The 105,110-nt window shown below is 41.5% G+C and overlaps 4 protein-coding genes and 1 non-coding gene across 9 annotated transcripts; 2 read left to right on the top strand and 3 right to left on the bottom strand.

The window, feature by feature from the left end:
• Nucleotides 1-30,577: 30,577 nt before the first annotated feature.
• On the bottom strand, nt 30,578-30,684 carry LOC141624773 (small nucleolar RNA R71). Its single transcript, XR_012534577.1, has one exon. It is a non-coding gene; the product is annotated as a small nucleolar RNA R71 (small nucleolar RNA).
• Nucleotides 30,685-43,727: 13,043 nt separating this feature from the next.
• On the top strand, nt 43,728-48,762 carry LOC141622802 (serine/threonine-protein kinase D6PKL1-like). Of its 5 annotated transcripts, none has more exons than XM_074438818.1 (4): nt 43,728-44,238; nt 44,317-44,353; nt 45,338-47,156; nt 47,790-48,762. In XM_074438818.1, exons 3-4 carry the CDS (start codon nt 45,550-45,552, stop codon nt 48,634-48,636), a joined length of 2,454 nt encoding a protein of 817 aa, XP_074294919.1. In that variant the 5' UTR covers nt 43,728-44,238; nt 44,317-44,353; nt 45,338-45,549; the 3' UTR covers nt 48,637-48,762. The 5 variants fall into 5 exon arrangements, with proteins under 5 accessions (XP_074294919.1, XP_074294920.1, XP_074294923.1 ...); XM_074438819.1 differs by having other exon boundaries at nt 43,807-43,875; XM_074438822.1 differs by having other exon boundaries at nt 43,807-43,875; nt 45,333-47,156.
• A 4,288-nt stretch (nt 48,763-53,050) lies between these two features.
• Nucleotides 53,051-67,328, top strand: LOC141622800 (uncharacterized). The gene is made up of 5 exons (XM_074438817.1): nt 53,051-53,500; nt 64,637-64,772; nt 65,003-65,070; nt 65,183-65,269; nt 66,843-67,328. The coding sequence occupies exons 1-5, from the start codon at nt 53,105-53,107 to the stop codon at nt 66,912-66,914; spliced, it is 759 nt and encodes a 252-aa protein (XP_074294918.1). The 5' UTR covers nt 53,051-53,104; the 3' UTR covers nt 66,915-67,328.
• Nucleotides 67,329-67,487: 159 nt separating this feature from the next.
• On the bottom strand, nt 67,488-74,085 carry LOC141622799 (histone deacetylase 9). The gene is made up of 14 exons (XM_074438816.1): nt 73,957-74,085; nt 73,756-73,868; nt 72,030-72,147; nt 70,903-70,977; nt 70,600-70,819; nt 70,333-70,396; nt 70,064-70,156; nt 69,865-69,973; nt 69,679-69,728; nt 69,502-69,592; nt 69,306-69,376; nt 69,052-69,150; nt 68,283-68,349; nt 67,488-67,768 (listed from the first exon to the last, which is right to left on the bottom strand). Exons 1-14 carry the CDS (start codon nt 73,991-73,993, stop codon nt 67,686-67,688), a joined length of 1,290 nt encoding a protein of 429 aa, XP_074294917.1. The 5' UTR covers nt 73,994-74,085; the 3' UTR covers nt 67,488-67,685.
• Nucleotides 74,086-76,435: 2,350 nt separating this feature from the next.
• Nucleotides 76,436-82,057, bottom strand: LOC141622798 (uncharacterized). The gene is made up of 3 exons (XM_074438815.1): nt 79,345-82,057; nt 78,103-78,404; nt 76,436-77,705 (listed from the first exon to the last, which is right to left on the bottom strand). The coding sequence occupies exons 1-3, from the start codon at nt 81,930-81,932 to the stop codon at nt 76,528-76,530; spliced, it is 4,068 nt and encodes a 1,355-aa protein (XP_074294916.1). The 5' UTR covers nt 81,933-82,057; the 3' UTR covers nt 76,436-76,527.
• Between the last annotated feature and the right edge of the window lie 23,053 nt (nt 82,058-105,110).

The raw sequence follows: 105,110 nt of genomic DNA, 5'->3' as shown, positions 1-105,110 counted from the left end.
ACGGTAGAACCCACTGTAGAACCCGATTGATTCTTCCTTTCCAATTTGCCATTCTTAATCTCCAAGTTCATCCGAGAAAGAAGACCCGGTGTCATCTCATCACTTAATTTCTCAATTGCAGGGCTTCCCTTCAACACTAACCCCTCCCTCATAAAAATTATCGAGAGCCACATACCATAAGGAACTACGGCATTTTTGTCAAAGTTGCCGCTTTGGAACTCAGTGGACATCTCAAGTATTCGGTGAAACATAAGGCGAGGAAGATTAATGGGTTTGTGCTTAACAATGTGATGAATTAGGAGCATGTCAAGAAGAGAACATCGCCCACTACTTGTTGGAAGGGACAAGGTTACGAAAAACCAGGTTAAAGATGAACCGGATGGGTGCGGTTAATTCAAAGGCATATATGTTGGTAGGGCCATCATCATCATGAGGTCGAAGAACCTTCATGACCTGGGTAGAGGTAACCTCATCAATTTCACCCCAATCACGTTTTGGGAAAGAGGTAAGCCCGACATCACAAATATCCAAGTGAGCAGCAAGTTGGGCGATGGTTAGGACAAAGGGTTTCTGATTGATAAAAGCTGAGAGAGTTCCGGATTCAACATCTACCTTGACTGTTGCATAGAATTGAATGATTTCGGACAAATACATGGGGCTATATTTGTCCAACAGATTCACCCAACCCTGTGCATACATGGCCTCTTTGAAATATTTAAAAGCAGGAGAGGTGTCATACCACGATTTCTTATAACGACGACCACTGTGGAAGCAACAAAGCAGCATACCGTGGCATATCTTGAAGATCTCCTCCGGGAGATCAAGAGAATTGAGATGGTTGAGGGTATCATTCTTGAATGATTCGGCAAAAGGAGCAATAACAAGGTCCATGCATGTGTTGAGAGGCACCTTCTCCTCAATGATTTCATCCTCATTTATGCTCGGTAAATCCCGTTGATAACGAGCCCTTTTGTGTGCTTTTGATTTTGATCCGGATCCCCTTTTTCTTTGGGTAACCTTGGGTTTTGGAGGGGATGCCTCCGGGGTCACATCCTCGTCATCATCACCGAATATTTCAAGCATCTTCCTCTTGGACCGGGTTCGTGATGCGGGTTTTGAAAATAACGGGTCAAACCCATCATCAAACACCACTGTGGCATCATCACGATCTTCCACATCAACCACTTCAAAATCGATTTTCTCAGTATTTGAACCGCTTTCCTTTTCAACAGTGGAGGCCTCCGTTGCATCAATCTCACTCCTCTTATCCTTCTCTAAAGTGTCACTCACCAAATCCTTTAGAAGCACATCATCATCATTCTTTTCAATTAGAACATCACTATCCTCCTTCCTTTCCTTTCCGTCTGAATCCCTCTCATTTTTCTTATCTAATTTTTCTTCACTTTCTTTTGATTGCTCTTCATCTTTCTCGATTTTTCCTCACTTTTTGATTTTTCGATTTTTCATCACTTTCTTTTTCTTTGTTTCCTCTCGATTTTTCCTTACTTTCTTTTCCCTCTTTTGATTTTTCTCCTTCAAGTTCCCCCTCGTTCATCTCACTTGAGTGATCTCCCTTTTCACTTGTTTCGATAACACCACTTGATTTTTGACTATCTTCATTCTTTTTGGTTCCCTTAGAACCGGATTCTTCTTCATCGGTTTCAATGTCCACTTCAGCATCAAGTTGTAGAGAAATAGGAGGATTCCTACTTCGACCTCCTCTCCACGACCACCGCCCTTTTTGGCGGTTGTCTTTTTCGTCAACAGATTGGTTTGGCGATGTGGCGGTGATTTCATCTAGTTTTGCAGCGGTTTTGGGAGCCATCTTTTTCTTGGCAATGTATTTTGGATTAAAGGAATTTCTGAGTTGAAGTAATTCCTTGGAAAGTTTTGGAGGCATTTTGAAGAGAGTGGAAGAGGAAATGGCTTTGACGGTTTTGGGAATCCGAAAAAGTGAGAGTTGGTTGTTTATTTAGTGGGTAATAGGGTGTGTTTAGTGGAAACATGGAAGTAAATGAGGGGATGGTGTAGTTATTCTAGGTGAGGGACGGTTGAGTGTTGATAATGTGAGTCTAGGGTGTAGGCTTTTAAGTGATGGGACATAAAGTGATTTTGGAAGCTCAATGCAAAAACAACTCAAGTGCACTCATTCGGTTTGTCAATTTCATTTGTTCGACATTTGCATGTATTCTACCATGTTAACTAACATTTAATTTCATGTAAATCCTCCTTCTAATCAATCATTGGAAAACGTAATTTAATTTAGCGGTATGTCATCTAATAAACCAATTTCCGACCGAAGTCTTTCGAATTGTTCTCTTTCTAACGGTTTTGTAAGAATGTCCGCAATTTGATTTTCCGTTTTACAAAAGCTTAGACAAATATGACCTTTCTCAACTTGATCACGTAGAAAATGATGTCGTATGTCGATGTGTTTAGTTCGTGAGTGTTGTATAGGATTCTTTGATATATTAATTGCACTAGTATTGTCACAAAAAATAGGGTAGTTTCAAAGTAAGACCATAATCATGCAATTGTTGACGTACCCAAAGAATTTGTGCACAACATAGAGCGGCACTCACATATTCGCTTTCGGCCGTGGACAATGCAACGGTGTTTTGCTTCTTCGAAGCCCATGAAATGAGACACGGTCCTAGGAAGGTAGCAATGCCCGAAGTGCTTTTCCTATCCAATGTGTCACCGGCATAGTCCGCATCCGAAAAACCTACAAGATCAAGTTCGTAGTGAGTTGGGTACCAAAGATATAGCCCTTGTGTTCCAATCAAATACCTAAAAATCCGTTTGACGGCTTTGAAATGAGATTCTTTAGGATTTGCTTGGAAACGGGCACAAGCACACACACTAAATTGTATGTCGGGTCGACTAGCGGTTAAGTAAAGTAAGGAACCGATCATACATCGATATACCTTTTCACTAATGCTCTTACCGTTTTCGTCTTTGTCAAGCTTAACTTTAGACACCATTGGTGTAGGCATAGGATTAGAATTAGTCAACCCAAACTTACTTAGCATTTCTTTTAAGTACTTTTGTTGATGAATCATCGTTCCATTTTCACATTGTTTGATTTGAAGACCAAGAAAGAATCCAAGTTCTCCCATCATACTCATTTCAAATTCCGAAGTCATCAAATCAGAAAAGTACTTATAAAGAACATTGTTAGTTGCACCAAAAATAATGTCATCGACATATACTTGCACAAGCAACAGTTCATCTCCTTGTGACTTGATAAACAGCGTTTTATCCACGGACCCACGTATGAAACCATTTTCCAATAGAAACTTTGAAAGCCTATCATACCAAGCCCTAGGAGCCTGTTTTAAACCATAGAGTGCTTTATCTAGTTTAAAAACGTGGTTGGGAAACTCGTTGTTTATAAAGCCCGGAGGTTGTTCAACAAACACTTCTTCATCAAGGTATCCATTTAAAAATGCGGTTTTGACATCCATTTGAAAAAGCTTTATACCTTGAAAAGACGCAAAAGCTACAAGCATTCGTATGGCTTCAAGCCTAGCTACCGGTGCAAAGGTTTCATCGTAATCAATTCCTTCTTGTTGGTTAAAACCTTGCACCACTAGTCTAGCTTTATTCCTTACGATTTCTCCAACATCATCTAGCTTATTGCGAAAGACCCACCGTGTACCAATTACGATGACGTTGGGAGGGCCTAGGGACAAGATGCCATACCTTGTTCCTTTCAAATTGCTCCAATTCCTCTTGCATTGCAATCATCCAAATTCATCGGTCAAGGCTCTTTGTGACATGGTCCAGTTCGATTTTTGAGATGAAGGCATTGTGTGCACAGAAATTTTGAAGCGATGATCTGGTTTTTATTCCAGAGGTTAGGTCACTGGTTAAGTTTGATAGGGGATGTGAGCTTTGGTGTTTCCATTTCTTGGGGATAAGTGAGTTAGAAGATTCGGTTTGTTAAATGCAATGTGAGAGGGACTGTTGCATGAGGAATGTTTGAAGGAGGTGATTGTGGTTCGTTTATGATTAGATTGGGCTGTTCTTCACCATCCTTGTTCCCCCTGGATGAGGTAGCATCATCTTGTGTAGGAGGACGATTAGTTCCCCCTGAATTTTGCACATCCTCCTCATGCAACAGTGGCTCCAACTGTTGCTCAGCTTCTTCTACCACTTGATCCATTTCATGCCGTATCATACCAATCTCAAAATCATCATCATATTCATCATCCTCATCATCAACCTGTGTGTTTGACACAAAAAGACTAGATTCGTCAAATATTACATGAACGCTTTCTTCCATTTTCATAGTCCTTTTGTTATAGACTTTATATGCTTTACTATGATCGGAATAACCAACAAAAACTCCTTCATCACTACGAGCATCAAATTTGCCAAGGTTGTCTTTTCCATTATTGTGCACAAAACATTTACTACCAAAGCATTTTAAATGTGAAAGATTAGGTTTTCTTCCTCGTAGTAGTTCATAGGGAGTTTTCTCAATGATTTTTCTAATCATGACACGGTTTTAAATATAACAAGATGTGTTTACGGCTTCGGCCCAAAAATTCTTAGGTACCTTAGAGCTAATGAGCATGGTCCTAGCCATATTTTCAAGAGTTCGATTCATTCGTTCCACAACCCCATTTTGTTGTGGAGTTCTTGCGGCCGAAAAGTTATGACTAACACCGTACTCATTACTGATAAAGACTCAAATGACGAGTTCTCAAATTCGGTTCCATGGTCGGATCTTAATGAGACAAGTTTATATCCAAATTTGTTTTGAACCTTTTTGACCCAAATTAAGAACTCATCAAATGTTTGATCCTTAGAACTTAAGAAGAGAAGCCAAACAAATCTTGTGAAGTCATCTACAATGACACAAATAAAACGACTTCCACCTCTACTCACAACACGCATGGGACCACATAAATCAATATGAATGAGTTCAAGAGGTAAGGAGGTGCTAACAACCTTTTTGGATTTAAAAGAGCACTTAACTTGTTTTCCTTTAACACAATCATCGCAAAGCGATTTAAATTCAAATTTAATGTTAGGAATGCCGTCAACTAGATCAAGTTTCTTAAGGGTGTTAAGTGTCTTAGCATTTACATGACCAAGTCGTTTGTGCCAAAGCCAAGGGTCGTTCTTTTGAACACTCATGCATGATAGTGATTGACCCGACAATGCATACAAGTTAGTCATATAGACGTCTTTAACACGTTTACCTTCAAGTATGAGTTCTCTAGTTTTACCATTGATGATTCTACATTCACTAGCAAGAAATTCAACAATATTACCTCGATCACAAAGTTGTGAAATGCTCAAGAGATTGTGTTTCAAACCTTTGACAAGCAACACTTTGTCCACGCATAATGACTTTGACTTACCAACCTTTCCAATACCAATGATTTCACCTTTCTTGTTGTCGCCAAAAGTCACCATGCCACCATCGTAGGCTTCTAGCGAGAGGAATTGGTTTTCATCTCCGTCATGTGACGAGAGCATCCACACCGTCTAAGTACCAATTGCTGCTGCCCCTCACTAATGCCTATAAGAAATCAAACATTTAGTTTAGGAACCCAAACAAGTTTGGGCTCCTTCTTGACAACGACCTTTTTGACTTCTTCTTTCTTTATCCACACTTGTTTAGCATTCTTAGTGTTTCTTTCTAAGTCACGGACTCTTTTGTCACAACCATTAAACTCATGACCTGTTTTGCCACAATAGTTACAAATGATGTATTCAGGAAGACCAGCATACTTTCTTCTTCTAAGTCGGTTTGACTTGGATCCTGGTTTCGAGTGCAACAGTGTGTGCTACTGTTGCATTTGAAACCAAGTCCAGCATTTTTTGCAAATTTTTCATACTCTTGTGATTGTTTCAAGAGAAACTCCAAGACATTCTGACTTCCTTCCCATTTTAAGTAAAACATCTTAGCCTCATCTAGCTCTTTAGTTAATGTTTCGATTTTAGCAAGATGATTAAGATTCAATTTACCTAAATTGTCAAACGCTTGTTTTGCAAGTCTTGCTTCATCACTAAGTAACATCCCAATTTGTTCCAATTGTTTATTATCTCTTTGACATAATTTGAGGTCAGCTAGAAGAGTATCACGTTCCTTAGTTAAAGAGGACACTAATTCCGTGAGAGTATCTATTTCTTTTCTCGAATCGGATGCCCACGAGAAACCTCTGTGGCATGAGTCTGCTTCACCTTTTTTAACATCTCATTTTGAGCAAGAAGGTCATCATTTAGTTTTTGAGCTCGTTCTAAGGCACTTTTGACATGACTAGACTCATCATTTAACATTTCAAAGAATCTTAACAAGATCATCTTTTTCGTTGTGACAAGTAGCTAAGTCAATCAAAAGTTGGTCACGTTCTTGTGTTAGTGATGACACATTTCCTTTAGAACTGGATGCAACAAGACAAGGATCTGTTGCATTGGTTTCATCAACTTTGTTGGCTAAAAACAAGTTTTGTTTTCAAGTTTTTGATTTCTTTTTCAAGACCCAACATGGAACTAGGTTGATCATTCTCATTTAGACTTTCTTTAAGGACTACATTTTCCTCAGCTATGTCCTCAATTTCGATTTGCATAGCTTCCAACTTATTAGTTTGGACACGACACTTATCTATGAATTGATCTAGGAGGAGACAAACTTTGTCTTTAGAGAAAGATCGAACCTTTTTCTTGAGCTTAATTACCTCATGGTCCAATCGAGTCCGAATCCACGGAGTGAGCCATAAGACACTTGATGTCTTCTTTCTTTGATGATTTGGAAGCAATTTTTGAGGAACTAGACGAGATGCTAAGTTTGGCGTCTAATTCATCCTCAAGGACATCGTCCTCTTCAGAATCAGACATGCCCCAAATAGCGGTCATTACCTTGTTTTTGTAATCACGTTTTGCAAAGTCACGTTTTTCCTTAGATTTGATATCGTTCCACTTTGGGCATTCTTTGATTTGGTGACCTTTGTCACCACATTTAAAGCAACCAACGGTGGAGTTAGATCTTCTCTTAGGAAAACGGCGTTTACTAGAGTTGTTGCTATACCTTTGAGAGTTTCGACCATTGATCATGCCAACAATGTTTTTAGTGAACATTGCAAACTCATCATCTTCATCCTCCTCATCACTTGAGAGAGCATTAAGAGCGAGTCCTTTCCCTTTAGAGCTTTCACTAGAACGCTTCATGAGAGTTAACTCATGAGCCATAAGTGAGCCCATAAGTTCATCAAGGGTGAGCAATGAAAGGTCCTTAGCTTCCTCAATAGCCGTAACCTTCGGTTGCCACTTTTCAGTTAGGCTACGAAGGATTTTACGGACTAAATCCTCGGATTGAAAACTCCTACCTAAACTCTTAAGGTCATTGACAATACTAGAAAAACGTGAAGACAAACTATTAATTGACTCATCTCGGTCCATATTGAACATCTCATATTGTTGCATGAGAAGATCAATACGATATTTTTTGACTTGTGACGTTCCCTCATAGGCAAGGTTTAGGGTGTCCCAAATCTCTTTGGCCGAAGCACATCCAGATATACGATTAATCTCTTGGTCACCGATCCCATATTGAAGAATGGACATGGCCTTAGAGTTTTTCTCGATTTTCTTATAGTCGGCCTCAACATACTTATCCTCACTTTTCAAGGAGCTAGTGCCATCAGCATTAGTCACTTCGATTTTGAGGGGACCCTTTTGAATGATTAACCAACATTCATAGTCCGCACTTTTGACATAGTGTTCCATGCGATGTTTCCACCAGGCATAGTTTTCTCCCTTGAAAATGGGATACTTAGTGTGTTTTGAATCGTCCATAACTATAGGATCAACTCTTTGGATTTAACCAATATCAAGAGCACAAGGCTCTGATACCAATTGAAGAGTTAAGAACGATTAAACACCTAAGAGGGGGAGGGGGTGAATTAGGTGTACCTTTTTTAAAATTTTATTCTTGACTTAGTTAATTAACTACTTTAAGCAAGAATAAAGAAGTACAAGACTTGAGAAACTTAATTGAATGTAAGTTCACAAGAAGGTACAGCAGTTCTATGTCACGGTATAGGTGACTGTGACACAGAACTTGATTAGGTACATGCGAGAAATAGCAAAGTGGAAGAACGTAAAAGTAAATGAACAAACAAACGACATTTTAAAAATTGGTTCAGCCTCTACTCCGAGGCCTACGTCCAACCGTTATTTTATTGCTTGTTTAGAAATTTACTCAAACTTACTAAACCCCTTACAATGAAAATAACTCGCCAACCTACTCCGGTTGCACTCAAACTTAAAGCTACTCCGCTTCAAGAGTTTATGGGTTCTATCTCAAGGTGTTACAGAATCTTGAATCTCAAGAGTTCACTTTAATGAACATGGAGATTACAATGAAGATCTAACACGAGAATCATGGAACAAACTCATCATGTCACAGTACAGCGAACTGATACTTGGAGGTTTTTACAGCTTTTTCGAAAACAATTTTGAAGACTTAAAACCAGAAAAACGTTTTGCAAATACTTGAAGAACAAAGCTTTTAATGCACAAATGATTTGCAAGGTTTTTACAATAAATGCTTTGGAAGTCTTGAGAAATAAATGTGACTAAGACACTCTATTTATAGTGGATTTAGTCTTAGGTAAGTACACTTTGAAAAATTAAATCCAATATAAAAATGATAGCTTTGAGTGATGGTAAGTGTTAGACTTGTAGGCTTGGGGCTTAAGAAATCAGAAAACTTAAGCTTCTACACTCAACATGTGACAATTTACCAAAATGGCAAAAAGCCTTTCTTACTTTAGAAGTTTGACAAGTCTTCTTTGCCATTTTTGGTAAAAGGTGTTTGCACAAATCTAGAGGCTTAGTCAAGTGGGCTTGTGACTCCAAAATTTCAGATTGTTTTCAAGTTTCTGAAAATTCAAATGTTTAAGGTTTAAAGTTTGCAAAGTTTTGACACTTAAAAACATTTGGACGAAAAACTCCTCCGTATGATAGTACCGAAACCACGATGCAGCGTCGTACCGTTGCATGGTTTTGCCATTACTTGACTTAAATGAGAATGTTACACTTACTCTTACATATATCGACTAAGGCTTTGGAAAGTATCATTGTCTTGACTTCCTTGAATGACTTGATCATCTTGAATCATTGTTGAAAGTCCATTTGATTGCTTCATTCACTAATTATATCAACTAAGAGCAAACAATCAAATAACAAGGGGACTTGGCATCATCAATCTAATGTGTTCTAACAGTAAAGTTAAGATGGACGCTTCGATGGTCCCTCTTACTGAGGATGAGAAGCGGCGTCAGGTGTTTGATCTTTGAGAAGGGATGGCGCCCCCCAGGCTCAAGTTATTCTGCAGGATGAGCTGCTTTGCGCGTCGGCCTCATCTGGCCCTCGGCTGGGTGAGTGGGGTCGGTGTGAGGCCCATTTTTGCTTGTTGTGCTCTTGTTTCAGAGCTTTGTTTCACTCCTTTTATGTAACCTTTGTCTGATTTCTTGCAGACCGGTTTGGCCAGGATCTGTCTGAGAGGACCTTGCAGAGGTTAGGGCTTGATAGGGATAGGAAGGTCGTTGAACGGCATCCTACGGCTGACCCGCGCGATCGTAGACCGGCTCCCAACGAACTCATGGATAAGCGGTGAAGTCACTAGATCCGGCGGCGGCCCAAGCAAGGGTTCTCGGAGGCGTGCAAGAGAACAAAGAAGGCGCGTCCGAGGTTGGCGACGCAGTGTGCGTGACAACTCCTCTTCGACCCCGGTGGTTCGAAAGGAGCTTGTGGAGGTCATCGATATCACTTTGGGGGTGGTGACCGTTGCTAAGAGCCCTTCTCCTCTGAAGAAGAGAAAAGAGCCACCGTCTGCTTCCACCGTTGTCGAGGAGAAGATTGACTCAGCCGGCCCTCCACCTAAGAGGGTCCAGACTGGTACGGATCTAACTTGTGGTTCGGATTTAGCTGGTTCGTTGGACATCCCGATGACGAGGCTTTCGATGTGTCAATGCATGGTGACATGGATGCTCTGTGTAAATTTTTGTAGATCCACCTTCGGCGGCCGCCGTTCTCACCGAGCGGCAATTAGGGAAGCGACTGAGAAGGCTATTGAGAAGGCGGGTGATAGAAATGTCACTTTGTTGACTCCTCACTCGGAAGATTCCTCCCTCCGAGCTTGTGGCGGAGGGTGTGAAAATATATAAGAGGTCGGCGAAGTGGACCCAACTAGCCGGCTCCCACATCATGGAGCAGGAGAAGGCCATGGCCCAATCTGGGCCACTGATCGCAAAGCTTAAGCTTGATCTCTCTGCTGCAAAGGGGGAAGCCGGGAAGGCTAAGCTGGATCTCCTTGTTGCCAAGAGGCGTGTGGAGGAAACGAGAAGGCTGCTAGCGGCGAGAGGGCCAAAGTTGAGGATGCGATGCCGCCACTTTGCCAAGATGATGGAGGAGCGGGACAGGTATAAGGGCGCTTACGACGCCGTGGTTGCCAAGAGGGAAGAGTGGAAGGATCTGTTCCACAACCAGGCGGTGGCGCTCGGGGACGCGCGGCTACCCTTGCTCAAAAGGAGAAGGATATTGAAATGCTTCAAGATGATCTTCTCCCTAAAATGTGCGCCCAATTCGGGACCGGTAGAGGAGGCGACCGGGAGGCAATCAAAAGCTCGTCCCGAGGGCTCCTTCCCGTGGGATAAATTTGACCAGCTTCGGACGAGATGGCGTCTTTGCGGAGGCAGCGGCTGCGGAGAAGACGGAGGCGGCGAAGGCGGCTCAGGTGGCTTAGGCCAAGGCGGCCTATGATGCAAAGGTGAAGGAGGCTGAGAGGCTAAAGGCACTTGAAAACGTCGAGCCCTCTTCTGAGCCGGCCACCGAAGATCTTTGGCTTCTGCGATGGAGGGCGGCAACGGGCATAGGGAGACGGGCGGTCGTCACCGGACTCACCGGCGTCTCGGATAGCTTTAGCTGTTCGGGGGCCAACTATTGAGCCTTTCCTCCCTGCCATTTTTGGCGCTTCAAAGGATATGTTTGTAATCTTTTGCTTTTCTTTCCCTTGTACTTGTATAACTTTGGTAGGTTGTGTTTTGGCTTATCCCTATGGGGACGGCCGTCGTCTGCATTCTTTTTGTAATCATTTTTACTAGTTTGTCTTTTGGGTCCTCGGCTTGGCCGGGGCTTTGATCACTTATCTTCTTGCGTTATTAATTGAGTGCCTTCGTTTTTACCGTCGGCATGGCCGAGGCGATTAGAGAGTGCATATCTCAACTGTGTTCAACGTCTTTTTATACATGTCGGCATATTGGTCGCCTCCTCTTTCACTCTCGGTCTTGGCCGAGGCGTCCGATTTGCGCTTCCCAACCGCCGTTGTGGACATGTTAGCGTATCGGTCATTGTGTCCCCGTCACTCTCGGCTAAAGCCGAGGTAATCGGGGTTATGGCTCGATAGCGTTTCTTCTAGCATATCGGTCATTGTGTCCCCGTCGCTCTCGGCTAAGGCCGAGGTAATCGGGGTTATGGCTCGATAGCATTTCTTCTAGCGTATCGGTCATTGTGTCCCCGTCGCTCTCGGCTAAGGCCGAGGTAATCGGGGTTATGGCTCGATAGCATTTCTTCTAGCGTATCGGTCATTGTGTCCCCGTCGCTCTCGGCTAAGGCCGAGGTAATCGGGGTTATGGCTCGATAGCATTTCTTCTAGCGTATCGGTCATTGTGTCCCCGTCGCTCTCGGCTAAGGCCGAGGTAATCGGGGTTATGGCTCGATAGCATTTCTTCTCTTTGGGTGGCTGCCTGGTGGCGATTATGGAGGGGACAAGCACTTTGATGGAAAAACTTGGGTGATTCATTTGTTTGTTATGATCATGCGTTGGGGTGTCCACAATGGGTTTGGACACCTCCGCCGCTATACAAAGTATTTCCTTAAGTTCTCGGTGTTCCAATGGCTCATCAAAGGCACACCCCCCATGTCAGTCAGCCGGTATGTGCCCGGCCTCATCTCCTCAACCACTTTGTAGGGACCTTCCCAGTTGGCCGTCAGTTTACCATGAATATTTCCTTTGTTGGTGGCAGCCGACTTCCTTAGGACTAGGTCTCCCACTTTTAAGTCCCTTTTGTGGACTCTTCGGTTGTAGGCTCTTTTCATCCGGTTTTGATATCTTTGCCAAGTTGAGGCGTGTTGTATCTCGGCTTTCTTCGACCAGGTCTAGGGAGGCTTTCGAGGCCTTCCTCGTTTTCAATCAGGTTAAAGGTAGCCGTTCGAATGTTGGCACCGTCGCTTCAATTGGTAAGAGGCGCCAGAATCGTAGACTAAGTGGAAGGGGGTGTACCCCGTTGCTTCTTTCTCCGTGGTCCGAAGGGACCACAGACACCGGTAGTTCATCGGCCCACCTTCCCTTAAGGTCTTCAACTGTCTTCTTCAAACCGTTGAGGATTGTTTTGTTGCGCCTCCGCCCCGCCCGTTGCTCTGTGGGTGGCAGACGGAGGAGTATGCAAATTTGATGCCAAGCTCTTCTAACCGCTTCATTATCGTCACTCCAAAACTCTCGGCCGTGGTCAAATACCATAACTTGGGGTAATCCGAAACGAGTTATAACATTTTCCCAGATTACCTTTCGACGGGCCGTGGTCTTCGCCGTCTTGCTACGCTTCAACCCATTTGGTGAAGTAATCAACGACGACGATCAAGAACCTTCTTCCTCCGGAGGCCGTTGGGAACGGCCCTAGCATGTCCATCCCCCACTGTGCGAAAGGAAGGGGGCTAAGCACCGGTTGTAGGTCCGGGAGGGAGCGTGTATCACCGGGCATGCATCCCAGATTCGTGCACTTCTTGGTCTTTGTTCCGGAATCTTGAAGCATGGTGGGCCAGAAGTAGCCGGCTCGGAGAGCTTTGTGGGCTAGTGTTCTTGCCCCCATGTGGTGTCCACGAGATGCCTTCGTGAATCTCTGTCGATATCGGTTGTGCGTCGGTGGACCGACACACTTCAAGAGTGGTCTTATTACGGACCTTCCGTACGTTCCCCTTCGAACACCAAGTACCGCGGCGATCCTTTTATTTTGGCCGAGAGATTGCGGTCCTTCGGCAACTCACTTGTAAGTTTGTATTTCATTATCGGAGTCATCCACGTTGTCTCGGTCTCTATGTTGCCCACCATGCCGACGGTCTCGGTGATGCTCTTTGCATTCACGATATCTACCAAAGACGGTTCGGTGACATTCTTGATGGTTGAGTTGGCAAGTTTGGAGAGAGCGTCGGCCCGGTTGTTCTCGGATCTGGGAACGCATTGGATTTGGAAAGATTTCAATTTCGCTATGTCGGCTTTTACCCTCTCTAGGTACCTTACCATTCCGTCGTCCCGAGCCTCAAACTCCCCTCGATTTGGTTAGTAACCAACGGTGAGTCTGTCTTCAACACAATGTGTTCTTGCTCCCGACCCCTAGCTAGCTCGACTCCGGTTATCACCGCCTCGTATTCGGATTCGTTGTTCGAGGCCGGGAAGGTGAATTTCAAGGCATACTCAAACTCGTCCCCGTTTGGGCTGATGATAAGGATGCCGGCTCCTGAGCTGTTCGTCGTGGAGGAGCCGTCGGTGTAAACCTCCCATACACACTGGTTTGGCTCTTCTTGATATGTGCATTCGGCCAAGAAATCTGCAAGTGCTTGCCCCTTTATCGAAGGCCTTGGTTTGTACTTGAATGCCGAAGCCGGAGAGTTCTACTTGCCCATTTGATGAGTCTACCGGATTGTTCGAATTTTTCCAAAGCTTTCTCCAATGGGCGATCGGTTAGGGCCGTCACGGGGTGTGCGTCGAAGTAGGGTTTTAACTTCCTCGTGGCAATGACGACGAAAAGTCGCTTTTTCAATTAGTGGGTAATTTCTCTCGGCGGGCAACAGCGTATGGGTGACAAAGTAGATTGGGTGTTGCTTGTTTGTCCTCTTCCTCGACGATCACGAAGACCGACCGTGGCCGAGGTAATCTGCTATGTATAGGTATAGCGTCTCCCCGATCGTCTGGAGAGTCGAAGATGAGCTTTCGGTTGCTTGAAAGCCGTGCTCTGTTCCTCCCCCCAGCTGAAGTCTTTATTCCCCTTCAACACTTTGAAGAATGGGGTGCTCTTGTCGGTTGACCGAGAGATGAAACGGGCGAGAGCCGCCATTCTCCCGTCGGCATCATAACCTCTTTTCGATTCCTTGGTTCCGGCGAGTCTAGGATTGCTCGGACTTTGTCGGATTTGCATCGATGCCTCGCACCGCAAGACACAGGAATTTACCCGCCGACACCGGTTGCATTTCATTGGGTTGAGCTTCATCTTGTATTTCCTTAGTGAACAAAATGTCTCGTGTAAATCGGCCAGTGCTGTTTGTCGGACTTGCTTTTCACAATAGCATCGTCGACGTAAGCCTCAATGTTTCGCCCTTTTTTATTTTGGAACACTTTGTCCACCAGTCTTGTATACGTTGCGCCGGCGTTTTTCAAACCAAACGGCATCATTTTGTACATGTATGTGCCGTTAGCGGTGATGAATGCGCATTTAGGCATGTCCTCCTCAGCCATGAATACCTGGTGGTACCCCCGAGAAGGCGTCTAGCGAGCTCGGCATGGTGTAGCTGCCGTGGCGTCGATTAAGCTATCTATCCGAGGCAAAGGGTAACAATCTTTGGGGCATGCTTTATTAAGGTTGGTAAAGTCTACGCACATTCTCCATGCCCCCGATGATTTCCTCACCATCACAACATTGGCTAACCACTCAGGATAAGTGCAAGGCGTAATAAAGCCCGCCGTAAGTAGTTTATCTACCTCGGCCTTGATGGCCTCATCTTTCTCGACTGAGGAGTTCCTCATCCTTTGCTTGACAGGGCGAGCGGTGGGGAGTACGTTTAACTTGTGAATAATTACTTCCCGGCTCACACCTGGCATCTCGGCCGCCGAATAGGCGAAGACGTCCTTATTTTTCCTTAGTAGGTCCAGGAGTTCGGCCCTGAATTTTGGTTCCAGGTTGACACCGACGGTTACGGTGCGGCCTGGATCAATCTCCACCTCCTCTGTCTCTGCTCCTTCAACCATGCTGATGGTTCGGTCGTTCTCGGACCTGGGAGTGTGCTGTATCTGGAAGGATTTTAATTGTGAAGCGCTGGCTTTCACCCTCTCTAGATACCTTATCGTCCTATAGTCCCGACCCTCGTACTCTCCTTTGATCTGGTTGGTCAATAAGAGCGAATCTGTTTTCACCACGACATGCTCCGCCCCGGCGGTTCTGGCTAGCTTGACTCCGGTTATCACTGCCTCGTACTTGGATTCGTTGTTTGAGGCCAAGGAGGTAAGCTTCAAGGCGTGCTCAAACACGTCTCCGTTCGGGCTAAAAATAACGATGTTGGCCTTCGAGCTATCCGTCCTGGAAGGGCCGTTAGTGTGTATCTCCCATACGCCGGGATCCTTCTCGTTCTTCGAGACGAGCTTATGTGCTTCCCCCCGGTCCGAGACGTATATCACTGTCAGGGCCCGGATGGATATTACAGCGTCGATTTCGCTCAAAGTGACCCGACCTATGAGAACGTTGTAGGCAGACGTGCCGTCGATGACTACGAATTCAGACATAACATTCTTGGCTGCACCTCCCTCGCCGAACCTCACCGGCAATCTGACTGACCCCAGGGGTACCAGACCGGCCCCAGAAAAGCTGTACAACGGGTTGGTGCAGGGGCTCAAGTCTTCAACCCTCAGGCCGAGGCTGAGAAAGCATTCTCTGTACATAATGTTCGTGTAGGCGCCTGTGTCAATCAGGCACCTCTTCACCAAGTGGTTGGCTATGTCCAGGTGGACTGTAAGTGGGTCGCTGTGAAGAGCGATGACTCCCTCGTAGTCCTCCTTCCCAATGGTCATATCGGGGATGTTGGGAGCGGGGGTGGCTGTGTTGGGCACAAAGTTGATGGCCTGATATGGTTCATTCAGGTGCCGTTTGTGCCCATGAGCGGACCCACCGTTCCCGCTGCCCCTGATGACAACATGGATTACTCCTATCCGTTCAAAGACGGACTTGCTATTTGACCCGCCGGCATCTGGTTTGTGGCCTCCGGCAACATATTTGCCGAGGCTCCCCTTCCGGATCAGCTCTTCAATGGCATTCTTCAGATGTCGGCAGTCGTTGGTTAAGTGGCCGGTGTGGCCGTGGTACTCACAGTACTGGCTCGTGTCACCGTCACTCCTCGGCCTAGGGGTCTTTCCCACTTCTGACCCTCGTTCTTGCTCAAAGCGAAGACCTCGGCGGCCGATACGACTAGGGGGGTGTGATCATTGTACCGTTTTCGGTAGTACGTTCCCAGCTCCCCGGCATCCGCCGAGTTCATTTTTCGCGCAGACTTGTCCGACCGTGACCCATTATTGTCACGGCGTCTTTCATCGGACCGTGACCCATTGTTGTCACGGCGTCTTTCATCGGGTTGTCCTCCCGGCGCTCTTCTTTTTCGAGTGCTCGGCCTCGGCTGGGCCTACCCGGTCTTGTGATAGTCCTCTACCTTGATGGCCTGGTCGGCCATCTTCCTAGCGGCGTCAAGCCCCAGGCCTCCGCACTTGATGAGCTCATTTTTAAGTCTCCCCTTGGGAGGCCTTTCATCGCCGCAAAGCCGCCGATTCGGGATTAATTTCTCGAATCTGCTGGACCTTTCCGTCGAACCTCTTCACATAGCTTCGTAGAGACTCGCCCCCCTCCTGCTTGATAGTTAGGAGGTCCGACGTCTCCACGGCCCTCCTCTTATTGCAAGAGTACTGGGCTAGAAAGGCGTCCCTTAGGTCGGCGTAATAGTATACCGAGCCGTCGGGGAGCCCCTTGTACCAACTTTGAGCCATCCCATGCAGAGTTGTTGGGAAAACTCGGCACCAGACCTCATCGGGCGGCTCCCATACCGACATGTAAGACTCGAAAGCCTCGACGTGGTCGGCTGGATCACTATCTCCTTTGTATGATATGGGTGGCAACTTGAGCTTAGTTGGCACCTGGACTTTTAGGACGTAGGCGCTGAGGGGCTGTCTGACCACGTGTCGAACGACACGCGGCGATCGGCTCCTCGCATTCCTAGTCCGGCTCCTCCCCTCGTAGCGGGAAGGACTCCTTCTTCGACTCGGACTTCTTCTCCAACTCTGCTGAGTCGGACTCCTCTGGCTCCTTTGGGGTAAGCCTCGTTCGTGCTGCGGGGACGTGTAGACACCTCGTTTCTGCACCCCTCGCAAACCACCCGGTGATGATTGGGCCGCATGTTTGATTCGCGGAACGATTTGTGACAATTCGTAAGATTATCGTCAAGTGATTGCTCAAATATTAATGTCAACCTCTTAAATGTCATCTACGTGCCGATACGGTCGTTTTGGCAGTAATTAGAGTTCATTCGGAGTCCGGGTCAAAAACCGTCTCCATTTTCTGATAGCCGTTAAATCCCGAGTCGGAATGTTCCGGAATGTTCCGGATATTTCTATTCCATATTCATCAAACTTTATCTTTTGGCAAACAATATCCCGTAATATTCAAAAGATAATCAAATTAAATCCGTCCTACCATAACTAAAACGCGAAATCTTTCTTAGCGGAGGAAACCTCCGGGAACAGACGCGACAGTGTCTGCGCCTCTTCCAAGAGACGCAGATGGGCTGCGCGCCTCTTCCCAGCCCTTTTTGCATGATTTACGTATCTTTTTTATATCTTTCCGAGATTCACTTCAAAGAGTCTCCGAAACCCTATTCCTTCACGTGATTAGTATAAATAGGAGCTTTCGTTCCTCATATTTCTCACGCGAGTGTCCGCCCTTCTCTTCTCCCTTTGCATTCTAGACTTCGTTCTTACTAATTGGCGCCTACGTGCTTGGACTTCCGACCACGTAAGCTCGGATCTTTCCGGGTACCAGCCTCTCCGTTGCATGACCGACCAATTTGACCAACTACACTCAATCAACTTAAATTAATCAATCGTTTTCCTCTTACGAGGGCACTCTTTCCTTGCATTCGCGTCGAGCATTCACTAGTCGATTCTTAGTTCATCTCGTTTCGTCAACATGTAAGTCTGAGGGTGTATAATTCTCTTTATTTATTGTATTTTTATTTATCGTATAATCACAATTGTAAGATTTATGTCGAAAACACCGTTAAAACCGATTTCTAAAACCGTGCTTTAAAACCTGTTTTTGCGGATTTCCAGTAGACAGACGTCGAGAAAAGACGCAGCAACTGCTGCGCCTCTTCGAAGGAGCGCAGTTCCTGCTGCGCCTCTTCGTGAGGGCCGCCGATTCTCCTCGCTTCTTTTCTTCTTCTTCGTCCTCTGTTATTCCGTCTTTCTTATTTGTTTTCGTATGTTTGTCTTTAATTCTCTCACATGATAGTTCAATAATTCACATGTATATAATTTATTCATCATTAATATGTTTTAATCATCATAAATCCGACCTTAAATCCCAAGTAATTCATATTTACGGGTTTTCGTCATTTAATATTCAAACCCGGGTTTTAGAGATTCAATTTGTTCATATTGAGTTTCTGGGATTCGTCATTGATATAGTTTTCATTTGTTCATTCACATGTTCGTCATTAATTTGTCATTAATTCATCATGTTTAGTTTGTTTCATTCACCGATGTCACTAATTAATCATTCATTAACATCGACCCTTCACATAATTAATCCGTCTTATTTCCGGCTTACGCATGTTTATTGTTTTCATGACCATCAATCATATGTAAATAACATATTAATCACTTTCATCCGAGTAATTGTATCAATCAATCCATTAATTTACCAATTAATATTAACGATTTGCGGTTCCGGCTTCACAGCCAGAACTCACCCTTGGAACAGACGCGAAGAATCGCTGCGCCTCTTTTCCAAAGGGCGCGATGTCTCTTCTGCGCTGTTCGGGGTGATTTACGTCCCCCGGTTCCGTTTACGCCTTGACCTAGTTTAATTAGCTTACGTAATTAACTAACTATTATCCGTAATATCGCTAATTTCTGTTCGTCTATTTCATTAATTTTATCCTTTTATTCTTTTATTTCTTTTTCTCAAATTATCCGTTTTAAAGGTATTTTCGACATAAATCGCCTGATCCGATGTAATTATTGTAATTTATATTTATTGTAATTCATAGTTATTGTATCCCTTTCATTGCTTGTATGCTTTCACATGTAATTCAACATTAAATCCTACTTCGACCCAATTGTTTGCTAATTACGTGTCAACCGACTTAGTTAATTCTCACATGCTAGGATTAATCTAATGGATGTTGCATTGCATGCATATAGCCGACGATATATCGAGTACGAATAACTCCCTAATCATTAGTAGAGGCCGCTATCGAGGCGGGCGGGATTAGGTGTTCGATCAAAAGAGCTTCCTAATACGTACCCTCACCCCTTACTCCAGATCTCCGTGAGCACCCGTGTTCATTGGCATCCACGAGAGTCATTCTAGACATAGAATGCTAAGGGTAACGATTGCTTAGTGTTCATGTCACTACTTTATGTCTTGACATGACATGAGGTATTCGAACGGTTCCAATTTCCCATAAAAATTGGTGGCGACTCCATACAAAATGCAAACGCTTGTTTTCGAGCCCCTTCGCCAAGCGCCCCCGTGGGCGGCCCGCTGTCCACAGTTTGGCGACTCCGCTGGGGATAATACACTTACGTGTAGCTAGGGTGAAACTTGAACAAGGTTAGGGAATAGTTTGTACAAGACAATTGTCGGTTTTCATAACTCAGTCTTCCTAGACCGTTTTATTCGGCCTTCCTAGGCCCAACCCAACCCATTCGACCAATCGTCCCGTCTAAACGGTCCTAATTCTTATTTGGGCCTAAGGATGGATAGCGATTGACGTCATCCATACCATGATACTTACTCTTGTTTGTATCAAGGGCCTTCACTACTTGAGGAAATGGACTAGGAATCGGCCTTACTCTTGTTTGGCACGAGCCTCTCCACAGACTTCGGGTTTGATGGTTCGGTATGGCAACCCACCCTTTAAACCAAAACCCTTTTAAATGCACTCAGCATCCCGTTATAATGCTTGTACATATGTTTGTACCTTACGTGATCACCATTTATAAACCATGACGATTTTTTCAAAAATCAAAATCCTTTTCTTAAATAAAATTTCGAAATAGGCTTTCAATTAGCACAAAATCCGGTCAAAACTCTGTCCATATGTCGAGTCAAACTTCGGGCCTAAAACCCATTTCAAAACCAAATACAAAAAAAAAAAAAAAAAAAAAAAAAAAAAAAAAAAAAAAAAAGGAAAAAAAAAAAAAAAAAAAAAAAAAAAAAAAAAAAAAAAACATATTTTCAAACCATATAAATATATATATGTAAATTCAATTGGGCTAAGTTAGAGTCAAAGTTCAAACCGACTATGTCCTAGTCGGATTTCCGTCGAGTCATAAACTCGTTTTCCTTTACATTTTGGGTCTTTTCAAATTCAAGTCAAGTCCTAAGACATCACGCCGTCATTTTGGACCCCCTACCCCAATTCAGTTAGGATCTAAAACACTCGAGTCACATGTTCCGAGGCTCAACACACGAGTCTCAATGGGCCTCATATTTGAGTCTAAACTACAACAGTCTTCTTAACACCTATAAGCAAACCTCGAGTCCAGAATCAACAGGTGTCATCAATCCCATCAATAAGGTCAAATGTATAAATGTCACTCCGTCAAAGTCAACACTCGAGTCTAAATTAAAGTCAAGCACCGTGGATTCAAACACGAGAAGTCGCTCACGACATTTCATGAATTCACAAGTCAACTCTAGATTTGCCATCTTGTCCCTTCCTTTGTTTGTTGCCTTAGTATGCGTGATCCCATGTCGAATCGAGTTGTAATGCGCGTCATTTCTGTCGAGTAGGAATCCGGCAAGTTCCGTCAATCAGCAAGGTCACGAAGCAGATCAAGCCACAATCACCATGTCTCTTCAAGACATTTATGCCATGGTCCTACGAGTTCAAGCTACAGTGGAAAATTTGAGCATTCGCGTCCTCACCCTTGAAAATGGAATGGTGGAAAAGAACATGCCAACTAGGGAAACCTCTAGTCTAGGTTGTCCAAAGCTTACCTCTTGCAATAACCATCGTCCTAGAAAGCCAAAAATAGCTGAAAGAAAACCTGGGAGGCATCAAAGGGTGCTTACCGATTTAGGCATGTCTTATGCCGATGCTTTGAAGAGACTTTCTGCCCAAGGCAAGCTACATCCAATAGGGCCGACTCCGGATCCACCATTAGAGAAACAGGTGAACCTCTGGAAGCGCAACAAATACTGCTTATACCACCAAGGTAGAGGCCATGATATTGAAGAGTGTTTCCTCTTGAAACACACCATCCAAGATATGATCGAAGAGGGCAAGCTTCCTAAGCCACCTTCTGTCACGCAATCTAAGAAAATCGACCCTCTTGGGTCCAATATCATTAAACCTGGTGAAGAATCATCTCTAGACTGTTCTCATCTCCTCGATCGTCATGATGACAAAGAAATCAATGTCCTCGAAGATGACGATATCCAAAATGGAATGCTCATGCTTTCCATGGCCTTTAACAACAAATTCTCCAAAATAGAGGAAGCTATTGATAGCCTAAACTCTCGGCTTTCCAACATAGAAAACCAGTTCGCCGAAATGGATAAGAAGCTTGATGCCCAACCTCTCAAAATGGAGAATGTCCAGACAAACCCTCAACTTGACAGTCCTAAGGAGAAAGCAACAAATGGACAATCTATTCTTAGTTCTTATCATCGAGGAATCAAAATCAATAAAGGCATCCTCATGGATCCTTCGTCAAAGAAACCTAACAACCCTCCAAGGGCATTTACAAAGGCTTCCGAAAATAAGGGCACACCTCCTAGGAAATTTACCAACATTGGTATTACATACACCGATGCCCTTCAGAGACTCATGGAGCGACGAATGTTGAAGCCAATCGGTCCTACACCTGACCCAGAGAAGAAATCCACGTTCTGGGATGAGAATGCCTACTGCAAATACCATAGAGGCAAAGGGCATGATACAGAGAAATGTTACAAATTAAAACATGTCATTCAGGATATGATTGAAAGTGGGAAGTTGTCCCCCTCAACCTTTAACTCACACGACAAGTTAGGTAATCCTCATGGATATACCACTTATCAAGAAACTCTTCTTGACTATTATCCTTCCAATATTCCTAATGATGAGGATAGGGTGCTCAAATGGGTGAATGCTCAAAGTCAGATGTCGAAGCCCGTTGCTGGAAGAGAAAATGTTCAAGCGTGGGCCGATGATTACGAGTCTAGTTCTAAGATCGCGTCAAAGTCCGAGTCCGAGTCTTAGCCTTTCTATCCCATAATATTTTCATAGTGTCTTTCTTTGTGTCCATTTCCATTCCTAGTGACAACCTGGGGGCTGTCCCACGAGTCACATGTCTTCTCGAGTCTGTGTTAAATACATTTATTATCCATTTCAATAAAAGCACAATTTTCACTCTACATATTCTATCATATCTCTTCCTTTATCCTTCTCCTGTGACAACAAGAATTGATTTGAGACATTTTAAAAAATGAACAACAACAACCCATGTCAGTCGATGTGAGTACACTTAGATGATGTTCCATTCCAAGTTGTAGAGGACCTGAAACTCCGTGTTCATTTTTCTTACCTATTCCATGTCTGGCAATAGAAACCCACAATATAACCCTAGTCTAGGACGAGCATATCCCAAAAGATTCTAGGACGAATCCAGACCATCTTCCTTGTTAACGATCCATGACGGAAGGCAAGCCCATTTCCCACAATAAACAACCCGTGTTACTAAAAGACCAACCCGTTTCACACTAAACGTGCTAGTCTGACCCAAATCCATGTTATGCAAGCAAATCCAAGACGATACAAGCCATGATGAAAGACAAAAGGCTCAATCAAGAAAAACTGAGGTCAATATCCAAGGCCACAATTATGCCCGTAATCCAAGACAAAAGAGTCAAAAGAAAAGGCTCAATCAACCAATGTCGATATCCAAGGTCAAAGTTATCCTCAAAAACCGAATCAGGAATCTGAGCAAAATCCGAGATATATTCTAGACCGAGAATCTGAGTCTGAATCAAGAACAAGCATGAAATCAAATACTAAACGGAATACTCCTGAAGTCTATATAGAATCAAGACATCGATGAAAGATGGTCGGCTAGCACCCCACTAAGCCTTTCACACATCACACACCCTAAGTCCTTCTCGAGACCGTTACAGGGAGATAGTTAGGAATTTTGAGAATCCTCTAAAGCTTGTCAAATATACCCATCCTTTAGGGCCAAGACATGGAAACTTGAACCCACGTCATTTTAACCTACCTTTATGTGCTCAGGCTACATCAAGCCAAGAGACTCCATTTCCAAGCCACATTACAGGCCATAACCCCATTAAGCCTTAACACCACAAAATCAAGCTCCATAGATTTGTTCATCAAAGCCTCTTATTACCGAGCTCCACATTCCAAATATCCAATCCAGTTTCACCTTGACCCATACACGGAGTCTTCAATACTTTGCTACCTAGGACGGGACATACCCATATCATCCTTAGGGTCCACTCTAAGTGTGCTCACACGACAAGGAAATTTTTTACAAAATTAATTATACCTCTTTGGTCTATGATCAGAGGGAGTTATCTCAAATCGATTCTTCGAGTCACCAAAGGAAAATACTCTCCTGACCCATGCACTTTAAGGCCCTAACAACATAGCTTAGGCACACACTTGAACTACGAGCATGGTTTGATTTCACCTTTTCAGGTGGATACGTAGGCAGTCCTTTCTTACACAAGAAGGATACAACCACAACACCCAAACAAAATTAACCAAACCTTAGAACTACGATCTGGTTTGATTTCACTTTATGTGAATACGTAGGCAGTACTCAAGGACACAACCATCCCCATTTCCAACTTTCAATCCCAACCATCAACTTTCAACCTCTATTTCAACCTTCCAGCCTCAATTAACATCCTTTCCACAACCAACACCTCTATACTGGGGGCTCCTTATTGTCGCCCAGCCTCCTTTTTACCAAAGTCCAGAGCCATTTTCTCATCCTGGGGGCTTCTCTTCCGAGATACCACCCTTCCTTTGTTCCTTTGAGTCTAGCTAGTACTCGGTCCGGACAATGACAAAGGTCTTAGATCAATTCTCCAAGTCATCGTGCCTCAAGAGGGGTCTCTTTTACAGCAAACGGTGGTGTAAGAAGTCCTAGTAGACAGATGATCCATGGCTCATGCCTTGCCTTTATATGCCTTCATCATTCTTGCAATTCTTATACCTTTGGAACTGATACGCATTGTCACCCACACTTGGCTAGGGGTTGCGCATACTTAAACAAAGTCTGTCAAAGTCATCCCTGTGTCGCGTCAAATCTAAGTTAGTGTCGCGTCAGTCCAACCTAAGTCTACATTTTGCGTCCGCATAAGATCTGTGTCATGACAAGTCCTATGTCTAAAGCCCATTTGAATATGCATATACGCATTACAAACGCAAACTTCTTTGAACAAGTTCTAAACGACTTTTAGAAAGAAACGACTTGTGTGTCTTCTCATTCGACGTCCATGCGATAATTGCTTACGTGCATATATTAGATTGTATTCTTGTGTGGCTAATATCCGTGCAGGTAAGTATCAGAAGCAGTGCTCGCTCCGACTGGGGGCTTCACCCAAGTCTTCATTCTCCCAGTAGCAATGATATTTTGATGATTGCTCACTCAAGATTTCTTCCATGGCGATCAAGAGGTTCCTAATCGTCAATATATTCCCCAACAAGAGTTCGCTTGAGACCGACGCAAGCAGATTCAACCTCAAGTTTTTGCCAGAGTTCGCTTGAGACCGACGCAAGCAGATTCCCCAGCAGTTTCTACCGACGTCCTGCTACCCTCGACATTATTGTTTCCACGCGGAGTTCGGCAAAGGTGTCATTCTCCAGAAGTTCCCCAGCCAGAGCCTCCTTTCTTAGGTTCGTAAACCCAAAGTTAGGATTCTTACCCCTAGATTCTTAGATCCCAAAATGGCCTCCTTTCGGTTCATAAGCCTTTAAGCTCCCATACCAACATCTTTAGGTTCATAAACCCATAAATTCTTTTGGAGTTCTCATACCTCGGAAAGCTTGGATGCATGTGTCCAAAACAAGAATTAGTAACCAGTAGTTCCTAAACTTAACCCTAGGATCCCAAATCCTCTTAGGTTCACAAGCCTTTAAGTTCTCATACAAGCCGTCCTTTTAGGTTCATATACCCAGGTCCGCACACCTAGCTTCTTTTAAGTTCCCAAACTCCCTAGAGTTCATACACTTCTACCCTTAGGATCATATTCCTTAGGATCACCTTATACCTTTTAGGATCATATTCCTTTAGGATCATCACTTCCTTAGAGTTCCTACACCCAAACCTTGGTTACCCCTTAAGTTGAACTTATATTTGGCCTCCTTCCCGTCGATGCTTTCCTTTAGGTCCCCGCACCCTAGCACAATCCTTATATATCTTTTAGGTCCTAGCCTTAGCTCCTACGCTTACCCTTAGCTCCTACGCAACTCCGAAAGCATCTCGAGAAGAAGTCTCAGGTATGGTCTCTTCTTATGGCTGGCGAGCCTCCTCACGTAGTCTAATGGACTTTAAACGACCCTCCCCGATAGTCGACAGACTCTAAAATGTTCCCGACGACAGGTCCTTGGCTCGGACCCCCGAGCGCCTCGCGTCGCCATAGTCGTCGAGTTGTAATCTTGATTGACCTGATGGCTATACTTTGACTTTCGCCTTGTCCAAGCCTCGGTCAAAGTGGGGGCTCAGAGACACACCTCGTTTCGCACCCCTCGCAAACCACCGGTGATGATTGGGCCGCATGTTTGATTCGCGGAACGATTTGTGACAATTCGTAAGATTATCGTCAAGTGATTGCTCAAATATTAATGTCAACCTCTTAAATGTCATCTACGTGCCGATACGGTCGTTTTGGCAGTAATTAGAGTTCATTCGGAGTCCGGGTCAAAAACCGTCTCCATTTTCTGATAGCCGTTAAATCCCGAGTCGGAATGTTCCGGAATGTTCCGGATATTTCTATTCCATATTCATCAAACTTTATCTTTTGGCAAACAATATCCCGTAATATTCAAAAGATAATCAAATTAAATCCGTCCTACCATAACTAAAACGCGGAAATCTTTCTTAAGCAGGAGGAAACCTCCTGGGAACAGACGCGACAGTCTTTGCGCCTCTTCCAAGAGACGCAGTGGCTGCTGCGCCTCTTCCCAGGCCCTTTTTTGCATGATTTACGTATCTTTTTTATATCTTTCCGAGATTCACTTCCAAAGAGTCTCCGAAACCCTATTCCTTCACGTGATTAGTATAAATAGGAGCTTTCGTTCCTCATATTTCTCACGCGAGTGTCCGCCCTTCTCTTCTCCCTTTGCATTCTAGACTTCGTTCTTACTAATTGGCGCCTACGTGCTTGGACTTCCGACCACGTAAGCTCGGATCTTTCCGGGTACCAGCCTCTCCGTTGCATGACCGACCAATTTGACCAACTACACTCAATCAACTTAAATTAATCAATCGTTTTCCTCTTACGAGGGCACTCTTTCCTTGCATTCGCGTCGAGCATTCACTAGTCGATTCTTAGTTCATCTCGTTTCGTCAACATGTAAGTCTGAGGGTGTATAATTCTCTTTATTTATTGTATTTTTATTTATCGTATAATCACAATTGTAAGATTTATGTCGAAAACACCGTTAAAACCGATTTCTAAAACCGTGCTTTAAAACCTTTTTTGCGGATTTCCGATGAGACGGGCGTCGAGAAAAGACGCAAGAATCGCTGCGCCTCTTGAAGGAGCGCATTCTGCCGCGCCTCTTCGTGAGGCCGCCAGCTTCTGCTTCTTTTCTTCTTCTTCGTCCTCTGTTATTCCGTCTTTCTTATTTGTTTTCGTATGTTTGTCTTTAATTCTCTCACATGATAGTTCAATAATTCACATGTATATAATTTATTCATCATTAATATGTTTTAATCATCATAAATCCGACCTTAAATCCCAAGTAATTCATATTTACGGGTTTTCGTCATTTAATATTCAAACCCGGGTTTTAGAGATTCAATTTGTTCATATTGAGTTTCTGGGATTCGTCATTGATATAGTTTTCATTTGTTCATTCACATGTTCGTCATTAATTTGTCATTAATTCATCATGTTTAGTTTGTTTCATTCACCGATGTCACTAATTAATCATTCATTAACATCGACCCTTCACATAATTAATCCGTCTTATTTAAAACTACATTTATGTTTATTGTTTTCATGACCATCAATCATATGTAAATAACATATTAATCACTTTCATCCGAGTAATTGTATCAATCAATCCATTAATTTACCAATTAATATTAACGATTTGCGGTTCCGGCTTCACGACGAAACTCACCCTTGAATGACAGACGCAGAATCAAGCGCCAGCTTTGCGCCTCTTCCAAAGGGCGATGTCTCTTCTGCGCTGTTCCAGGTGATTTACGTCCCTGAATTCGTTTACGCCTTGACCTAGTTTAATTAGCTTACGTAATTAACTAACTATTATCCGTAATATCGCTAATTTCTGTTCGTCTATTTCATTAATTTTATCCTTTTATTCTTTTATTTCTTTTTCTCAAATTATCCGTTTTAAAGGTATTTTCGACATAAATCGCCTGATCCGATGTAATTATTGTAATTTATATTTATTGTAATTCATAGTTATTGTATCCCTTTCATTGCTTGTATGCTTTCACATGTAATTCAACATTAAATCCTACTTCGACCCAATTGTTTGCTAATTACGTGTCAACCGACTTAGTTAATTCTCACATGCTAGGATTAATCTAATGGATGTTGCATTGCATGCATATAGCCGACGATATATCGAGTACGAATAACTCCCTAATCATTAGTAGAGGCCGCTATCGAGGCGGGCGGGATTAGGTGTTCGATCAAAAGAGCTTCCTAATACGTACCCTCACCCCTTACTCCAGATCTCCGTGAGCACCCGTGTTCATTGGCATCCACGAGAGTCATTCTAGACATAGAATGCTAAGGGTAACGATTGCTTAGTGTTCATGTCACTACTTTATGTCTTGACATGACATGAGGTATTCGAACGGTTCCAATTTCCCATAAAAATTGGTGGCGACTCCATACAAAATGCAAACGCTTGTTTTCGAGCCCCTTCGCCAAGCGCCCCCATGGGCGGCCCGCTGTCCACAGGACGCTGTCCTCCCATGAGTACGGGAAGGACTTAGGTCTACCGCGCCCACTTTGGGCTCCCCCGGCGACTTGACTGGGTCAGCTTCTCCTAGTGCTCCGTTCAAATTTCTCGGAGTCACATTTCGGGCCCTGGTCTCCTGTACGGTTTCCGCCGCTCTTGTCGGCGTGACAGTGTGAGCAGGCGTATTACCAATTAGGTCCAGGAGCATTTTCAGTTTTGCTACGTCAAACACATGTCCCATGATGGTGACCTGGTTGGCGGGCAGCGGCGTGTCTGGTATTATTGGCATCCCGAACTCCGGTTGGATTACTCCGCCGGTGGAGGGCCGCACGACTCTGCACTTGTTGAAGGTATCATCTTGGTAGAGTGCGGTTTCATCGGTCACGACTGCGTCTTGTTGTTTCGACATCTTCTTAGCTTTTTGGGTGGGTTTTTTTTGTTTTTTTTTTTTTTTTTTTTTTGGGAATGAATGTGACTAGCTTCTAGTAGCGATTCCCACAGATTTGCGCCAATTGTTCCGGTGTAATTTCGAGCGGATATTTGTTACCACTCGTAGCTCGTAGAATGACGTCTTTGCTTGAATCCTCCTTTCGGTCTCCTGAAACGATGAACAAACTGAGGGCTCGGCTTGGGGCTGAGCGAACTCACTCCGACGCTCAAGTTAGTAAACTTATGGGATAAGTTGTTGTTACTTGACTAAATGTATATTGTAGAGAGATAAGGAAGATAATACCAGATGAATAGTGATTCTTAGGTTAAATTGTGGATCCTTTCCTCAATGAAGGTTGAGGAGTATTTATAGACTTTCACCTTTTGTCACGTAGTGGCCAAGTGGCCAAGTGGCTAGCAGGTGGAAAGACCGTTCTACCCTCGGCCGATGGACCTATGGCAGGCCGACCGAGGGTTCTTGGATATGAGTACGCGGATATGTGCCCCGGCTGGAAGGTTGCCATGCCGAGACCCAGGCTGACAGGCCGATGGGTTGCATCGGCTAGGCTGTCTAAGTCGTTGACTTGTTGTGGATATCTTTGACCTTGCTCAATATGTTGACTTGGTCAGCGGTGCAGAATATGCCCCATCAATAAGTATATAACATGATAAAATAGGTTAATAATAATATTGTTTAAATTGCTTCTATCACATGCTTGTGCCATAACGTTTAATCTTTGTTTAAGGCCTTATTCAATTGATTAAGTCTGTTCATTCATTCTATAAATCGAGAGGCACGGAATTGAATTAGACAAAGCATGCATAGTAGGACGACCTAGTCATGGACGAGAGTTTCTCTAGGACCCGGTCTATGGTTGACACTAATATCGCAAGGTGGGTGTCTCTAAACCTAAGCAATTGACAATGTTATTAGTACCGAATTTATCATGATCGTATATTTACCCTTGCATGTGTGACCCGAACCCCTTAGACTCTCTCTTATCATATAATTTACATTACAATTTTCATTAATCATCAAACAAACCAATCAAACCAAAATTGAAGTCGACCTTGATAAAAATCTACCCATTGCAATTCACAACGTAATTCCCGTTTCCTTGTGGTTCGACCCCTATTACTACATTTATTTGTGTTTAGCGAATCTATCTTTGAATAGGTACGCGATAAGCCTATCAAATTTTGGCGCCGTTGTCGGGGAAACGGTTTTATTGCTTTTTGAATTGTTGATTTTTATCTTGTTTTCCTTTGTCTTGGGGAACAATTGTTCCTTGAGACCGTTACTTATCACTTCTCTAGAAATTGTTGTCTTATGCCCAGGTCCTCTCGTAGTGGAGAATTGCTTTCACCGGATTCTGATCCCGAGAAAACATTTAGGAGAAGACAACGTTTCTGGAAGGAAGTGAAATAAGCCACTTCTCCCGTACAAGTTGAAAGTGCTAGAAAGTCTTACTTAGACGATCTAGAGGTTCTTGAAGAGGAGGAGGTTTCTTGTTCATCAACTCCACCACCGCCACCATCTACTACCAAAAAGATGGTGAAACTTTCCGATCACTCAAAGCCCACCGCGGCCATGCTTCCGGCCGGAATCACAACCACTCAAATCACCGCGCCGGACTTCGAGATCAAACCGGCTTTCATTAGCCTTGTGGAGAGAAAGCAATTTGGGGGAAGTCCTTTGGAGGATCCCAATTTGCATGTGCAAAATTTTTGTGACTATTACTCCATGATCCGTCAAATGGGCGTCACCCAAGCCCAAATAAGGGGAATATTTTTCCCTTTCTCTTTAAAGGACAAGGCCAAGCTTTGGATCAATAGCCTTGACCGCACCACCATGGGAATCACCAATTGGGAGACTTTGGCTCTTGCTTTTTATCAAAAGTTTTTTCCACCGGAGAAAACTCAAACTTTGAAGAGCCAAATCACCGGATTCCGTCAACAAGCTCTTGAGAGCTTATATGAGGCTTGGGAGAGGTACAAAGAGTTTCAAAGATAATGTCCACATCATGGGCTAGATGATTGGTTTCTAGCAATAACATTTTACAATGGATGTTGTGCCGAGTCCCGAAGGATTCTTGATTCTGCCAACAATGGGCGGTTTGATAAAATTGACACCGACCTTGCTCATGCCACGATCGAATCTATGGCGGTCCATGATGCCCAATATGTCAATTCCCGAGTTGTGCCATCCAAAGGTAAAGAAGAATCCTCTAACAACTCCGTTTTGCTAGCTCAAATTGCCTTACTCCAACAACAATTGGCGGAAAGAGATGCTAAAGATTCCCTTCAACAACTCAATGTCGTGTCTTCAACAAGCCAAATTGTTGTTTGTGACGGTTGCGGAGGAGCGGGTCATTATGCCGCTCATTGCCGAGCTCCTATCGAAGAGGTAAATGCTTTTCAAGCTTTTAGACAAAGTTCATATCCACCGGGTACATTTTTCAACACTTATAACCCGAATTCAAAATTCCATCCGAACTTGTCTTACACTAGCAACAATGTGCTTAACCCTCAACCCCCACCACAACAAAATGCCTATGTCCCTCAACAACAAAAGTATATCCCTCCACCGGGTTATCAAAATCAACAAAGGCCCCCACAAAACAATTACCAACAAAATCCACCACAAAATGGCCAACAAAACAATCAAGGAGTTGGTAAGCTCGAGGGCATGATAGTCCAAATGCAAAGGGAATTATTGGCTCAAATTCAAAAGAACGATCAAGCTCATAGTGCCGCGGTCAAGATGTTGGAACAACAAGTGGCTCAATTAGCCGCTTCTAGCTCTCAAAGAAAGAACGATCAACTACCTCCCCAAGGTGAGCAACCACATGAGACCGTCAATTCTATCTCCTTGAGAAGTGGTACTAGCTATGATAGGTCATCCATGACTTTGGATGAAGAGGTGGTTGTTAAAAAGGCCAAGCTTGGGGGAGATGACAAGAAGAAGGCTAGTGAAGAGCCTCTTGTTAAGGATTGTGTGCCATTTCCTCATCGATTGTTGATACTTAAGAGAAAGAGCAAGCTTGATGCCAAGAATGTTGAGCCCCCATTGCCCGAAGATAATGACAAAGTGATTGTTGAAGAAGTCTCTCCTAATGCTAAGGAGAGTGATGTCATTCCAACAAAGGTGAGTGTTCCCAATGAGGAAGAGAAGGCGAAAGATGTGGAGGATGCTCCTCCAAAAGAAGTTGTTCAAATACCATTTCCCCATCGTCTAGCAAAGCACAAGAAAGAAGGTAAGTTCGGTAAGTTCATGGAAATGTGTAAAAATTTACAAGTCACCGTCCCATTTATGAAGTTGCTTACCCAAGTCCCTTCTTATGCAAAGTTTATGAAGGAGATCCTCTCAAAGAAGCGATCCTTCAATGAGGTTAAGACCATTGCTTTCACCGAAGAGTGTAGTGCACTCTTACAAAATAAGTCTCCCCCGAAACTTAAGGATCCCGGTAGCTATTCTATACCTTGCACTATAGGCACATATACCATTGATAAGGCCCTTTGCGACCTAGGTGCTAGTGTGAGTGTCATGCCCTACTCCCTTTGTGAAAAACTTAGCATGGGTGCTTTAAAATGCACAAGTACGACATTGCAAATGGCGGACCGTTCTTTAAAACAACCCTTAGGTGTCTTAGAAGACGTACCCGTCAAAGTTGGCAAGTTTTTCATACCCGTTGACTTCCTCATACTTGATATGGCCGAGGACTCACAAACCCCAATTATATTGGGTAGGCCATTTTTACGCACTGCAGGTGCGTTAATTGATGTGAAAAATGGGAGGTTGACATTGGAAGTGAGTGATGACCGGGTCTCCTTTAGTAAAAACAACACCATTAGAAGCCCAATGTTACAAGAGTCTTGTTATCTATTTAGCACTGTGGACTCTTCTCTTGCCTCTAGTACACTTGGCTCCTTACTAATGGATCCGTTGGAGGACGATATGGGTGTTATTTGCTTTGTAGGTGACGATGTTAAGGGCACTATTGCTAAGAGTACCAAAAAGAAGAAAAGGAAATTTTATTTGAAAATCTTCAAATGGTTGCGGAATGCTAAAGGAGCTATGAAATGGCGCTTGGTTGGTGGCAAGCTCAAGAACAAAACTTGAATCAAATAGCTTCTTACGTCGTGCGGGACGTTAAATCAGCGCTTCTTGGGAGGCAACCCAAGCTTTTTATTGCTTTTATTGTTTTTCGTAGATTAGTAATAAAATACTCGACTTGATAATGTTCCTTTTTGTCTTTTATAGGTGAAAATGGAGAAAAGTGAATCTGGCACGCAGCCCCATGCAAGATCCCCGTTCGGGGACGTGGTTTTCGAGAAACGAGAAGGAATTAAAATCAAATGCGGAAAAGAGTCAAAACCCGAAGAGGAGGTCAACCCCGATCGGGGTTGCCAGCCCCGATCGGGGTCGTGGTTCCGTGAAATTTTGGCCTTTCTTTCTTATGCGGGTAAAGAGTGAATCATTTTATCATCCTTATAGAAACCCGATGGTACCTCCATTCTCTTTCTCTACCATTTTTCTTCACTATTTTCCACCTTAGTCACAAGGGAACATCATCCCCCGAATTCATGCTAGCTTGGGGGAGGTTAAAAAGTCGAGTAAGTTTTTAATTGCTTTGCATTTTAGTTTAGATCTTGCATCCCATTAAACATAACCTCTAATCCTTCTTGTTTTGTGCTTTGAGCCATTTTTATGGTTTGATTGGGTATTATGAATTGTTGGCACATTGAGGACAATGTGATATTTAGCTTGGGGGAGATATTGCATTTGCATATAGCGTAGTTTGCATGTAGTGTAGAAAATTTGAAAAATTTTGAGAGAAATTTTTGCTTTGTGCTTGCTTGTAACCTACTTTCCTCTTTGCTTATCCTAATAATGACTTATTGCTAATGATTTATTCTTTCATGTTGGGATATTAGCTACATGGGGATGTCTTGACATAGTAGGTGGGAGATGGAGAATGAATCGAATAGGCTTGATCTTGACTTTTGGCAAGCTACAAAATTGGTAAGGTAGAGTTTCTTTTTGACCGATGCATCCATATCCGGTCTCTCTTAGGTGAGTGTAGGTGTCTCCTTATAATGTGTGTTTCATCAAAACGCACAAGTATGGTTCTCATGTCATTTCTTGGTAAGCATGCATTCATTTGTTATAGCATTTTGGAGCCATTCACATGATATTTTAGCCTTTTTGAACCCTTCACAAAATTTATCCCTAACTACATCATTGAAATTGCCTACCCTTGTTGAGCTACTAGAATTAGTTGGATAATTTTTGGGTGCTCATTGGGATATGGTTTATTGTTGGAAATCATGTGAGCTTGGTCTTAATGCTCAAGAAAAAAAAAGTTGAGAAAATGAAAAAAAGTTGAAAAAATGAGAATGAAAAAAAAAAATGAATGAATGAGAAAAAACATGAAACAAAAAGAAGAAGTATGCTTTGAAAAAACAAAAGAGAAGAAGAAGTTGGTGTGAGAAACTTTCATGCATTATTTACATATTTTGGAGAGTTTTCTTATGATTTGAATTGCAAAATTGGGTTAGAATTGGGATTGAGCACCTTTACAATTTGGTAGTTACTAGCTTGACTTAGCTCCACATTACCATAATTCTTTTGTACCCTTTCTTACCCATGTTTATTTGTCTTCTTCCTACCCATTTGGCTTCTTTATCATGCTTACATTTGATTATCTTTGTTTGCTAGTTTTGACATGTTTACCATATTAGATTGCGGGCACATTATTATAGGTCGAGGATAGTTGAGTGATTATTCACAAAATTGTCCTTTCACATAAAAAAAGAGTTTGAGTGCCCCGTGAGAGTCCATAAGTCAAAAGATCATGCAAGAGCTTAAAGGTTCATTCAAAGTTTTCTATGCTACGCCGTCGTGTAAATCTCATCCATGTCTTGCTTTATTCCTTGCCCATGTTGTTTCGGGTTTTTAAATCATTATGCTTAGCTTGTTTGGATATTGCAATTGATGGGATTTGGTTTTTTGCTTGAGGACAAGTAAGGGTTTAACTTGGGGGAGTTTGATAAGTGCATATTTTATATAATTTCATCCCCTATATTAGCTCCATTTTATTTGTTATTTAGCACTTATCATAGTGTCATAAGCTAATATTTGTTGTTCTAGTATATTTGCTTGTCTTAACATGTTTTTGTAGGAATCTAAGCATTTAGAGGCTTTTTCCTATCATTTTGTACACTAAGTCCACTAAGCTAAACAAGACCTAATATTGGACTAGCATGGAGTAATGGAATGGGTTTTGCATGGAGAAATTTATGGATCAATATGTGTAATGCAAATGATGCCAATAATCAAAGTCAAGCCCAATGATCAAGTCCAAGTCAAGGTGGAAAGCTTAGGATTCCAACATGCATGGGATACTTTTTGGAGGCTCTAAAGATGATAGATGAAGCATTTACCCGGGTGATTAAGGAGCATTAAAGCATAAACTTTGGATGGCTCAAGTAATTAAGAGAGGAATTAAGAGAAATTACCCGGAGGACTACGACCCCGATCGGGGTTGGCGGCCCCGATCGGGGTTGGCTGCTTCTTGATTGTTTACGTTTTTCCTTCCTCTCTAATAAATAGGAGAGGTATTCCAAGGCTTTAGATATCCAATTTTCACGTCTCATTTTACTTTACAATCGCCTTAAGCATTATATTTCTCTCATTAGTTTTCTCATTAGTTTCAATATTGTTAAGCTTGTAGTTGTTAAACATTTGGTTATTTATACATTCAAGCTTTTGGTTCTACTTTGTTCTTCCTTGCAAGTTCTATTTCCATTCGGTAATTCTAATTCTAGCATGTTTAATTTACGTTTCTATTATAGTTATCATATAGTTTTCATCATTAGTCCTTTATACCACATAGTTTAATTTTATATTATATGTCTTACCATTTAGTTTACATCATTTTCATTATCATGTTTATCATTTCTCTTAATATAGTTTGCAATTTACACCCTAATATGAGTAGCTAAATCTCCTGGTCTAAGGGCTAGGGGAGCCATGCATAAAATAAGTATATAACATGATAAAATAGGTTAATAATAATATTGTTTAAATTGCTTCTATCACATGCTTGTGCCATAACGTTTAATCTTTGTTTAAGGCCTTATTCAATTGATTAAAGTTTGTTCAATCGTTCTATAAGTCGAGAGGCACGGAATTGAATTAGACAAAGCATGCATAGTAGGATGACCTAGTCATGGACGAGAGTTTCTCTAGGACCCGGTCTATGGTTGACACTAATATCGCAAGGTGGGTGTCTCTAAGCCTAAGCAATTGACAATGTTATTAGTACCGAATTTATCATGATCGTATATTTACCCTTGCATGTGTGACCCGAACCCCTTAGACTCTCTCTTATCATATAATTTACATTACAATTTTCATTAATCATCAAACAAACCAATCAAACCAAAATTGAAGTCGACCTTGATAAAAATCTACCAATAGCAATTCACAACGTAATTCCCGTTTCCTTGTGGTTCGACCCCTATTACTACATTTATTTGTGTTTAGGGAATTTATCTTTGCATAGGTACGCGATAAGCCTATCAGATTTTTAAGTCCAACTAATAATAATTTGGCCTGTCTCGTTAAGTTTTCAAAGGTATGTAGCAAACCAATGAAAAACGCTTGCAAGTTTTTTTGTTTGGCTTATGGATTTTTCAGACCATAATACTTAACTTATAATAATTTAGAGCCTCTTTGGCCTAACCTTATAAAATATCTTTGTGTTTCTTTAAAAACTATGAGTTTTTAATAAGCTATTTCTTGATAAAATTATAGACGTTTGGGTCTTATTTCACTAAACGGGTCTTCAAAAAGGGCTTTTCTGCTTAAGCAAATAAAAATGAAAAAATTATGTTCAAAAGTATCTTAAGATGGGTCTCGATTTGATACGAATTAAAATGCGTAAGCGATATTTGACAAGTTATACCTATAACTAATCAATGGTGAACGAACTCAAGACCTATTGAGATCGAACAACTTAAACATTCAAAGACGCGTTTGAATATAAAACTGAAATATATTGCTAATCAAGCAAATAAGGGAAAATATTTTTGTTTCAACTTGAATGATTTCCTTCCATTCTACAAGACCTTATATAGCTAAAATAAAGAAAAGTAATTAATTTAGAAATAAATTGTAACAACTAAATTAGACATAATTAGCCAATTAAAGCTAATTATAGCCCTTAATTAAACTACTTTATTCCATACTTAATTCATACTAATTCATCAAATGAATCATCCTTGTACAGTCGAGTTAACGCCTTCAATGCCATCAATGACCGAGTTAACTGCCCTCGAACAGACACATAACCATACACACACCATGTTGCTTGAGTTCCCTCAACCAAGTGAGTTGCCTTGCCAACAATTGAGCACGAGACACAGCCTGGTCTGAACCCTCTCCCAGCCATGGTGATCACAAGTTCATCGGTGCCATCCATGGTCGTATCATCCCCTCCACCTTGAAAAGGAATTGACCTCAATTCCGAAATACCATCATCATCCAAATACGGGGCAAGGTCACCAATATTAAATGTAGCGTGAACACCATAACCTCCCGGAAGCTCGACCTTATAAGCATTGTCATTAATTCTCGCAATTACCTTGTAAGGACCCTCCGCACGAGGCATTAATTTATTTTTACGCTTACTTGGAAATCGCTCTTTCCTCAAATGCACCCAAACTAAATCGCCTTCTTTGAATACCCGAGGCCTATGATTCTTATTCGACTTACGCTTATAGGCAGCATTAATGGACGTGTTCCTTTCTCGAACTTGTTCATGTAACTTCATCATCGACTTGAGCTTAGCATCCGCATCCTTGTGAACCAGCTCCTCTTGCGGTAATGGGATTAGGTCCAATGGCAAGAATGGGTTCAGACCATAAACGACCTCAAAAGGAGAATGGTTAGTGGTATAGGAAGGCGACCTATTGTACGCAAACTCGGCATGCACAAGCTTCAAATCCCAATCTTTTTGTGTCCTACCCACGAACCCACGCAGCAATGCGCCCAATGTCCGATTTGTAACCTCCGTTTGCCCATCCGTTTGAGGGTGATGGGACGTACTAAATAGTAATTTGGTACCTACTTCCCTCCATAATGTGTTCCAAAAGTAGCTTAAGAACTTGGAGTCACGATCGGACACAATGGTTTTAGGAATCCCATATAAACGAACCACCTCACGATAATACAAGTTAGCTACATTACTTGCATCATCGGTCTTGTGACAAGCGATGAAATGAGCCATTTTAGAAAAACGATCCACAACAACCATTATCGCATCCTTACCCCTTTGAGTATGAGGCAAAGCTACAACGAAATCCATAAACATGTCTTCCTATGGCCTATTGGGGACCTGCATAGGAGTATATTCTCCGGGTTTGAAAGAACTTTTCGACAAATGACAAGTAACACATTTCTGAATTACGCTCTGCACATCTCCTTGCATCCGAGGCAATAAAAATGCTCCTTTAACAACTCAACTGTTTTACCAACCCCAAAATGCCCCGCAAGACCGCCACCATGCGCCTCACAAATTAGCAACTCACGGATGGGATGCTTGGGAACGCACAACCGATTTCCTTAAATAGAAACCCGTCCTATACTAGAAACTCGTCCTTAGCGCTAGTTTGGCATTCAACAAACACTTGCCTAAACTCCAAATCATTATGATAATAATCTTTTAATGTAGCAAACCCCAGCAACCGAATACCAAGGACAGATATCAACGAATAGCGGCGAGAAAGAGCGGCAGCCACAACATTACTCTTATCCTCCTTGTATTTAGCGGAGAAATGAAAAGATTGTAAAAATTCCACCCATTTCGCATGACGAGGACTCAACTTCTGCTGCCCGTTAATATATTTCAATGATTCGTGATCCGAATGCAAAATAAAATGATTCGGTCGAAGATAATGGATCTACATAAGGGCTCTCACAATGGTGTAAAATTCCTTGTCATAGGTACAATAATTTAACCGAGCTCCCCCCAATTTCTCTAAGAAGTAGGCCACGGGTCGTTTACCTTGAACCAATACAACCCCTATCCCGACCCCGCTAGCATCACACTCAACCTCGAAAAGCCGTGAGAAATCTGGTAAAGCTAATATGGGTGCCTCACACAATTTGGTTTTCAATAAATCAAACGCACCTTGGGCTGCTTTTCCCCACACGAACGCCCCTTTCTTAAGGCACTCCGTAATCGGACTCGCTATGGTGCTAAAATCACGGATAAATCGACGATAAAAAGAAGCAAGACCCAAGAAAGACCGTACCTCTGTGACTGTCTTCGGTCTCGGCCAAGACTTTATTGCCTCGACCTTGGCTTGGTCTACGGAAACACCTTCGCTTGACACCACATACCCTAAAAACAACACACTTTCCACCAAGAAGGAACACTTCTCGCGCTTCCCGTATAGCTTTTGTTCCCGCAGCGTTTCAAAGACGCGCCTAAGATGCTCAAAATGTTCTTCCTCGTTTCGACTGTACACAAGTATATCGTCAAGGTAAACTACAACAAATCTGCCAAAATAAGGTTGTAATACATGATTAATTAAGCGCATAAATGTGCTCGGTGCGTTTTTAAGTCCGATGGCATTACCATCCATTCATACAACTCATAATTTGTCTTGAATGCCGTTTTCCACTCGTCCCCTTCTTTCATTCGAATTTGGTGATGCCCGCTTCTTAAATCAATTTTTGAAAACTGTCGTGACCCATGTAGCTCATCCAACATATCGTCTAACCTCGGAATAGGAAATCGATACTTGATTGTAATATTATTTACCGCCCTGCTATCCACACACATCCGCCACGTACCGTCTTTCTTTGGAACTAGTAATGCGGGTACCGCACATGGACTCAAACTTTCACGCACATAACTCTTTTCCAATAACTCATTAATTTGCCTTTGTAGTTCCTTTTTTTTCCTCCGTATTACATCGATAAGCAACCCTATTTGGTAAAGCTGCTCCTGGTATGAGGTCGATTTGATGCTCGATGCCCCGAATTGGCGGTAATCCCGGGGGTAAATCAACTGGGAACACGTCCCCGAACTTTTGCATCAAGACTCCAACCGCGCATTCTCTTGCCCGACTACACCTTCCCCTCGGTGCTCACTGGCCAAGAGTAACCACACACGCTCCCCATTGTCAATGGCTTGCTCCACCTCATGCTCACTAGCAATAATAGTCAAAGCGAGATTCTTACCCCGACTAATGCCCATGGAACGAATAGCTGTTGGCGACATAGGCTTCAATACAGTTTTCTTGCCTTTGTATCACAATTCATATCCGTTACTCCTTCCCCGATACACAACATCCTTATCAAACTGCCACGAACGACCCAATAGAATATGACAAGTGTCCATCGGAATCACATCACATAACACCTCGTCACAATAAGAACCCATAGTTAAACCAATGCGCACCTGTTTTGATACCTTAATCTTATTCCTGTCATCGAGCCAATGCAAAGCATAGGGTCGTGGGTGAGCCGTGGTGACCAACCCAAGTTTTGCGACCATCTCGCTAGAAGCGACGTTGGTACAACTCCCGCCATCGATGATCACACTGCACCACCTGTTCCCAACTTGACATTTAGTATGAAACAGTTGATCCCGCTACTCTGTTTCATTCGGACCGAGTTTGACTTGCAAAGCTCGAATAACCAGAGCCGTGTCATAGATGGTAGCATCGTATGCTTCTACTTCTTCCCCTACCTCATCGTTATCCTCATCAAAATTAAACACGTCTCCTAATCGTTCCTCCTCCTCGGCCAATTCATCACGACACTCCCTAGCTTCCCGGAATGTCACAACCCGTTTGTTAGGACACGAGCTTTGGAAATGCCCGAACCCCTGACACTTGAAACACCGTACCTTCGACAAACTGGTCTCCTTATGAACCCCCTGATTTATACTTTCCTTGGGCCTCAATTTTAACACATAAATTACACAAGGTGTCAAAATCTGAGTAAGGGTATAACTCGACGGAATTGGCAATGCTACGGTTTAAACCACGAAGAAAACGTGACATTTTTTGTTCCTCATTTTCCTCCAATTCCCCCATTAGAATTAATTTTTCAAACTCATCTATGTACTCGGCAACGCTTAATTTTTCTTGTACTAAATCCGCAATTTTACGATAAACACTCAGTTTATGTGTAGCCGGTACATACCTTTTCCTCAATTTGCGCTTTAAGGACTCGCATGACGACAATTTCTCCTTCCCAGCGCGGGACCGTTTTGCCTTCAAACCCTCGTACCACAGTGACACCCCTTTGCTTAATCTCAGAAGAGCATACTTGCACCTCTTCTCGTCACTGAGATCTTTAAAATCGAACAAACGATCGATTCTCCTTTCCCATTCCAAGTAATCTTCCGGGTTGGTACCACCAACGAATTCCGGAAGTTCTGAAACCTTAAATTCATCCGGCTTCGATCGAGGTCCAGAACGACTGCCCGTAGGGCGGTTGCGTAGCAAATATCGAAAATGTTTCAGTAACATGTCATCGACCAACTCTGCCATGATTTTGGTTTTGTTATTTTTTTTTTTGAGATTGGATAATATTTGGGCGAACCTAAATGCCTAGGATCGTCTCGATAAATGGAAATCAAGAGCCGAAGCTCTGATACCACTAATGATACGAATTAAAATGCGGAAGCGATATTTGACAAGTTAGACCTATAACTTATCAATGGTGAACGAACTCAAGACCTATTGAGATCGAACAAGTTAAACATTCAAAGAAGCGTTTGAATATAAAACTGAAATATATTGCTAATCAAGCAAATAAGGGAAAATGTTTTTGTTTCAACGTGAATGATTTCTTTCCATTCTACAAGACATTATATAGCTAAAATAAAGAAAAACAATTAATCTATAAATAAATTGTAACAACTAAATTAGACATAATTAGCCAATTAAAGCTAATTATAGCCCCTTATTAAACTACTTTATTCCATACTTAATTCATACTAATTCAGCAAATGAATCATCCTTGTAACAGTCGAGTTAACGCCTTCAATGCCATCAATGACCGAGTTAACTGCCCTCGAACAGACACATAACCATACACACACCATGTTGCTTGAGTTGCCCCAGCCAAGTGAGTTGCCTTGCCAACAATTGAGCACGAGACACAGCCTGGTCCGAACCCTCTCCAGCCATGGTGATCACAAGTTCATCGGTGCCATCCATGGTCGTATCACGATTTGAGGAGAATTTCTCATAAGTGTGGCCAAACACATGCTTAAACCTAAACATATAAGACTATGTTTATCAATGACCTACTCACATATAAGGGTGTACGGTGGGTCGGGCTAGGGAAGTGGAGCCCGGGCATAACACTAAATCCAAACTGGGCCGGGTTGGGCCAGTGCTGGGTTAGGTGGTGCGGCACTAGCCCGGCCCACTTAGTAGTGGGCCAGAGCCAGGGCAGATACAGCCTATGTATTTTTAAAAAAGTTAGTGTTTGATCGGACAAAGGAAGGTGCGGCACGAGTCCGGCCCGAGGATGACATAATGTCAAGCTAGGCTGGGCCATGGGCTGGCCGAGCCACTAGAACACGACCCATGAGACCGGACTGGGCCAAGCTGGCCCGTTACAATGCATAACTCTACTTACCTACCTATCTCATTTACTTGGTATTTATCAATAACCATCTTAACCTACTATTTAACACTACCTCTTCAATTAACACCTCTTTCTTACTTTTTATCTTACGATATGATGAAAAATTTTTATTAGTATTTTTCTTATTAGACTTGACAATGTTTAATCGTCCTAAACAACAACTTGTGTAACTTTAAATGGAAGAGATTAAAAGAAGCACAATTTATTTGTTCTAAGTAGTAACTTATTCCCTCTGTCCCGGTTATTTGTTTGTCGTTGGTTTTGACACAAAGATCAATGAAAGATGAGGGAGCCAATTATTAGATGACAAGTAGATCAAATTAAGCGTGAAGGATTCAATTGCCCATCAAAGTCATTCCTAAAATAGAAAGGCAAACAAATGACTAGGACACCCCAAAATGGAATATGCAAACAAATGATCGAGACTGAGCGAGTACAACAGAATTGTAACCCTATTTAAACCAAGACTTTTTTTGGGGGGAGGGGGGAGGGGTGGTGGTTGGGGGGACTAAGATATTTTAGGAGAGTTGAAATGGAATTAAATAAGCTATTTTGAAATGGAGTTAGAAATCTGATGAATTATAGTTGTTCCGGGTGTGATTACGGAGCAGTGTTGTTACCACGTAAGCTTGTAGAATGATGACTTTGCTTGACTCTTCCTTTCGGCCTCTCCTGAAACAATGAACAAACTGAGGGCTCGGCTTGGTACCGAGCGAACTCACTCCGACGCTCAAGTCAGTAAACTTAAAGGGATTAAGTTGTGTATTACTTGGCACAAAGCATATTGTAGAGAGATAAGGGAGTTTATACCAGATTAGTATGTTTTATTGATTATTTTCGGATCCTTTTCTCAATGAGGGTTGAGGAGTATTTATATGCTTTCACCTTTTGTCACGTAGTGACCAAGTGGCAGAGCAGGTGGAAAGACTGATCTACCCTCGGCCGAGGGACCCATGGCAGGCCGGCGGGCCCTGTTGACTCCATGCCGAGGGGTCTTGGATGTGAGTACGCGGATGTGTGTCCCACCGGCTAGTTGCTGGCCGAGACCCAAGGGACAGTGACAGTTGCGTCGGCTAGGGCTCATCCCAGTGTTGACTTGCTTTGGATATCTTTGACCTTCTTCGATATCTTTGGTGCTCAATGGTCAAAATATGTCCCATCAATAGTTACACCCCAACCTTTACCCTCAAATTTCAAACTCTATTTCCCAGCAAACAATTTCGGTGTGAATCAAACAAGAATTAATATGTACTCCGTATGTGGTTTTAAAGCTCATTTATTTTGGGCCGACTGAAATTGAACTGAACTGAATTAAACCGAGCCGAGATAAATGAAGTTGAAATGAGCTGCTGAACTAAGATTAAACTGAAAAAAATAAAGACTAAATCTTTTCCTCAATGATATCTCATTCCATTAATCCATTAAGTATTCCGACATTTTGAACCCAACGCTCCTGTGAGGATTAGGATTAGAATAATGATAACCCCACAAAATGGGTAAAAAATGGGATTAGAGGGAAAAATCACAGAAAAACCGGGGTAGTTAACTAATCCCTACTCACTTAATCACTGCACTCTAGTCAAGTAGTCACTCATTCTTGTCAAAATATAGCCATCAACTTTCACACTGTCTCCCAACTTTCTTCTTTATTACTCCACTCTCCTCCATTTTCAAAGCTTCAAATTTTCTTCACTTTTCCGCCATTTTCTCGTGATTTTTCTTAGCTCCCCATTTATTATTTCACCTCCTAAACCATACCCTTTTTCCTATTTACACTCTTCTTCACAAAATCATAATTTCTCAACTATAATCTTAAACCCTTATTTTCTCAAAATCCCCCCTTTTGTTTTTCACAAAGGAAGCTAGAGATTTCATCTTTTTATGCTGTTTTTCTAACTGAGGTATGTATTGATGGATTTTTGATATTGGGTTTGTGTTTTTCTTTTTATTTACTCACCTTTTGCTGATTTTTGTTGCAGGAATTTACTTAAATGAAGTAATATTGGATGTGATATGGTAATTTCTTCCTCTCGATCATTTGTTTACCTTTTTTTATTCTTTGTAAGCGATATTTTAATTAGTTTGGTCGTGGTTAAGATTGTCTTAATTTAAGACTTCTCACAACCTCCTTCTATTTCCAACTCTATTTAAATGGGGTGTGAGAGCCGTCTTAAGTTAAGGCGGTCTTAAACAAGAAATGGTGTTTAATTAGAGTTATACAAATGATTGGGACGGAGGGTATTTGTTAATTTTTATGTGAATTGATTAATTTTTGGATCATTTTCATCATGAATTTCGTATAATGATGTGTTGAGTAAACTGTGTGAAAGTGACTTCGTTTGCTTAAATTTAGATATTTTAAGTTTTGGTCCTAACTTTTGATCCTAAATAAAGTGTGTTCTTAACTTGGTATATACTATATTATCCTTTTCTTGTGGATTGTAATATAATTCCTAGTTTAATAAAGGTGGTGGATTTAGGTGGGACTAGCAGGGGTGAGCGTGCCCCCGCTGGCCAATGAAAAGTTCCGAGGTTTTAGTTAAAATTTCCGATTTTTTCAAGTTTGCGTTATGCCATTACTCAGCTGCCTAAATCCCCCCTCTGAAAATTTTCGACCCCCTAATTGTAAATCCGGGCTCCACCACTTAGAGCATAATAAATTAATAAACCCACCGATATTTTGAGCTTTGATGTTGGATGTTGAATATGGCTTCTGGCTTGACCCTTTGATGATAGTGAGAATAATATGTAGGTTTGATCATGTAGTTTAGCTTATCTAGTCTTATATCAAAATGTTCGTAATCAGGTGTCCAGAACTGAGTGCTGGCACTGTCTTTTAGATGAATTTTGGAATTCTAGTTTCTGTCAAGTTGATTTGCGTTAGCATCTCCGGTTTAGGGTACTCTTGGTTGAGCAAAGACGTATTGCTGTAGGTCAGGCCATGTAGTAATAGAAAATGTTCTAGAGGAACTAAGAAAGATTATTGGGTTAAAAGTGCAGGTTCAGTTAACTTTCATGCATGATTGAGGAGATGGAGATATGTGGTTGCGTGATTGGAGTCAATGAGAAGCTATTCCTGCAGTTGGATTAAATGCAACGGCCTCTTCTAGTAATTTAGAGTTCGATATGGTTTGAATATATATCTCTCTTGTGGTTTGTTTAAGGTGGGTTAGTGCTGATTTGTCGAGTAGATTTGATAGTAGTTCGATAGGATGGGAACTTTATCAGGGACCTGTGAAATTGTTGAGGCTGAGGAGGAGTTGAGTATGAGTGGTGTGAATGAGAGAGTGAAAAAGAATTACATGTCGAGGCAAGGACGTGTTTATTCCATTGAAGATGACATCAACCAGCTGTTTGACTCTGTGAACGTTAAGACGTTGATTAAGGGAAAAGCTCTGCAAAAGAATCCAATGAAACAAACCATGCGGCTGAATTCCCCTCAACCATTTGGTATTGAAATTACAGAATCAGTAAGTCTGAAACAGGCTCTAAGGGGATTATGCATCTCACAAGCATCAGAGATGGCTGCAATGAAAAAGCGATCACTAAAATCAGGCAGCTCATCTAGAATGTCTGAGGTGGAAAAGTATAACCGGTTGCACATGTCAGAAGGTGTGGATGCCAAAGGATCCCGTCTTTCACCAAGTGAAGCGAAAAGAACGCTACTTGAGATCTCTTTTCCGGGTAAGGTTGTTGCGCAGCTCTCTGAGACGACACCAGGTTCTGAGTCGTCTGCATTCAGTTCATCAAAGCAAAGACACTCTCATTCTGTAACAAAGACAGAGACTGAAAGAGTATCATCACAAGAGAAGATGGCACCTTCGGTATCTAATAATGTCCGGGACACGTCTAAAGCAGAACAGGTTCAGAAAAGGAATTTGAAACTAAAAGAGTCTTTACATGGTATTCACACTATTAAACATGTTTTGGAGATGGATGATTTGGGTGCGTCTAAGGAAGATAAGAGTCGCATTGGTAGCACAAATGAGAATATAAAGAATGTTAAAAGTAGCAGTCAATGTTTAATAATACCAGTTTTTCAGAACAAAAGCTTTTTTAAGAGGAAAGCAAAGACGGAGTCAGATTCGGCCTCTTGTGACTCTCCAGCAGGAGACATTGGCAGCAACAATATGTCTTCCAGCCAAAGGATCAACAGACTAGGTAGCAAGCCACATGCTGTAAAAGTTGGAGATACGACTCGTGGCAAAATTAACGCAGGATCTAACAGTGGAACGGCTAAAGCTAAGCTTGGCTCGAGTGTGATAGATGCTGAACTGAGTAATGATTGTCCTTGTAACACTTGTAAGGCTGGTGGATTATCGAGATCAAGGGAGAAGGGTGAGTTTTCTCACAGCTCAAAAAGTAGTATTGGGGAGTATAGCACAAGCACAAGTGAAGAAAGCAGTGGGTCTAGCCGTTGTTGTAACAGGCCACACATGTCGAAAGACATGAGATGGGAGGCTGTTCAATGCGTTCAAAAGCAGCATGGATTGTTGAGTTTGCGGCATTTTAAGCTGCTAAAGAGGCTTGGCTCTGGTGATATCGGAACTGTTTATCTCGCAGAGCTAGTGGGCACACACTGCTTGTTTGCTTTGAAAGTCATGGATAATGAATTTTTGGCGCGAAGGGATAAATTGTCACGGGCACAAACTGAAAGAGAGACCCTACAAATGTTGGACCACCCTTTTCTTCCTACGCTTTATGCTCATTTTACCACCGATAAGCTCTCATGCTTGGTTATGGAGTATTGTCCTGGTGGGGATTTACATGTTATCCGACAGAAACAGTCAAGTCGGTGTTTCTCAGAGCAGGCAGCAAGGTATACTTTTTTTTTTTTGGCCTATAATAAGTGAGTATAATGCATGGGTTTCTGGCTTTCAGTGATGTTCATATCAAATGCATTTGTTTTCTAGTATAGTGCCAGTTTCCTGTTATAGACTTGGAACGAGTCATACGTTACTTCATATTGTACCTACATGTGAGGCAGAGGCGAGTTGGTTGTTTATATTGCCCCTTATAGAAACCTCGAAATCATGTTATGAAAGTGGCTGATAAGAATGACTAACATGTCACATTTATGTTTTCCATGTATGCTTTAATAGTTTGGACTTCTGTCTTTGTGGATTATCCCGTACATATTCCATTTGACACTCAGTCTATCTCATACTCCATTAATTTAGATTCACTAATTTACGTATGACACAAGACTTTAGACAAGGACCGGTGGAGGGTATGACGTATGTATGTCAAGATGAAGAGTACAAGTGGAATGTATTTTCGTCCTTTTAAACTGGAATTCACCCCAAAATGGAAATGTAGTGAAGTGGTTTGAATGTCCGTAAAAGAAAAATTGTGATTTCAAATATATGTAGCCATGTAGGGACCATGAGTAGCCTAGTTTTCGGAATGTTTAGCTTGCAATTTCATAACTCCGTTCTCATGCCATTATCAGATTTTATGTTGCTGAAGTCCTCCTAGCATTGGAGTACCTTCATATGCTAGGGATCGTGTATCGAGATTTGAAACCTGAAAACATCCTTGTTCGAGAAGATGGTCATATCATGCTATCGGATTTTGACTTGTCCCTCAGATGCATTGTCAATCCCACATTGCTCAGATCATCCTCTCCCATCACCGAACCTACAAAGAAGGTACCTTCAACTTCCTGTTCTCAATCGAGCTGTATTGACCCTTTCTGCCTTCAACCAACCTGGCAAGCCTCATGCTTTAGTCCAAGGCTTTTAGCTACCTCTTCCATGTCTCGAAAACACAAATCTGAGCAAGCTACAGCCGCTCCATTACCACAGCTGTTAGCAGAGCCGACCGATGCTCGATCCAATTCCTTTGTCGGAACCCACGAGTACTTAGCTCCCGAGATTGTGAAAGGAGAAGGTCATGGTAGTGCTGTTGATTGGTGGACATACGGGATATTTCTTTTCGAACTTTTATATGGTAAGACACCTTTCAAAGGATCGAGTAACGAGGAAACTTTGGCAAATGCAGTATCAGAGCCTCTCAGATTTCCTGAAACCCCTTTAGTGAGCTTCCATGCCAAGGACCTGATCCGTGGATTGTTAATGAAAAATCCAGAGAACCGTTTGGGATTTGCACGAGGTGCTACAGAGCTAAAGCAACATGCATTTTTCGAGGGCCTTAATTGGGCATTGATACGATGTGCAGTACCCCCGGAACGCCCCAAGTTCTGTGATGTCGGAAACAGTGAGTTCTCAAGCCAGAATCAAAATGGTAAGTCTTTCGGGATTGGCAATAGCGAGCATATTGAGTTCGAGCTGTTTTAGCTACTTTGTATAAGTTGCTGTAAGTTCTGGAAAGCAGTCGAAAAATTTCCTATTGTTTTCCACATGGATATGCCTTGATGTAAAAATGTAAGAACCTGGTTTAAGTTGTACAATGATCACATTTCAATTATCTTTTGGTTCCTTAAATGCCTCAGTAAAAATCAGAAAGTATATTATGTCGAGAATTGATACTCGAGATCATAGTTCATGTAACATGTAATACAAATGTGATGCATGCTCAGATAGTCAGATATTAGAAATTCCAGCTCTACAAGCCAATTCTAGTGTTGTAGCAGTATTACAACAAATTAAATACTATCCTATATAACATGGGTTTTTCTAACGTGTGCCCTTAGGGCACACATTAAGAAGATAAATATGGAAAGATTCACAACATATTCTCATGAGAAGTGTAAGAATAAACTTAGTGTTACCATAATCAGTGAGGATATCTAATAAATCTTCCTATATTTATCTTCTTAATGTGTGCCCTTATATAACATTGCCGCTAATAACCTATGGAGTATTAAATTTTTTGTGGGTGAATGAAATTGAAATGATGAATTTTTACTACTTCTCATCTCAATTATTCGTTTGCTCTTATTTAAAATATTTACTCGTATATAAAATTAGAACCTACCTCTCGTATTTTTTTTTTCAAAAAAAATATTTACTCGTTTATAAAAAAATAGAACCTAGCTAAAGTGCCTAACACGAAAATTTAAGTATCAGCAAACTTATTACTTTATGTAATAATAGCACTAAGACTTGGAATGTGACTAGATTTAAGGATCTCAACAATCCCGAGATAGAAGAGTCAGCTAGAAACAACTCTACTAAGGAAGAAATTTGGTGGGAAAAACCTGGAAATGGTTTTCTAAAGCTAAATTTTGACGGATCGAGAATAGAAGGTAATAAAGCTGCTTTAAGATATTCTATAAGAGATCACAATGGTAAAATCGTTTTGTTGGAAGCAAAAAAGTGCGGATCCAATAGTATCCTTGTTGCGGAAGATCTCGCTTTAAAAGAAGGCATTTTAGGGGCTAAATACTTAGGAATCTCAAAGTTAATTGTGGAGGGTGACAATTTATGTGTTATTAACTCGATTCGAGGTACTTGGCAGATTCCTTGGGAAATCTCTAGTATTATCAAGGATGTGAAATTAGACCTTCATTTTTTCGATGAAGTGATAATTAAACATTGCTTTCGTGAAGCCAACAAGGTTGCTGACTTCATGTCTTCTATTGGACATTCATGTCCAACTTTTTCGAGGTGGTTTGATAGCCGGTGACTTCAACTTACCTCCCTCATTCGAAAGTATGAGATAGGTTGGTCCTACCCTAGAGGATCAACCTGGTTTTCTTACCTAAAAAAAAAAAAAAAACACGAAAATTACGAATAAAATTACATCAAACTGAAGCTGACTAAACCCTACTTCTCCTTTCCATTTCTTCTGCTAAGCTAGCTAAACCCTAATTCTCCTTGTACACTTCTGGTAATTCTCCTTTCCATTTCTTTCTACGATTTCTGATTATCATGTCTTCGCTTTTTTTTCGATTGCGAGTTCAATTTCAATTTCAATTGCATTTCAATTCTCGTCATTTCTGCAATTCTGCTAATTCTAAGCTTATTGCTATGGATGATTCTTGTAAGTTTATGGAGTATGTTAGAGAACAATGTCAATTAGGGTTTCATAATCTTCAATTTCCCCTAAATCTCTTCAACCAAATGATGTCTCTTCTGCGCCGACCTTCAATTATCGATTTTAATCGGTTATTAGCGGCAATGCTCAAACTCAAACGACTACAACCTCATTCTACTCTCATTTCTCTTTATTCGCATCTCGACTTATCCGGTACCCGACCCGATTTGTATTCAATTGGGATCCTTGCTAATTGTTACTGTCACTTAGGCCGTGTCGATTTTGGGTATTCTCTCCTTGCTAAGTCCCTTAAGCTTGGATATCCCTTTGAGTCTAATTTAGTTCTGTTCACTACCTTAATTAACGGCTTTGTTCAAAATGACCGGCTTTCCGATGCTGTTAAGTTGTTGGATGTAGCTGTCGTTAAGCTTGGCATTCAACCAAATATAGTTACGTATGGTACCATGGTGAAAGGTCTTTGTAGGGCCGGGGACAATGCGGGGGCTCTCCACATGCTCCGCCAAATGAATTCTCACCCCCAAGGTTGTAAGCCTAACCTTGTCATCTACTCTACCCTTATCGACAGTCTTTGCAAACATAAGTTGGTAACTGAGGCCCTCAACCTCTTCTCAATCATGAAAACCGAGGACATCAAACCGGATGTGTCAACATATAACTCGTTGATACGAGGTATGTTCAATCTAGGTCATAAGGGAGAGGCTAAGGATATGTTGGTTGAGATGATGGAGAGCAACGATGCACCCGATGTTACTACATATAACATCCTGATTGACATGCATTGTAAGGAAGGGATGTTTGATGAAGCACAAGCCATTTTACAGATAATGATCAAACGAGGATTGACTCCTGATGTAGTTACTTATAGTGCTTTACTGGATGGATATTGCTTGTTCGGCCAAATGGACAAGGCAATTAATCTCTTGGATTTGATGGTAAAAAGCCAATGTCAGCCTAATGTTGTGACTTTTTCGTCTTTGATCAATGGATATGTTAAACATAAAAGCATCGACAAAGCCCTTGACATATTTCAGGAAATGTGTGACCATGGGATTGCTCCTGACGTAGTGGTCTATAACATTCTCATAGATGGCTTGCGTGAGGCTGGCCATGTTCAACATGCAGAAAACCTTGTTTCTGATCTCTTATCCAGGGGTTTGGTACCAAGTCGTCGAACATATAATATACCATCAAAGGCCATTGTAAAAGGAGTCTTATAACTGTCCTTTAGGTACATTTCTGAAATATTATGTTTTGGCTATGTTCGTATTGTGCATCAGACTATCAGAGAGCATTGGCCCTTGGTATAGATATAACAGCTGGTAGCAGAGCCGGCGATGCTCAATCCAATTCTTTTGTCGGAACCCACGAGTACTTGGCTCCCGAGATTGTGAAAGGAGAGGGTCATGGTAGTGCTGTTGATTGGTGGACCGTGGAGACACGGGATATTTCTTTTCGAATTTTTATACGGTAAGACACCTTTCAAAGGAACGAGTAATGAGGAAACATTGGCAAATGTAGTATCACAGCCTCTCAGATTTCCTGAAACCCCATTAGCCAGCTTCCATGGACTTGTTCCGTGGATTATTAATGAAAAATCCAGAGAACCGTTTGGGATTTGCACAAGGTGCTACTGAACTGAAGGAACATGCATTTTTTGAGGGCCTAAATTGGGCACTGATACGATGTGCAGTACCCCCTGAACGCCCTAAGTTCTGTGATGTCGGAAACAATGGATTCTCAAGCCAGAAGCAAAATGGTAAGTCTTTCGGTATTGTCAATAGCGAGCATATTGAGTTCGAGCTGTTTTACCTACTTTGTTGAAGTTGCTGTAAGCTGATCAGTTTTGGAAAGCAGTCGAACAATTTCCTGTTGTGATATGCCATGAAGTAAAATTGTAATAACCTGGTTTAAGTTGTACAATGTTCACATTTGGATTATGTTTTGTTTCCTTCAATGCCTCAGTAAAGCTCGAAAAGTAATTTTTTGTCGAGACTCGAGACCAGAGTTCATGTCACATATACGGTTGTACTTCAGGAAGTCTTCTGTTCTAGTTATGCCTCTGAGATGGTTAGAAGAAATGTGATGTAGCAGTCTCTAAGGGGTTCGGCATAATTACAAGCATTCGTGTGATGTATAAACGATATACATTTGTGTCGATCAAACTCCGCAACCCAAGTAAAGATTATTGTCTTGACAAGGCTCATTGCAAGCAACAGTCTACACATTGCAAATCGCATAACCAGGCTCCACAATTCACATCAGAAAAACCAACACAACTTCTGAACTTCTGAATTATGATAGAACAATCCACTTCAACCCACTAGTCAGCTAATCTACATCTTTTCTGTTGGTCTTTCTTAAGACGGTAATATCCGTCTTTAAGTGTAAAACAGGTCAAAATACTACCCTAAATAGGTAGATCAGTAGATGGAACCAGACTTTGTTACTCCACAATTATTTTACTTTTTGACGTTGTTATTCCACAATTATTTTAATTTTTGTCTCATCTATCTATTTGACGCTTTTTATTGTTTAGGACGGATATATACGAAGTACCAATTTGTAAAATCTTTTGAATATAATGCTAATTCTCATGTGAGATGAGCTCTCCCAGTCCCAGTACTCCGTAATTGACATGCATATGATATAATCACACTAATTGAGTATGAAACGAGTTTGTTACAAACTCGCTCTATTTCTAAGTACTAATTATAGAGCAAGACGGTCTCACGCCGTTTCACCCAATAGTAGCTGACCTTTAAAAACCCCCAAATAAAAATTCCATGACCAGTTTACACCGCAAAAATGAAAACCTTCAACAGTATCAGCATATATGCATCAACTGTAAACATTCCCCTTCACCATTTTTCAACCAACTCTCTCTCTTATATTCCTCCACAAAAAAACCCTTTTCCTCAAATTACATTCCCATCATTTTATTCTCCCCAAAATCAAAACTTTAATTACCCAATTAAATCACATTCTTCTATACCTAAACCTTCATCAATTTCTTCAACATCATCAATGGCTTCCTCAACACCTTCATCAGCAGAAACAAAAACATTTTCTGTATTATTTGTTTGTTTAGGAAACATATGTAGAAGTCCTGCTGCAGAAGGAGTTTTCAGAGATTTAGTCAAAAAAAGAGGGCTTGATTCTGAGTTCATCATTGATTCTGCTGGCACAATTGATTATCATGAGGTTTCTTTTTCCCTAAAGTTTGTGTCTTTTTGACTTATATGTTGTTAATCTTAAATTATTTTGATGGGTGATTAAAAAGATTGAACCTTTATTATTTCCTCCGTCTCAATCATTTGTTTACTTTTATTATGTGTACTGATGTTTGTATCAAAATGGCTCACTAAAGCGGCTCTTGTGAAGTAGTGATCCTTCATTGCAGTTCTCGACTAAGTTTTCATCTTAGGTCATTCAGAAACAACCTCTTTGTGTTACTAACATAAGGGTAAGGCTACGCACATCTAACCCCCCTTACCCTGCAATTTGCGAGTCATTGAGGCGTCAGGGTAATGAGGTAATGATGTTGTAGAGGTATTTTAATAAAAGATAAACAAATGATTGGGATGAAGGGAGTAACTGATTATGTTGTACTGTATTGATTTACTTTGGATGGCTGCCCATAATGTCGCTCAAATATATATTGTGTCAGTCGTTTTTATGCTTGATTTAGATAAACCGAATTATTTATTTTCTCACAGAACGAGTAGTACAAGCGTTTTAAGTTTTAACCTTTAGCGTTATTGATAATTATAAATACTAGGTCGTTAAATACTAGAATTAACTATCAAATTAACAATTTCTAAAACCAAACTCAATTCTACACTAGGTACTTAAATTGGTAGTATAGCATGAGTAGGGGTCGAACCCAAGGGAAGGATTAACAACTAAAAACTTAACTAGTGAACTAATTGGGATACTAATGAAAGCTCTATAAACTAAGTAAGGCACTAACAACAATTTAGACTTACTAACTAAGATTATTAACAAACAATGGTTATAAACAATGGTAAACAAGTGGTGACATAAATGGAAAAAGACATTTGATGGGAAACAAGCATGATAAAACTAAAGATGTGAATTTTTCTAAGAATCAAATCAACAAACACTTGATATGCAAAGATCAATATAAGGGAGGACTTGGTGTAACAAGGTTCAACAACTACTTCCTAAGTATAAAGATCCTCTCTTTTTCCTTGCCTCAACAATTACTCAACTACTTGTGTAAGATATTGACTACTTACTCCTAAGCTAGAGTAGTTGGTCCTACTAATATAGTCACCTAATTGAAAACCAGAACAAGGTTTGCATAAGAGAGCATTAAGAACAAAAGCCAAACACAAGTGCCAAGATTAATCCTTTAGGAGGCTTAATCCAACTATCCCAAGGATTAACATACAAGTTCCACTCACAAAGACACAAACTTTAATCCAACTTCATAAAGATGCAAGCTTGCTGCTAGAATTGCAATAGTAAGATGATTAACATGCAAGGTTCATGACTCCCAACATAATAACATCCAACATAAACAATGAAACCAAGGAAACATGTAATAATTATTAAGGAAAGATTAAGAGGTTCTTACAAACTTAAACTTAAGAGAGTAGTGTCTCACCAAATTACACCAAGAAAAGGTCTAGCCTTCCATAACCATGGATGAATCCAAGAATTGTGGAAAGATTGACATAAAAATCCAACTAAAGATTACAACTTTTACCCAAAAACAAAGTATTCTTCTCATACAAGTCTCTTGTGATTATTCAATAATTAGGAGATTAGATGATAAAAGGAGTGTTCAAAACATGGGGTATATATAAGGCTGCACTCCTTTTTAGGTTAAAAACCGAGATGGGCCTTCAACTTCCATAAAACACGGTCCTTAAATTTCGCGAGACAGACCAAACCGCATGCTCCGGCCTGGACCGCAGGCTCCGGTGGGCACCGCATGCTCGGTGTGGGCGGAGGCTCGGTTTTAGTCTCGATGTTTTGCCTCATTTTGCTTGTCATCACCTTGCTCCTCCTTGTCTTGGTTCCGTGGCAAAGGACTTCAAACGGTGTACCTATCCCGTTCCTTTGAGCTTGGGTAGGGATCTTAGAAACTTGTCTCGACCTTGACTTGTTGACCGCTCGGCTTTGACCTTGGTTGACTTTGAGTTGACTTTTTAGGTTGAACTCCAAGCTTTGTATCCTATTAATTAAAATCGTCTCAAGCAAGCAAGCAATCAAACCAAAACTTCCTTATTTCAATGACAATTCACTCCGTTTGGCCACTTTATTTACCTACAAACACTTAATTGACTCGACTCTATTTGACGGTATCAAATACCCCCACACTTAGACTTTTACTCGTCCCGAGTAAAACTCAAAACAAGCAATTGCACAAGTCTATAGGCTAATGTAGGTGTAATTGACCACTCTCCCCTCACTACAACCTTCTTATAGCTCCCTCTTAAACAATCCACCAATTGAAACGAAAAATCTAGACTCAAAGTTTTACACACTCTCTTCTCTCACTCCCCCTCTTATTACTCCCTCTTACAAAGACACGACATACCACCAACTCCGACTCATTACGCAACTCCACCCTTCTTATATCACCAACAAGAGGTGGCCACTCTCACCTTATCCCAAGGTGGAAGCAAAGTGGCCTAAGCAACTCCTAAATCATCCTATTACACCACTTATATCACCCCCTTATCACTCCAAGCAAAGTATGATCATGCTACTTGGTTGGCCACACTCCTATGCAAATCAACTACCAAAGTAGCCAAAACAAAAATCCACCAATTTGGGACAAGTATTTGTGACTCAAAAGAAATTAAATCCTAGACCTAACCTCCTTCCAAAACCCTCCTTATCACTCCCTTCTTATCCCTCCATCTTTTTGGTGTTTATTTTTTTCAATTTTTCAATTTTTTTGGTGAAAATCCCTCATTTTGCCTAAGGTGCCCTTTCGGGTTTTCACTTTAGCTTTCCTTTCCTCTCATGGTGGCTCGCAACTCGTTTCTTCATTTTACCCGGAATGCCCTTTCGGGTTTTAATTCCGTCCTCGGCCACCTTCCCAATCTTGCCTTAGGTGCCCACCCTTGTGGGTTTTCACCTAGCCGGGATTTTCCTTTTTTTTTTTTCTTTTTTTTTTTCAATTTTTTTTTAATGCATTAAACAACAAGAAATTTACATATGTTACACTTCATATTCCTCCCCCACACTTGCATTCCACATTGTCCTCAATATGGAGGAGGTCACAATCTTCTCTTTAATCATGAGAACCCGAGGCACCCCCTTGATCATAGGTGCCTTGGTTCTCTTGTTGCCCGGGCATAGCTTTGGTCCACAAATTCTTGGGTGATGGAGGGTCGGTTTGTTGGGTGAAGAGACATGCCAAATAGTCCACTAACTATCCCAAGGGTGTCCTCTTGGGTCCTTGCATCGTGGTATGAATCTTGGACATATTCATGATATCTTTCATTTTGGACCCCAAATTGGTGGTCCATTTGGCCTCTCCACTCATTTTGCTCTTTCTACATGTTCGCATTGGCCGTTATTGTGTGGTCAAGTTGTTGTTGGCAAAGACGGTTAGCCTCTTGATTGGCAATCATTTATCTCATCAAGACCGTTTGAGCCGATGCGGCCTCCTCTATCAACCTTCCCCTTTCATCAACCACCCTTCTCCATTGATCTAGGTTCTCTAATCTTGGGGTTTGTTGTTGTTGCCAAGCCCAGTTTTCTTCCACCCTTCCACTAATAGTGGCTAAAACCTCCCTTGTATCTTTGAAGTAGTCATACATAGTTTGTTGCCAAGGGGCAACCGGGGTAGAGCTTCCCCCCGCTTCATACATAGGGGTGTCTTGATGGGTGGTGTGAGTAGAGAAGGGGGGTTGGTGGGAAGTACTCTCAAGGTGGTGAACCTCATGTTCCCCTTCTCTTCTTTCTTCTTCTCCTCTTTTTTGACTTTGAGCTAACAAGTTGGGTGCCTCCGGATCGGGATGGCAAAAGAATTCACGTGCCATGTTCCCGCTTGGTAGTGGGGAGCGTGGTGGCCTAGGGAGAATTAGATAGCCTTGTTCATGTGCTCCCAACCATATTCCTCTCAAGGGACTTGTACTAAGAATGTGGAACATCTTGTATTTCTCAAGAGCCATACTATGGTACACATTAAATCCCCCACACTCGTTCACCTTTTGATTGTCGGGGTCACCCCCATCATAGTAATCCACAAAGAAAGATATTAACCCACCTTGGTTAATTTTTCCACCCCCTTGCTTGGTGCGATGTTTGATGCAAGAATCAATGAAGAGCTTAGCCCAATCCGGGCATCCAACTCCTTCCGGCAACATGGTATAAATCCAAGACCTCACGGTTCGGTTGACTTTTGTGGGTTCACCCACGGAAGTGAAAAGAGAGGTGAGAAAACGGCCTAATAAACGGATGACGGGATTGGTTATTTGAGAAACTTTGTCATCTTTGTTTGTGACTCTCGTACCCGTTAGCTCTTCCCACAAATACTCAAGTATACCCGGGGCCACAACAATGTCGGAAGGGGGCATGGAAAAATGAAGTATTTCCCTAACGGTGTCATAGGTCTCCGTATGCCACTTCTTGTTCAAACGGAATTTCACAACTTTCTCACCACTCTCCGGCACAATCTCCTCGGATACCGTAGAAATGAACTCATAAGCATAGGAATGGTAAGTGTCGTGCCAACCATCATCGGTGAAGTAGTACTCAAGTCCAACTTTCCTCATCATAGGCCTAGCAAATTCCATGAACCCAAGGGCCTCCAAAGTGTGGTCATCTAGAAAAGTGGTGGTAATAAGGGGATGACGTCTAGGCTCTACTAGCCGGTCATGAATTTTTTTGTGTTTGGCGGTCATGTTTTCCCACCCCATGTATACCTCCTCACACTCTTCCTCACTACCCTCTTTAATTTCTTCCTCCGGTTCCTCCACCACTCGTCTCTTACCTTTCCTAGAAGTAGGTTCTCTTGTTCTTGTCATTGTTCCTACAAAGAATTTAGAGACTACAAACAACAATAATCACTCAAAATTTGTTTTGCACCCTTTGAGGCAAATCAACAAACACCTTGTGTGCACTAACTTAAGGAAAGTGTAAATGGTGTTTTGATGATTCCTCTAACCTTACCCAGAAAATTTTTACTACCAACAAGACAAGTAACAACAAATAAACAACAATAATCCAAATAATTAACTAAACTAAGCTAATTTTCGAATTAATAACCAAGTAAGCATTGAAAGTTTGGTTTGGTGGTTATACCTCCCCGAATTCCACAAATTATTGCTTCTTGTTAATTGATGCTAGTAAACCCCTTCTTGACCCTTTAATTTTCCTCTTGAAGCTTCAATTTGTACCCGGATTTTCTAGGGTTCTTGAGCAAAATTGGGGAATTTCTGAAATTTGGGCGATTTTGAAGAGATTAATTGGTATTAATGATGGAAAGGAAGAGATTGGGGTAAGAATTGGTGACTTTGTTTAAAGTTTAAGTGATTTAGGAGGAACATTTGAGGAGTGTTAATGGTGGAAAGTTGTTGTTGCTCTTGCCTTTGGTCGACACAAATGAGGAAGAAAAGGGATGAGTCGGGTTTTTTTCTTGTGCCTTAGAAACAAAACAGACCAAACCGCAGCCGCAGGCTCCGGTACACGCCGCAGGCTCCGGTGAGGGCCGCAGGCTGCGGTTTGGCGAATTTTTTTGTGTTTTGTTTCTTTGGCTTTTTGTTCACTTTTGGGTGTGTTTCCTTTGATTCTTGAACCGACTATGTCTTTGCTTCGTTATTTCCCCATCCGTGTTTCATCATTCTCTTCAAAAATTACTTCCAAAATCCTTCATTACTTAAAAGAATGTTAGTAACTTCATTGAATGTTTAATGCATTTTATTGACAATAATATAAATGACGGAATTGTAAATGACATGAATTTAAATTCTACCTATGGAAAGCGGTAAATTCTACACTAGAGATAGGATATGTACAAAGGTTGCCGTATGTTTAACGTCGATGGCTCGACTTAGTGTTCCTCTTGATCATGTTTGGTAAATGGGGTCTTCCAAATTGACTTCTTCCACCAAATGTGGATCCATGCCTTCATGATATTCTTTCAGTCGTTGTCCATTCACTTTGATCATCTTTCCCGTGCTTGGGTTCTCGACTTCGACCGCTCCATGAGAGTGGACTTTTCTTACAATGAACGGCCCAAACCACCTTGATCTTAGCTTCCCGGAGAACAACTTTAGCCTATTTTGGAAGACAAGAACTTTGGTTCCTTCCTTGAAAACCCGCCGACTTATCATTCGATCATGCCATATTCTAGCTTTCTCCTTGTATATGGCGGCATTATCATAAGAGTCAAGACGGACCCGCATCGTCTATGTTTTGGTTGAAAGATTTGATGGCCCAATAGGCTTTATTCTCCACTTCCAAAGGAAGGTGACATGCCTTTCCATAAATGAGTCGGTACGGGGACATACCAATTGGTGTCTTGTAAGCGGTGCGGTACGCCCAAAGAGCGTCATTTAACCTTTGACTCCAATCCTTCCTATCGGGGTTCACTGTTTTTTGTAAGATACTTTTGATCTCCCGATTGGATACCTCCGCTTGCCCATTTGTTTGTGGGTGGTAAGGGGTGGAGACTTTGTGCACGACCCCGTATTTCTTTAACAACCCTTCCATAATCCGATTGCAAAAGTGAGTGCCCCGATCACTTATCAACGCCCTTGGATAGCCAAACCTCGAGAAATTATGGCTTTGCATGAAACTTGAGACCGTTCTTGCATCATCATTCCTAGTTGGTATGGCCTCAACCCACTTTGAAACATAGTCTACCGCCAAAAGAATATAGAGATAGCCATCCGATTTGGAGAATGGTCCCATGAAGTCTATCCCCCACACATCAAAGACCTCCAAGTATAGCATGGGTTGTTGAGGCATTTCGTTCCACCTTGATATGTTTCCAACCCGTTGGCACTTGTGAAGATGTGAGCATCTTTAAAGATGTTTGGCTAATAGAACCCGCTTTCAAGAATTTTCCGGGCCGTCTTTTGGGGTCCAAAGTGGCCTCCACAAGCATATTCATGGCAATGTCTAAGGATGGGTGGTATTTCTACATCCGACACACATCTTCGGATGACTTGGTCTTGACACATTTTTCATAGATAAGGGTCATCCCATATGTAGAATCGGGCATCGGCCTTGATCTTATTCCTTTGACTTGATGATAAAGAAGTTGGAAACTTCTTAGTCACCATGTAGTTTACCAAGTTGGCATACCATGGCTCCGTCATCCTCAAACTATAAAGAGAGTACTTCCCACCAACCCCCCTTTTCTACTCACACCACCCATCAAGACACCCCTATGTATGAAGCGGGGGGAAGCTCTACCCCGGTTGCCCCTTGGCAACAAACTATGTATGACTACTTCAAAGATACAAGGGAGGTTTTAGCCACTATTAGTGGAAGGGTGGAAGAAAACTGGGCTTGGCAACAACAACAAACCCCAAGATTAGAGAACCTAGATCAATGGAGAAGGGTGGTTGATGAAAGGGGAAGGTTGATAGAGGAGGCCGCATCGGCTCAAACGGTCTTGATGAGATAAATGATTGCCAATCAAGAGGCTAACCGTCTTTGCCAACAACAACTTGACCACACAATAACGGCCAATGCGAACATGTGGAAAGAGCAAAATGAGTGGAGAGGCCAAATGGACCACCAATTTGGGGTCCAAAATGAAAGATATCATGAATATGTCCAAGATTCATACCACGATGCAAGGACCCAAGAGGACACCCTTGGGATAGTTAGTGGACTATTTGACATGTCTCTTCACCCAACAAACCCACCCTCCATCACCCAAGAATTTGTGGACCAAAGCTATGCCCGGGCAACAAGAGAACCAAGGCACCTATGATCAAGGGGGTGCCTCGGGTTCTCATGATTAAAGAGAAGATTGTGACCTCCTCTACATTGAGCCTCAATGTGGAATGCAAGTGTGGGGGAGGAATATGAATTGTAACATATGTAAATTTCTTGTTGTTTAATGCATTAAAAAAAAAATTGAAAAAAAAAAAAAAAAAAGAAAAAGGAAAATCCCGGCTAGGTGAAAACCCACAAGGGTGGGCACCTAAGGCAAGATTGGGAAGGTGGCCGAGGACGGAATGAAAACCCGAAAGGGCATTCCGGGTAAAATGAAGAAACGAGTTGCGAGCCACCATGAGAGGAAAGGAAAGCTAAGGTGAAAACCCGAAAGGGCACCTTAGGCAAAATGAGGGATTTTCACCAAAAAAATTGAAAAATTGAAAAAAATAAACACCAAAAAGATGGAGGGATAAGAAGGGAGTGATAAGGAGGGTTTTGGAAGGAGGTTAGGTCTAGGATTTAATTTCTTTTGAGTCACAAATACTTGTCCCAAATTGGTGGATTTTTGTTTTGGCTACTTTGATAGTTGATTTGCATAGGAGTGTGGCCAACCAAGTAGCATGATCATACTTTGCTTGGAGTGATAAGGGGGTGATATAAGTGGTGTAATAGGATGATTTAGGAGTTGCTTAGGCCACTTTGCTTCCACCTTGGGATAAGGTGAGAGTGGCCACCTCTTGTTGGTGATATAAGAAGGGTGGAGTTGCGTAATGAGTCGGAGTTGGTGGTATGTCGTGTCTTTGTAAGAGGGAGTAATAAGAGGGGGAGTGAGAGAAGAGAGTGTGTAAAACTTTGAGTCTAGATTTTTCGTTTCAATTGGTGGATTGTTTAAGAGGGAGCTATAAGAAGGTTGTAGTGAGGGGAGAGTGGTCAATTACACCTACATTAGCCTATAGACTTGTGCAATTGCTTGTTTTGAGTTTTACTCGGGACGAGTAAAAGTCTAAGTGTGGGGGTATTTGATACCGTCAAATAGAGTCGAGTCAATTAAGTGTTTGTAGGTAAATAAAGTGGCCAAACGGAGTGAATTGTCATTGAAATAAGGAAGTTTTGGTTTGATTGCTTGCTTGCTTGAGACGATTTTAATTAATAGGATACAAAGCTTGGAGTTCAACCTAAAAAGTCAACTCAAAGTCAACCAAGGTCAAAGCCGAGCGGTCAACAAGTCAAGGTCGAGACAAGTTTCTAAGATCCCTACCCAAGCTCAAAGGAACGGGATAGGTACACCGTTTGAAGTCCTTTGCCACGGAACCAAGACAAGGAGGAGCAAGGTGATGACAAGCAAAATGAGGCAAAAACATCAGACTAAAACCGGAGCCTCCGGCCCACACCGGAGCATGCGGTGCCCACCGGAGCCTGCGGTCCAGGCCGGAGCATGCGGTTTGGTCTGTCTCGCGAAATTTAAGGACCGTGTTTTATGGAAGTTGAAGGCCCATCTCGGTTTTTAACCTAAAAAGGAGTGCAGCCTTATATATACCCCATGTTTTGAACACTCCTTTTATCATCTAATCTCCTAATTATTGAATAATCACAAGAGACTTGTATGAGAAGAATACTTTGTTTTTGGGTAAAAGTTGTAATCTTTAGTTGGATTTTTATGTCAATCTTTCCACAATTCTTGGATTCATCCATGGTTATGGAAGGCTAGACCTTTTCTTGGTGTAATTTGGTGAGACACTACTCTCCTTAAGTTTGTAAGAACCTCTTAATCTTTCCTTAATAATTATTACATGTTTCCTTGGTTTCATTGTTTATGTTGGATGTTATTATGTTGGGAGTCATGAACCTTGCATGTTAATCATCTTACTATTGCAATTCTAGCAGCAAGCTTGCATCTTTATGAAGTTGGATTAAAGTTTGTGTCTTTGTGAGTGGAACTTGTATGTTAATCCTTGGAATAGTTGGATTAAGCCTCCTAAAGGATTAATCTTGGCACTTGTGTTTGGCTTTTGTTCTTAATGCTCTCTTATGCAAACCTTGTTGTGGTTTTCAATTAGGTGACTATATTAGTAGGACCAACTACTCTAGCTTAGGAGTAAGTAGTCAATATCTTACACAAGTAGTTGAGTAATTGTTAAGGCAAGGAAAAAGAGAGGATCTTTATACTTAGGAAGTAGTTGTTGAACCTTGTTACACCAAGTCCTCCCTTATATTGATCTTTGCATATCAAGTGTTTGTTGATTTGATTCTTAGAAAAATTCACATCTTTAGTTTTATCATGCTTGTTTCCCATCAAATGTCTTTTTCCATTTATGTCACCACTTGTTTACCATTGTTTATAACCATTGTTTGTTAATAATCTTAGTTAGTAAGTCTAAATTGTTGTTAGTGCCTTACTTAGTTTATAGAGCTTTCATTAGTATCCCAATTAGTTCACTAGTTAAGTTTTTAGTTGTTAATCCTTCCCTTGGGTTCGACCCTTACTCATGCTATACTACCAATTTAAGTACCTAGTGTAGAATTGAGTTTGGTTTTAGAAATTGTTAATTTGATAGTTAATTCTAGGATTTACGACACCTAGTATTTTCGCTTATCAAATTTTGGCGCCGTTGCCCGGTTGAAGTGGAGGGTTTCTTCAAACAACAAGGGGCTGGGTCAACTATTCAATCAAATGATATAGAGCATGTTTCCCATCTTTTCTCGAGAAACAAGTGGGCTATTTCTTTGCAAAATTGTGCTCAATTTCATATGTGGCAATTCCAGCAAGATCTCGTCGTTAGTTGGGGGAAGAATCCGTACGAATCGGATTTATTGAGGAACGTATCGAGAGAGAATTGGATTTGGCTAGACAATGTGTGGTTGGTAAACAATTTTAACAAGGTACGGAATGTATCGTCAAATATTCAATATATATAAGGCTGCACTCCCTTTTAGTTTAAAAACCGAGATGGGCCTTCAACTTCCATAAAACACGGTCCTTAAATTTCGCGAGACAGACCAAACCGCAGGCTCCGGCCTGGACCGCAGGCTCCGGTGGGCACCGCATGCTCCGGTGTGGGCCGGAGGCTCCGGTTTTAGTCTGATGTTTTTGCCTCATTTTGCTTGTCATCACCTTGCTCCTCCTTGTCTTGGTTCCGTGGCAAAGGACTTCAAACGGTGTACCTATCCCGTTCCTTTGAGCTTGGGTAGGGATCTTAGAAGCTTGTCTCGACCTTGACTTGTTGACCGCTCGGCTTTGACCTTGGTTGACTTTGAGTTGACTTTTTAGGTTGAACTCCAAGCCTTTGTATCCTATTAATTAAAATCGTCTCAAGCAAGCAATCAAACCAAAACTTCCTTATTTCAATGACAATTCACTCCGTTTGGCCACTTTATTTACCTACAAACACTTAATTGACTCGACTCTATTTGACGGTATCAGTTATCATTCCCGTTTTTTATTGGTTGATTTTGAAGGGTAATCCAGCAGACTCGAGAATGAGGTCTACTGCAAAAAGACGTGGAATCGAGATTACTTCAATATCAAGACCAATTCGTCCTTCCGATTTCACAGAATTTGATCTTATTCTTGCCATGGATAATTCCAATAAAGGTGTCTACTTTTTGTCCATAGGCATTTGGATATAATGTAGATTTTCATTACGGGTTATTCAAAAACCGTCCGTTTTGTGAGGCTGCGTACATCTGATCACCCTCTGTTGTGCCACATTCGGAGCCATTGAGGCACAGGCGGAATGTTATAATACTGAATATTAGTGTTTTACAGCGTGCTTTGGTAGTTGAACTAATGATTTTTTGTACGCCGTTAATGTTTGATTTTAGCTGACATATTGGAGGCGTATGAAAGTTGGAAGAAAAGAGGCAACTTACCCCCTGATGCTGATAAAAAGGTCAAAATTTCGTTCTCGTTCGATTTTGTTCGCAAGAGTTAAGTTTGTTGATTTGAATGTTCGGTATTTAAACATGTATCATGTATGGTGATTGAGCTACCTTGTCGTTCAGGTTAAGCTAATGTGCTCTTATTGTAAGAGACATGAGGAAAAGGAAGTCCCGGATCCTTATTATGGAGGACAACAAGGCTTTGAAAAGGTAATGCTAGATCACATTATCCTCGTAATCATGCTGAATGATGAGTTTGTGGTACAGTTATTGTTCTTGCTCTACAATCTATAACTTCAACAATGCGGAAAGAGCTGATATATGAGCACAACCGTTTGAATTCCCTCGAGTGGAATTGCTCAAATTTTTTGAGCGTAAGCTCACCTATCTCCATTTTCTGTAGAGACAAAGCGTTTAGACTCGTTATTCTTTGGCTTTAGTGTATGATGGAAGAAAACACACCAGCTCACTGAACTGATTATTTTACCTATAGTCGATGCAAGTCTTGATTAAGAGTTTAAAGTGGGTCATTGAAAACAGTAACATATGTTGCTACATACACTAATCCAGCTGTAGTGGAAGTGTTTGAAACGATGGGGTAATTTTGTCGTAGTTGTAGTAAGGATTTGACCTATTACTTGATTGCCGTTTGGTCAGTTTCAACTGCCTTTAGGTCACACACTTACTCTTGTATGAGATTGTATCATGAATGGTCGTGACCAGGAAACCACCATTTCGCAAAGAGGTTATCTACTCTATTATGAAATGAATAATTTAATGATACGGAAATAATGCTGGAAGTGATCAAAATGAACAGTTCGAGTGACTGTTCAATAAAACGTCCAGAAGAAGTACTGGTTCACGCTTTACTTGGCGCCCAAGGAAGTGGTGTCGAGATTTCTTGCCTAAAAGAAATCATATCCTAGTAAATTAGTCTTATTTTTCAGAATATTATTTCCAAGTAATTAATTTAATTATTTACAAATTAGTTTATTTCCTAGTTTTAGAATAACAGAATAAAGGAATTATTTTAGCTTTAGGAAAGTCGAGTTTAGGTAAGATTGTGATGCCGATTTCAGCATGTATTTAGGGCATTAGGTCGGTTTCATAGCTAGTATAAATATGGTCGTTGTATTGTTCTCTAGAATATTGAATGTTGAATTGAAATAAGAAAAACCCTAGTATTTGCCGTGTGCAATTGCTGAATCGGATTGACGCGTTTGATCCAAAATTGTTCTTGCTTGACGCGTTCGGGCATTAACACGATTGCTATTCAATAGGTCTTGAATAACAATCACCATTGAACGATCTATAGGTCTAGATCGGTCAAATATCTCTTTTGTTTTGTTGTTTTGTTACAATATCAAAAACACATAAAAACCTGTTACGAATTCTCAATCAGACACTCTCAGAAACCGTTCAAATTGTACCAATTCGTAAATCGGACAGTTCTCAGCACTGTTCAGTTTCGTTAATTCCGCTGCAAACTCACGAGTTCTATTCTTTGAGTAGAATTCGTATCATTTAACGTGAAATGGGACCATCGACATATGAGTTTTTGCCCGTTGGTTGAATTCATTGTACAACCTACTGTATTCTTCAAATCCTCCTATTTGATAGGGGAGAATCATAGTTTTCACCTTTGCCTTGTACTTAATTCATCAGAATTGTCGATTGAAAAAATTGAAAACAGAGTTGGATTACTGATAACCTTTACGGTTGTCATTTTCCGTTTGTAACAAAAACTCAGATGAGATCATTGAGTGTTCATTCCTTTGTTCAGGTTTTGGATATCCTGGATGATGCTTGTGAGTCCCTGTTAGACAGTATACTGTCCGAGACAAGTCAGACTTGAGAACAACTTACAGTAAGCATCATATCATAGAATAATATCATCGGTTTCCGGATGACTGGAAGGAGCCGAGGAAGTAGTGCCATGAAAAGCCGCCTCAAGCTATGTAATTTAATCTCGATCTCATTATTTGGAGCTATGAATTAACTCTTCCTAAACTCTAATGAAGTATTCTAGCCCCGATCCTCTCACAAAAATAATTCATGAATTTTATAAGAGTGGCTTTTTGATGTATCCAAGATCCTGGGGTCTTATTCGAAATGATACGTATTTTTTTTTCTTTGACAGTTGGATAAATAATAGCCCGTTCCTACAATGTTGTTCTGCATTCTTAGCCATCTTATGCGCTATAAGGCGCAGTCAATTGATATTTTGATATGAAGGATTCCCTTCTTCCCTTTCTTATATGAAGGATAATTTTACACTCTCGTTATAAATTAAGGTGTAAATGAGAATTAATGAGAATTGATAATTTGTGTCAAGCTTAATGATACAGATTACTCCTCTGATTTTTTTACATATGACGCGTTTTTTTTATGTCACATATGGAAGGTGTTTGGAAATGACGAGTATTAATAACATTTTGTAGAGTACTTCTAAAACCTTTCCAATAGATGCGTCTTCGCATTCATATCGTATTACAGTATTTAAAAGATTGCAATCGAATTTTACAGCAAGCTTGACTTATAAAACCTACGTATTTACAGTTCACAAATTGGCCAAAATCCCCCTACTTGAAAAGATGGCCGAACTAAATCTATGGTCAGATCAAGCCTAAACACGGCCAATGTGGTCATTGTCGTGGTCACCATCATAATACTCGTCATCACGCCGAATCAGCCTGTCCCGTGTGTGCTCTGAGAAATGACACACATCACGTGAGTGTAACACGACATGCTCAAATTACCAAATAAACAAAATAGGAATGTGGTACGAAACACAAATTCTCATTTAAGACGGAACTACCCGTCTTAAGATTAAGAAGGGTCAAGTAATGACCCATTTGCATAATAGATAAGACAAAGAGCTTGTTATTCCCAAGACATTTATTTCCTTTTTGTCTTATCTCTAACTTAAGACGGATATATCCATCTTAAGAAAGACTTATTGGGTACGAAATACATTAACCACCAAGCTGAGCAGCACCAGCCTATATCCCTAGATATTGCGATGAAATATTCCTGGGTGTTGGATTTTTATGACCACTCAAGCCATTCTATATGTTTTAAGGAGTTTTGAACGAGTATGAGGGATAAACTGAAAAATATGATGGGTTTGAGTCGAGTCTGGACAATAATTTATGATGCTTATTTTTTAAGACTCAATCAAGTCAGGTAAAGATAACCAGTTAAGCCATTCAATAGGACTTACGATTAATGCGCTCATCTGGATTTTCCTCATCTTCATCAAAGTCGGGAATATAGAAATCAGGGGGAACCTGCAATCAACTGAATCTTATCAGTTCACCAGAAACAGTTCCTCCCCCAGCTATTATTTTGGAAATGAAATCAACAGGAGATAAGTTGCGAATACAGCAACAACAAAAACTTGACACAACTTAATTCAGGATAAGCAAACAGAAAAGGGTAAACAGAAGTGAAGGAAAACAGAGTAAAAGAAACAAGCAGGATCACATTGCGGCAAGTATGGGAGAAACTCAATGTAAGAGATGAAAGAGGTACATACAAGAAAAATTCGCCGTGAATAAACTAAAAAGAGATTTTGATGGATGCACATGAATTTATGATTGGGAACAAAAAACCAAAAACCTTGACCAAAAAAACCACGTCTCAAAGGTAAAAGAAGAGTGACAAACAATAGAGAGAAGTAAAAGAGGTAAAATTAGGCAAATAGAAGTCAACCACCATCATAATCAAATATTCCATGAAATAAATATTCAACATAAGATTACCCACTCTTCAACTCCGAGGGTCAAAAGGTAGAGTGCAATATCCATATATGACAAGGCAAATAGGAAATGCTGCATTTTCATGGAGCTTTCATGTGATTGATGAGGCGAATAAGATCTCCATTGTATGGAAGTCGAATTTTACATCCATATTCAGAAGAAATGCACCATTTTCTTGGAGCTAAATAATTGTAACTTGACTATGAGTATGAGGATGACAGTATCACTGACCTCTTGCATCTGTACGTTAGGAGCATGTTGGATACGCCGCAGATTTTCCATAACTTGCATTTTTATTGTTGTCAGGTATGATTTACTGTTCAGGTTCTCCTGCTCACAGAAACCAAACGAAATTATCCAATTTACTCAAACATAACCAAACAAATCAAAGCCTAAACATCCGGATCGTCGCCAAATAAATCAAAGTCTACCAATTTAAAGCCTTAAAGTCATTCAGAAGGAACGACACAGAAGCAGAAACGTACAATGTATCCACTGGGTATCCTCAAAGAATAATCAGGTCCAAAATATTCAAAGTATTCATTATCAGGAATTTCTGCAGAAAAAAAAAAAACATTCCAACTTTTGATCAGAGAATTATGTCATAAAAACCATAAAAGAAATCAGAATTTAAGAAGCAAAAATACAACCATGAGATGGTACAGGAAGTAGGAGGCATACCATTTGGCAGATCAGTATCTAAAAGAACTCCTGTTTCTACTGCCCAACACCGAGCAACATTCTCCTTTGTGTATCCCCCTCCCCCAGTGACCTAATAAAAAGATCCCCCACGTTAGTGTACATAAATTAAAACAATAAAGGCATAATCCACCATGCGGACCATTCCCACAAACCTACCAGCAAAGGCAAGTTACATTTCTTCACAAACCTCACACACTCTGCGTGTCCTGTTAATAGTCACAACACAATGAAGATCATTATCTGTTTAGCTTGAAGATCATTATCTGTTTTGCGGGCAGAAAGACTGCAACTTGTTTCAACAGGATTAACAGCTAATGAAGTTTAATTACAAAAAAATGGCACCATCAATGGAGAGGTTGAAGCAGCCTAATCTGTCACCAGCAAGCGAATCAGCTCCACATTGCAGAACAATAACTCCTGGCTGATAAATCTCAACAACCTTCGAAATAATCTGCAGAAAAGTACTCGATTTTCGTCACCTCCCCATACAAATGTTTAAATATTTATATTAGACCTCGTGGCCACGGATATTGGATCCTACCGTCTTGAACAATCTAGTGAAGCTGTTGTCATCAATCCCATCCTTGAGTGGGACATTTATGGCATAGTATTTCCCTTCTCTCTCCCCGATTTCCTTCAACATGACAAAAAAAGAATCAATTACCCAAACATATCTAAAGAGAAAAAGCAAGCAAACACAGCAAAACCTCTTTCTAAGATCAGCTAGCTGCTTTTTATCACAGGTCAAATTACAGCAATGGCTTTTAAAAGACAGAACCATAGAAGAACCAACTCCATTTAAAGTCCTACCTTGACATCTCCTGTCCCAGGAAAGAACCTGTCTCCAAACTTATGGAAACTGACCGTCATCACTCTGAAATAGAAAAACAGGGGAAGAATAAACCATAAGGACACTATGCAACTATGTAAGCACTTCTATTTGGAAACTGAAAAGGATTAAGATACAGATTAAAGACATCATCCATGACAATATAAGGCTAATACAAAATGCAATTTAAGTTTCATGACAATATAAGGCATTTACTCGTACTCAGATACTCTAAAAATTAGACTTACCTATCCGTAAAGTAGAATGCCTCTTCGACACCGTCCCCATGATGCACGTCTATATCGATGTAAAGAACACGAGCATGATACTTCAAAAGCTCCAAAATCCCCAGAACCAAGTCATTTATGTAACAAAAACCAGATGCTCCACATTTCTTTGCGTGATGCAATCCACCAGCCCAGTTTATAGCAATGTCACAAAGTTTATGGTTCAGCCTACGGGCAGCATCTGTCGTAAATTAACTCAATCTATAACGAACAACATTGCGAATACATTAAACATTCAAGTATAGCGTCTGAGATTAGACTTACCAATTGTTCCACCAGCATATATTTGGCAAAATTCAAATAAGTTATCAAAGATTGGGCAATCTTCTCCAAGATTAACTGAAAAGAAGTATAACCATTTCATTAGCCAACATTTGATTAGAAAAGTAGACCACCCTATGTCGCGAAAATGAATTATAAATTAAGAAATCAAACAATTTCTCGGCAGTAGTAGTATACTACTGATGAAAAGGTCAGCATAGATATTGCAACTACTTGATTCATATAGAAGAAGATATTTCACCATCCTATGTACTAACATCCTAAAAAATATTAAAGGGTGTCAACAATCATATTAGCTGGCTAATGTTCAGACCAACGAGTGAAGGAATGACAGGACTCCTCTTTCCCGGGGACTTTTTTCCCTATTTCTCTATCCAAATAATCAAAATTAACGTAATCGTAATAAGAAGAGTTGCTTTCTCCTATTTTATATAGTCAAGTTTAGTCAAATCCGAAGCTGCTACGCCTATTGAAAGAAGAAATCTTCAATCATTCTTTAACCTCCTTTCGCCCAAACAACCCATTACAACAACATTACCCAGTGCGTCAATGGCTCTCGCAAATTACGGGGTAAGGGGGATCGGATGTACGCAGCCTTACCCTTGTGCTAGCAACACAAAGAGGGTGTTTCCAAATGACCGAAGATGAAACAACCCTTTCCTATAGCCACACATAATGGAGCAGCCCTACAAATATACCAAAGAAAAACTAATATGACCGTTGTACGCCATAACGGCCTCATTCCATGCTATCACCTCGTAGAAAACTAACCATACCGAAATTTCCATGTCTAACTATTTACTTTCACGCAGTTTGTTAGATGATATTTTGTTCACAATTTTCTAAAAATTATTCCTCGACGTTATGATTTCACGAGAGTTCTTTACCATAGCAAAGGTAAATACTTTAACATCATATCATAATCGTTTACATTTTTATAAACATATTTATGATCAAAGTTCTGAACTTTGACCACAACAATGAAGTAGGACGATCATTGTAAGGAGGCAGGAGCAGTACAGATAGCGCGCACAACCAAATTATACCATATACAAAAATATTGTTAAAAATAGCAGACAAAAAAATGACAGTAAAGCAGAAAGACATACATTTAGCCATCTCAGACATGAATTCATATTGCTTGTCAGGCGTAATACGATTCAAGAACTCCACATAATCTGCTGAATGAAACTGCGCTAGCTCTGTCGGATACGCTTTGTGTGGTCTCTACACGTATTATCACCAAAATCAATAAGTCTCTTGAAAGACCGCACACAGGACAATGTGATATGAAACACACTGAGAGACAGTCAAGATATAACATATAATGAACTACCTGACTATAAACCGAAAAAAATGGAACAAAAAAGAAACTACCTCTTATGTGAGAGGTCTTATGACAAGCTTATCAAAAAACCGTCTCATATAAAAATTTATAACACTCTAAAACCTAACAAAGTAACAAAACAAGTTAAAATAAAACTTAACAGCCTATTAAGCGAGCAGGGTTACCTAATTCGCTCGCCCCCCTCCGAATTGCGAATTAATTCGAACGAATTAATTCGCAATTCATTTTCATCTTAATTCGTCCCAATTCGCGAATTATTCGCTGAGATGAGCGAATTATATGATTATGCTAAAAACCAAAAAAAATCAGGAAAAATTGAAGTATAGACAAGATACCTGGTTATTTTGAAGTTTGAACTTTGAAGCCAAGCACAATGATTTGGTTCACTATTGTAGATTTGTAGATTTAGCTTTAATTTGATTTTGATTTAAATGGAAGATGATTTTTTTTAGCTTTGTTGATATAAAGGATAATCCTTTTGCGGGTGGATTGACGAATTACCGAATTTTAAAATAATGTAATTCGCCAGCGAATTGAATTCGCTAAATTGAGCGAATCGCGAATTAGAATTAAGAAAGCGAATTGAACGAATTGCGAATCCGGTAACCCTGAGCGAGAGGTATTGCAATAATATTATCATAACATATAATGAACAACATGATTAAAGAACAAAAAAGTGAAAAAACAATGGAACAAAAAGTAACTAACTCTTATGCAAGAGGACTCACGACAAACTTACCATAAAACCGTCTCTTGCAAAAAATTTAAAAACACTAATTAGGGGTGTTTTGTTCATTCACAAAAGGTATGAGGTATGAGTTTGGAATGAGTCAAACCCATACCATGTGTTTGTTTGGCAAATTTGGGGATTTCATACTCATACCTCAAACCCATGAGGTCTGAGTTTCTCATACCCCAAGGAGGGGGTGGGTATGAGATTGATAAACATGGGTATCAAATTATAGTAAACAAAAATGTGAAAATAAATATTATGACATATAGTAAATGAAATATTTTATATAATTATTTGATTAAATCTTTATTTTCATGAATTTATATGTTAAAGTATTGGATTTTATATGTTGGAAGTTCCAACCCATACCATAATTACTAATTCCAAACCCATACCCATGCGCGAAACAAACGCTCCATAAAAGCTAACAAAATAAATTAATAAAAAGGAACAGCCTATTATTCTAGAGGTATTACAATAAGATTATCGTGAAACCGTCTCCTACCAAAAAAAATGAACAAAATAGAGTAGTCTCTTGAAAAACCGTGTCGCATAGGACAATGCGAAACGAAACACTAAAAACTAGAAAAACGTCTATCATGCCATCACGGATTCATGGGAGAGGTCTTACACTGTTACTATAAGATTATCGTGAAACCGTCTCATATCATTAAAATAAGCACAAACGAGTAGGAAATAGGAATACTAAAAAAAAATCAACAAAATAGAAATGAAAAATTATAGAAAAACGTACATAAATTTCCATTTTTTGATGAAGATCGTAAGAAAGAACAAGATGATGAGTCATACAAAGACGGTGAGGTTTCATCGGATGATTTGGACCGAAATATACGTTTCCGACATCTCCTGTAACGGATTAATCATGAAAATTGCAGTAATTGTATGAAGTAATTAAGAAATTAGGGTTTAGAAGAGAGAGAGAAGAAGATGATACCGTCGTAGAAGTAGGAGATTTTGTCTTTCGAGCGCATTTTCGAAGCTGAGTGTGGAGATGTGAGTTGAAAGTACAGTACTTATGTGCCAACTGCGAACCTTTGTGTTTTGTTTTAGTTTTCGTGATTCAATTTAGGAAAAACGAAACGATTCGATGATTAAGACGGTAATGAGGTGATTCATTTGATATGAAGAATCTACTTGAAAAAAATAAGACGGTAATATTCGTAACTCAAAACGGGTCGTAAATGTGACAAAAGAAGGATTATCTGGACCAACAAAAGGTTTATCTGTCTTTATATAGGTAAGTAGGGGTATAATGGTATATTTGACCTGTTTTCATCTGAAGCGGGATACTGCCATTTTAAAATAGACTTGTTGGTTCAATCTCAAAATCTTAACAATTCTATCATGCAAATCTTTAAAATGGAAATGGAGTTTTGAAATGAATTGACGGATATATTATGAATAGAATACATATTATATCAAATCGTAATTTATTTTCGCAGTACATATTTTACTCATCTCAGTACTATTTGCACGATAATTTCCATTTGGTACCCTTAAGCTTAACAAACAACAATCCTAATTCTCTCAAATCCTAACCTCGGAACCTCTCACATCTAGCAAATTACATCAAAATTTTCTGATTACTTATCATAATTTGATCAAAAAATAGGTATTTAATTTCTAAAATGTAATTAACGAATCAAATGAATATATTTTTATGCTTTTTTTTGGTACTTTGATTTTTCAATTAGGGTTTGGGATTTTATTTATGGTGAAAATTGGTTGTTCATTGATAATCAAGTGGTGGTGCGTCGGGAGGGACGTCGTGGATGGTGGGCTGCGTAAGGCTGGTGTGCTGGGCATTAGGGCGGCGCGGTTGGCCTAAGAGCAGCGTGGAGCGAGGGTTTTAGGAGTCGCGGGGGTGGTGGGGAGGGAGGGGCGCCGGTACTTAATCCATTACAACTGTTAGGGCGGTTATGGAGGTGGCGTGATGGGTGGCGGGGAAGGTGCTCGTATTGGGAGGTGGCGAATTAGTGCTCAACTGGTCCAAGTTTCCGGTGGTTAGGGCGGTGGAATTCAAGATTGATTGGGAAAGTGGTGGTAGCCTGCCACTTTGCTGAATTGTACAGTACATTTCATTTTTTTCTTTTTTTTTCCATAATGTAGTACACATTACTCGGAGAGAAAATTCGACTGAATTTGGGAGTTGTAAAATGAGAAGGGTAATTTGGGTAAAAGCGTACTGCGATGAGTAAAATGTGTATTGCGAAAATAAACACCCATATCAAATTTATTGCTTTTATTGCACCAAGTTTAATTTAGAGAGCTCATTTTCCATTAACTTTTTCATTTACTCTCCCTATTTTATAACTACATCCTTGCCATAATAAGGTTCCCTAACAATATTAATTTACATACAAAATATGGGAACCTCCCCAAAAGGCACACCAATTTACCTTTACCTTTTCTGTTGGGAACCTCCTCCAAAAATAGAGGAACCCCAACATTTGGGAAGCTTGGTGTAACAATAAGAAGGCCCATTTGAAAAAAGAGAAAACACAAATGAAGAGGTAAAATCACACTTTGCGGATGCTCTAACTCCTCTAAGACTTATCATAGTTATCAATAACCTTCTTTACCCTAGGTCACCAATGAAATTACAATCCAACTTATTGTAGACGGATAGTGATCCTCTCACAAAATGCAAATGGAGTATCTATTTTCCACCCACATGCACTATCCACCCTCATTTGTAGAGTGTTACTATTCTTTTACGGCTATTGAGCTTTTCTATTTGATTTTTTATTAAATTGAAAATGTCAACCAATCATCACATGCCACATACTGTTTTAGCCAACCGGTCATGCATTTCTTTATATTTTCCTTTTTTCTTTCTCCAGTTTTTGGTACTTGACCGGTCATGACTACTTTGATGAATAATGAGGAACATTTCAAATACGGTGCCTAAAGTGGAAAGCCAAGCCTCAACAAACTAAATCGAAATTAGACAAACTTAAAACAACCAAATAGAAAATTTTCTTATTCAGAATTGTACTATCGTGCTAAAAAAGGATATACAAAGAAGTCATTCCCACCATTTGGGCGACCTATAAAACAGGTCCGAGTAAAAGAAAACTATAAACTGCTAAGAAATGTCATCTGACAATAATGCATCATAGTCCAGGCTTCTGTATGCTATTTCAATAGCATTTGACTGATGGCTACCATTACCAAGAGCTCGTGAACCAAAAACAGTGCATTAAAAATCCAAAGAGGTTCGGGAAGGGGAGGGGGAGGGGAAGGGGAAAGGGGAGTGGCTAAAGAGTAGCAGACTTGTTGAGTTGTCGAGGTTCATGAGACAAAAACCCGATGTGCGCCGCATTTCTTGGTCACCAGAGGAAGCGAGTCGTTCAGGAGACTTCACAGATTACACACTGCAGACCTGCTTTGTCAGATGCAATTTTCCCAAAAAAAGGTTACCATCTGCTAAGCCAATGTGCTAAGCTTGCCAAAAAAAGAACCGTGGGCTAGTCCAACTTGGTGGGATGACTTCTTGTTATAACTAGATAAGTGCATTATAGGAGGCAAAAATCTCCTTCTTACTCCTTGCAATATGATGATGCTTCATCTCATTAGGAAGTCTGTGCAAGTCTTCTATGATCCCAAGGTAGCCATATAGTGTATTGTATTTCTTGCCCACTGGCTCTTGATCATCCCCTTTCTGCCCAGCAGGCTCTTGATCATATGTCGTCTTATCAAAAAGCTCTTGGTTATCTTTTCTATTGTCAGCCAGCTCAACAGGCTCTTGATCATATCCGGTCTTGTCAAATGGCCCTTGATCATCTTTTCTATTGTCTGTCAGCCCTTGAGTATCACTTGTCTTGTTTGCTTGCTCTTGATCACCTTTTGACTTGTCTACATGAATTTGTTCACCTTGAGCCTCTTCTACGAGCTCTTGATCATCTTTGCTATTGTCAGCCAGACCAACAGGCTCTTGATCATATCCCGTCTTGTCTAATGGCTCTTGATCATCTTTTCTATTGTCTGTCAGCCCTCGAGTATCACTTGTCTTGTTCGCTTGCTCTTGATCACCTTTTGACTTGTCTACAGGAATTTGTTCACCTTGAGCCTCTTTTACGAGCTCTTGATCACCTAGTGAGTTGTTTACAGCCTTTTGTTCACCTTGAGTCTCTTTTAAGAGCTCTTGATCACCTAGTGAGTTGTCTACAGGCTTTTGTTCACCTTGAGCCTCATCTACGAGCACTTGATCATTTCGGGCCTTATCTACGGAACTTAAATCATCTCGGTCCTTGTCTATGGGCTCTTGATCATCATCTGCCTTGTCTACTAGTTGTGGATCAATTTTCATGTGCTCATTTTCATCTTCCCTCTTGTCTATTGGCATTTGATAATCGTCTGTCTTGACTACAGACTGTTCATCTTTTATCCTGTCTAATAACTCTTGATCATCCTCTTTCTTGTCTACTGAGTATTGATAATCTTCACTCTTGTCTACTAGCTTTCGGGTATCTTCAGGCTTTTTATCAGCTACTTTACAGTAGACAACTTCAGCATCAAGCTGTGCAAGCTCGGCCCTTCCATAATTATTCTCAGCAAATGAGTTATGAAGTCTTTCAGCTTCTTTCAGGCCAGGCGCAGTGCCTATAAACTCCACAACCATAAAATTCGGGTTACCAGGTTTTTCATGGACTGCTTTGATCTCCTTATCAAAGCCCTTATCTGCAAAAGAGGTTCATGTACAAGGAAATGCCAAGGCAAAAGATCAAGCAATATTCAGAATGAAATAAAGATCAAGCAAAACACACATCATGGACATTCTTTCTTTTTAAGAAAAACAGAATAGAGAACGCACATCGTGTTGTACGTACTCCCTCCCACCCAAATTATTGTCCCCATTTGACTGTGATATACCGCTGTTCAACTGATATCAAATGATCAAGATACAAGATAAAAACCGTCATGTTTGATTTATCAAAATCACTATTTTCGTATTATTGGTCAATTGTATCGTTGACCACTAAAATCAAATGAAGACCATACATGGTAAGGAGTGAGAACAAGATATTATCACTCATCAGTCATCTCAATGAAGCAAAGTGATTAAATGCGAACTCACCATTCAAAATATTCTTCAGTTCGATGGAAAGCTTCCCAATTTCATTGAGTTGACAGTTTCTAGCTTGAAAGTTCTGAATGATGACAACAGGTGGCCAGATGATAACATCTTCCCTCAAAGTCCAAGCCACAGGTTCAGGCAAAGATCGACAAACCCAACGATCATTAGCGGCCACTGCAGTATCCCATCCCATTAAGACACATAAAGCTCGATGGAATCCTAAATGTTGTGCTTTGTACCCAATCTTGAGAGATGAGAAAGCATGTGCTGCAACATCTTTAGTTGCACAGAACTCCTTCAAGCTGTTAACATTAGTTCCATAAAACAACCAATTGATTGAGGAAACAGGAGATGTAGGAAGATATGTACAGTCATGGTTCATAAAAGAGCTGAAGCAAGACTGGCTAGACAAGAGGTAACATTTATCCTTGAAAAGCCATACGAAAATTGGGGGCAGGCGGAATCTTAAATGTCCGATATTTAATTATTATAACCTTGAAGCATTAGAACATTGAGGTCAAGCATGAAAAAAAAATGAGACGTGAAATAAAGATTTCATTCTACAACAACATTCCAGTGTCTCAAGGGCTCCCGCAAATAGTGGGGTAAGAGGGGCCAATGTACACAACTTTACCACTCTCTTAAGCGTGTTAACACATATAAGATGTTACAAGATGGCTCATAATGAAAATAGCATAGAAAATTGCATCAACTGACTCCTAATTCACATAAGTGCATCTTTTAATGCGTTAAAAACAGCCAATCACGTAAAAATGACTGCATTCAAAAAATTGCGTCAAAGACAGCCAGTCTAACTGAATTCACAATTAGTAGCGTGCAATAAATTGAATCCACGAGGGACCACAACCTGACCTGATAACATATTACTGAATCTAATGACCGTTTTTGCAAATTAAAACTAAGAAATTGACTCCAGCGTCTAGCTATGACATCAGTCATCGTTGAAGCTTCCTACAAAAACCATTACTCGACTCTGTGATCGCTACACATATCCGTCTACCCATACACCTCACACATCAGGTTCAAGAGTTTTAGGTCAGGTAATTTTGAAAACGATTAGATGCTTCCTACAAAAAAAAACATTAGTTCCCACAACGAAAGCACGTAGAAGCAGAACAATATTAATCATGCACCAAAAACAAACGCCTAAAGTAAAGCCAAAGAGTTAATTGGGATAGAAGTCATAGAACAGATAAATTATAAGAAATCCATTGGACAGACCTGGAACATATGACGCATTTCAAACGACAACCAATTCCTTGCCCCTTGAACTTTTTCTGGTAATTGATATTCTTATATAAGTGCACCATGCACTTGAAAAACCATTCATCTACATTTTGTTTAAATTTTACAGGGTCTTCGTCATTCAATGGTTTCACCTTAAGTACTGGCTGGTCTGCATCAACAACTTGTGAACGAAGGTCATCATCGTTCATACTTCCCGAGTCCTTAATGGCACGCTTCTGCTGCTTATTTATGTTAGGCTCAGAATTCAAAACAACAGGATCCGGTGCAGTAGAGGGGTATGCAACTGGATTAGGCACCGACTTGAGCTTCTTTTTAAAGTCAGTACCCTTAGCTTTGCCAAGACGCTTCATTACATCGCCTCTACTACATTCATCAGATTTGCTTAAAGGTTTTGGACGAGACTTAGCTTTGCCAAGACGCTTCATTACATCGCCTCTACTACATTCATCAGATTTGCTTAAAGGTTTTGGACAAGACTTGCGTAATCCACTAGATGGTTGTCTAGCTTCAGCAATAGAGACTCCTGTATGAGCCCTTGAATGAGATTCACCATGACGGTGACTGACCCTATTTGAAAGTCGTAATCCATCCTCATCTTCCGCACTAAGATGCCTCTCATCATAGCTCGAAGCACCTCTATCGGCATAAGCAAGACGCTTAGCACCACTCGTCTCACTCGTCTCATTAGCAGATACAAGCCTTCTTTTAAGTGTATTAGGTTGTTCAAGTGAAGAAAAATCTCCAACATCCATTATACGCTGTGAGTTTTCAAGCATCGTGGGAATTTCTTCATTTCGTCTTACACCATAGCCATGTTGTTCATATGACATATCACGAGTATGTCTTTCATAAGTAAACTGTTCTTCACGAGACAGACTTTGACGGATTTCCTCAGTCCTGTGATCCGGATAAGAGTTCCTTGGACCAACATCATAGTTATCAAAAGCAGGTGCCTCTTGAAGTGGATGATTGATATCATGCAGTCCAGAATACCCTTCCTCCATTACAGCATCTCTACGAGAGTTTCCAACATAGTGGTCCCTAGGTAACGTAGCATCCACAACATCAATTCCATAAGACCCTCGATCATTGTATCCTTGCACAAGGTGACCAGCATCATACTGATCTTTGGATACTGCTGCTAGAGAATAATCCCTAGGCCTGTGACTCTCAGGATGTACATAAACATCAGAACTATGCACATTTGGAGCATACTCACCTCTGGGTCTCGGACTAACACCTTCAGCTGATCGGATACGGTAGTAACTACTAAGCCTAGTTGGTTGTATCCTACTACTACTTCCTATCCCATCAACAGAATGATATTGTCCTTCCTGAGGCAAACTTTCCCTTGAAATACCTCGAGACGGGGTACGCTGACCACTAGACTGTGAGCGAGGTGTCAAACTATGAGAGCCATCCTCAGATCTAAACAGAAGACCATTCTCTTCATCATAAGATTGCCTTTGTGGGTACTCCTTTTCCCTAACCAAGTAATTCCTACCATCTTCAACTGGAAGCCTAATAACGTTCCTAGTCCGTCCAATATGACCATTCACTTCATCAACAGACTGTCTCTGTGGGTACTCCCTTTCCCTAACCGAGTAATTCCCATCATCTTCAACCGGAACCCTAGCAACATTCCTAGTCCGTCCAATATGACCATTCACATCATCAACAGATTGCCTTTGTGGGTACTCCCTTTCCCTAACCGAGTAATTCCCATCATCTTCAACCGGAACCCTAGCAACATTCCTAGTCCGTCCAATATGACCATTCACTTCATCAACAGACTGTCTCTGTGGGTACTCCCTTTCCCTAACCGAGTAATTCCCATCATCTTCAACCGGAACCCTAGCAACATTCCTAGTCAGTGCAATATGACCATTCACTTCATCAACAGACTGTCTCTGTGGGTACTCCCTTTCCCTAACCGAGTAATTCCCATCATCTTCAACCGGAACCCTAGCAACATTCCTAGTTCGTGCAATATGACCCTTCACTTCATCAACAGACTGTCTCTGTGGGTACTCCCTTTCCCTAACCGAGTAATTCCCATCATCTTCAATCGGAACCCTAGCAACATTCCTAGTCCGTCCAATATGACCATTCACTTCATCAACATACTGTCTCTGTGAGTACTCCCTTTCCCTAACCGAGTAATTCCTATCATCTTCAACCAGAACCCTAGCAACATTCCTAATCCGTCCAATATACCTAGAACCATCAACATTGGGGTCATAAGCAGTCACATTCCTAATACCCTCACTAACAATAGGCACTGATCTTTCCACTGCCCTATCATAATTCCGACTACGACTAGCAAACTCATTAGACTGAATATCCTCATTAACACTATTAGACCCCGAACCTCCCCGTGATCCATCAAACAAATAATCCCACTGAAACCTCGACAAAGTACCCAAATCCCTTTCTACTAAACCATGATCATCGCTCCGGGAAAGGGTCTGAAATTCCTCAGCATTAACATATAAATGTTCATCGTCTCTAATGCGCTCATCAAGCAAACCCATTTCCCTCCTACTGTAATATTCCGCCATTTCTATTCTCTCGCTTATCAATTAACCCAGAATCAAACCCACAATCCAACTAATACAAACGTAAATTTCACAATTTTCAGCGAAAAATGAATTATTTCACCTTTCTTCGCAGCAAAAAACAGAGACTTTAGATAAAACCAGCACTTAGCCGAAACTGAAAACCTAATAAAACCCTAAATCAAAATTCGGATACGATAAACTACGAACCGCAGAAATCATCATACTGATTACGAAATTAGGGCGAAAATAACGGAAATTTCAGAAAAACAGTAAAAACAATCGAATAAAATCGACGAAACGAAGAAAAAGCGAAATAAAACAGATCGAAAAGACGAGGAATTACAGTAATTATGCTGTGAAAGTGGGGTTGAATTTAGGGGAAATTGAGAAACCCTAGAGAAATTGATTTGGGCGGGAAAAAGAGGGAAACGGAGAAATTAGTAATAGAATATAAAATATTCCTTAGAATTATTTTATTAGCCACCTATATTTGTCGGTATTCTTAGTCCTTAATTTAGGAACTCCAATCCCCTAATTTAGGTAAGTAATGTTTTAGTCTTCTTGAAATACTGGAAGTGCATTGCTATATATTGGTACATAATGTAAATGTTAATCTCAAGGGAATATCATTTCTTATATGGTATCAAATACACTCCCGATCCTCTAATTCTCTTCCGCTAATCTCCCTTCCCTCCTCTGTCTCGGCTGTCCCACCATGACTCCCGACCCAACCCCAAATCCACTTTTCATCCCGCTTACTCTGTCTCGAACATCAAAAACTACGTCCCTATCATCCTCGAGGCCGAGAACGTTCATTATGCGTCATGGGCAGAGCTTTTTCTCAACACCGCTCGCGCCTTTGATGTCCTTAACCATGTCGCTCCTCCTAAGGATGCCGTGATTGAAAACGATGGGCAATGGGATCGTCTTGACGCAGTCGTGAAACAATGGATTTTCAGCACGATTTCGCTTGACCTTCTCCACACCATCCTTGAACCCGGCCTCACTGCCCAAGCTGCGTGGGATCGTCTTAAGGACATCTTTAATGACAACAAAAATTCTCGTGCTGTGTACTTGGAGCAACAGTTCACCAGCACACACATGGATGCTTTCCCGAATGTGTCCGCCTATTGCCAGAAGCTCAAAATGATAGCTGATCAATTGGAAAATGTTGATTCACCTGTGTCGGAGACTCGCTTGGTTCTTCAACTTGTCACACACCTCTCTGTTGGTTATCACAGTGTGGCAACGTTGATTCAACAAAGCGATCCCTTACCTTCGTTTTACAAGGCTCGGTCCATGCTCACTCTTGAGGAAAGTCGCTTGACGAAGGAGTCTCCTGATACTGCTCTCCTTTCGTCTCAAACTCCCTCTGCTGATTCATCTTCTCGGTCCAGCAACACGAATGGTGGTAATAACCGCCATTTTAAGGGCAAAGGAAATCGACACAACAACCGTGGTAATTATCGAGGTAAAAATAACAATGGTGGTTTCCATAATAATGGTGGGTCAAATTCTACTGGTGGTAATTCCACTTTTCATGGTGGTGGCCATTCAAATTTCAATAATAATAACAATAGGCATAACCATCGCGGCCAACAATTTGGTGCTTCTCCGTCCTGGCCTTTCGTCTCCTTCCCTGGTTGGCCGCCGCAATACCCACCCTGTCCCTACCCTACCACTGGCTGGTCGGCTCCTCCCTCTAACCCCTCTGCAGGTATCCTCGGCCGTAGGCCACAGCAAGCATTTATGGAGCAACCGTCGCCAACACCGGGCACGTTTGTACCCACTGACATCGCTGCTGCAATGCAGTCCTTGACCTTCCAAGGACCTGATGATAATTACTACATGGATACCGGGGCCTCGTCTCATATGCAGTCCACTAATGGTACGCTCTCTTCTTATTCTCCTTTGAGTGATAATCGTCACATTGTTGTTGGTAATGGCAGTATGATTCCAATAGCCGGTCATGGTAATACCACTCTACCCTCCCCTCATCACCATTTACTCCTTAAAAACGTTTTACATGTCCCTAACTTAATTAAGAACCTTGTTTCAGTTCGTAAATTCACAATTGATAATAATGTTCCAGTCTCTTTTGACCCATTTGGTTTCACTGTGAAGGATCTCAAGACGGGGAAGCCGATAATATGAAGTAATAGCACGGGCGACCTCTACCCTCTCCTCCCCTCCAACCATCACGTCACTACCAATCCCACTGTTTTGCTAGCCGCGTCCAATTCAACGTGGCATGATCGTCTAGGCCATCCCGGTCCCGTGATTTTTAATTCCATTTGTCATACTAAAACAATTGCTTGTCGTCCGATTAAGTTGTCAACTATTTGTCATTCGTGTCAACTAGGGAAGCATGTTAAACTCCCATTTTCTGAGTCTATGTCAAACACTATTAGTCCCTTTGATATTTTACATACCGATATATGGACATCTCCCGTACTTAGCACTATGGGTCATCGGTATTATGTGTTATTTCTTGACGATTTTACCAATTTTCTTTGGACTTTCCCACTCAAACATAAATCCCAGGTGCACTCCATTTTTTCCGCTCTTTATAACATGATAAAAACACAATTTACTCACTCAATGAAAACTATTCAATGCGATAATGGTCGCGAATTTGATAATAATTCATTTCACCAATTTTTTGCCAAATTCGGTCTCTTATTTCGCTTCTCATGCCCTCACACCTCCCCACAAAACGGTAAAGCAGAACGAAAAATTCGCACCATTAATAATATAATGCGTACACTTCTCCTTCACTCTCACATGCCCCCCTCCCCTCGCCATGACAACCTACCTACACAATATTCTCCCAAGCAAAGCCAATAATCACACTTCCCCCACCTCCAGTATCTACTCCAGGGAACCGTCTTATGCTCATCTACGGACTTTTGGATGTCTATGTTATCCCCACATACCTCCCTCCACTATCCACAAACTCGCCCCTCGTGCTATTCCTTGCGTATTTCTCAGCTATCCCGACAACCACAGGGGTTACAAATGTTTAGATTTAAAGACCCGGAAAATTATTATTGCTCGTCATGTCACCTTTGATGAAACAGTCTACCCCTTTGCTACTCCCACCATCGCCACGGCCCCAACCACAACAGCAGACCCGCCGCCCTATATCCTCCACCAACTTCAGCACTCTTCCCTGGCCACACCTACCTCTACGCCCGTGCAGCCTGACCTACCCGCTACTCCGCCTCGCTCCCATGTTCAGCCTGCCCAACCCGTCCCCCCACTGCCCTCCCCTGTTCAGCCTACTTCACCCTCTGTCCCTACACAACAAACACCATCAGTACCCGACCTTTCCCCTCAAATGGCCACCCGTGCCAAACATGGTATCTTCAAACCCAAACACCAATTTGACCTATGCACCACATCACTTTCACCCGTTCCAAAATGCCCCATCACTGCCCTCCGTGACCCAAATTGGAATCGGGCCATGACCGACGAATATGATCCACTCATTACGAATAGGACTTGGGTTCTTGTACCTCGGCCGGACAATGTTAATATTACTCGCTGCATATGGTTATTTAAACATAAATTTAAGGCTAATGGTGAATTGGAGCGGTACAAAGCTCGTCTTGTTGTTAATGGCAGGTCCCAACAGGTTGGCATTGATTGTGACGAAACCTTCAGTCCAGTGGTCAAACCCACTACGATCCGTGTTGTTCTTAGCCTTGCGGTTTCAAAGAATTGGCATATTCACCAACTTGATGTAAAAATGCTTTTCTACATGGTCACCTTGCTGAAACGGTCTTTATGCACCAACCACCCGGTTTTCACGACAAAGACCGTCCTCATCATGTGTATCTTCTCCAGAAATCTCTTTACGGTCTCAAACAAGCTCCCCGGGTCTGGTACCATTGTTTTGCTACCTTTGTGTCTACAATTGGCTTCACCCAAAGTCGGTCCGATAACTCCCTCTTCATTTACCGGAACGGTACTGACATTGCCTATCTTTTATTATATGTGGATGACATAATTTTCGTAACATTCCGTGATCAGCTTCGCCTTCATCTCATGGGCCATCTGAAATCCGAGTTTGCTATGACCGATCTTGGACCATTGAATTTCTTTCTTGGAGTAGCTGCTATACGCCACAAGCATGGCTTATTTTTACATCAACAGCGGTACGCCGACGACATCATTAACAGGGCAAATATGGGCTCCTATAAACCAGCCAACACACCCGTGGACACGAACTCTAAGTTAAGTGCCACGGCTGGTGCACTTGTAGCTGATCCTTCCCTGTTTCGTAGTCTCGCGGGTGCTCTTCAATACCTCACATTTACGAGACCCGACATTGCCTACGCAGTGCAACAAATCTGTTTACATATGCATGATCCCAGGGAAGCTCATTATGGTGCCTTAAAACGGATAATAAGGTATATCAAAGGCACTTCTCATTTTGGTTTACATCTTACTGAGTCCTCTGCTGCTAATCTTGTCACTTATACGGACGCCGATTGGGCTGGATGTCCGGACACTCGGAGGTCCACTTCCGGGTATTGTGTATACTTGGGAGACAATTTGGTCTCATGGTCCTCCAAGAGGCAGGCCACGGTGTCCCGTTCCAGTGCAGAGGCTGAATACCGCGGCGTCGCCAACGTCGTCGCTGAATCTTGCTGGGTTCGAAACTTACTGTTGGAATTACATTGCCCTATTTGGAAGGCAACATTTGTTTATTGTGATAATGTCTCTGCTATATATCTTTCCGGCAACCCGATTAATCATCAACGCACCAAGCATATAGAACTTGATATCCACTTTGTGCGCGAAAAAGTTTCTCTAGGTCAAGTTATGGTCCGACATGTTCCCTCTCGCTATCAATTCGCGGATATATTCACTAAGGGCTTACCAAGACTTCTTTTCGATGATTTTCGCTCTAGTCTCAGCATCCGTCCTCCTCCCGCTTCGACTGCGGGGGTGTAATGAAATATAAAATATTCCTTAGAATTATTTTATTAGTCACCTATATTTGTCAGTATTCTTAGTCCTTAATTTAGGAACTCCAATCCTCTAATTTAGGTTAGTATTGTTCCCCTAATTTAGGTTAGTATGTTTCCCTAATTTAGGTAAGAAATGTTTTAGTCTTCCTGAAATACTGGAAGTGCATTGCTATATATTGGTACATAATGTAAATGTTAATCTCAAGGGAATATCATTTCTTATAATTAGTGATTGAAAGATTACCGAGAAAGCGACGGTAAGTAGGTAATTATATGCTGTTAAAAATTAAGAGTAGTTACTGAGAAGAAGAATAATCGTCATCGTTGTGGTGAATGAATGGATTTTTTAATGGGAAGATGGAAGAAGAAAGAGAGATGAAAGGGATGCGATTGCGTGATGTGTTTTTTTTTTACGGCGTTCTATGTGATTGTCAATGTTCGTGTGGATTTTTGACGGTTTTAGTTACCCTTTTATTGATGAGGCCTGAGGGGCTGTTAAATGAGTAGATCTAATAAGCGGGTTAATTGAGTCGGATTTGGATCAAGTTATTCTAAACTTGCAAGCATTTGTATTGGATTGAGTTTGAGCAAGTTAACCGTAAATAGATTATACAACCAGTTGTATTGATTGTATAGGAAAGAACCCGAGCTTTAGAATTATTTAGTCGAGCTTAGACCTATAAAGTATAAATTATGAGCTTTGTTTAAAAGAAGCTGAGTTCCATTATAAAAATATTGAACTTAAAAAACTATAATGAAACTCAAAAATAATATAGAGGACCTCAATTAAATTTTAATTTTTGACATCAAAAAATTAAAATATAAATAAAAACATATAAGAGCTTGAAAAAATACACATAAGCTTAGCAAGATTAATTATGATTGTACACTGCTCTTGTACAACCACTTGTATAATACTCCGTAATATTTGTGAGTTAATTTTGGTCTCTTATTTTTAAGTTATATCAAAATAATACTCATTGTCCATAATAAATATTCGAATAGGTCAAAAGGGATTGGGTTATTGATACGTGCATTTCATATAGTCTTTTTAGGCCTTTTTATACACGTATTTCTATGCTATTATCGTAGTTTATGCTACGAAATGCCCCGAATATGCTCCTTTGGTTTGTTTTATCTTAATTGCAGGAATGAACCAGAAAGTAGTGAAATCAAGCCTTTTACCGTCCGTTTAGCATGCATTTGGAGGAAGAGTGAATTTGGAGCGGGAATGTAGCTATTTTGAGATGCGCAAAGAAGAAAGATAGCTAGGCGAGCAAAGGAAGAACTTCAAATTGCTAGTGCCTGCTTTGGAGAGCCATATCTCGAGTTCTACAACAGATATTCAGGTTATTCCAATTGGAGATGAAAGTTTGTCCTCTTATCTTTCCAATGCCACCGGAATCGCCCTGTTTGACCAAGTAACGAAGAAATGGAAGCCGTTTGAAGTTCAGTGCGCAAAGCAGGAAAATAAACAGAAGTACTCGATCGAGTAGATTTATGTTCGATCGAGTACTAGCTACAGCGAGGATGATAGTGTCAAGTATAATTAGATTATATCTTATGCTTATCTTATATTTAGTTAATTATAATGATACTACTTAGTATAAATAAGAGTTTTTTAGACCTAAGAGGATATCAATTCATTCCCTGGAGTCAGTTGAGGGAACGGACGACTGCTTATTCTTCATTTTCTCTATTTTCGGATCAATTGTAATTTCTCTTCCCTTATTCTTATTCATAATTAGTTTGTTCCTAATCTCTATTACTCTCGTATTTAATTTATGCAATTCAATTCTTGTTACTCCTTCTCTATTATGCCTCTTTTAATTAATTGCTTGTTTATTCTTGTTATTTGTTTCATCAATATGCGTAGCTAATCCTCTTGCTAGGGTTAGGGGAGTCATGAAACGATGATTTAGATTAATTAGATCGCAGATCCGTCATATTATCATGTTTATGTTGCAATCACTACATATAACTTCAATTAGTTGATTGAGTCGACGCAATTTGACTAGTTAATCCGATAAGCCTTGACCTGGACCGAAAGGTTGGAAGGGGCGAGACCTGTAGTGAACAATATGATACTTTAGTGAGGGCGAAAGTCAAGCTAATAGTGTTTTAGAGCGAATTGAGACTGAAAGGAGATATTCGTAGCCCCTTAGACTGGTTTAGTGACCTATCTATGACCTTAGCTATCTTTATCTGGCTTACATTGATGAGCTGACACCCTAGTCTCCTCCTTTATTGTTTAGAACTTAATTTCCTTCTTATTTCCTCTCTTTTAATCTCCTAATAGTTTTTAGTAAAACAATTTAAACCCCATTTTTGTGACATTCCGACAGACCGTGTTAAACAGATAGATAGCAACTTAGCCTCCCTGCGGAGATCGACCCTACTTCCACTAGCTTCTGTTAGTTGAGTTAGGTATTTATTTTTGGTACAGAACGACCGTATCTAATTTTGGCGCCGTTGCCGGGGAGGTGACGCCTTTATCTGTTTTAATTTTGTCTGTTTTTCGCCTCAAGGGAAGACTGAGTACCTTGAGGCCGTTCTAATTTTTTTCTTCAGCGCTGTTTTGATAGGTCTACAGGTCTATTAGTCAGTTTTTAGAAGAAGATTGTCGAAGGGAAGGCTTGAGTACCTTCGACTCTTTTGCCAAGATGACGTCCGTCTCTCGACTTATTGCTCAGTTCGAGCTTCAAACTGAAAGATCTACTAATTGGGAAAGGAAAGAATCTTGGGGTTGTGGTAATCACTATATCAACACTGACACCATTCCGTCTCATGAAGAACCCGTGTCACCCAGTGTTGAGAATGATTTCTATGACTCGGATGACGAATTCCTATCGTACTTCAAGAGTTTATGCGCAGATTTAAGCCCTGTACAGGAGGAATCACTCGATCGAGTGACTAACATTGGTCGATCGAGTGATTTTCCAGGAGAAAGTGCTCGATCGATTAGTAAATCTGCTCGATCGAGTGGAATTCAGGAGGAAAGTGGTCGATCGAGCAACAATTCCGGCTCGATCGATGAAGACGAAGGGGAAACAGTTCGATCGACTAATAGACATGCTCGATCAACCCCAGAAGCTGCGGAAACTGTTAAATCGTCACCAACGCCTATTCCAAGTGACGATACAAAGGAACATACGGTCAACTCCTATTCTGTTCAAGTTCCTTATCCACAACGATTCTTTGCCACACCGTAGATTTACGGACCGCATACGAGCTTTCAATGTCGCTGCTCATTACGATGAGATGATCACTCAGGTACCTACTTATGCTAATTTTATTTCTCAAATTGATTGGTCGGAGAGGGATGCTAGTGAGACGATAATGAATGTAGCTATGATCAAGAGTGTAGCACACTTCTTCAAATGGGACCCCTAATATGTCTGACCCAAGTCGTTTTCCTATTCCGTGTTCTATAGGGACCCATTCGTTTGATAATGCTTTATGTGACCTCGATTCTAGTGTCAACATTTTACCTTTGTCGTTGGCGTTGAAATTGGGGCCCACTAAGTTTATGCACGCTAGAACGACTATCCGATTGGTGATTACTCTTATGTACGGGTCAAAGGAGCTTTACATGACGTACTGTTAGATCGGGAATTTCTATATTACCGTGATTTCATTGTCTTAAACATACCCGAAGACCGCAATGTTCCCATTATTTTGGGACGACCATTTTTGTGCATCTTTGGCGCAATTGTTGATGTCGGGGTAGGGACACTTACCTTTCGGCCGGAGGAGAGGACTTGGTTTTTACTAAGTCCGATGACCCTAGGGAGTCCATACCTATCATACCTTGCATTGATATTCCCCTTGTAGACTCCGTTGACATTCCGTCCGAGCCGTCTTTTGAGTCACATATTGTCGTTCTTTGTTGTAACACCTCCGCCCCATTCGGGAGCGGGTGGAGGGACATTGTTTTATTTCTCTTCTTACAGGTCTTGACAAGTTCACAGACCCGAGAGGCGAGATGGGTGCTCTGAGTCTGGAATCCGGAACTGCCTGGATAGACGACCCATGAGGAGGTGTTGATAAAGCTACACCGTCTAGGAAGAAGCTGCGTGATGAGACAATAGTTTGGGACCCGGATGCTGTGGGAAGCTGCTGTTCTTACATTGCCAAGCTGTGGAGGCCGGATGTCCGCTTGACGATTGCTGAGGTAACCGCGTCCAGTTAGAGGCCTAGTAGTGGGCCAATGATTTGTGTTGTTGGATGATATGGGAAGAAGGTCGAGCTGGGACCTGACTGAAGCTAGCGCTACCCGGGAGGCAACCCGAAGATTTGTTTTAAATTTCTTATTTTATTTCAGTTGTAATAAATGGTCCTCGTACCATAAACCTATATCAGTATGCTTGCTTAGTTAGTTTGCGGGCTGTTTTTCATTGCATCTTTGCAGGAATTCTACTCGATCCTTAAGCTGCAGAAAGACGAGTTACTCGATCGAGTAACTTTCTACTCGATCGAGTAAAAAAAAAAAAAAAAAAAAACCCTCGATCGACCACTATTCCTCTCGATCGAGCTGTTTTGGACGCCCATTGCTTGGATAGCTTCTTGTGACGATGTTTCGGAGCTATTAGTGACCTCCCACGTTGCTGGCTGGTTTGGGGAGGTCCCTTTTTCGCGTATCTTGTGAGTTTTCCGCATTTACTCTCTTTCTCTCATAGTTTGCATTTCCTTTCCATGTTTTGGTACAATGAGGGCATTGTACGGTTTGGTTTGGGGAGATTATGCATCCATATCTGTGTCTGCATGTTGTTTTTATTGCATTTCTGTTATCACGTCTAATTTCGGTATGCATTGTTGTTTATTTTTATAAAAAATTAAAAATCTCATAAAAATTAAAAAAAATGTTAAATCCAAAAATAATCACGTTTATTTTTGCATATAGGTTGAGTCGGAACGGTAGATTTCCGTGATGACAATGCACTATAACTTGTCATTTTTACTTGAGCCTTGCACTTCTTTTGATAGTTATTAGCTTTGTCATACGCATAGTCTACGAGTTTCTGTTCAAATATAGCCGGCTGTTTAGACTTGACCTATAAATTGGCAAACTACTTCATTAATTTCTGAGATATTAGAGCCCATAACTGGTGACATTCATGACCAGTTCATTAGGAATTGAGAGTAGCACTCCTTGCATAGCATGTTCATCATTTTTGCACTTTTATGACATTCAATTTATTGTCAAATGCACATATTTGGGTTTGTGGTCGGTGTCACATGCAGGGAGGTGCTTGCAAATTTCCTTTTCTTACATTTTTCACCCATCTAGCTCCACTTAAGCCAAATTTAGCCTTTTGACCCATTAGCTACATCCATAATTAGCCTGCCTTGTCAAGCTAGTTTAGTGTGACTGTTGTGGTATTTAGATCCATGTTGCGAGTTTGGCTCATTTTTATTGTTTGGAGTTGGTAGGAAAATGAGAAAGGAAGGAGAAAAAAAAGAAAAAAAAGAAAGACGTGAAAGAAAAAAAAAACGAAAAAAAAAAATGAAAATGAAGAAAGCTGGAACGTGAGAAAAGAAAAAGAAAGTTTGAAAAAAAAAATTGATTTGTTTTAGTTAGTTCATTCAGACGGTATTAAAAAAGGGTAGTTTGTGACCGTCTGACTCCTCCATTCTTATTCTATATTTTTTTGAGGAGATTGTGTCTGAGTTTAGTGAGCTTTGTGCCAAATGAAGGGCACTTGTACTTAGTTTTTCAGTCAGTTGAGATTCGGATGGTTTCATTATGGTCCTGTTAGGAACTAGCTTGACGCTTTTACCTCCACATTTCTATAACATGTTTTGCCTTTCTCAACTGAAACTCACTATTCCCAAATTATTTGTAAGCCCTCGGCTGTGACGGACATTATTGGTTGGAGTGTGTGCATTAGTACTTGAATTGTCTTTCATTTTAGTTGCATGCATGCTATGTAGGTCGCAGTTAGGTGAGTGATTGTCTTCCCTTCTCTCTTTTACATATAACATTCACCATTTGCTTCATGAGAGAAGAGTGACCACGAGAGAGTCCGATTTTGTTGGTCTTGCAAGGTCGATAGGTTGGCTATATTTCTGAACAGCTTATAACTCGTTTGCGTTTTGACTGCTTAACTTTAACTGTTAGTTTTTGTTGCATTAAATCGGTTCAAGTAGACAAGTTAAGCTAACTCTGAGTTATCATTTCCGTTCCAATAGTTTGCATTTAGTTTACTCGAGGACGAGTAAAGGTTTGGTTTGGGGAGATTTGATACGTGCATTTCATATTGTCTTTTTAGGCCTTTTTATGCACGTATTTCTATGCTATTATCGTAGTTTATGCTACGAAATGCCCCGAATATGTTACTTTCGTTTGTTTTATCTTAATTGCAGGAATGGACCAGAAAGTAGTGAAATCAAGCCTTTTACCGTCCGTTTAGCATGCATTTGGAGGAAGAGTGAATTTGGAGCGGGAATGTAGCTATTTTGAGATGCGCAAAGAAGAAAGATAGCTAGGCGAGCAAAGGAAGAACTTCAAATTGCTAGTGCCTGCTTTGGAGAGCCATATCTCGAGTTCTACAACAGATATTCAGGTTATTCCAATTGGAGATGAAAGTTTGTCCTCTTATCTTTCCAATGCCACCGGAATCGCCCTGTTTGACCAAGTAACGAAGAAATGACAGCCGTTTGAAGTTCAGTGCGCAAAGCAGGAAAATAAACAGAAGTACTCGATCGAGTAGATTTATGTTCGATCGAGTACTAGCTACAGCGAGGATGATAGTGTCGAGTATAATTAGATTATATCTTATGCTTATCTTATATTTAGTTAATAATAATGATACTACTTAGTATAAATCAGAGTTTTTTAGACCTAAGAGGATATCAATTCATTCCCTGGAGTCAGTTGAGGGAACGGACGACTGCTTATTCTTCATTTTCTCTATTTTTCGGATCAATTGTAATTTCTCTTCCCTTATTCTTATTCATAATTAGTTTTTTCCTAATCTCTATTACTCTCGTATTTAATTTATGCAATTCAATTCTTGTTACTCCTTCTCTATTATGCCTCTTTTAATTAATTGCTTGTTTATTCTTGTTATTTGTTTCATCAATATGCGTAGCTAATCCTCTTGCTACGGTTAGGGGAGTCATGAAACGATGATTTAGATTAATTAGATCGCAGATCCGTCATATTATCATGTTTATGTTGCAATCACTACATATAACTTCAATTAGTTGATTGAGTCGACGCAATTTGACTAGTTAATCCGGTAAGCCTTGACCTGGACCGAAAGGTTGGAAGGGGCGAGACCTGTAGTGAACAATAGGATACTTTAGTGAGGGCGAAAGTCAAGCTAATAGTGTTTTATGGCGAATTGAGACCGAAAGGAGATATTCATAGCCCCTTAGACCATCCCCAAGCAAAGGTCGCGCTAATTAGGTCGCGACCCGATTTTACTCTTAATCTCACCTTATTAACCTTTTCCCATTTTCACCCTCCCAAGCAGAAGGTCACGACCTGGGTCAATAATTCAATCATTTTTCACTTTTCATCATTTCCAATCATTTTCTACCCCACCAAAATATCTCTCTTATCTTTTCACTTCTAATTAAATTTATACAGTACAATATTTTTATTACAAAATAATAATTATATAATAAATATTTTAATTTTAATCCGGATATTAAATAAAAAATTAAATTAATATAACGATCGTATTTTAAATCGAAAGACGTAGTCGAATTAAAAAAAAACTAAAAAAAAAAACTAAAAATACAAGAAAGAAACAAGTTAACGTGGTTGAGATCAGAAATTAGAAAATCAAACTTGGTTCTTGTTCCTCAACATAATCTCCCCTTTTCCAAATTAATCCCCAATTTTTCTAATTTCTCTCCTTTCTTTTATTTCCCAAATCATCTCCTGTTTTATCTAGCTAGTAAGTTCCATCTCCTTATTTCTTCCATATGTTCTCATTTCTTCATCCTAAATTTCTATGCTTTGTTAGTCATCTTTTATTTCGCAAATCACCATCCCAAATCGATTCATCGACATCTTTTTTACATATTATTTCGCAAATCTCCTATCAAAACAAGTCATCGATCTCCATCTCTAGCAAAACGAGTCATCGATCTCCATCATCGATCTTCATCAGCGATCTTCATCATCGATCACCATCAGCGATCTTCATCAACGATCATTGGGATCAACTTAAATCGATATCAACTTAGATCTACATCAACCAATTGATAAATCAATTCCTCTCCTTTCTTTTACCCAGATTGCATCAGCAATTGATAAATCATTACATCTTTAATTGAGGTAAATAATTTAATTAACTTTACTATAATTACTACCATTAGTTGTGTATTTAATGTCTTTTGTGAAACTGTATCAAAACATTCCAAAATTGAGTTCATTCTATAGATAATTTAAAAATATAGTTGGTTTTTGTATGCGTATATTGTTTTGGTTCTTACTTTGGTTGCAATTCTTAATTTACTTTTCCATATCTTCTTCTTTAACTTTGGCAGAAAAGAGGGAAAGCGTCAGTGTGGCAGGCCGTCAACATCTCCAAGCATTTGATTTCTGCCTTTTTTTTAATTATTCCAACCAACCAGAAGGTGACACCTAGGAGGTCACCAACTGGGTCAATAAGTTGGAGAAGAGGTCACAAATTGACCTCTTTGGCAAGAAGGTCACGTTAATTTGCTCCCTAATCACAATTAAGGTGACCCAAGCAAGGTCATGACCTAGCAATTGACCTTGCTTGGGGATGGTCTTAGACTGGTTTAGTGACCTATCTGTGACCTTAGCTATCTTTATCTGGCTTACATTGATGACCTGACACCCTAGTCTCCTCCTTTATTGTTTAGAACTTAATTTCCTTCTTATTTCCTCTCTTTTAATCTCCTAATAGTTTTAGTAAAACAATTTAAACCCCATTTTTGTGACATTCCGACAGACCGTGTTAAACAGATAGATAGCAACTTAGCCTCCCTGCGGAGATCGACCCTATTTCCACTAGCTTCTGTTAGTTGAGTTAGGTATTTATTTTTGGTACAGAACGACCGTATCAAATTTTGGCGCCGTTGCCGGGGAGGCGACGCCTTTATCTGTTTTAATTTTGTCTGTTTTTCGCCTCAAGGGAAGACTGAGTACCTTGAGGTCGTTCTACTTTTTTTCTTCAGCGCTGTTTTGATAGGTCTACAGGTCTATTAGTCAGTTTTTAGAAGAAAATTGTCGAAGGGAAGGCTTGAGTACCTTCGACTCTTTTGCCAAGATGACGTCCGTCTCTCGACTTATTGCTCAGTTCGAGTTTCAAACTGAAAGATCTACTAATTGGGAAAGGAAAGAATCTTGGGGTTGTGGTAATCACTATATCAACACCAACACCATTCCGTCTCATGAAGAACCCGTGTCACCCAATGTTGAGAATGATTTCTATGACTCGGATGACGAATTCCTATCGTACTTCAAGAGTTTATGCGCAGATTTAAGCCCTGTACAGGAGGAATCACTCGATCGAGTGACTAACATTGGTCGATCGAGTGATTTTCCAGGAGAAAGTGCTCGATCGATTAGTAAATCTGCTCGATCGAGTGGAATTCAGGAGGAAAGTGGTCGATCGAGCAACAATTACGCTCGATCGATCAAGACGAAGGGGAAACAGTTAGATCGACTAATAGACATGCTCGATCAGCCCCAGAAGCTGCGGAAACTGTTAAATCGTCACCAACGCCTATTCCAAGTGACGATACAAAGGAACATACGGTCAACTCCTATTCTGTTCAAGTTCCTTATCCACAACGATTGCTGCCACACCGTAGATTTCTGGACCGCATACGAGCTTTCAATGTCGCTGCTCATTACGATGAGATGATCACTCAGGTACCTACTTATGCTAATTTTATTTCTCAAATTGATTGGTCTGAGAGGGATGCTAGTGAGACGATAATGAATGTAGCTATGACTGAAGAGTGTAGCACACTTCTTCGAAATGGGACCCCCCTAATATGTCTGACCCAAGTCGTTTTCCTATTCCGTGTTCTATAGGGACCCATTCGTTTGATAATGCTTTATGTGACCTCGATTCTAGTGTCAACATTTTACCTTTGTCGCTGGCGTTGAAATTGGGACTGACTAAGTTTATGCACGCTAGAACGACTATCCAGTTGGCTGATTACTCTTATGTACGGGTCAAAGGAGCTTTACATGACGTACCTGTTAGGATCAGGAATTTCTATATTACCGCAGATTTCATTGTCTTAAACATACCCGAAGACCGCAATGTTCCCATTATTTTGGGACGACCATTTTTGTGCACTGCTGGCGCAATTGTTGATGTCGGGGTAGGGACACTTACCTTTCAGGTCGGAGGAGAGGACTTGGTTTTTACTAAGTCCGATGACCCTAGGGAGTCCATACCTATCATACCTTGCATTGATATTCCCCTTGTAGACTCCGTTGACATTCCGTCTGAGCCGTCTTTTGAGTCACATATTGTCGTTGCTGTTGTAACACCTCCGCCCCATTCTGGGAGCGAATTGGAGGGACATTGTTTTATTTCTCTTCTTACAGGTCTTGACAAGTTCACAGACCCGAGAGGCGAGATGGGTGCTCTGAGTCTGGAATCCGGAACTGCCTGGATAGACGACCCATGAGGAGGTGTTGATAAAGCTACACCGTCTAGGAAGAAGCTGCGTGATGAGACAATAGTTTGGGACCCGGATGCTGTGGGAAGCTGCTGTTCTTACATTGCCAAGCTGTGGATGCCGGATGTCCGCTTGACGATTGCTGAGGTAACCGCGTCCAGTCAGAGGCCTAGTAGTGGGCCAATGATTTGTGTTGTTGGATGATATGGGAAGAAGGTCGAGCTGGGACCTGACTGAAGCTAGCGCTACCCGGGAGGCAACCCGAAGATTTGTTTTAAATTTCTTATTTTATTTCAGTTGTAATAAATGGTCCTCGTACCATAAACCTATATCAGTATGCTTGCTTAGTTAGTTTGCGGGCTGTTTTTCATTGCATCTTTGCAGGAATTCTACTCGATCCTTAAGCTGCAGAAAGACGAGTTACTCGATCGAGTAACTTTCTACTCGATCGAGTAAAAAAAAAAAAAAAAAAAAACCCTCGATCGACCACTATTCCTCTCGATCGAGCTGTTTTGGACGCCCATTGCTTGGATAGCTTCTTGTGACGATGTTTCGGAGCTATTAGTGACCTCCCACGTTGCTGGCTGGTTTGGGGAGGTCCCTTTTTCGCGTATCTTGTGAGTTTTCCGCATTTACTCTCTTTCTCTCCTAGTTTGCATTTCCTTTCCATGTTTTGGTACAATGAGGGCATTGTACGGTTCGGTTTGGGGAGATTATGCATCCATATCTGTGTCTGCATGTTGTTTTTATTGCATTTCTGTTATCACGTCTAATTTCGGTATGCATTGTTGTTTATTTTTATAAAAAATTAAAAATCTCATAAAAATTAAAAAAAAATGTTAAATCCAAAAATAATCACGTTTATTTTTGCATATAGGTTGAGTCGGAACGGTAGATTTCCGTGATGACAATGCTCTATAACTTGTCATTTTTACTTGAGCCTTGCACTTCTTTTGATAGTTATTAGCTTTGTCATACGCATAGTCTACGAGTTTCTGTTCAAATATAGCCGACTGTTTAGACTTGACCTATAAATTGGCAAACTACTTCATTAATTTCTGAGATATTAGAGCCCATAACTGGTGACATTCATGACTAGTTCATTAGGAATTGAGAGTAGCACTCCTTGCATAGCATGTTCATCATTTTTGCACTTTTATGACATTCAATTTCTTGTCAAATGCACATATTCGGGTTTGTGATCGGTGTCACATGCAGGGAGGTGCTTGCAAATTTCCTTTTCTTACATTTTTCACCCATCTAGCTCCACTTAAGCCAAATTTAGCCTTTTGACCCATTAGCTACATCCATAATTAGCCTGCCTTGTCAAGCTAGTTTAGTGTGACTGTTGTGGTATTTAGATCCATGTTGCGAGTTTGGCTCATTTTTATTGTTTGGAGTTGGTAGGAAAATGAGAAAGGAAGGAGAAAAAAAAGAAAAAAAAGAAAGACGTGAAAGAAAAAAAAAACGAAAAAAAAATGAAAATGAAGAAAGCTGGAACGTGAGAAAAGAAAAAGAAAGTTTGAAAAAAAAATTGATTTGTTTTAGTTAGTTCATTCAGACGGTATTAAAAAAGGGTAGTTTGTGACCGTCTGACTCCTCCATTCTTATTCTATATTGTTTTGAGGAGATTGTGTCTGAGTTTAGTGAGCTTTGTGCCAAATGAAGGGCACTTGTACTTAGTTTTCCAGTCAGTTGAGATTCGGATGGTTTCATTATGGTCCTGTTAGAAACTAGCTTGACGCTTTTACCTCCACATTTCTATAACATGTTTTGCCTTTCTCACCTGAACCTCACTATTCCCAAATTATTTGTAAGCCCTCGGCTGTGACGGACATTATTGGTTGGAGTGTGTGCATTAGTACTTGAATTGTCTTTCATTTTAGTTGCATGCATGCTATGTAGGTCGCAGTTAGGTGAGTGACTGTCTTTCCTTCTCTCTTTTACATATAACATTCACCCTTTGCTTCATGAGAGAAGAGTGACCACGAGAGAGTCCGATTTTGTTGGTCTTGCAAGGTCGATAGGTTGGTGTAGATACCTCATTTCTGCACCTCTCGCAAACCACCCGGTGATGATTGGGCCGCATGTTTGGTACGCGGAACGATTTGTGACAATTCGTAAGATTATCGTCAAGTGATTGCTCAAATATTAATGTCTACCTCTTAATTTTCATCTACGTCCCGATACGGTCGTTTTGACAGTAATTAGAGTACATTCGGAGTCCGGCCTAAAACCGTCTCCATTTTCTCAAACCGTTAAATCCCGAGTCGAAATGTTCTCGAATGTTCCTGGATATTTCTATTCCATATCTCATAAATTTTATCTTTTAGTAAACAATTTCCCGTAATATTCACATAAGATATTAAGGAAAACCGAATTATTTCCGTCCTACCATAACTCAAACACGGAAATCTTTCTTCCGCAGAGGAAAACCCCTTGGGAACAAATGACGCGGCCCAGTCTTTGCGCCTCTTCCAAGAGACGCAGTGGCTGCTGCGCCTCTTCCCAGGCCCTTTTCTGCGTGATGGGGCATATTCTGCACCCGCTGACCGAGTCAACATATTGAGCAAGGTCAAAGATATCCACAACAAGTCAACGACTTAGACAAACTAGCAACCGACGCAGCCCGTCGGCTGTCTCTTGGGTCTCGGTGGGACAACTAGCCGGTAGGGGCACATATCCGCGTACTCATATCCAAGACCCCTCGGCATGGAGTCAACGGGGCCCGCCGGCCTGCCATGGGTCCCCGACCGAGGGTAGACCGCCTTTCCACCGCTAGCCACTTGGCCACTTGGCCACTACGTGACAAAAGGTGAAAGTCTATAAATACTCCTCAACCCTCATTGAGGAAAGGATCCACAATCTAACCTAAAACACCTCATAATCTGGTAATATCTTCCTTATCTCTCTACAATACATACTTCGCCAAGTATCACACAACTTATCTCTTTAAGTTCACTGACTTGAGCGTCGGAGTGAGCACGCTCGGCCAAAGTCGAGCCCTCAGTTTGTTCATTGTTTCAGGAGAGGCCGAAAGAAGGATTCAACCAAAGACGTCATTCTACAAGCCACGAGTGGTAACAAATAACTGCTTCGGAATTACACCCGGAATAATTGGCGCCGTCTGTGGGGAAAGATACTAGAAGCTAGTCAAAATCCCGTAAAAAAAAAAAACACGAAACCCACCCAACGAGCTAAGAAGATGTCGAAACAACCAGAGACGGTGCTTGTGGAAACTGAATTCTACCAAGATGACACATTCCACAACTCCGAAATCGGGCAGTCCCCCACCGGCCGTATCACTGATACGACGAACGGGATGCCAAAGGAACAAGACACACCGCTGCCCGCCGACCAAGTCACTATCATGGGACATGTGGTTGATGCAGCTAAACTGAAGCTACTCCTGGAACTAATGGGTAGCACGCCGACTCACACTGTCACAACGACAAGAGCGGCGGCACCCCCACAAGAGACCAGGGCCCAAAAAGTGACTCCGAGAAACTTGAACGGAGCATTGGAAGAAGCTGACCACGTCAAGACGCCGGGGGAGCCCAGAGTGCAAGTGGTAGACCTGAGTCCTTCCCGCACTCGCGGGAAGACAGGTGTCGCCGCAAAGACCGACGAGGCTGCCCCGCAGGAGTGAAAGAAGTCCGACTCACCAGAGTCGGAGAAGAAGTCCGACTCACCAGAGTCGGAGAAGAAGCCCGACTCACCAGAGTCGGAGAAGGAGCCCTTCCCGCCACGGGGAGAGGAGACGGACTAAGGATGTGAGGAGCCGATCGCCGCGTGTCATTCGACACGTGGTCAGACAGCCCCTCGACGCCTATGTCCTAGAGGTCCCGGTGCCGGCTAAGCTAAAGTTGTCACCCATATCATACAAAGAAGAAGGCGACCCAACCGACCACGCCGAGGGTTTCGAGTCTTACATGTCGGTATGGGAGCAACCTGATGAGGTTTGGTGCCGAGTCTTCCCAACGACTCTGCATGGGATGGCATAGAGTTGGTACAAGGGGCTACCCGATGGGTCGGTATACTGTTATGCCGACCTAAGGGACACATTTTTGGCCCAGTATTCTTGCAATAAGAGGAGGGCCGTCGAGACATCGGACCTCCCGACTATCGAGACGGGGAGGCGAGTCTCTCCCGAAGTTATGTGAAGAGGTTCGGCGCCAAGGTTCGGCGATTCGTGAGCTGAACAGTGAACTGGCGGCCTTCGCACTGATGAAAGGCCTCCCGAGAGGAGACTTAAAAAACGAGCTCATAAAGTGCGGCGGCCTGAACCTAGACTCCGCCAGGAAGATGGCCGACCAAACCATAAAGGTGGAGGACTACCACAAAACATGGGTAGGCCCCAGCGAGGCCGGGCACTCAGAGAGAAAGAGCCGCCGGGAGGACAACCCGGACGAAGGACGCCGTGACAATAATAGGTCACGGTCTGACAAGTCCGCCAGGAAACAGAACTCGGCGGGCGCCGGGGGGAGTTCGGGACCGTACTACCAAAAGCGGTACAATGGTCACACCCCCCTGGTCGTATCTGCTGCCGAGGTCTTCTCCCTGAGCAAGAATGAGGGTCAGAAGTGGGAAAGGCCTCCCAAGGCGAGGGGGGACGGTGACACGAGCCAGTACTGTGAGTACCACGGCCACACCGGTCACTTAACTGACAACTGCCGGCATCTGAAGAATGCCATTGAAGAGCTGATCCGGAAGGGGAGCCTCAGCAAATATGTTGCCGGAGGCCAAAAGACTAATACCGGCGGCTCAAATAAAAAATCTGTCTTTGAACGGATAGGAGTAATCCATGTTGTCATCGGGGGCAACGAGAACGGTGGGTCCGCTCATGGGCACAAACGGCACCTGAACGAGCTATATCAGGCCATCAACTTTGTGCCCAAAACAGCGATCCCCGCTTCCAACATCCCCGACATAACTATTTGGAAGAAGGACTACGAGGGAGTCATCGCGCCGCACAGCGACCCACTTGTAGTCCACTTGGACATAGCCAACCACCTGGTCAAGAGGTGCCTGATTGACACAGGCGCCTACACGAACATTATGTTCAGGGCGTGCTTTCTCAATCTCGGTCTGAAGAGTAAGGACTTGAGCCCCTGCACCAATCCGTTGTACAGTTTTTCCGGGGCAGGCCTGGTACCCCTGGGGTCAATCAGGCTGCCGGTGATGTTCGGCGAGGGGAATGCGGCTAAGAATGTCCTATCTGAGTTCGTGGTCATTGACGGCTCGCCCGCCTACAACGTTCTCATAGGCCGAGTCACTCTGAGCGAGGCCGATGCAGTAATGTCCATCCGGGCCCTGACACTGATGTATGTCTCGGACCGGGGGGGAGTGCATAAACTCGTTTCAAAGGATGAAAAAGACGAAGTAGTCAACGTCCAGATATCTGCCAGAGGGTGCAACATGCAATCCCTCAAAGTGGCGAAGAAGTCAGAGAAGGGGAAAAGCCCATCCTTGCAACAGGAGGGCGACCTCATGGATGCCACTGTCGGCATGGTCGAAGGAGCGGAGACCGAAGAAGTGGAAATTGACCCAGGGCGCACCGTAACTGTCGGTGTCAACCTGGAGCCAAAATTCAGGGCCGCTCTCCTAGACCTGCTGAGGAAGAACAAAGACGTCTTCGCTTACTCGGCGACCCAAGATGCCGGGCGTGAGCGGGAGGTAATTGTTCACAAGCTGAACGTACTCTCCACCGCTCGCCCTGTCAAGCAGAAGATGAGGAACTCCTCAGCCGAGAAAGATGAGGCCATCAAAGCCGAGGTAGATAAATTACTAGCGGCGGGCTTTATCATGCCTTGTACTTATCCTGAGTGGTTAGCTAATGTTGTAATGGTGAAGAAATCATCGGGGGCGTGGAGGATGTGTGTAGATTTTACAAATCTTAATAAAGCGTGCCCCAAAGATTGCTATCCCTTGCCTCGAATAGATAGTTTAATAGACGCCACGACAGGCTACACTATGCTGAGCCTGCTGGACGCCTTCTCAGGGTATCATCAGGTATTCATGGCCGAAGAAGACATGCCTAAATGCGCATTCATCACCGGTAACGGCACATACATGTATAAAATGATGCCGTTCGGTTTGAAGAACGCCACAAGCAACTTACACAAGACTAGTGGACAAAGTGTTCCAAAAAAAAAAGGGCGAAACATTGAGGCTTACGTCGACGATGCTATTGTAAAAACAAGTCGACAAATGAGCACCTAGCCGATTTACACGAGACATTTTGTTCACTGAGGAAATACAAGATGAAACTTAACCCAATGAAATGCAACTTCGGTGTCCGGTCAGGTAAGTTCCTCGGCGTGCTTGTCAGCGCCAGGGGAATTGATGCCAATCCAGAGAAAGTCCAAGCAATCCTGGACCTGCCGTAGCCGAGGAATCGAAAAGAGGTTATGATGTTGACCGGGAGGATGTCGGCTCTAGCCCGTTTTATCTCTCGGTCAGCCGACAAGAGCACCCCATTCTTCAAAGTGTTGAAGGGAAATAAGGACTTCAGTGGGGGAGGAACAGAGCACGGCTTTCGGGCAACCGAAAGCTCATCTTCAAACTCTCCCAACCCCCGTCCGGCCGATCTTTGGGGAGACGCTATATCTATACATAGTAGTTACCTCGGCCACGGTCGGTCTGCGTGATCATCATAGAAGAAGACAAACAACAACACCCAATCTACTTTGTCACCATACATTGTTGCCCGCCGAAAGAAATTACCCGCCGATTGAAAAAGCGACCTTTCTTTGTCGTCGTTGCCGCAAGGAAACTGAAACCTTACTTCGACGCACATCCCGTGACGGTCTTAACCGACCAACCATTGGAGAAAGCATTGGAAAAATTCGAGCAATCTGGCAGGCTCATCAAATGGGCAGTAGAGCTATCCGGCTTCGGCATTCAATACAAGGCGAGGCCCTCGATAAAGGGACAGGCACTTGCAGATTTCCTGGCCGAGTGCACATATCAAGAAGAGCCAAACCCCGGAGTATGGGAGGTATACACCGACGGGTCCTCCACGACAAACAGCTCAGGAGCCGGCGTACTTATCATCAGCCCAAACGGGGACGAGTTTGAGTACGCCTTGAAATTTACCTTCTCGGCCTCAAACAACGAATCCGAATACGAGGCGGTGATAACTGGAGTCGAGCTAGCTAGATCTGCCGGGGCGGAGCACATCATTTTGAAAACAGATTCATTTTTAGTGGCTAATCAAATCAGAGGAGAGTACGAAACTCGAGACGACGGGATGGTAAGATACCTGGAAAGGGTAAAAGCTGACACTTCAAAATTGAAATCTTTCCGGATACAATGCATTCCCAGGTCTGAGAACAACCGAGCCGACGCTCTCTCAAAGCTTGCCAGTTCAACCATCAAGAATGTCAGTCGAACCGTGCTGGTGGACATCAGGAATGCCAAAAGCATTACTGAGACCGTCGGCATGGTGGGCGACATAGAGGCCGAGACGACGTGGATGACTCCAATAATGAAGTACAAACTGATGAACGAATTACCGGAGGACCGCTGTCTCTCACGAAAGATAAAGAGGATCGCGAAAGAAGGTACTTGG

This window comes from Silene latifolia, chromosome X, assembly GCF_048544455.1.
Source record: "Silene latifolia isolate original U9 population chromosome X, ASM4854445v1, whole genome shotgun sequence".
NCBI classification, from domain to species: Eukaryota; Viridiplantae; Streptophyta; class Magnoliopsida; order Caryophyllales; family Caryophyllaceae; genus Silene; species Silene latifolia.
Note: the sequence above shows the minus strand (reverse complement) of the source record. Positions and strands in the feature narration are given on the sequence as shown.

Bases quoted from the DNA above. Each gene is read 5' to 3' on its own strand.
- LOC141622802 (XM_074438818.1), top strand. From the start codon at position 45,550: ATGGGAACTTTATCAGGGACCTGTGAAATTGTTGAGGCTGAGGAGGAG. The intron at 47,157-47,789 runs GTATACTTTTTT...TGCCATTATCAG, and splicing joins TTCTCAGAGCAGGCAGCAAG to ATTTTATGTTGCTGAAGTCC.
- LOC141622800 (XM_074438817.1), top strand. From the start codon at position 53,105: ATGAAAACCTTCAACAGTATCAGCATATATGCATCAACTGTAAACATT. The intron at 65,071-65,182 runs GTCAAAATTTCG...CTTGTCGTTCAG, and splicing joins CCCCTGATGCTGATAAAAAG to GTTAAGCTAATGTGCTCTTA. The intron at 65,270-66,842 runs GTAATGCTAGAT...TCCTTTGTTCAG, and splicing joins GACAACAAGGCTTTGAAAAG to GTTTTGGATATCCTGGATGA.
- LOC141622799 (XM_074438816.1), bottom strand. From the start codon at position 73,993: ATGCGCTCGAAAGACAAAATCTCCTACTTCTACGACG. The intron at 72,148-73,755 runs GTACGTTTTTCT...TAATACGTGTAG, and splicing joins ATCAAAAAATGGAAATTTAT to AGACCACACAAAGCGTATCC. The intron at 67,769-68,282 runs GTAAGTCCTATT...GTCATTTCTCAG, and splicing joins TCCAGATGAGCGCATTAATC to AGCACACACGGGACAGGCTG.
- LOC141622798 (XM_074438815.1), bottom strand. From the start codon at position 81,932: ATGGCGGAATATTACAGTAGGAGGGAAATGGGTTTGCTTGATGAGCGC. The intron at 78,405-79,344 runs GTCTGTCCAATG...TAATGTTAACAG, and splicing joins AAATGCGTCATATGTTCCAG to CTTGAAGGAGTTCTGTGCAA. The intron at 77,706-78,102 runs GTGAGTTCGCAT...CCTCTTTTGCAG, and splicing joins ACTGAAGAATATTTTGAATG to ATAAGGGCTTTGATAAGGAG.